This window comes from Serinus canaria, chromosome 13 (assembly GCF_022539315.1).
Source record: "Serinus canaria isolate serCan28SL12 chromosome 13, serCan2020, whole genome shotgun sequence".
Taxonomy (NCBI): domain Eukaryota; kingdom Metazoa; phylum Chordata; class Aves; order Passeriformes; family Fringillidae; genus Serinus; species Serinus canaria.
The window spans coordinates 17739988-17862498 of NC_066327.1; the positions used below are offsets into that span (position 1 = coordinate 17739988).

Below are 122511 nucleotides of genomic sequence, written 5' to 3' on the forward strand. Positions count from 1 at the left end.
TGTCTTTGACCTTCATCTCCTCAGATGGAGATGGCCCTGCTGCCTGTTTCCTGATTCCCATGGCATTGCACTGCTCATTTGGGAAACATGAAAAATCTGGTTGAGTCAGTCCCCCTGAGTTATTCTGGAGGAATCAGGCTCTTGGTAAGATGGAAGGTGATTGAAATTCTATGGCTCCACTTTTTAAGATATTGGAAACACAGAACCGCCAGCTGCATGAGCCTGAAAACAGCACGGACACTTGGCAGAATACATCAGAGCCCAGGATGTTCCTGCTGCTATTTACTGTGCATTTTTAACCCTTCCCATTCCCACAGCCAGAAACTGCTCTGCCTAACTTGGCCTTAGCTGGCTTTGGCTTTACCTTTAGAAAAACCTTGGATAGGTGGCAAAGGGACAGGACCACTAAGTCAGGAATAAGAAACAGGAGGAACAGCTCTGGTGTCCAAAGCCTTCGGTGCCACAAGCTTTCAAACATTGCAGGAATCGACTGGAAAACAGGGACTGATGCACCCCAAAGTTCAGCAGACCTCAGGTGGAATTAATGGAAGATGACTCAGTGCTGATAAATTCCAACCTGTCCCAGCTTTACAATTAAATGTTGTCAAGAAGAATTACCACAAGCAGGTTTCATTCCTTTCCCTGCATTCCAAGGCAGCCACCTGCCCTGTCCGTGTTTCCAGCGAGCAGGTGAAGCCATTAAAGACAGGCTGATGTGAGAGAGCTCTCTGACCAGCAGTCAAGCTCCTGGAATTCAGACAAGCTCTTTAACACATCTCTTGTAAGCAGAGCCCAGCTCTGAAGTAATTCTCCCTGAACAGCCACAGCAGACAGCCACTGCAGCCAGCTCTTGGGTATCCCCTGTTACACCTTCCACCCAGAGCTCCCCGAGCCCCACGCAAGCTCCGGCTGCTTGCTCAGATAAAACCTGAGCCTGACCTTGAGAACTGCGGGCGAGGGAACTGTTGTGTAAGCAGTGACAGCCCAAATTAAACAAACACTGCAGAAGGGGCAGACAGACGTGCGGGAAGGAAGGGTCTGTGAGCAGGACGGAGCCGCGGCACTCCCCAGGTGAGCTCTGCTCTTGACTGTGCAGATTTGCAATTACAAGTACCAGGGATATTAACAGGGTGGAATTTTAAAAAAACCTATTTACTCAATTGCAGGGCTGCCCAAATCTCGTTCAGACAAACACAAGTTAATGCTAAAACACCAGGAACCAAGCTTCGTCAGCCTGCATAACGAGGATTCCTGGGCTGGGACGAGCACATGTGTTTGAATGTGATTTTCAGGGCTGAACCTGCCCTGATTCATCAGCCACAACCACGTAAAGACAACATGAAAACAAACTTATTAGCGGTGCTTTTCTGACAGCTGGAAGTGCTGCATTCTCCAAGTCAGCAGTTTTCCCGGTCTGCAGGATCCTGTTTACCACTGCTCCACTCCGGAGCTCTCGCCTCGCTGCTCTGGCTCACAAATCACCTCCAGCGCCGGCAGCGGCGACCTGGGCTGCGGGGAAGGGCTGGGCAGGGGGGGCCGGGACTGCGAGCACCGAGACACGGGGCTGGGGCTGCTGGAGCCGCCGGGGAAGCTGCGGGACAAATCTCACTGCCCCGGGTGCAGCATACCTGGATGCAACCCCTGCAGCATCCCTGCAGCACCTTGGGCTCCTGCAGCACACCTGGTTCCTGCAGCATCCCTGCATCATCCCAGGCTCCTGCAGCACCCCTGCAGCCTCTCCCAGCCTCCCGGGCACTGCCTGGCCCTGGTTTCACTGGAGGCTGGTCCTGCATTCAAGCCACGTCCAACCAATCCATTGACAACGTGTCATTAAACACTGTCAGAAGCGTCAAAACAGGCATCCCATCGTTTTCCATTTCCGTGTTTGTTGTTATTTTTAATGCAACAGATTCAGCACAGAAAATATTCCAGTTGATCTCAGATGTTCAAAATTTCACTTAAATTCAACATTTAAATGTCAGGCCAAAGCAGCAGATTTTGGACCCTGTGTGAGACCCTTTTTGGGAGTACCCAGAAACAGAAACCTCAGTAACACCTTCCCCTTCCCTGCTTGGCGCCACCTGTCCTCTCCACACATCCCTGCCCTGTGCAGACCCAGCCTGCCCTTAGCCTGCCAGCAGACTCTCTTAGTGCAGCTGACACCTGAAGGCAGGGATTATTCCCATTTAAAAAAAAAACAAAAACCTGCACCTATACAGTAAGATTTTGAACAGCCATAAAGCCAACAATGAAAAAAAACCCAAACTAAAGCTACATACAGCCACCAGCCACCCCAATCCTGCTCCCTGAGCTACCCAGTAAGACTGCTTTGGTCACAGAGGCCACACAGGTTCAAGCTTATTCTGTAATGAAGATTAATGCCTTCTCTAGCTATAGTTCAGCATTAAAAAAAGAAAAAAATTAAAAAGTTTTACTTGGGGGAAAAACCTCATGAACTGCACTCTTCCAGCCTGCCCTAAATTAAAGGGACTTTTTCAAGGGCCTGCTTGCACGATTAAAAGAACATTTGAAATATAAACCTTCCTTCCACAGCTCAAAAGCTAGGCAAAAAAAATGATATTCCATTCTCTGCCAGTAATTGCACAAGGGCTCAATATTAACCTGGTCAATGAAATTCAATCAGCTGAAAAGCACAGGCAGCACTGAGCAGGCCAGGCCATTCCTTCCTGGGGACATTTTCCTGCAAGTGAGACCAAGGAGGAGCATTTATCCTGCCTGCAGTCCTGGCTGCCACAGGAGTGGGGCTGGGGCAGCTCCTGGAGTGCTGGGCTGAGCCCCACCTGCCCTGCCAGGGCCAGCTCCGAGCCTCCGGCCTGAGCCAGGGCTGGACAATGGGAAAAGGGCAGAGGAATTGCTGCTGAGGTCACCCAGCTACAGTGACACCAAAAAGCAGAATATTCAGTCCAGAATCAGAGCAGCAGGCTGGAAAGCATTCCCCAGCCACGCCACCACTGCACCATGTCCCCAGGTGCCACATCCGCACTTCTGCCAGAAAGCAAAGGGACCCCAGGTGGCAGTGCAGGGACAGCCCCTGCTGCAGGCAGCCCCCGTGAGGGGGGCAAGGCAGCAGTCTCGGCTGCCCCAGGTTGTGTTTCACAAACTATCTGTTCCAGTTTGTGTTCACTGCCCCCAGAGCTGCTGCCCACGGGGATCCCACACTGGGATGCTCCATGGGAAGGTGGGGCTGACCTGGGGACACCCCAGGGCATCACACAGGGCTGGGGCACAAGGAGCTGAAGCTGTGTCACCCTGGGCTGTTTCCAAGGTGCAGCTCAGCAGCAATTCACCAGCTCCAGGATGGGCTCTCAGAAGGACAATCAGGGCTGCAGGTTCCTGTTTACAGGTCTGCCAGCTGCTCTCAGACGCCTGCTGGGAGGCAGCAAAGGCAAAGCTGGGCTTGGCCTTCCTCAAATCCTCCTTTTCTTCAACTTCAGGTTATCTCCAACTCCAGCACAACTGAAATCCAGACAACAGGCAGCAGTGGTGGCTGAAAACAGTTTCAAAGCAGCCAGCCGAGCCCCCTCGGGCCCGGAGCTGCACGGGGAACCCGCAGAGCCCCCTCGGGCCCAGAGCTGCACGGGGAACCCGCAGAGCCCCCTCGGGCCCGGAGCTGCACGGGGAACCCGCAGAGCCCCCTCGGGCCCGGAGTTGCACGGGGAACCCGCAGAGCCCCCTCGGGCCCGGAGTTGCACGGGGAACCCGCAGAGCCCCCTCGGGCCTGGAGCTGCACAGGGAACCCGCAGAGCCCCATCAGGCCCAGAGCTGCACGGGGAACCTGCAGAGCCCCCCTCGGGCCCAGAGCTTCACCCAGCAGAGCCCCCTCGGGCCCAGAGCTGCGCGGGGAACCTGCAGAGCCCCTTCGGGCCCGGAGCTGCGCGGGGAACCCGCAGAGCCCCCTCGGGCCCGGAGCTGCGCGGGGAACCTGCAGAGCCCCCTCGGGCCCGGAGCTGCGCGGGGAACCTGCAGAGCCCCCTCGGGCCCGGAGCTGCACGGGGAACCTGCAGAGCTCTCTCAAGTGAGGAAACGATGCATTAGGGCTTCCATTGTCACCAAAGCAGCCTCAGCCCCAGCCAAGCATCTCCTGCCACCAGGCTGTGCCCTTGTGCCATGAGGCCAGGAGTGCTCCATCCCTTTAACTGGGGAGGAAGTTCTTGAGCCTCATTTGTCTGAAAAAAGGCACTGAACACTGTCAGGATAGCACTGATCCCAGAGGAGCTGAGCCAGGGTCAGTGATAGTCTGAGGTGCAGCTGGAGGAAGCCGGGAGTGCTGCTCAGAGCGAGCTGCAGAGCAGCTGGCACAGCCCAGCCTGGGCCCTGCTTCCCTCAGCCCTGATTCCTGCCCAGCTCTCACCTGAGAACGGCAGGGCCCCGAGGTGGGGACAGTGCCCAGCCTCATGTAAATACTCCATCGATTTTCCTCCTCCCTCCAGATGGTGCAATTCAGAAGAATTGTTTTTAAATGATGCCTTGCAGAAACAGCGAGCAGCACAGCCAATGACAGGCAGATTTCAGGTAAGCACTGACCTCCTTCCCTCCCCAGCCAGCTGAGGCATCCACAGCCCTGAGAGTGTTCTGTACAAATCACCTGCAGCCCATGAACTCGAGCAGATGGCCTCTAATTGGAGCTGCAGCCCCTCAGCCTCTCCCCACTCCTGGTTTATGTCTCCAGCAGGACTCAAGGATGGCTACGGAAAACAACTCTGACTCCTTGCCGCGTGCAGCTGAATTCTTTCCCTTCCTTCTAAATAACCACATGCACCCTGGAGAAATTAATGGGACTGATGAGCCCAGCCTGTTTCTGCTTCCAAGTGGTGAAAACCCTGCAGTGAGCAGAGGGAACCCAGCCTGGAGGGGATGGCAGCTCAGGATGGAGGGACTGGCACAGGACAGAGCCAGCCCAGCCACAGCGCCACTGGCACAGGGGCAAACACAAGCTCTGAGGAGCAGCACGAGAGGTTTGGGGTTTATTGCCAGGAGCTGCTGGAAGAGCTGGGCAGGCTCCAGGCAGCCAGGGCTGCTGCACTCCTGGCTCCCCAGGGACACCAGGCTCAGGCTGCACACTCACCCCCACTGCTGCTCCTGCACACAGGCAGCAGAGAGGGCCCAGCCTCAGGAAAATTAAGACTTGACTTTTTGGCAGTTTTCCCAGTGCTCAAAAAAAAAAAAGCTGTAAAGTAGGTCACTGCACAATATGGAATTTCCCAGATATTTGCACCTTTTAGTAGGAACACTGGAGGGAACAAATTTACACTGTGGGTGAAAATGGGCTCAGGGTCATTTAAAACATGAAATCCAGCCACAGGCCCCTGGCTTTAGGGAGCCCTCCCTGCTCCTGGGGCTGCCCCCACCCCAGCCCCACAGGGCTGCAAGGCCACCTGGAGACCCCCTGATCCCCACCCCATCCCTCCTCCAGGACAGGGTGGGACACAGCCCCCCCAGCCCTGCACCCCACCCCCTGGCCATGGCAGGGAAGCTGCCCAGCCCTCCCCAGGCTGTCCCAGAGCAGAGGCTCCTACCTGATGCTGGGGGGCTGCCCAGAGCCCCCAGGGGTGGCAGAGCCCCAACCTGAGCCCTGCTCCCTCCTGCCGGGGCCGGGCTGTAACAGAGAGGTGCACCCTGCTCCTTCCCCAGCCCCTCTGCAGAGGATTAAATTGGGGGTGGGCAGGCACTGGGAGGTGCTGATGGCCGCTACGGAGGCACCTGAGAGCACCAGCCCGAGGGCAAACACCTGCCTAGCCCCAAGCACTCCCTGGGAGCCGGGAGGAAACAGCACAAACCCTTCTCCCCTCAGCTCCAGACATGTCACTGGGTGTCCCCTAAACCAGCTCAGTCTGAGGGGAGCAGCTGGTCCTTCCTGCACCTGCTCCAGCCACACAAACACATCCAAGTCCCCTGGAAATGAGGTTCATTACCATGCCTTCGATTTTCTGTACATAAATATTTGCAGAAGCTCTTTATCTTTTTCCTCAGTGCTGCATCTCTCTCCCCACATGCCCAGCCAGCCTGCTTTTTCATCATTAGAAAATGCTGCAGGCTTAAAAAGTAAAACCCAACAAGATGTAACAAGAGGAGAAGCATGGCTGGCTCAGGATGTAGTGGCAGTGCCCCATCCCAGCTCCTCTGTGCTCTGCCTGGCTGGGAAGGGAAGGTTTGCCTGATAATTCCTCCCATGCCCCCAGGAATGTGTTTTTTGTTTTGCCACGGAGCACAGCCAGCACCATCCCAGGCTGACTGGGCTGTCTGGAGCCCACTGGCGAAACCAGGACACGCCGTGAGGCATCCCTGCCTTCCCTCTGCAGCAGGGAAACCAGCTTGTCCTTTCTGTTCTCTTCAGCTTCTGAAGCAAACAGCTCATCCTCACTGCTGTGCCAGGCACTTTGGGCTGCCTGGCCCCTCTGCCAGTGCCTGAGGACAGCTCTGAAGGTGGCAGCAGTGCCTGGGGACAGCTCTGAAGGTGGCAGCAGGCTGTGCAGCCCAGAGCATCCCTCGGCAGCACATCCCACCCCACCCGCACGGACACGCAGCGCCCTCGCCCCGGGTTAAAAGCTTTTCCATTAGCAGCTTCACTGGATGCATTTTGTAGGAAGATAAAGCACCATGAGAAAATAAAGCCTTGTCATTTCCCTCTGCAAATAATTCAGGGCTGTAATGAGGAGGAATCAATCAAGGCAGAGCACTTGGGTTGCAAGGTCTCTCCCGTGGTGTCAATGGGAAACTCGTATAAAACCCTGGCACTTTGACAGCCCCAGCCTCAACTGCACAGGGCTGAGGTGCCAAAGGGGCCCAGGCTGTGCCTCTGCTGATGGTCACAGCAAATGAGAGCAGGGTCTGGCCCCAGGGCTGCCTGGTGCCTCTGCCCCGGCCAGCAGCCACACGTCCCAGGCTCCCAGGGCTGGACCCTGCCATCCCCCTGCCAGCAGCCACACACCCTGGGCTCCCAGGGCCGGGGGCTCCTGGCTCCAAAGGGAACTGGCACCTCTTCAAATCCAGCAGCTGATAAATATTAAAGCAGGTAATGGCCCAAATGCCACCCCTCCTCCTGGAATGTTTGTCCCATTAGTGAGACAGACAGGAAACAATTTACAAAACAACAAATAAACGCAGCAAAAAATCACACAGAGCTGAAAGCTGGGAACAAGGAGTTTAAATGATGGGTTTAGATCACGGCACAGCTACCCTGAACTGAATTAATTGCTGCACTCGGAGCTGTCAGCTGCTGCCAGGGTGGGAATGAGCAGCAGGGCTGTGGAGGGCAAACTTCCAGCAGGGCTTTGCTGGGAACAGCAGAACTCTGGGACCAGCCAGGCTCGGCCTCAGACAGGTCCTGGCACCACCGTGGGCACCATGTGGGGCACCTGCCCATCTCCTGCTCCTGGCACCAGGCAGACAGGAACTGGGGCTCTGGAGAACAGCATGGATTTACTCAGCTTTTATTGCTCATAAACTTACTTTGGGGCTGGGGCGGGTACAGACGCTTTCTCACCCTAATTCCAAAATCCAGAGTGATGTGAGACTAAAAATGCCAGTCCCAAAATTATACATAGCAGTTCAAATAGAAGCAATTTGATAATTTCCTCAGGCACACAAAGAAGCAACTCAATAAGAATAAATATGCTAATGAATGTATTTAGTCTTGGCCATTACATTTTGTAAATATTTACTGCTCAGTATTCAGAGTCCCAATTCACAAGCATCAGTCACCAACCAAAGCTAGAAGGGTGAAGGGAAGTGTCGGGCTGTGCTCAGTTCAGTATTCATTGTCTGAGCTCCAACACCACATCCCGCAGTCAGTTGCCACCTCCATGTGTTCAAGTCAAGCAAAAAGAGCTTGAAAAGGAAAGCAAGTGAGAATGGTAGAAAAGTGGGAGCCCTTACAGGGGATACATAATGTACCAACAGAGCAGGAGCTGCCTCCTACAAAAACATTCTTTATTGTGTGGCCTTAGCCTGGCTCAGAGCTGCTCTCACACCTTCTCACCTGGCCTGCCCCACCCTGGCAGGGAGCTCCTGCCCTGGACATGGACAAGTTAATTTAGCCACGCTGTAATCAAGTTTTAAAAACTTCCACACCCAGCCCTGGCTCACCTCTACCCCTCCTGGGCTGGGAACTGCCCAAAGCCTGCAGATCCCAGAGCCCCCCTTGCCCTCAGGAGGCAGTGATGCTCTCACCAGCAGATCCAGACTGGGCTCTGGTGGTAGCTGGCATTTACTGGCACTTCTGCTCAGACACACAAATTATTCACAAAGAAAGTTTTGGGCAATAACGTGGGTGCACATCATTCATTAGCACCTTTTCTGAACGAGCAATAAAAAGTAAATAGAAATGCTGTAATTTCCACCCAAATGCTCTATGACTTATACCCAAAAACCCCCAAGTGGGGCAGGACAACTTTTTCTCATATATTTTTATTCAGAGTTGGAATAAAGTAAGAGAAATGTGACAAATCTGAGGAGTTGTGAAATGACACTGGCAGTCCCTTGGCATTAAAAAACCCCCACCCTACCCACAGAATAGGCTCATGTCTCAGTTACAAAAATAATGATTAAATAAATCAGCGCCTTTGGTGCCCTTGAAGAGTTTTACGAAGCAGAACTTTTCCCTCTGTTTCTATAAAATACAGATATTTAATCTGGACTGTGTAAATACATGAGCTTTATCATAGCCATGCCCAAAATTTAATATTCATGCAGTACTTTCTCCTGCTCATCATGCAGCTCATCCCTGCTCCATCCCTGTCCCTCGCTCTGCTGAGCCCCAACTCCCTCATCTCCCGAGCTCTCCAGCAGGATGCAGGGCTGGCAGGATCCAGGAGAGAAGGAGGGACCAGGGCTGGGCTCTGCCAGCAGCCTCCTCCTGCTCCAGCCAGCCCCTGGCTCGGCTCTGTCAGCGGGACAGGCTCCCTGGAGGGAAAGGCCTTGGAATGCTGGCTTGGAGTGCCTTGGAATGCCATGGAATGCTGGCTTGGAGTGCCTTGGAATGCCATGGAATGCTGGCTTGGAGTGCCATGGAATGCCATGGAATGCCTTGGAGTGCCTTGGAGGGCCGGATCCCTCGGGTGCTCTGCTGGAAAGCTTTTATCCTGGTTCCTAATCCTGACTGAGACACAGCTCCTGAAGTGCCAGGGCAGCTGAGGGGACGTGGCTGGGGCTGCTGTGAACACCTGCAGCTGCAAAAACCCTCCAGGGCTGGAGGAAGACAAGTGGCATGATCTGAACTGCCAGGGCCCACTTGTGACTATTCCAGTGTGAAGGTGCTATAGAAGCACAAATTGTTATTGCAGTATTAGCTGGTACAACGAGGCATTAGGAAGAAGAACTGCCTCAATGCCTGGGGGAAATCAGGAATGAGAATGAATTACAGAAACTTATACAGTTATACATGCCCTGTTCTAAAATGTATTTGAAACAAAACGATTACCATAATAAAAGTAAATCCATTTCTGTTCTGCCTATTCTCTGTAGACAAAAGAAAGGGTCAAACATTCTTTTCATCAATTAAAAGATGTAAAGAATCAGGACTCAAAACATCAATTTAATTTTGAGTGCAGATAATCTGGTGATTTGGAAAAAAAAATAGAATCTAATTCAGGGAAGAAATTCAAGTAATAAATTACTTACCTTCATCACACCTTGTTTCCAAAAGTGACTGTATGAGTTTCCAGCACACAGCTGCCTGTCTGTGAGAAGCTTGTCCTAAGAAACAGGGGCAGAGCAGAACACCCTTTCCTTTTTCTGCCTGCTTAGTAAAGACTGGGTAAGGTCCGAGTCACAAAGTTGGAGTTCAGTCCCTGAGTAGGGGATTCATCTCTTCACATATTTTGTGTGACAGCCCCCAGGCAAACACAAGGTGACAGAGGAAAATCAGTGCAAGGAGGGGCTGTGGTGGCCCTTATAGAGCCAGCGCTGTCCAAGGTCCTGAGGGACTGTCCCCAGAGGGGACACGGTGAGAGGGGACAGGCTGAGAGAGAGGGGACAGGCAGCTCAGGGGGCTCAGGAGAGGAGCAGCTCCCTGACCCCGAGGGACAGCAGCACAGCACACCCACCTCTGCAGCCAGCTGCTCTGCCAGGAGCTTGTTTGTTTATTTATTTATCCGGTCCTCAGTGCCACCGTGGCAGGGGACAGAGGAGGGAGGCTCAGGGAAGATATTGACCCCAGATTGATCCCCAGGCAGGCAGCTGGCAGGGCCACAGCAGCACAGCACAGGCACAGGGAGAAGTCTATTAATGAGCTCCAACTACTAAATTATTGACTAGTTAAGTACTGCAAATTTGGTCTAATTGTTTTCATGATGGGAGTTTAATTAAAGTGTCTTTTGTATAAAAAGTCTAGCGATATCTTTGTTCAGATAGTGTCAGGGAGAGTTTCCAAAGCCTGTCCAGTTTTCAAAACCAAATTAAAAGTTACATCCAATGCAAAGCTCTTCAAAAGAGGGAGCTTTTGTGTGGGAGAGCACTTTAATTCCCAGCTCCAGCTCACAAGTCCTGCTCCTGAGCCACCTCTCCCCTTCTCACGCTGCACCCTCCATGCTGTGGGACTGCAGCTCCCAGGGCCAGGGGAAACCAGGGAGGTGCAGGAGGCATGCACAATGGAAAGTGAAGGAAGGCTCCCAGGGAGGAGGGGGAGAGCAGTCAAACCAAAGCACTGAGGGACATCAAATGACACCAAAAATTCAGGCTGCACACGATTCCCCACTGCAGAAAGACAGCTGTCACCTGTCCAGACCCACAGGAATTTGCCAGGACAGAACCTCAGCACAAATCCAGGCAGTCACAGCAGAGTTTGGCCACTGCCCCTTCAGTTTGGCCCTGAGAGCTCTTCCCAGATCCCTCCCTGCACCATGGCCCTGCCCAGGTGAGCGTGTCCCTAACTCCGCACACGTGTTTAGGGCAAACACAGGTGCATTACTCCAGAAATTGTCCCTCACCCAAGCTCAGCCAGCTGCAGGCAGAGGGGAGCAGCTGACAGGACACAGGCTGTTGGGTGTTTCAGCCAGGAGCCCCAGAGCCCTGCCAGGCTGCATCCCCCCAGCAGCCCTGGGGGACACGGGGACAGGGGCAGGAGCTCAGCCAAGACAGCAGCACCGGGGCTTCCTGGCCTCCAGAGGTACAGATATGCCTCATCATGCCTTTTCCATGGCTTATCATTTATTTATGGCAATGTCTACTGGCTATTAGGTATTTCCAGACATTTATATGCCCTGCTTGGAAGCAGAACTCTTTGCTAGAATATGGAGCAATTGGCAGCACCACATACAAGTTTACTTAGGACAAAATAACGCCTGCCACTAAGAGGAAGAGCTGTGCTGTGGTTAAATTGACTGTTTGGGACCAAGCAAGTGTCACTCCAATTGCCCCAGTTGCATCAGGGACACCAGGCAGGTCACAGCCTCCCCTCCCTGATTTGCAGCTCTCTGGCTGAAAATAATAAAGGATGTGACTGTCAGCCTTAACTGGCAAACTCCCCCACAGCCACGGATGAGGCTCTACCCAATGCCAAAGGTCCCTGCAGGGACAGGATCAGCAGGTGGATTCTGTCCGTGCATTGGTCTGCAAGGGAGGGAGCACAGCCCTGACCGAGGGAGCTGCGGCTCGGGGCTCCGTGGGCACCGGGGCTGCTCGGGGCTCCCGCGGGCACCGGGGCTGCTCGGGGCTCCCGCGGGCACCGGGGCTGCTCGGGGCTCCGTGGGCACCGGGGCTGCTCGGGGCTCCCGCGGGCACCGGGGCTGCTCGGGGCTCCCACGGGCACCGGGGCTGCTCGGGGCTCCCGCGGGCACCGGGGCTGCTCGGGGCTCCGTGGGCACCGGGGCTGCTCGGGGCTCCCGCGGGCACCGGGGCTCCGTGGGCACTGGCCCGCAGGCACCGGGGCTGCAGCTGCTGGGCACGGCCACAGGGGCGGGCACAGCCCCAGGTGAGAGCAGAGCCCCGGGCACAGCCCTGCACACAGCCCCAGGTAGCTGGGCACACCCCATGCAGTTGTGGCTCCTTGTTTCTCTCCAGTGCCATTGCACAGCCATGTGCTGCTGGTGCCACATCCATCCATCCATCCATCCATCCATCCATCCATCCATCCATCCCTCCATCCATCCCTCCATCCATCCCTCCATCCATCCATCCCTCCCTCCATCCATCCATCCACACGTGAGTGTCACTGTGCATTGCTCCAGGCTGAAATCTCACCCCTGTTTGTCCTGCATCCAGTTAGCTCCAGTGCTGTGCCGAGCACACCTGGCCATCCTTGAACCACCTGGGCAGGGCAGGTGAGCAGCCCCAGTGCCCAGGACACCTCTGGGGGCAGCTGGGCCCTGCAGCCACACCCAGCAGCCTGTGTCCCCAGCCCGTCCCTGTGCAGGTGACAGGACAGTGACAGCACAGCGGGGACAGGGCCCTGCCCCACTGGAACACCTTGGACACAGGGCTCAGCGAGCAGCTGCAGGATTTAACACCTCCACACAACAGGCCCAGCTGCACTGCAGCTCTGGGAGCCCAGGGAGGACAGAGGGGCCCAACAAACTTTTGAAACAAAGCAGTTTAAAAAGCCAGAGGAGTGTGTCCAGCATCCCAATGTGAGCTTCCAGAAATGCCTGAGCCACAGGGGATTTAATTTTTCTGAAGTTACTGGGTTTTCTCTGAAATACCCCCAGAGCTTTCTGGAGTCACGTGGACCTTGCAGGACAGCCCTGCCACACTTCCCAGGGAGCAGCACCAGGCAAAGCAACGACGAATTACAAGAGACACCAGAACAAAGTAGGAATTAATGGGGTTGACATCAGCTGGAAATAAATCTTTTTTTTTAAGGACAGTCACATGTATCACATACCTGCTCATTTCAAAGCTGCAGGAATTAGAAATTCCTCTCTGATCCTGCCATAAATGTGCATGCAGACATTTCTATGTCCCCTGTGCACCAGGCATGATCTCCAGGCCCAGCCCGTGGCAGCTCACACCTCTGGGGCACAGCAGACACCACAGAGGAAAGGAGAGGAAATGGCTTGGGGAGGAGCACGCTCCGTGCCAAGGGCTGGCAAGCAGCAGGGAGCTGATGATTTTTTAACTTCTGTCCAAGCATCTGCTGGTGGACAGGAGAGCACAGCAGAGGCTCTGCCTCACCTGCTGTGCAGAGCAGCAGGCAGCCTGCTCCGGCTGCAGAGATGCACAGAAAATTAATTTCCAGCAATTATTTGTGCTCTGGCCAAAGAGCCCAACCTCGTGTGTGAACAAGCCAGGAGAGAGCTCCAGATCACCTGCAGCTGTTCTGCCAATGCATTCAAGGGCCCAAGAAATCTTAATTAAACCCTCTCACTCCAAGCACTCAAAAAGCAACAAAAAGCCAATTCTGAGGGTGTGGGCCTGCAGCAGCAGCCCTGAGCAGGCTCGGGGGGTGCCCAGTGCCCAGCACTGCCCAGGCTGGGGCTCCCAGCTCCCTCCCAGCTCCCCCAGTCTCACAGAGTCCTCACCTGCAGAGGACACATCCTGTCTCCATGCCAGACAGGGAGTTTGCAGAGCTGCATTTCTTTTCTCCTAAGTCAAGATTCTTTTTCCAAGGAGGTGCCGGGTTAGGGTCAGGTTAGCAGCCTGATCTGGGGAATGGAAGAATTATAGCTTTAAACAGAACAAAACTAACAAACAAACAAAAAAGACAGGGTAGAATCAGTTCTCAGTGTTTGGGCAGCATTAGTGGCCTCAGAGGCAGGACTGAGGGTTCTGGAGGGCACATCAGTCAGATTATCCCAAACGAGAGCACTCAGCTTCCTCAGCCATCCCAAGGGCCACGCAAACCCCCCAAGGCTTGGGAGCTGCTCAGCCCCCAGGCACCTTCCCAGACCCCGCAGGCCCCCTCACCCTGGTGCTGCCCACCCTGCACTGAGCCAGGAGGGATCAGAGGAGCCAATTTCAGACAGTTACCTGCAAGGCAGCTCCCCCACCCCTGAGCAGGCAGCAGGGGAAGGGCCCTGACTTCTTCACAGCAGCTTCTCTAATTCTTTAAAAAAGCCATCTGAGGAAATGGGATCCTTTGGAACAAGACAAACCACAGCAAAGCATGAAGGTTTTACAACTTGACTAAATTACCTCTCTTACAATTTCAGGAATTACATTCTGGCACATTGCAAGTCTCCAGTAAGTAATCCCCAAATGCAAACCTGATGAGAGAAGAGAATCAGAAGGGAAGAGTCACAGCAGCATATATTACCATTTTTTAAATAAAAACAAAGAATTGGAAGACTTTACAGCTCAGCAAATGTAGAAGCAAAAATGCTGGCAAATTACAGAGCACTTGGGGAAGATTTCTTTCTTTTTTTTTAAGCATTACCCAGTGCTGCCAGCCCCATGGGGACAGGACTCCTCACACAGCAAGGAGACAAAGGTGGCACTGCCAGCCCTGTGGGGACAGGACCCCTCACACAGCAAGGAGACAAAGGTGGCACTGCCAGCCCCGTGGTGCCCCTGGCACTGCAGCAGTGACAGTGCCAGGCTGTGTGGGGACAGGACCCCTCCCTCAGCCCAGGCAGGGTCTGGAGGGACCCCCAGAGAGCTCCGCTCCTGGCAGAGCTGGGTGGGCAGTGTCTTGGGGGAGAAAAGCTCAGGGAACCAAGTGGCCAGGCCAGCAGCCAGACTGAGCTTTGGTTCTGTGCTGCCCCACACAGCTGCTGCTCCCAGCCCGGTCTCCAGGCAGGCAAACGCTGTGCTTGGGATTTACAGAGCAGTCCTCTCTCATCACACACTTTCTCTGGTGAGTTGGACCCAGTGACAAGGACAAAACTATCTATTAGGAAACAAATTACAGTTATTTAGTACTTCTAAAAAACGGCTGGCTTTTAGAATCACTTTGCCTTTTAATATTTAATGACCCAGATCAAGAACAGAACGCTCCCAGAGGAGCAGCCAGCTGGCAGGCAGCCCAGGGGAAAGAATTCTCTGGGATCAGGGAGCACCTTCTTGAACAGCTGCGTTTGGTGGGCTCTGGGAAACCAAACTTCATGGGGTTTGGGTTCTGAGCTGAACAAGCACATCACATGGATAGCAGGGAGCATCTCCATGAGCAGAGGAGCTCTCAGGAAAGGAGGAGCAGCTCCCTGACCTGCAGAGAGGGCAGTGCTGCCGTGGGGCTCTCAGCACCCCACCAACAGCTCAGCCACAAACAGCACAAACCTGGCACCAGAAACCACCACCAAACCAAAATCATCTCCAACTGCATGGCAAAGAATTTAGGGGCTAAAACTCTGGGGATTAAAGCATTGGGGACTAAAAATAGAATGCCTGAGAGTTGCTGTTTCATCCAAAATGAGCATTTGATTGCAGTTCCTGTAGGAGGAAGAAGGTGGGTGGGTTGTTTCCCCCCAGGTCCTAGGCACTTGTTGCCACGTGGTGCCACAACTGTTAATGCATCCCAGACCTGGTGTAGGCTGCTGGAGGGCACCATCCTGTGCAAGAAAAGCATGCACACAACGGGACTTCTGAGGAAGAACACTCTGCTTGGGAGGGTACAAAACTCTGGCTAGGAATGGGACAGAGAAGGGACCTGACTCCCCGTTGCAAAAGGCAATCAGCATTCAGCTGGATGACAAACTGCACTGTAAAGCACAAGATAATTTAGTGATCCCAGATAATACCAGAACGTTACTGCGACTCCCATACTAATACGAGTGCCAGGCTGAAGAAATACTGCCATCAGCCTGGAATGAAAGAAAACACAAAGCTTTAGGGAAATTGCATTTTAAGGCTAACACAGTTACAGAGTACAATTATGATATGCAATCACAGGCGCTCCAAAACTCTGATATAACAAAATTCTGATGCAAAAGGAATCTCGTGTTCTAAGCTAAAAATGTTGACAACTCCAGAAAATAACTGTTCAGTAACCTAGCTCTTCTGGCTTTTCCTGATGCAGAATACAAGTTGAATTAAAAAGCACAAGGTTTTCAAGGCCTGTTCTATACCAAAATTGGAGGCTTCTCCAGTGCATGCTGCTCTGAAATGGCATTAGTGGCATAATTACATTATGGATGTAACTTGCACTCTCCGAGGCCCAATCGTGTGAAACAAAGAGCCATTTACATAAATCTTTCACTAAATAGCAGGTTCTATTACCCAGTATTTAAAACAGAAGTAGACTCAATTTCCCACACTGTGAAAGAAATGGCATTACAAGTCTGCAAGCAGCTGTAATAATGACTGGGAGAGGCGAAGAGCCCCAGAACCCGAGTGTCCGGCCCGACACAGCCACCTGCAAGGTCCCGTTCCCCGGGGCGGGACGGACTGTCCCCCTGGTCCCCCCGGAGCTCCGGAGGCAGCACAGCCCCGTCCGCGGCGGGTGCCGCTCGCCCCGCGGGGCTGGCCGGGCACGGGAGCTGCAGCAGCCGGACCTCCGAGCCCCGCTCACCCCCGCCCGGCCCCCAGCCCTCCGCACACCGCTGTCCCTCTGTCCCCGATCTCCCCGTGTCCCTCTGTCCCCTCGGTCTCCCGGCACCTCCCGGGCAGTGGCGCCACCGTGTGGCCATCGCGCAGCGCCCGCGGGGGGACCCGGGAGAGGGACCGGGAGAGACCCCCGGGGAGAGAGAGACCGAGGCAGACCGGGAGAGACCCCCGGGGAGAGAGAGACCGAGGCAGACCGGGAGAGACCCCCGGGGAGAGAGAGACCGAGGCAGACCGGGAGAGACCCCCGGGGAGAGAGAGACCGAGGCAGACCGGGAGAGACCCCCGGGGAGAGAGAGACCGAGGCAGACCGGGAGAGACCCCCGGGGAGAGAGAGACTGAGGCAGACCGGGAGAGACCCCCGGGGAGAGAGAGACCGAGGCAGACCGGGAGAGACCCCCGGGGAGAGAGAGACCGAGGCAGACCGGGAGGGAAACCTGGGGAGAGAGACCCCAGGCTCAGGGACCCCCAGCCCTCAGCAGTGCCCAGCCCCACACACCATCCCTCAGAATGCCAAAACCTGGGAAACAGGGACCGGTATCCCCACAAAGCATGCGCACTTCTCCTAAAATCGTTAACGAGCTCCTGTAATAAATTTCTTTCCAGAAAGATTTGCTTATTCCAAGGAATTTTCTCCTCCATCACACAGATGGACCTAAAGCAACCACAAAACTGACTTTGCCTGTAACCCACCCATAGGTCCAAATTATTTTCCCCACCCCACTGTTGGCTCTGAGTGTTTCCAGAAACCCTCAGTACCCCAGCCTGGGGGTCCCAGTGGTTCCACAGCCGTCCCTCGCATTGCTCCAACCAGAACCAGCTGTTCCCCACTTTCAAAAACCCAGCAGATGAAACCACACCAGGAATTGCTGTGCTCTCGCCCACCATCCAGCAGATGCACGGACAGTTTTCCACTAACAGCACCGAGCAGAATGGGTCGCATTGGCCATTGTTCCGGACCCAGGGAGTTCAGACCCCACATACCTGTGCTGGCTGGAAGGTGTGCCATCCCTTCCAGCAGGTACCACGGCGTTTCTCAGAAGTTGTTGCAGGGGAATCACAGGGCTGCACAGAGTTCTGCACCAGAGACATCACTGCAGCTCACACAGAGCAGTTCATATAAAATCAAAAGATTTCAAAGCAATGAAGGGCTGGGTTTACATGTAGATCAAATGTAGCCCACATAAATCAAAACAACAGCCTCAAAGACTTGCAAAAGTAATAATGTTTAAATTCATAAATATTCCAATTCTTTCTTTTTTAACTGTAGGGAAATAAGGCAGCAATATTGCAAATTCAGCTAAAGCTTTCCAAATTCCTCCACTTGTTTTCTGCTTTGGAAGGGTGGTGGCTGTGAATAAATGTAAATTAAAAACCCACTGCACAGATTAGTCACCATGATAAAGACTGATAAATACAAAACCCTTTCACATATGGAGATACGTATTTCAAATACAGATCAATTCATCACACTTGAACAAAATGTTTTGTTCCCCGGTCATGGACTCACTTTAAAACGACCCCTGCAATCAATCAAAGGCCCCCCAAAAACCCCAAACCCCACAGTGGTGCTTTCCAATGTCCAAGGGACCTCTGTGCTCCGTGCCCATGGACACAAGGTGCAGCTGCTACACAAAATCCCCCAGCTGGGGCCACACGTGGCATTTCTGGGGGCCAGGAGGTGTCTTGGCACTAGCATGGCCTCGAAGAACCCCGGCAGCTTTGGCTCTGGTGTCTCTGGGAGCTTGTCTGGTCACACCTTCCCACCCTGATTTGCAGCCCAGCAACATTCCAAGGCTGCACCTGCAGAGTCACACCAGAGAGAACCAGGGCAGGAGCCCTCGAGTCGGCTTCACCCAAGGCAGTTATGAGTAGCTCTGGGATCACCTCTCCAGTGCCACTGCGCTCTGGGTTAGAGCCACGCCACACTCTGCAGCACCCTCAAACGGGATTACTGAGCCATTTACCCTGCCAGTTCTGCCCCGTGCTGCTGCCAGCCTCGCTGCCCTGCTCCAGCCGCCCCTCCTGACAGCCAGCAAGAGGCGGCCCTGACTCCTCTTTCCCAGCTGGCTCCCAGTTTGCCCACGCCTTGCAGAGCACATCCATCGCTTGGCCATGGTGTGGCAGCCAACAACAGTCAGTGAATGAGGCTGCCCGAGCTGCCAGAGACAGCTCTGGAGTTCTGCAGCAGGGCAAGAGAAAAAATGGTTGCTTTTTTGCTCTTGAGTTTGTTTTTTCTGTAGACAAACCCTTAAATGCCTTTTCATGTGTTCCTGTTCAAAGGCAAAACAAGAACTGCTGTAGAAAATTAACAAAAAACATGAGAAATAGACTCCAGACTAAGCATCTTTGCCTGTATTTACTGTTCCAAGTCCTGGTAGCTGCAGGGATGTTTAGGTTTTTCCTTTATAAAAGAATATCACATAGAGGACAGTGTGGGTTTTGGTACACCACCACTCCAGGGGTCTGCTTCTATTATTGAGCCATTAAACACCAGAAAAAAAAATAGGTGCTCAGTTAAAGCAAACCTGCGTTTTTAGAGATTCCTGTATTTCCTCCACCATTCTCATCAGAGACACTTCAGCTGACCCCGCTGAGATCACATGCAGAAGCCTGGTGAGTTCAGCAAGTCCCATGCCATCTTTGCAGGCTTTCAGCAAACAGGAAAAACTTGTTATTTTTCAGCAGAAGTGCAACACGTCATCCTCCACTCCTACCCTGACCCATAAAGTAATCCAGTTTGCAAAGATCTGACAATTTTTGATAAAAGGTCACCCAGCAGAACTTACTGTCCAGCTGCTGGATGGCAGCAGAAGGAGCCAGGCTGCCCAGGCAGGTCAGGGTGGGCACTGCCCATCGCTGGGAGCCCTGGGCACTGCCCCAGCTCTGCCCATCAGGGCTGGGCCATGGCCAGAGCCAGATCTGTGCTGGTCTGTGCTCTGAGCTGGTGGCAGGAGCCGGCTGGAGCAGGGCAGTGCTGGGGTTCAGCTTGTGCCCTCCACCCTGTGCCACCAGTCCAGAGGGGAGAGAGGGAGGGATGGGGGCTCTGAATGCAGCAGAAATAACAGCAGCAGCATGGGACAAGTAGCCCATTGCCTCGGCAGTCAGCTCACCAGGATGCTGCAGGAAAGTTCAAACTTCTGCCAGGTGACATAAGAGCATTTATTGGGTAAATCAAGCCAGCATATTACCACAAATGAAAGTACATGGGAGGCTGGGGAAGCAAATCCCTGCTCTGCTTGGTCCCCAGGACCCTGGAACCTGTGGGATTGGACTGAGCAGGAGCAGAGCTCAGCTCCTGACTGCAGGATCGCCCCTGTGACATGTCCACATGATGGGAACAGCTGACACAGCCAGGAGGAATGACAGTGGTTGGGAAACATCATAATTACCAAAGAACAATAAATATTGATTTTATAAGTGCATATTTGTGTCTAGTTTTATTGTAAACACTGCCAGGCAGTTTTGCCTGGTTACTTTTTTCTTATTTTTCACCAGCGAACTCTCCAGCAAGCCCAACAAACTGAGATCAGACCGGTCGTGTTTGAGGGAAGGGATCTGCCTGACAGCAATTTCTGATTTGGGAAGTCTCACCTGCCCTCAGTGATACCCCAAGGACACTTTTTTTGACATTTCAGATACTGATATGATGAATGAGGCCCATCAAGTATCTCTTGTTGCACTTTCAAAAAAAAGAAACCCTCAGTACCCACAGCGCAATTTCATCAAAGACATGTGGAAGGAATTGTAGGAGCTAGAACAGTATTATTTTGAATAATTTCATTACTGCAGAGAAACCCTGTAACCTACCACAGGAAAAGAGAAACTTGGCCATAACTGACCCTGCCTGGGCTTGCAGCCTCAGTGTGAAGCAGATGTGAGCAGCCTCTAACTCATCAGGGTCTCAGAGGCAATACGGGAGTTAAGGCTGCACTGACATCACTCCTGAATATAAAAAGTAATAAATTAATGCTTCAGAGAAAAAATAGCATTTGCCCTGTTTGCCTCAGTCTCCCACAGCACAGCCTCTGTGCACCAGTGGCAGCCTGCAAAGGATCCCCATCCTTGCTTCATCTCACTAATTGGAGTTTACCTGCTGCAGATTACAACATGGGATTAGCATTAAGCAAGAGCTGTGCTGCTCACCCTCAGCCTGGTCCTGAGAAGTGCTGAGCAGCATTCAGGGGAGTTTTGATTCAGCCCTTCCTTGTAGGGAGGCTAAAGCTTAATAACTTCTATTTAGAATAATAAATTCACATACATTTTTCATACCTCCAAGGTTTGGGAAGGGTTTTCAATTCCCCCCATAAATCAGACCCCAAAGGGATCCCGGTGTCACTGAAGCAGGTGTCAGATCAGCAAAACCTCGGGAAATGCTTGTGACCCTGCAGGGCACAGAGAGAGACCTGCAACGGCAGTGCCATTGTTGGTGCCCGGCAAGATAAACCCAGAGAGGCACTGCTGGGACAAACTGGGCACAGACCTGAGCTGGACTCCACTGGTACCAGCAGCCCTGTGCACCTGCACTGGTCCAGACTGGTCCCAGTATTGCCTGCACACCTGTGCTGGTACTGCCCACACTGGTGCCGCCCGCACACCTGGCAGGCGCTGCCGCTCTCCTGCTCCCCACGGAGCTCCCCGTGGTCAGCCCAGGGGAGGGGCAGTGCCAGTATGGGCTGCGTCCCGGCCTGTCCCAGCTGCAGGGACACCCACCTGCACAGGTGCTTTAGCTCCGAGCGCTGCAGTGGCTCGGGGTGCGCCTGCCCGCAGCCGGGCCCAGGGACACGCTCACCCTGCCCAGCCCAGCTCTGCCTGGCACAGAGGAGCAGCTTCACACCCACGGTGAGGTATGGACAGAATGCCTTCCCCACGGACAGAGCGCCCTCCCCGCCTGTTCACCCTGCCAGCGGCTCAGGCCGCGCACACCCGGCACGGCTGCAGCCCGCTCTCGTCGCACGCCGGACACCGCAGCGCCCGGTAGGACTCCCGGAATCGGTTTGCCAGCATCGAGAACTTGCTTCCATGGCACAGGGAGCAGGGAGCACAGCCTGAGCCTTTGCACTGCCAACAGCCGAGTTCAGCATCGCCCTCCTGCAGCAGACACAGAAAAAACTTGTCAGTGGGGGTGAGATACCAAAGTCAGGAACACTCTTGAGAGAGGGAAGTTCTCTCTCCCAGCCTTTGCCATCACAGTTGCTCCTGACACACCACTCTGCCCGTGACAGTCAGTTCTCCACAGCAAGGACTTGGACAAAAAGGTTCACAATGCTTGGGGACAATTTGTGGCTACTGCTGGAAAATGAGCAGTTAATGCGACTGGGCTTATAACACAACACTCCAAACTCATCTTTCTCCTCTGCACGGCTCCACCCATCCTCCTGCCATTTCTTATCACACCATCTCCACTCCGTAGCCTCAGGTTTGAGCCACACTTCATTTCTTCAGGGATTGCTGGTCACCCTCTCTGCCCAAATCCCTCATCACCACCACGCACACTTTCTTGTGAGCTGTCCTTTGTGCCTGCCTCTCTCCCACTGTGCCAGGCAGCCTCTTCCAAACCCCTCCTTGAAGTTCCTGGCAACAGAAGGACCACAGTGACCCACGCTCAGTTCCATGAAACTATCAGCTCCACATGACAGCATTAGGTTTTGTGGGATCGAATCATGGTCAGACTAATTGGGATTCTGACCAACAAAGACTCCCCATGAGAAAGCAAATGTAAGGCACAACCTTATTTCAGCTGATACTAAAATTTTAGCCTGAAGCAGTCTCAGCCACAGAGCAGCTGTGTTTAGCCTTGTCAGGCTGGAGAAACTCTGGCCTGCTCTTATCCCACTGGGAGGGGTGACAAGGGATGGAGGCCAGCCAAGCTCTGTAAATGCCAGCCATCTCCAGGGAAGAAACCAGGGGGACCCATGAGCACCTGGAGCCAGCACTGCTGTCCCCAGAGCAGGATCTCAGAGTGCTGGTCGCGATCTCCTGAGGGAAACAGAGTGGTGCTTTTTATCCAAGCTTAGCTGGGAGCCAGATACAGAGATGGATGGGGCTTGGGTGGACCAGGGTTATGGGGAAAAAGCACTTTCCATTTTCTCTTACCTGCACAAGCTGGTTGCAAGTGACCATATTCTCCACATCTTTTTTGTGTCCACCACTAAGGCGCTCTTTCTTCTCCCGGTAAATGAACGTCCAGTCATTTATTCCCTCGGTCTGGATGATTCTCCTCATGAGCTCCTTCTGGTCCATCGGTGCACGGATGATTTTCAGGTTATTGGTGTAGATGATGATCTTGCCAAAATCTACAACTGGGGAAGCCTGAAGAAGGAAGTTGCCAGTGTCTCACCAGTATAAATTCATTCTGCAAACACTGATGGTCCCTGAGCTTCCAGAAGAGTGTCCCCTCCACCAGACCAGCTCTCCTGACCACCCCCAGAACATCCAGCAAATTGGAGGTGGAGGTACAGCCCTACTGAGTAAATTTGTATTTTTTTTTTAGTAATTTTAAAGCCAAACTTGGCCAAACATTTCCCTGAGAACAGCACTTTGCTGACCTGGTCCCTCCTCCCTGGTGTCATATGGAGTTACTGGGGCCTATTGTTTTACACACTCTTCATATTTCACAGACATTCTAAGTGTCTGTGCCAAGAAGCCATGCAAAAGGAGATGTTCTCTAAAATGTTTTGTTCTCTAAAAAATGCCCTGAGTCACACCAGCTGCTATGGTGGCTGATGCTCTGCTGGCAGTGGGGCACCTGCTCCCCTGTGGGGAGGAACACGAGGGGGAGGCAGGTGAGCACGAGTCCTGCCCACCTGCAGGAGGTGAGAGCCCCGTGTGTGTGACAGACACGGTGTCTGCAAGCACCAAGTGCAGGCTGATGCAGCACAAGCTGCTACTGGACAGTGTGGTCACTCCAGGTATCTGTGGCTGGGAACATGGGGAGGGAGAGGAACATTACCCAAGAATGCAAAACAAATTAACGGGCTGGATAAGATCACAGTAGTGCACTGTCCTCGGGCAGGAGAGATTCATCGTGGCCTGATGTTTGCAGGCAAACTGCATGTCCAGTGTGTCAGTGGGTCAAATATCAGCCATCTGGGTTTCCCATGCACAGCTTTGATGAGCACCAGGAATTAACAGATTTCAGCATGTTCAAATCAAGGCCATGAATATTTACACATATTGTGCATGTACTGCCTCTTTATAAGGACTAAAGAAGCACTTCTCTACCCGTGGCATTAATTATATGTTAAGAAAATAGCCAGTGAAACTAGGCTGGGATTGTCAAAGTAGCCAAAGAGGAATTCTGGCTGCCAGGGGATACAGACACCTGGCACCCTGATGGCAGCACTGGCTTCCTGCCAGCCAAAGTCACGCAACTTGAATATTTTAAATCTATCTCATTAGCTTAACATCCTCCTTACATTTGACTGATCAAGATGCAGTAGGATTCCCAAATACAGATATCAATATGTATGGAAATGTTCTCTTCTACTCTACCCAATGGGCAGATGCACACCAGGACCAGGAGGAGCCAGAGCACAGCTGGAGCACAGCTGGCAGATATTGTTCCCTCCTGCAGACCCTGAGGATCCTGCCATGTGTGGCATATTCAGCACACAGAATTCCTGGAACAGTGGCTGGAGATTCACAAGCACCCTTTTCAAGTCCTGGCCTGACAGAAGAGTTTTGTGTGGATGAGGCTGTGGTGTGAGGCTCCTGTCACCACATTGCTCCAAGCAGGATTTAGCCCACAGCTGAGCCCAGAGGGGGACAGGCATGGACAGGACTTACCCTGCAGAGGTGGCAGGGGACAGCCATGGGCATGGGCAGTATTTACCCTGCCGGGGCTGGCAGGGGACAGCCATGGGCATGGGCAGGACTTACCCTGCAGGGGCTGGCAGGGGACACCCAAGGGCAGCACTCACCCCGCAGAGGTGGCAGGGGACACCCAAGGGCAGCACCCACCCCGCAGACGTGGCAGGGGACACCGTGGGCAGCACTCACCCCGCAGAGGTGGCAGGGGACACCCAGGGGCAGCACCCACCCCGCAGAGGTGGCAGGGGACACCCAGGGGCAGCACCCACCCCGCAGAGGTGGCAGGGGACACCGTGGGCAGCACTCACCCCGCAGAGGTGGCAGGGGACACCCAGGGGCAGCACCCACCCCGCAGAGGTGGCAGGGGACACCCAGGGGCAGCACCCACCCCGCAGAGGTGGCAGGGGACACCCAGGGGCAGCACCCACCCCGCAGAGGTGGCAGGGGACACCCAGGGGCAGCACTCACCCCGCAGGGGCCGGCGCCGGGCCGGCAGTCGCGGAGCAGGGCTGCGCTGCCGAGCCCGCCCCGGTGCTGATCCTCCCGCAGCACGCTGATCCTCCGGGCCGTCAGCGCCGTGGGCCAGCAGAAGCTGTCGGCGCTCCCGGGCAGCTCCCCGGGCCCGCAGAGCGGCTCCTCGGGCTCGAAGCTGTGGCGCAGGAAGCGCCGCGAGCGCTCCTTGGCCGGGGGCTCCATCTCCTGCCCGTCCTCGTAGACCTGCTTCAGCACCCGCCCGCTGCAGGCCGAGGAGATCTTGAACCTCACCTTGCGGGGCCGCCCCTCGTGCTCCTCCATCTCTGGGCTTTCCAGCTGCAGGGCCTGCAGATCAGCTGCGAGAGCTCTGGCTCCAAAAAAACCACTTCCAGCCTCCCCACACACATGATGTATAATTCAAGGTTTCTAGTAGTTCCTCTCATCTTACAGCAAAACTGACACCACTGCATTAAATATTGATGGAAATTCACAAAGAGAAAATATCACCTGAGTGAAGTCCAAAGCAGGCTGGTGAATGGGGGCCAGGCTGGACAGCGCAGCAAGAAAGGAGTTAACCTGGAAGGAGAGGATTAAATGGGAAACTCTACCCATTTTCTGAAACCGTGGAAATGCTTCTGCCTCGTGCTGTGATAAGAACTACCCCAAATACATCATCCCAGTAGCTTTTCATAATTTTCTGACAAGGTAAAAAGTTAAAAAGGCAAGCTCAGAGAAAAAGCAATCCAGCCTCACAAGTTGCAAATGTGAATAATTCCTCTCCCATTCTCACACTGAAACCCTGAGAGCACAAAGCTCAGTTTCATTTTCATCTAATGTGTTCCTCTACAGGTTGTGAGATCTAATTAAGATATTCTCTAGTTAGCGCTCCATCTCTATTTGTAATTCTTGATGTCTTTTAGGGCCTTTTGGACCATTCTGGTTTGGTTTTCATTTCTAGGAGACAGTCGCTCATGCAGCCCAGCTGAGGTACCTCCTTTCCCCAGCACTGCCAAACCTCCATCTCCAGGTACCCCCAGACCCAGACACCTCCCAGGACAGCCCATCCTCAGAGATCCCACCCAAAGTGGCACCTCACTGGCCTGGTCTCAGTCACAGAGGCTTTGGCTCCTGTGCCCATCCCTGCCTGGCCATCTCGAGCTCCTCTGACCTTTTGATGGGTAAAATAAAGAGCATTGTGTGGTACAAAACACAGCTGCAGGTAACTGCTGTCTGGGCTTTAAACTTCTCCCAACGCCTACTCGAATCACGTAGGTCCCCAGCAGGAGTTAAAATCTCTTTTTTGTTTTTGAGTTCCAAGATTTTAGTACATATCTACTATATTACCCATCAAGGGGGGCTCTGCCCTGGCAGGATGTAGGCAGAGGGCTTCATTTAACTTTTTTCAGCTCAAACCCAGCATTGTTAAAGCTTAATGCTCTCAGTAGGTTAATTCATTAGTCTTTTAAAAGTTAGTTAATGAAATCCCAGGATGACTCTTTAGAAGCTGCCAGCTAATAATTCCACTGCACGGCCTTTCCACCGACCAAACAGCCACCACGAGCAGTTTCTGACATGACAGACACTGCTCCGAGGGTCCCCTGGGCTGCGGGAAGCCTCATCTCAAGGACCTGGTAAAATGCTTCCTGCCCCAAGAGAGCAGGTCTGGGCACGCCTGGGAACGCTCACAGCCCCGGAGCCGCCCTTGGCATCGCCTCAGCCCCGCTGCAGAGCTGCTGCCAGGCTCCTTCCCACCCCGCACGGCAGAACCTCACTTGGTACGAAAACTCGGATTTGCATGAGCCGCGCTCGGCTCTCGCTGATCCCTTGGGAAGGCGGATCCAGCCCTGCCCCTGCGAACCCCTGAATCCAGCCTCAGAACTGCTGCTCTTCAAAGGGTCCCCAGCGGCCCTAACCTGACACAAATCGCACTGCGAGATGCCTCAATTGGAGCTCATTTTCTTTTGATTGAGGGAACAATCAGGCAGGAAAGGCAGTTCAAAGCAGCCGTGAGAGAACAGAGCAGGAGCACCGCTGCGAGCCGAGCGAAGCCGCCGCTGGCAGTACAGTTACTCCCAGGCGCTGCCCCGGCTCGGATCCGCACCGTGCCCTGGCACGGCCCCTGCTCTGCCGGGCTCGGCCGGGCACGGCCAGCCCGTGTCACCGCAGGGCCGGACACAGCCGGCTGCTCACCCCTCGCTCCCAGAGCCACTCGCTGCTTCGTGTCCGTGCGTGGGGGCTCTTGCGAAGTTCCCCAAGCGGCCATTCCGCATTTCTGAGCTGCTCCGAGCCGGGTCAGCGCTCCCACATTAGATATCCAGACGGGGACTTTCTGGCTGGTGTTTGATGAGGCCATCCCCAGCGCCACCCGCGACCCCCGGAGCCCGCAGGGTGCGGGGCTGGCACGGGCGAGATGCAGGAGCCCCAGAGGGGCTTTGTTTCCCACAGCCCGCACGAACCTTACTAAAAATGCAACAAAAATAATTTAGCATTCAACAGTGCAATCATTAAGTTGCACGACCTAGATGATCGCAGCACTATATTTGACTTCAGACGCTGTTCCAGTGCATTTTAATGGCATCTGCCTTCCGAGCGTGGGGCCCGTGCTCCCCCCGCAGCGGAGGATGAGGCAGCCGGGGGCTCTGCAGAACAAAGAGCCAGCCCTCGCCCCGGGCAGCGCAGCGCTGCTCTGGAGCACTGCAGCAAGGCTGGGGCTCTACAAAGCGCGGCCCAAAGAGGAGCCACAGGCAGCTGGACTTTGAAGGCGTGTTTCCACCTGCAAGCTTTGCTGGAAAACGCTTTGTGATGCTGTGCTTCCTTAGAGCAAGCCCTGCTGCCCTCCTTCCCCTGCACAGAGAGCAGGATGGGGGTGAGCACCGGGCTCTCAGCTGCAGCAGAGCCCTGCTCACATCACCACGAGCACACAGCAGCCCAGAGCCAGGTGCCCGGACACCAAGGCTGTGTCTCAACACCCCATGTGACACAAAGAGCACGGGAGGGCATTCACAGACAGCCAGCACAGCCTCCACTCCCTCTGGCTTTGCAGCCTACCCCCGGATTTCGTCATTCCTTGTGCCAGGACATACTGGCATCTGCAGCTAGAGGTGAACCTCAAAAACTACAAGTATTCTGCTAACTACTGCTCAGGAGTTTCCCATTCAGCTGCACTGAGACAGTCTCAGCTGACACTCTTTTTCACAAACCTGTCCACATGAGCCAAGACAAAGGCCTGCTTCCAGCTGTCTCCAGCTGATATCTGCCAGCAGCTCAGAACATCTGTAATCTTTTACCTGACATTAAACAACACATTTTTAAATGAACAATTTTAAAAGGGTGTTGAAGTTTTAAAATATGAGCTGCCCCTGACAGGTCATACAGTGCTCAGGGCCACCTGTGCCATGTTCAGGGTTTGGTTTGGGATGCCCAGGGTGGGAGGGACCTCAGAGGTACCCAATGCACCCCCCCCCCACCAAATCAGCCTGGTCAGTGTTCCAGCTCCTGCAGAGATGCACTGGATTTGTTGGACCATTAGCAGAAAACAGGCACAAAAGAGCAGCACACAGGAGCTGCAGTGGGTGGCACCTGCACAAGCAGCCCTGGCACTCACTGCCCTAACACCACAGTTTCCAAATCATGGGAAACACTGCAGGAATGGCTCAGGTGTAAGCTCTGATGTTCAGAGCAGGAGGCACTAAAGTCTGTCTCCAGTGGAAGCAACCTGACCCACGCCAAGGTATTCCTGGCCATCACCATCTTCTGCCAGGGACTCGCACAGAGGGCCTTGAAGTGCTGGCCAGGTGGGTGGTTCCTGCCGTGAAATACAGGGGCAGGCACAGATCCTGTGAAAATCCAAGAGGCTGAAGCAGTTCTCTTCCCTCCCAGTCAGAGCACAGCCCTGGCTCCCACAGCCAAGGGACTGCATGGCTCCTGCAGAGGGGGGTGGGTGGGCACAGCCCAGCACCCCCAGTCTCTGGGCTGGGGGTGTCCCGCTCCCCCAGAGCTGTTCTTCCCCTCACTCTGAGCTCAGGCACCACCAGCAAGCAGGAGCTGCTCTCTCACTGTCAGCCCTGGGTCAGCAACCCCCACCACGGGTGTTCCCAAACATCCCTCCTGTACCCAAATCCTTGTTCCAAAGAGGCTGAAGCCTGCTATCAGAGGGGGCACCCCCAGCCTGCCACCGGGACAGGGACACGGCAGGAATGCAGCAGCAGTGCTGCAGAGAGCAGCAGCAGCCCCTGCACACAGCAGGCACAGCTGGGACAGGCTGAGCCTCTGATCAAACATCCAACCTCTCCTCGGGAGTCCTGAGCGCCTGATTAGAGCTGAACTAAGAGTGATGTCATGCTGCATCACCTGCCCTCATGAAGGGGCTGACAGGCCTTCCTTCTGTGCTCAGCCTGCTGTTCTCACAAAATGCCAAAGTCACAGTTTATTTAAAATTCTGGATGCTTTAACACTCCAGTGAGGTGGATTCACAATCGTGAGGGTGCACAGACACAGAGCCACACGCACACACCTTCACATGCCATGAGCCCACGGGACTCCGTGTTCCAGGAACCCAACTCAGGAGGTTTCCCCTGCAGAAGGCAGGGCCCGCTGCACATTCCTGGAGGCTGAAGTCAGCGGGAGTGGAGACACCCAGCACCTCTGGGAGAGCAGGCAGGCTCCCTGATGAAAGCCAGCTCACTCTGCACCTACCTAAGTAAGCACAAAAATCCTGAAGTCACAAAGAAACAAAGGAGAAAACAGGAAAAAGAGCTTCAAAGAGGGAAATTCCCAGGTGCTGAGTTTTATCTACAGACACAACTCTGCCTGGGCTTCTCCTGTGAGCAGCAGCACAGCCTGAGACCAAGCCCAGATAACACGTGTGCAGTGGGCAAGGAACAGCCCAGGCAGTGGCCAAGGCACAGGGCACCGCCTGCCCAGAGCACACGGGCAGGGAAATGGCACTTTGCTGGACAAACCCACCTGGTGATGGAAGTGAGCCCGAGAGCACTGCTCTGCCCTGCAGACATGGAAGGACACTGCTCTGCCAGCTCCACCTCTGGGGCTCAAGCCCCCTGTGTGCGCAGGAGCAGCCTGGTGCTCTCCCCAGACCTCCTCCCACAGGCAGCTCTGCTCTGCAAGCAGGAGCTGGGAGAAGCCCACTCAAACTGAGCCCCCAGAGCTCACCGTGCACCCAGAGCAAGCAGCTGAACCAGTAAAGCAGCAGCACGCCTGCAGGGCTTTGGTCAGTGCTCAGCTCTCCAAGCTGCCCCTCTGGTTCTGCACCATCCCCTCCTGGAGCTGGGGGCTGCAGAGCAGCAGGATTTATAGCCTGCTCCTGCCTGCAGCACTCACTGGTGGCCAGAAGCACCTGGGAGCCCTGAAGGTGATGCAGCCTTGCAAGCAGCAGGGCCAATTCCATGTGTTTAATTAGGTAACTGGAGCCTGCTGTTTTCTGCTGTCAAACCTACATGGAGACCAGCTTCTGGAGGCCTGTGCTCAGGTCCATACTGCTGGGAAAGCCTGAAATCTTGTCTTGGAGGATTAGAACTGCATCCCTGCAGGTTCAGCACGATGGGGCAGATCCCAGAGAAGCAGGATGCTGTGCTTGGGGTTCCGTGGCTCTCTCTGCACTGCAGGGAGAAAGGAGCAGTGCAGCAGAAATCCCAGAGCTGGTGGGGGGCGCTGGGCACTGTCTGCTGAGGGCCAGGAGCTCACAGGCAGCTCCAGCTCCCAGCAGAGCAGGGGGGCTGCCCACTGCCCCCCTGTCCCTGTGGGGAAGCTCCAGCCCCGGGCCGTGCAGCTCAGAGGTGTCAGAGCTGGGTTTGTGTCTGCCCCACAGGAGCACAGCTTCACTCACCCCCATCCCATTCCTGCCAGGTGCAGGGACCAGGCAGCAGGAGGAGAAAGAGGAGGAGGAGCAGAAGCAGGTGGCCTGGGTGACCTCCCCAGTCACAGGAAGGACACGTCCATCCTCTCTCACTGTTGCTCAGCCTGGTTCCACCGCCAACTACTCCTAATGACACTTCAACAAACACACAACAATCTGTCTTCATGAAAATCAGTGAATAAATTTAATTTAAAAATACTTTTCTATTTCTGGCCAGGCACCACTCTGCTCCAGCTACTTCAGAATCAGCTGAAGCCTGCACAGTGCCCAACAGCCAGACTGCACGAGGCTGTAATGGCAAAACACAGCACTCAATGCTCTGTGAGCTTAATTAACAGCTCCCCTCACCCCTCCTCTTTGTGAAGTGTGGATGGGGTCTCAGTGTTTGACTTCTGCCCTCCAGCTGACGTGTATGTACTTTGTGAAGGGGAAAAAGGAAAAGAAATCCTGAGCCATGCAGCTGCCCAGGGGTTTGTTTGGGGCTGCGGGGCGGGCTTGGAGCAGGGCAGTGGTGCCCACTGCTGCTGCCCAGCACAGCACACCAGGCCTTGGTTTGAGAGGGGGAACACTTCAGAGAGGCTCTTTCTCTGCTGGCTGCAGGTCCCCACAGGCTGCACATCCCTGCAGAGTCACGCTGGCCTAATTAAGTCTTGAAGCAAACCCAAGTTATTTACTGAAAGTGCTGGTTCTGCTGTGGGCACCGCCACGCGCTCAGAGCCCACGGCCGGCGGGCACTGCCCACAGGGGCAGCCATCCCATGCCAGGAGGGCACTCCCACCCTGGCCCTTGGGGTCTGCAGACACAGGCAGGGGCTGCCATCCACCCTTTCAGCCGCAGCGCTGGGCGCTGTGTTTGTGGGTGGGTAGGAGGGTGAGCTGCCAGCTCAGATCTATAATCTGTAGCAGCTTGCAAGAGGCACCCCCTCTCCCTGCCCTCCAGGAGCTAAAAACAGTCTGAAAGGTCCCTCTTCCCCCGGGAAGGAGGCATGTGGTATCCACTTGCATGGTGCAGAGTGGCTGAGGCTTTTATCCACCCTGAAGCTGCTGCCGTGCTGTGCCCTCATGGCACACACAGCCCTGGCTGCAGCAGGGCTGCAGTGGCCACTGAACCCCAGCCCAGTGCCCTGCACCTCCGGTGGATGATGAAGACAAAGCTGTTTCTCTTTACTTTGGGATCCTTGGAGCTGTTTTCTGAGTCGGTGTTGGAGTTAGGCCCCCCGGGGCAGACGTGTGTGCACATCTCGGTGTGGCAGCGGAGGGGGCACACTGCTCTCATTGTTGTCTCCCAGTTTCCAGCTCCATGATGAACCTCTTTGAGTAACCCCATCTTGTAACGCGTATTTCAGCGGTTCCATCCCTTCAGCACCGGGCATCCATCCCCTGGGAAGCTGCAGAGGGCTGCTGTGGGTCCGTGGGGCCGTGCCAGGCAGAGCCCTGTGCAGCAGCAGCGCTGCCTGCAGCCCCAGAGCAGCAGCAGCGCTGCCTGCAGCCCCACAACAGCACCCTCCAGAGCAGGCACCCCTGCTGCTGCATCAGCCCTGAGTTAGTTACAGCACCGGCTCCAGACACTGCTGAAATGAAAGGGAAGCATGAGCAGCTTTCCAGCTCGCCCTTTATTTTTTAACCTGAAGTAAGAGCCATGTTGGAAGAGAGGCGGTAATTCAGTCCAATGGAATGGTCTGAGTGTGAAGTGGAAAACCAGGAAAGCCTCACGTCCTGATCCCAAACTGGACATTGATATGCTGTGTGGGCTCGTCTCCTGGTTTTCTCCATGTGAACTGGGGAGTGGGGGATGGTCAGTCTGAGGGCATTCCAGAGATGAATTAGCTTTTGGGAAGTGCTTTGAAGATTTAACAAGTTGTATAAATATAAATGTTAGCACAGACAGCTTCTGTATTGCAACAGAACCAGAGAATGCAGCCCAGATCAGAGCCTCTCCTGGCTGTTCTGGCAGCTTGGGAGCTGCTGGTTGGAAAAGCCCTGACCCCCCCTGGGTGATCAGTACATGCAGGAAGGGCCAGAGTCACTGCCAGGCTCAGGGGAGCCTGCCCAGGGCAAATCCCTGGTGGCATTCCCAGGAGATGGAGAGCACAGGGGGCTCCCTGCAGCCACCCACATCACTGAAGACCCTCAGGCAGCCCCAGCCCCCTGATCCCCTGGGCCCCCCAGCTGTGCTCAGCAGTGCTGGGCTCCCCAGCCTGGCCCTCCTGAGGTGCCTGCAAGGTGACAACTCCAGCTGTGGCCAGTGGCTTCCCTTGGGAATTCAGCAGGAGCTGTGCATTGCACTGTGCAGGTGCCTCCCCCCGGCAGAGCCCCTTGCTCTGAGAGTGGGAGCCTGGCCCTGAAAGCCCAGGAAAGCCAAAGGAGCACTCGCCAAACAGATCAGGCTGGAGGGGAGCAGGGGCCGGCATGCAGAGAGCCATCGACTTCCCAGCACCCCCCTGCTGCAGGGTGCTTCACAGTTCTCTTTCCTTTCTAATCTAATCAGACGAAAATACAAACTGTGTGTAATCACAGAGCACAAATAGGGAAGAATATGTAAAAAAGAAACCACCACCTTTGTCTTCAGTAAAGTTTATGTCAGGCATCACATTTCGAGCCGCTGGCAGAGGAGCTGAAGCTGCTTGCAGCATCCCTCATAGCAGTGTGAGCCCCACCAGGCCAGCACACACCACCACAGGACAGGCTGCAAAGCAGCACCAAAGCAAAAGGAAACTGGAGGTGAAACAGAGTGGGGGCATTTGTTCCTGGCATTATCCTGAAGATGTTTGTCAGCATTTTAGTTTAGCTAAATGGTCACTATATTACAGAAATACAGAAATATTTTGTTTTGACATAATCATGATTGGGGGGGGGGAACTTTTGAAAAAACACATTAACCCTTTCCAGACTGTGCTTCTGAAGAATCCTGAGAGTAGGGCAGGGAGGGCTGCAGCCTGATGGCATTATCTGAGACATCTTCAGATTTAACATTTTTAGTACTCTTATGGTGAAAACAAAGGGCTGAAACGCGGCAAGGTTTGTAAGGAAAATGGTTTTGGGCCTTAACTGCCCCTCCTGCTCTCCTTAGGCAATCCATCAGTACGTGCGAGCAGACAGACCCGAGATGGGAATTCAGCTGATAAAGGGAATGCAAATTACATGTACCGAGATGGTCCCTGGCCTTCCTTGCCGAAGCCAGCGACTCGCGGGGCAGGAAGGGGCCCCTCGGACCCCTCTGGCTGTGCTGGGCTCGGGTCCCACTGGGCTCGGCTCGCACACGGACCCTGCCCTCAGGGAGCAGGTCCTGGCCGTGCTCAGCGCCCGGTTGTGCCCCCCTCGCCCCGGCAGCAGCCCACTGCTGGCCAGCCTGGAGCTGGGAGCGCCGGCAGCTGCTGGAGCTCAGGTGCGGCTCCAGAAGGCGCTCAGAGGGTCAGCCCGGTGCCGCCGGCGCTGTCCCGGTGCCCCGGGGCGAGCCGAGGGGAGCATCCCCCGGAACGCGACAGGGAGCGGCCGCTGCCTGTGCGCAGAAAGCCGGGTCCGGGCCGGGTCCGGCACACGCTGCTCCCGCAGCAGGCCCTTGCCAGCCCCCACAGGGTGCCAGGGCTGCCCCGTGCCCTCGGCACATCGCGGCTGAGCTGCGGGGCCGCTGCAGGCCCGGGCTTGAGCCGCGCCGAGCGCCGGCCGCAGCCCCGCAGCCGGAGCCGAACAGGTTGGGCGGCTCCGGGCCGTGGGAGGAATAATCGCTTGGGGTTGATTCAGCGAGCTCAGGCGGCCAAACCGGGCGCGGGTGGCACTGCGGAGGCAGCCGCGGCACCGCCGGGTACCCCCGGCGAGCGGCGGCGTCTGAAGGACTTTTTCCAGAGCCGCGGTGGAAAGGGGCAGGAGGGGAGGCCCGAGCGGCGCTGCCTGCGGCGGGGGCGGCGGGAGCTGTGCGCGGGGTGTGCGCAGCGAGACCGCCGCAGCCGGAGCCCGGCACCGGCAGGTCGGGGCTGATGCTTATCAGGGACTCTCATCTCCTGAGCTGTGAATTTTTCCGTGCCGTGTCAGTCCTGCTGCGCGGAGCGGGAGCGCTGCAGCCCGCCCTGCGCTCCGCTGCCCCGGCCCGGCTCCGGGACCCCCTGCCCCTCCAGCAGGACCGGGGCTCCGGCTCTGAGCCCCGGCCGCAGCCCGGAGCCGTCCCCTCGCTCCAGCTGAGTCAGGGGTGACTCATTCCAAGCCGGGCTGCGGGCGCAGCGAGTGCGTTCCAGATTGGCTGGGAGCGCAGCTCTGGATGTAGGTGGCTGCGTTACACGCTCCAGCAGCGCTGCTCTGCTCCGTGCTCCCTCCTCCTCGCCCTCCGAGGGGAGCTGCCTGAGCCCCGGCTCTGCTTCTCGCAGGAGGGCATCTCAGGCGGCTCCGGTGGATGTGGGCTGTGGACGGCTCCGGCCCCGCTCCTGAAGGGGCTCTGCACTGAAGATGGATGACTTGGCTCTCCTTGACCTGTTGGAGTGTCCCGTGTGCTTTGAAAAGCTCGACGCCACCGCAAAGGTGCTGCCGTGCCAGCACACGTTCTGCAAGCCCTGTCTGCAGAGGATCCTGAAATCCCAGAAGGAGCTGCGGTGCCCCGAGTGCAGGACCCTCGTCCTGGGCAGCATTGAGCAGCTGCCCTCCAACCTGCTCCTCATTCGCCTCCTGGATGGAGTCAGGTGTGGACAAAACGTCAGCAGGTTTGGCTCGGTCCAGAGGTCGGGGGTCCTGTCATCCCCCGCCTCCATCAGGAGAGTCCCCAGGGGGCTGCAGCTGCACCAGCACCGGCTGGCAACGAATCCCCGGATCCACATGGAGGGGGTAAGGAGGTTCTTAGTTCTTTCTTCTGCCCATGAGCATAGAAAGGTTCCTGCTGTGTGCCCGGAGCCAGGAACCTTCTCTGTTAGCAGCACTGCAGAGTGCTTGAAGTGAGACTGAGTGTTTTGTGTGCAAGTTTGGCTGCTGTCTCAGTGTGATATTTGGCTGTTTCCAGCTCACTACAGCAGAAACTGACTCCCAGGCTGAGACAAAGCCAACCTGCCCTTCTTACAAAAACTTCCCAGCATCTCTTTTCTCCCAGAATTTTCAGACGCTTCCTGGCTTTTGAGGGCGTTTCAGGTGCTTGGACTTTCAGGCAGAACACTGCCTTTGACTGATAGCAATTAAGTCAGTAATTGCAGAGCTGTAACTGTTAGTGGTGGAGAAGGTATTTCCATAGCTGCACCTCAGTTTCCCCACACTGGAAAAGAAGGGGGGTTGCCCAATGCAGCTGCTGTTGTTCTGTCCAAAGTTCTTGGAAGTTCACTAGTTAAGGATATTAAATTGACTCACCTATGACCGTACCTAGGGATGATTTATTAGGCTAATTTTAAAATTCTAAGTTCTTTCCATCATTTTCTTTAACAATACAAAAGCTTTTCTTGAATAATGAGGACAGGATATTAGATCTGTTAAAAGACCTTGGCTCAGTTGGAATGTAGGGAAGAGACTTGTGGCTTCAGCTTTCCCACATTATATTCCTGGATTTCCATTTCTCTCACCTCAGCTGCTCTGTACAATGCCTGTAAAGCCTTTTAATAACACTCAGAAGCTTGGCTGGAAGGGCTGCTGAGCCCCAGAGCCTGCTCAGAGCTGCAGGGGTCGGGCAGGCAGGGCACAGGTGCTGTGCCCATGGAGCCATGCAGGTGCTGCTGTGTCCTGTGGGTGTGAGCTGGCACGTGTGGCCCAGGGAATCTCTGTGGTGTTGGTGAGGGATCTGGAGGGATCACACACCAAACCAGGCATCCCTCAGGAGCTCCTGTCCCTGGTGTTCCCTCTGTGCAGCCTGAGCCCGAGGCACCGTGTCCCTTTCCCAGGGACAGGGGGTGACCCTGCCCAGCCCAGAGCACTCCCCTGGCTGCAGCACGGAGGGGCCAGGGGCAGAGTGCAGCAGGTCCTTGGGCTGGGGGCTCCTTCCACAGGGCCCTGCTCTGGGCAAGACCCTTGCTGGGAGCCCCCAGCCCTCCAGGAGAGCTGCAGGAGCTGCTGGGGACAAACCCTCGTGCAGGGGACAGACCATCCAACAGTGACAGCTTTCAGTCCCTGCCACCCCGGGCAGCATTCCAGCTGAGAAGGAGAAAGTTGTAGATTTTCCAACTGGACTCTCCTGGCCCTGGATAAAAGACCACAAGTACACTTGTCTGGCTTTCTTCTCTCTCACTCATTTCATGTTCTTTAACTGGTTCTCAGGGCAGGTAGGAACTTGCTGCTGGTATATAATGGCAGCATCCATCCATCCATAGTTCCCAAAAGCTTTTAAGACCAACTTAAGACCAAACTCCTGGAAATCAGCAGGGTCAGTGGGCACTGAGGGAGCTGTGGCTGGCTCCCTGGCACTGGGACAGCCCTCTGAGCTCCTGTGCCTCTCTGGGAAGGGATATAAAACACATTACACTGAATACTCTTAGACTTAATTAGTTACTTAATTATAAAACACTTTGGAATCCTCTGCTGCGAGGTGAAGAATGCAACGTGTTAGTCACATTCTGGCTTTAGTGGTTTTAAGTACCTGCATTCAGGACCAGCACTCAGGACCAGACGTTACTCTGGGTACTCCAGTGGGATGTTAATGGATTTGGAGCCTCCCCTGAGCAGCACTCGGTGACAGCAGCAGGTCACCCAGCACAGCAGGGACACCTTTGAAAGTGCCCGTGCAGTGCAAAGATGAGACAGTGATGAGGGTGCCTCGTCACCACCCTACCCCCTGGATGCTTGAGTTCCAGGGTCACCTGAAGGAATCTGGGCAAGCAGAGACCTCCAGATGCTTGTGAGCCTCAGAGCAGGTTCTCTCTGCCAGGAACCACAGTGAGAGCAGCTGCCCTGCAGTGCTGCTCACCCCAGAACAGCTCTCCCCTGGTACTGGAATTGCAGTGGCCATGTGCTGCTGCAGCAGAGGGCCACAGCTCCCCAAAACCAGACTGCCCCAGCCTGCAGGGGCTGCTGATCACCCCAGTGCTATCCACCACCCTGTGCTACAGAGCAAACACAACTGGCGTGCCTCACCCAGCTCTGCAGCCAGAGCCACCCCCCAGCCAGGAGAGGGGCCAGCCTCTGGTTTTACCAAAGCAGTTCTATAAATAAACTTCCTTTACTCCCTGGAGCTGAGAACATCACAAGTTTGATCAAAGTTTCTCTCTCAGCAGAGAGGTTTCCTTGCCAGCTCTTTGCTCCTCATGCTCATGAGCATCCTTGGAGGCAAAAAATGACACCAATCCCTCATCAGCCAGCGAGCCAAGAGCTCGTCTCCCTCTGAGCAGGAGGAGCCAGCGGGCCCCCAGGAGCTGCTGGGTTAGCACAAACACAGCACTGCTCTGTGGTCAGGAATTTCCCAGAGACAGTTGTTAAAAAGCAGGGAATTTTCTAATTACAGCCCATCCCAAGCAGTTTATTTGCTGGCATTTAAATCCCTTTTGAGTGCACTTCCTACGAGCAGCCGTGGTGTGGGCGCGTGCTGGCCCTGTGCACGTGGAGCCGTCCGTGTGTGCCACGGCCCAGCCCGAGCCCCCTCTGCCCCCTCTGCCCCCTCTGCCCCTGCTGCTCCCAGGCCAGGCCTCCACATCTCCAACAGCAGTGCAGGGAGGACTTGGGGTTTTCAGAATCCCACGTAATAAACTGTCTGGAATTTAAGAATAAAGGCACTTGCTGGGAGGTGTATGCGTAAATAAGCCACGCTGGAGCCTTTGAACTCTCAGGAGCCGCCCCTGGCATGTGCCAGGTGTGGTCACAGCTTGTGCTGAGCTCCTCCTCACCTGCAGCCCCAGCCGAGCCGGTGAGCTGGCAGAGCTGTGTGCTGAGGTGTGCACGAACCTCCCACGCCTCTTCAGGGGGCAGGATGACCCCTCTGCGCCCTGCAAAACTCCATCCAGGCCCGAGCAGCTGCACGGGTGCTGAACCTGGTCATGCAGCAAACATGGGACACTGAGCCAGAGGAAAAAAGTTCCCAGTGTGACAGCTTGCCTCAGGAAAACACGGACCACGCAGATTTAACTGTGACTTGGGCTATTTTCTCTTTGCATGAACTGAGTGCTCAACACCCCCTTCCAGCATTTCATGGGAGATAGACAGATAACACCTCTATTGGGATAAAAATACTCTGCACTCCAACGTCCCACCTTCACACGGACGTCTATAGATAGTGCCTGCGTCTTGGTATTTTCTTCTCCTCCAGAGTCATCTCCAACTCCTTTCTGCCTTTGACAGACAGGACTTGGATTGCTGGAGCTTCTTGAAGTCTTGCTCAAAGCAAACTCCATGTTTGCACCTGGCAGAGGCAAGCGAGTTTCCTGGCCCCCTCGCTGAGCCAACCCCCTGCCACCCTGCCAACCCCCAGCAGTTCCTGTGCAGTCCCAGCAATGACCCCAAAAGCCGTGTCCTGTCCCCTGGGCTGGCCAGGCACTCTGGGGGTGTCACACCCCTTGGGTGCTGCCCAGGCCTGGGCTCTGCCTGACGTGGTGGTGCTGGCTCCTTTCCCCAGAGCATCCTCGCAGGGGCTGGCGTGGCTGGGGTGTGCCCAGAGCCCCTCGGCTGGGCACAGAGACGCTTCATGTGGCCACACAATTCTCTGTGGCCTTATGGCCTTTCTGGAGGGTTTGTCCCAGGTCTCCTCCCCCGCCGTGTCCCATCTGGGCTCATCTCATTCTAGCACAACAAGGAGCTGCTCCCACAGTGCTGCTGGCACCTTGTGCCAGGCATTGGTGTGTTTTCTCCCTCTGCATGCAGTTTTAGCACTTTCATCTACTACAAAGAGAGTGAGGTCAAGGTAGGCTGATGGACAGCGCACACCCAGAAGCTGTGTGAGCTCCAGAGCCAGCACAGGGCACCCCTGGGTGGCACCTCTGCCTGTGGAAACCCAGAGACCTCCGTGGCCAACAGCAGGAGCCAGTTTCCCTGGTTTTACAAAATTAGGTACCAAGCTGCAAACACATAAAAGTGTTTTAATTTGTTTCCAAGGCAATGAGTCAGGCTCAGATGGCGAGTCAGGAATAGCACAGCAGGGCTCCTCTGCGAGCTCACCTGCACCGTGCCGTGGTCAGCCAGGAGCCCCAGGGTCTGAGTCCCCCCTCCCACACCCTGCTGCTCGCTGGCCACTGTCCCTGGAGTCCAGGGGCTGCTCACTGGCTGAGTTTGTCTTTTCCCTCGGGAGGGAAGGGTGGGGAGGAGGCGCCATGTGTGCAGCTCTGCAGTGTGCGGGGCTGGAGGCAGCAGTGTCCCCACAGAGGGACAGGACAGCTGTCCCTGCTGCCAGCACTGGGCCTGCAGAGTGGCCAGCCCCGGTGCCCACTGGCAGAGGTGCCCACGGTGCCCAGGGCTGGCAGTGCTGGCTGAGGAGCCACATCAGCACTCCCTTGCCCAGCACAGAGGGCGCAGAACCAGCAGGGAGAGGGCTCGGGAGCAGCAGGGAGCAGGATGCAGGTTTGCTCCCTGCACAACAAACAGCCTCCTCTGAGAGCAGTGCTGCTGAGGCAGAGCATCATGACTGGGCACGCCGAGGGCTGACACAGTTTGTTTTGTGTGCAGCTCACACCCATGACACGCAGCCTACCCAGTGCAGCTCCCACCCGTGGCACGCAGCCCAGCCGCTGCCCGGCCTGCTGACAGCAGCAGGGCTCAGCTGACCCTGCAGCAGCCACACAAGGGCCTGAGAGGGTGTCGTGCACCCTCTGCAGCCCCAGCTCGTGGGACCCAGTGCCAGCACGCCCTGCCACGTCCCCTGTGTCCTGTCCCAGACCTGTCCCTGCTGTCCCTGTGCCCTGCAGCTCTGCCCACACCCGGGAGCCAAGCCGCACTCGGCAGCTCCGGCCCTGGGCATTCCTGCTGCTCACCTGAATGTCCCCCGTGGCTCACCCAGGCAAAGTGAAGCCTGTGTCCTCCTGGGGAGCCATGGGGACGCCCCCAGCACGAGGCCAGGCATTCCCTGGAGGCTGGGTGCCAGCAGTGCTGCCTCAGCATCTCTCATCCTGTCCATCAGAGAAGCTGCTCTGTGTTTTCTTTAATCATTTCCCCCGTTTTCCATGTCACCTGTGCACTCCAAAGCCAGGCCAGGTTCAGGAGTGACATGAGCCTTGATGTGTGCCACCCAGGGCTGTGAGTGAGCACAGGGGGTAGCAGCTCCCAGTCCCTCTGCCATTGCCCCAGCAGCTGCAGCCATGCAGAAGGAGCAGCACAAAACCAACTGAATCCACTCAGTTCACATCTCCAGCACCTCCCCATGATGGCCAGCTGGCTCAGGAGCAGGTGGCCACCAGCATTGGCCATGGCCAGGGCTGGCCTCCCAGTTGGGCAGGCCCAGGAGGGAGTGGGGCAGCTCCAGGGCTGACGTGAGCAGGAGGGACTGGCTTTGTTCTCCCTGGTGCACACAGTCTACGTGTGCTTGGAAGACAGGAATGATCCTCCTCAGGGAAGAAATAATGCAGAAACCACCCAACTGTCTGAATCCTCAGAATATAATTATGTGAAGAGATTGAAATGACAAGTTCACTTTTGAAGGTTTTGTTCTCTGTGACAAGGCTGAAGTTATCTCCTCTGCCGAAATGCAGAAAAACAGAATTGTAATGGCAATTAATTTACATTCAAATAGCTCTTTTCATCCACCTGGATCCTGCAGAGCCCTGAACCCTGCTAGCTGAGCACACAGGCAGGTGACGGGGTCATTCATGCCATGGAGACATGGGCAGCCATGGCAGGATGCTGGAGGCAGCTCTCAGGAGCCAGAACGGATGGAGATGTTATTGATCATCCCTATGAACAGGCAGTGTGTGCACATCCTTGGGTGTCAGGGGTGGGCAACAGCAGCTCCAGTGCCCAGTGTCAGCCACAGCTCCTCGGGAGCAGGGGCTGTGCCCTCATATCTGTGCTGGAGTCACTGCTGCCCCAGGGGAGACATTCCCACTGCCCAGAGCTGTCCTGTCTCCTGCACAGCCACCCTCCCTGCGGGACAGCTCCCCTGGCACCCAGAGTGGCATCAGTGCCCTGGGATTTACTGCAGGACAGGCACAGGGGGAAGCTGCTCCAGGGCATTCCCTGCATGGGGTTAGGAAAGTCAAAGCTGGGAAAACAGCAGTGCAAGCCCGTCCGAGGCCATTCCTGACCCCTCTGCACTGCTGGAGCCAGCAGAGGGCTGGGCCAGCCCCAGCTCAGGCAGGGCAGTGCAGGCAGCCCGGGACAGGCAGGGCAGGGCTGTGCCAGGCTCCCCGGGTGCCATCCCTCCCGTCCATCCCCGTCCCTCTGCCGGCAGTGCAGGAGGGGGCTCAGGGGGGTCCCCCCGCTGTCACCACCCGTGTGTCCCTGCCCTGTGTGCAGGGGACAGGGCTCAGGGGCTGCAGCCCAGACACGTCCCTGGCCCCAGCCTCCCTGGGCTCCAGGCTGCAGAGCTGCCCTTGGCACCCTGCTCCTGGGGGTTAAGGGGCACTGCCTGGCACGAGCTGTAGGGGCATTCCCAGCTCCCAGCAGCAGCCTCTCCCCTTCCCTGTGCTCCTGGCTTTGCTCCCAGGGATCCCCTCCCCTCGCTGCTGCTCCTTCTCTCTTTGGGAATTCCCACATCTGGGCAGGGGTCCTTCATGAGTCCCCTGCTGCCAGTCCTGAGGAGTTATTTCAGCTCATCTCAGACAGCCACAGAGTGCATCTCTCTGCTAGGAAGAGATGCCCCACATTGCTTCCTCACACACACAAACGTGTTTTTAATCTTTGTTTGGTGCACAGGGAGACTCAAAGGCATTGGATGGCTGCCCGGCACAACTGATGCCAAATGCCAAAAATAGTGAAAAAAATAAAATCTTTTCTCCCTTTTTGGCTCAAATCCACTGAGAATGGGGACAAGGAGCTGGAGTGCATCTGCCATGACCATCCCTGCTGGCAGAGCGGCCAAGGAGAGAGAAGCATCTCCCCCAGAGATGGTGCTGATGCCAGGGGGTTCTGCTCCCCTCCTGGCACTCCCTGCTGCCTGCTCTCCCCAGGGCTGCCCCACGCTCTCTCCAGGCACCCCAAGGCAAGGGGCACCGGGGCTTGGCTGCCCTGAGAGCCTGAAGTAGCTCCTGGGTCTCACTCAGGCATGATGGAGGAGAAAGCAGAGGGGAAAATCAGCAAAAATGAGGCAGCACTGGAAAAGCAGCAGGCACCCCAAAATGGGTTTCCTTGCTGCAGTTTCTCTCTCTCTGCTGGGCAGCCATGCTGTACCCAGACCTGCAGCACCTCAGCTGAGTTTTCCCAGAGCTGCTCCCAGTTTTCTCCCCGGGCTGTCAGACAGATGCCAAGGGTGCCCAAGGGACCCTGTGTGCCATCCTGGGCTGAACATTTTGCTGCCACCCCCCCTGCTGAAAGGAAAGGCTGCTTTGGGCTGAGGAGAAGCAGCTGGAGGTGCTAACGGGAGAAGGCTCCCCCAGGAGAGAGCAGGTCCTGCTCCCCTGCCAGGGCCACGCTGTGGCCCAGCACAGCCTCTCCCTCTGCCCTCAGCCACCTCAGGCACTCCTTGTCTTTATCACAGGTTAATTAGCACGCCAGTTTCTGCCTTTGCAATTAACCTACTTTAAATGAAGCACAACAGATCCCTTGCAGAGGATCTGGGACAGCCCCAGCTGAGAGAGGCTCAGCTCAGAGCTGCAGCTCAGGGGGGAGATGCTGGCCTGGGGATGCCCACCCACCCCCGGGGCTCTGCTGGCCACCCCAGCCCCACTCCTGGCTGTCACTGCAGGGGAAGTTGTTCTTTCCTGCACCCTACAAACACGTTAAAAACAGGGACTCTGCCTGTCCTTCTGAAGTCTTCAGCTTGCAGCTTTATTTTGTGACAGGGCACATGAGTTGCTCCCTGTGGGCAGGTAAAGGCTTAGTTTGTGCCCTGAATAAAGTTGGGAAATTGATGGGATATTTTTTACTCAGTATCTGAGAAGCCAAACAGAATTTATTTTGAAAAACTGGAAGTACAGACTTTGGAAAAAGCTGACTTGGGTTGGGAGATTTGAAAGGGCAGAAAAGTGTGAGGAAAGGGTTAAAGAGGAGGGGAAGAGCTGAAGGTTGTGAGTGTGGTTAGAGGAAGAAGAAGCCCAACCATCCATGCATGCAAGTGGAGGGATGTGTTCAGCCAGAGCTAACACCACAAACACACCTGTCCCTCCTGGGTTCTGGGTGTTTGTCCCTGTCTGCCCTGCTGTCTCATCCCTGTGCCTGCTGAACAAAGAACATTCCAGACTCTCAGCACTCTGTTGCTTGCTCCCTGTTCCCAGTTAGCACCAGGTATGCATTTCATTTCAGAGTTTCTCTTCTTTTTAATACATTTCCATAACTCGTTCATGCTGCCTTTAATGTTTGGCTGTATCCTGCTGTTCCCTCACATCCCAGACCTTGCTGCTCCTCCTTCCCAAGCCCTGCTCTCTCCCTTTGTGAAGGTCCCATTGGTTTCTGGTGGCTCCTGAGGCAGCCCCAGCCCTGTGCTCCTCATGCCAGGGGTCCTGGTGAGGTTCTGAAGGAGAGCTGCTGTCCCCCAGCCTGTTCTCCTCATGGCAAGCTCACCTGTCCAGGTGTGTGTTTGCAGGGAGTCCCCGTGGCCCCACAGAGCAGATCCCTGCCTTTCTGATGGAGAGCAGCACTGTCCCAAGCCTCCCTTCCCAATCCCTTTCTCCCAGGGGTGTGCTGTCAGTGTCACTGAGCCAAGCACATCTGTTTACTCTGAGCACAAATTAAGAGGGAGAATGACTTAATTAGAACTAAACATTAAACTAATTGCTTCCCATTTCTAAGACTTTGAAGTAAAAGCAGTGCATGAAATTTTTCTCTTCTTGGTTCCTTTTCCCTACCAGGCATCAGGGTTTGGGAATGCTGGAAGGTGCTCTCTTTCCAAAAACTTAACTATTTCTGTGGGAAATTTGATCTTTCCCACACTTCTGGAAACTAATGTTGAGATTCTCACTTCTACCTTCCTGAGCTCTGAGCAGTGGCTGAGGGAGGGAGCCCTGCAGGAATCCTGCCTGAGCCCTGGTCACAGACACGGGTGGGCTTGGGGAAATGCACAGGAAAAGGCAGGAAATCAGGGTGTGTCCTGTGAGATGAGTGGGAGGGGGTGACCATGGCTTGGAGAAGCTGCAGGGCGCTGTCCTCACCGTGCCACAGCACCTGGCAGCCTCTGAAGAGAGGAGAGGGACAACCCAGGTGGGCAGAGCCTGTGAGGAAGCAGCTGAGCAGCCTCTTGTCCTGGGCACGGGCACTTCAGCTTACAGCTGGCCAAGGCTCCAGAGTGGGGCAATCCCAGCTCCCCAGCTTGCCAGGGTGGGAGCACACACACAGCTGTGCCCAGCTGAGAGGGCAGAATGGAGCCCACATTGGGGTACCCCCTGAGGTGGGGGCTCACATTGGGGTACCCCCTGAGGTGGGGAGCCCACATTGGGGTACCCCCTGAGGTGGGGAGCCCACATTGGGGTACCCCCTAAGGTGGGGAGCTCACATTGGGGTACCCCCTAAGGTGGGGAGCTCACATTGGGGTACCCCCTGAGGTGGGGAGCCCACATTGGGGTACCCCCTGAGGTGGGGGCTCACATTGGGGTACCCCCTGAGGTGGGGGCTCACATTGGGGTACCCCCTGAGGTGGGGAGCTCACATTGAGGTACCCCCTGAGGTGGGGGCTCACATTGGGGTACCCCCTGAGGTGGGGGCTCAGTGCCCAGAGCCCTCGCTGCAGGAGGCAGAGCCCCAGGCAGGGCTCAGGACAGGCAGGGCTCAGCACAGCAGCTGTCTCAGGGCAGCTTGGTCATCTCATCTGGCTCAGAGTCAAGATCACAGCGTCCCTCTGGGACATTGTGACACAAATCTCTTCTGGGTTTGCCGAGTCTCTTCTGGGTCACATCACACTGCACAATGATAACACGAACCCACCCCTTCCCAAACCCAGGAAAAGCTGAGTTAAACCCACAGTCACACGTGTTACAGCAGGGATGGAGCCACAGGAGCACAGAACCTGCACTCACCTTGCTCTGCTGCCTTCTCCTGGCAGGTGACAGCCACCAGCTCGGCTGGATGATGGCTGTGACCTCCAGTCCTTCTGAAACAGAAATAGCTGGGCCATTAAAATAGATATTGGGTTGGAGGAGCCTTATAGCAGGCAATAAGATCCCATGGGAAGAGCAGTTTAAGGCCTTAACTGTTTCTTAATATTCTTAAACAAGTCCAGCCTGCTTTTCATCTTGATACAAACTTAGCATAACTATTTGGGAGCTTGTCTTCATTAGTAAAACCCATCAAGGAAGGATGTGGGTAGTTAATCCTAATAAATGCATGCTTAAGCCTTAGACCTCTGAGTTTTTTCCTCATTAGTTAAGAATGCTTTTGGGGAACTCTGTCAGTGTGGGACGAACGGCAGGGGCTGTTTCTCGTCCCCAGGTGCCACGGGCCAGGGCGCTGTACTCGTACCGCGGGCACAACCCCGGCGAGCTGCGCTTCAACAAGGGCGACACCATCGCGCTGCTGCGGCAGCTGGACGACAACTGGTACCTGGGCGAGCTGAACGGCGCCAGCGGCGTGTTCCCGGCCAGCTCCGTGCAGGTCATCAAGCAGCTGCCCCTGCCGCGCCCTCTCTACAGCCTGGAGCTGCGGGGCCGGGACAAGGCGGAGAGCAAGGACATCCTCACCTTCCCCAAGGTACGGCCCCGGCTCCGGCCCCGCCGCGCTCTGCCGCTGCCCGGCCCCCGGGAGCTCCCTCCGAGGGTCCCCCAGCCCCCCGGACCCGGCAGTTCCCCTCCCCTGCCGTGGGTGGCACGCAGGGTGGCACCGGTCCGGAGAGGGACGGGTGGCCCCGGCTGGTGCCAGCCCCGCGCTCCCGGGGCTGCGGCTCCAGAGACCTTCCAGCCCCCCTTTCCCTGCTCCAGAGACCTTCCAGCCCCCCTTTCTGCTCCAGAGACCTTCCAGGCCCCCTTTCCCTGCTCCAGAGACTTTCCAGCCACCCTTTCCCTGCTCCAGAGACCTTCCAGCCCCCCTTTCTGCTCCAGAGACCTTCCAGGCCCCCTTTCCCTGCTCCAGAGACCTTCCAGCCACCCTTTCCCTGCTCCAGAGACCTTCCAGCCCCCCTTTCTGCTCCAGAGACCTTCCAGCCACCCTCTCCCTGGCAGTATTTTCCTTCCAACCACCCCCTCCCTGGCAGAATTCTGTCAGCACTGGTCTAGACATTAATTGTGTTGTGCAGTTTAGCTTGAGATGCAGGGAGTACATGGCACCGGCACCAGTTCCTAGAAATAAAATTAATACTTGTAATGCCCATAATTACAGCAAGCTCTGCTTTGTGGCTGTTTTATAGGAGGACTCAAGCAAAACATCTAATTTGAAGCTCTAATATATTTTTTAAAATGTCTTTTCATTTAATGAAATCATCTTAACTTCAGTAGTGACTTATTCAAGTCTAGCATTGAGAGACACAAGTTAGTTAAGGGACACATACAGCCACCAAGGAATTAGAAATTAATTCTAGAGAAGGCAAAGGTAGGGCTGCTGTGGGAGACACGAGGCTCTCCTGGCTCTGACGTGCACTTTGTGCCCCATTTTATCATGTCTCCTGGGATTTAGTTAGGCAGAAAAACATTTCCTTTTTTTGCTCAGACACGGAATTGACAGGATAGCCATGGCACATGTACCTACACACACACGGTGGGCTTTAAGCCTTGTTTTGGAGAGGGAAAATGAGAAGACCACCCTGTTGTAAATGTCAACATCTGGGAGCACCCGTACCTCCCCTGCCATGGTCTCCCTGTCCATCCCAGGCATCGAGCACATTGGCTCCCACAGGCCGGTGAGAATCCCAAGTTTTGCAATTCATTAATGTCAGCAGTAAATCATGATTAATTCCTCTGGCACCCATGGTGGTGAAAAACGCTGTCACCACATGCCCTTTGCTACCAACACCCTGATCAGCAGTTTCCCAGAAGTGCTGTGTGAACGCTGCCCGTATGCAAACTCGGGGCCAGCCTCTCCCTCATCAGCCCCAGTCCTTGTCGAGCCAGGAGTTTTTCAATGGAAGCAGCACCGAGCCATGAATGTTCTAGCTGACAGAGATGGAACTGGGTGGGTGTAATCCTGCTGGGAATGCCACCATCAGTGAGGGCCACTGAGCCCATGCCACACCCTCAGCTGCAAGATGCACCCACAGGGAAAGGGTGAAGAGTCCAAACACCAAACATCCCTTCAAACTCAGAGCTAGTTATTGAGGACAGCTCTCCCAGCACCTCTGCCAGCCAAAGCTCTGCACAAGGAGCGTGTCAGGGGAAGCATTCATCCTCACAACCCCTCGTCTTAGCTCAAGTTTTAAAAACCAATTTTAATTTTGCTGTCAGCTTTGAATCGGGAGCTTTACACCCAGAGTTTGTCACTGACACCAGCTGAGAGAAATGACAGAGGCCCAAGATTTCAAAGACCACCTGGTAAAGGTAGCACCGCCTGAGCCCTGCCTGCAGCTCTGCTGCCAAGGGCAGGGGAGCAGAGCAGTCGGGGGCAGTGCTGGCTGCAGCTCCTGAGCCCCACCGCCTCTCCTGCTGTCTCTTGCAGCCCAGCACGGCCCAGCAGCTCCTGCAGGCCACCAAGGGCCACTGGTCCCCCCCGCCCAGGGCCGCGTCCCTGCGCCCGGCCAAGGCCAAGGCGGCGGAGCCGGCGGCGTTCCCCAAGGCGCCCGAGGCGCGGCGGAAGAGCCTGCGGCAGTTCTCCCTCACCACGGCCCTCAACACGCTGAACCGCATGGTGCACGCCGAGCGCCCCGCGCTGCACATCAGCTCCCCCGTGCTCATCAGCTCCAGCAACCCCAGCGTGCCCACCCAGAGCTGCGAGAGCGCCGAGCTGCCCTGCGGCACCCCGCTCCAGGTAAGGCAGCGCAGCCCACACCCGGGCTGATCCTGGGGCACCTGGACACCTCGGGGAACCTGGGGCTGAGCTGGATACCCACACTGACCTTCTGGAATTCATCCACTCCTGGCAGAAGTGTCTCATTCCTTCTTCCCACTCTGACTGAAGATCTGAGCACAGAATCTTCACAGATACCTGATAGGGAGAAAAGGAGTTTTTATATTTATATGACATCTTTCATAGTGAAGGTTGCTCCAACTTTTTTAGAGCAGTCACCCAGCCCCATGACAGTCCATGTCTGGGCAGGAACACCCAGCAGACACTTTGTCCCGGGCACCAGCCTGCAGAGAGCTGGGATGGGATATCCCGGGTTACAGAGGGGAAATGAAACCCTACTGGAGTTCCATAACTCAACTGGATCTGTATCCTGTCTCACACCCCAAAAGGACCCCACCCAAAAGTCTCAGTGTGACCCACTGCCAAGAGCAGAAACGAGAGAGGGGACACGTTATGGTTTGGCCTTAGCAGGGTTGGAAATCGCTTCTTTCCAATCAGCAGTGCTGCTCCCAGAGGTTTGCAGGGGAACCTGCGCCGTTTCTGGGCCTGCACGGGATGCAGCTTTCCCTTTTCATCGCTGGGTTTGGGCTGCAATGACTGAGCTGCAAGGCTGAGATCCCTTCCCAAGCCCAGGTGGGCGCTGCAGGGTTGCTGGGAGCTGAGGGAGCAGGGGCTGCACCCCAGGACAGCCAGCAGCAGCAGGACAAGCCAGGGCACAGGGGCTGTGCCAGGCTGCAGGGCTCCCACCGCAGGACCTGCCCGCCTGGCACTGCCAGCAGCAGCAGCAGGTCGGACTCCTCTCGGCCCATAAAAGGGAATTCCCAGCGCTGCCCCAGCCTCCTCCCCCGGCTCCCGCTTCCCCTCGGCTGCCAAGCTCGGCTGGAGCCAGAACCGGTCTGCAGGGCTGTGGTGGCCGTGCCTGTGCATGTGCCTCTTGTGCAAGCGGCCGTGGGGCGAGGGCAGCGGGGCACCCACGCCCTCCCTCCCCGCTGGAATCTCCTCCCAGCACAGCCCAGCTGATTCCTGCGCTGGCAGACCCGGCCGGGTGTGCCCCAGAGCTGCTGCTGTGCCCTGAGCTCGGGGAGGGAGCTGAGGGACCCACGGCTGCCCCCAGGACACCCGGCTTTCCTGAGCCACAAACGGGGGAGCTGGCAGGGCCCGGTGCCCAGAGCCCCGCGCTGGGATGGGCAGGGCTCCCCTCCCCACCAGGAGGGTCCCAGCAGGGCCTTGCCTGTGTCAGCAGTGCCGGGGGCACGCTGGTGACACGCTAGAAAGGGAGATGGAGCTAGAGGGATTTCGGGAGAGGCAGGGAATTAAACCCTTTGTACTTACAAGGACTTGCAAGGTACTCGTGGGAGATCAGCAAAAGTGAGCACTGAAATCGGTTATACGTGACTCGAAAGTATTTCTCCCTGTCTTGTTTCCCCTCTGCTGTTGCAAATGCAAAGGCAGCTTTGAGGATGCTCTAAGTGATGGCTGCTCCCAGGCACAGGGGAACACAGAGCTGAAAAACATGGAGCTTTCCACCCAGAAGGGGACATTTCTACACAGCTCCATCAGGAAAACCAGCAAAAGGCTGTCATTTTGTTCCAATGCAGACAAAAGAAATTCCAAATATCCAAATTTTTAATTCTGGTAATTAATAAAACAGAATTATAATTTCCAGTCAACTGTACGAGCACCTGGTCCAATCCTGCCTGGACTAGAAAACGAGGAATGCAGAGAAGTTTTGAAGCTGACCTGCTACTCCAGGTCTGAGACAGAAGCTGGAATTGCTGGGGTGTTTTAATTAATTTAATTTACTGGAGAGCACCAGAGCCGGTGAGTCACTTTTCTTTTTCCCTCGGTCCTTGCCAAGCCAGTGCTCCAGCACCGCATTACAGACATGACCACTAGAAATTAGATTTGAAATGAACATGAGATTAAAGCCCCAGCTTGCATCATTAAGATCCTGTGGTCGTTGCTGGAGAGCGCAGCTGCAGCCACATCCAAGCGCGGCGGCGTTCCGCTGCCCGAGCTTCCCGGGGCGCTGCTGCCGCCGCCCCGCCGCGCTCCGAGCTCCGGCCCGGCAGGGGCCACGCTGCTGCCACCCGGCCAGGGCACAGCAGGGCACGGCCGGGCCCCGCCACGGGGGCGCCTTGAGCCAGGGCAGGGCTGGGTCCCGACGGGAAGGAGCCGCTGCTGGCAGCTGCTCACCCCGGGACGCTTAGAGCGGCAGGAGGGACAGCCCGGCAGGAGGGACAGAAGGGACAGGCCCGGCACCAGGGACAGCCCGGCACCAGGGACAGCCCAGACTGATACCGTGATTCCGAGTCGTCTTCTTGCTGCCTGGTCTTTTTCTAAGTCAAATGCTCCAGACTCTGCCATTCCCTGAAATGTCTCTGGTGGTTTTTTGAAGGATGGGTGAAGCCAGTCAGGTGTTGGCTGCTCCTCCAGTGGCTGAAAGAAGCTGATAACCAGATTAATACTTTGTTTTCTTTGCTTCCTTTCTCCCACAGGTCAGCACCTCCTACTACCCCACCCCAGGAGCACTGGGGCCCCCAGCAGCCATCGTGACCCTTCCCCACCTGCAGCACCACGGGCCAGCTTACCTGTACGTAAGGGAGCCAATGCTTTGGGGCACGGGGTTCATTTGCTGCAGCCTCACCAGCAGCCTGCTCCTGCCAGGCAGGAGGGGGGATCCAAGTGCAGATCCATGTGGGAATGTACCTGGCTGGGCTAAGCCAAGGTGGCAGACACCTGATACCACAGCTGAGTGCATCTTTCTGCCTCACTGCAGATTCTACGGAGAAACAGTTCTGCCTGTTTGCCAACAATACATTTTAATTTTTTTAAATGTAAAGAAACTAATTACTCCTTAAGTGCCTCTAGTTATTTATCCTGAAACCTTCATGGCCACTGGTGTTTGAATAATCCAATTTCTGAAAACTTTCACAGAGTTACAATCTGCAGATAACACTCTGTGATTACATCAAGGTAAGATTCACCACCCTGGCATTTAGTGAAGCATCTAAAATAACAACAGCATCACAGCTCGCTGTTTACACAGCTCAGCACCCCGGTGCAGGCCAGGCCGTGGGAATGCTGGTGCCCAGGAGCAGCACCCGCAGCTCTGTGCTGTGCTGGGAGCCACACACACCATCATCAGCCAGCCAAGACTCCAGCACACAAATAATCCAAAGGACAAGAGAACTCCCAAGACCTTAAAATAATTTGCAGAAGCATGGCGAGAGCATGGCACCAGCTGCCTGGTGTGCACAGGGGCAGTGTCAGAGCAGCCCCTGCAGGGCCTCCCCTCGAGGTGACTCCTGAGCAGCCAGAGCTGCTGTGAGAGCCCAGCTGGGCTGTGCCAGCCCCAGAGAGCCCCTCACACACTCTGGCCCAGCAGGTCACACCTTCAGATGCTGGTGCTGAACTACAGGGAGAGAGAAACCCTTCTGAGAGTTCTGGGGTAGCCCTGACTATCCAGACACCCAGTCTGTTGTTTGTTATGTAAATAACACCTGATACTTGGGTGCTGGGCTGTAACTCATCGATTCTCGGAGCAGATCACGTTCCCCTTGAAAAAAACAGTGCAATTAAATGTGTTACACTGGAGACAAATTCAAGTTCTTTATGGAACAGATAGGGAAAAGTTTTGAAAAATACACCATTTTCTTTTGCTTCAGTTTTGCTGTGTGCTCACACATGGGTCAGAGAGAAGAACAAAGCTTCAGCCCTCGGTCCCAATCCCAGAGTCACAAAAGAGAGGTCTAGGGGGATTTCAGACTAATTTCTAGTCTGATTTCCTCACTTCCCTGGAGTGGAGCCATGTACCTCCTCCTACCTCCTGCTCTGTCCATTCTCCATGGCCTCCAGGGGCTGCCAGTCCTCTCCACGTGCTCCAGCCAAGGAGAAGGAGGCAGGGAGGAAGGGAGGAGGAAGGGAGGCAGGGCAAGAGTGGTGCTCTTCCCCGGGCCTCCAACACCTCCTGGTGATGCTCCAGGCAAGCAGATCCAAGGCCTCTGGTTTCAAAGGCAGAATTGCCTGATGCTATCTTGAACATGGCACCATAACCGTGCTCTTTCAAGAGCTTTGCCTTAGGACAGGTACTTGTCAGGCCCCGATCCGTGTTTCTGATGGAGCACTCTGTGTGTGAGGTGCAGAGCAGCAGTTTCCTCCTCCCCAACATTTGTCACCCTGGGCTGGCACTTCTGAGGCACAAACCACCCTCCTGAGCAGCTTTGTTCTCCCTTCCTGCTGGCTCTTCTCTTATCCATATTCCCTTTGGCCTGAGGTGACAGGCTCTTTCCTCCCTGCCAGTTCTCACTACAAACGGCAGCCCCCAAATGCTCGATGCAGCCCTGGCTGAAGGGCTCCGAGCACAGCCAGCAGCCTCCTTCTCCTGCACTGTTAGCTGTGGAGCTCCAGGCACAGCCAGCAGCCTCCTCCTCCTGCACTGTTAACTGTGGAGCTCCAGGCACAGCCAGCAGCCTCCTCCCCCAGCCCGGTTTAACCGAGGGGCTCCGGGGTGCTGCAGCCTCCCTGCCGGGGCAGTTCTGCCTCCCCTCACAGCCTCTCTCCCCAGGTGCGTGGCTCTCCACTCGTACGCGGCTCATGGACCAGACGAGCTGGAGCTGCAGAAGGGAGAAGGGGTCCGTGTCTTCGGCAAGGAGCAGGACGGGTGGCTGCGGGGCATGTCCCTCGTCACCGGCAGAGTCGGGCTCTTCCCCAGCAACTACGTCGCTCCCCTCTTCAGGTCTGGGACTCCTTACGAGAAACAAAATCGGGGAGAGGGAAGGGGGTAACACGTAGAACTTGGGGTCTCCTTGTTTCCATGGAGAAGCCATGGCAAGGCATCCCCCCAGTACTGACAAGGGACCCCCCCGAAGTGAGCTGGGCCAGGGGTCCCTCGCCAGGTGGGATGGCGCCCGGCAGCCCTCGCCTTTCTTTTCCAACAGGAAATCCAGTCTCTCCGACTCGAAGATGCCTTCCCTGTACACCTCATGGACGCTGTCCACCTCCTCGCTGTCCTCCCAGGGGAGCGTGTCCGAGAGCGGCCCGAGGCAGAGCCGGGCGCTGCGGCCGCTGCTGCTGCCCGTGCCCATCCCCTGCCCCGGGCGGGGCCCGGCCCCGCTGCGGCGCGGCCGCGGCAGCGCCAGGAGGAGTAAGTGCTGGGGGGCTCTGCGAGGGAGCAGGGGGCACATTCCCCCAGAGCACACCGGTGCTGCGGTTAATGGTCCCTCAGCCCGCCTTGGCCCCGACTGTGGGCAATTCGGGAATTCCAGGGGGTGTGACTCAGCATGGAAACATTCCTGCAGAGCTTTGTGCAGAGCTCGGTGGTTGTATTCTTTACAAGGAGGCCGCAAGGTTTATCTTCATCCCATACGCGCTATTTCGTAATACACTTCCGCCAGTGTTTGGGGAGCCAAGTGTGCGTTCCCAGCTCTGGCAGCAGAGCAGCTCCTGGAGGCAGCAGTGCCCTGGCAGGGGGCACTGTCCGAGCTTTTACACCCGAAATCGGCCCTGGTGGCCAGGGGCGGGCCGGGGTGATCCCGGGGAGGTGCAGCCCCACTGCATGCTGTGAGCAGGGCTGCTGGTGCGGGGCTGTAACCGCTGCTCTCTCTGCGCGTTCTGGATTCCTGACTAAATGCCTTTCCGTGGTCCTTGCTCCCCAGACGGATCCCTGCAGAGGCCGGGCCAGGCAGGGACCCCCGTGCAGATCACCGGCTCCCTCAGGCGTCCCACGGCTGCGGGGCGAGCTCAGCACTTCCAGCTTTACCCGCACGTCTGCTCCCCCCCGCACAGCATCCCCCCCGGGCCTGGCACGGACGAGACGCCGAGGCCAAACTCCTCCTATGAGGCTTCACCGGCGCTGCTGGTCAGGGGAGGTGAGAGCCGAAGCCCCTCCGTGTGCAGCTCGGTGATCCTGGACACCAAAGACCCCTCGGTGAAGGGCGAGGCAGCTCCAAAGCCGCCTGCGTCAGCCCCGCCATCCATCCTGGTGAAACCAGAAACCTCCCGCAACAGCGCCGAAAAGGTACAGAGCCCCCTGCCCCAGGGCACCCCCGCGGAACCAGCAGCGGCAGCCAAAAATAGCCAGGGCCAAATCCCCCGAGGGCTTTGCTCCATCCTCACCAATTTCTTCCAGTAGAAATCGCTGGGATTGACACATGCCTTAGGAAATCGCGTATTTGTGCTGCTGACGCAGCTGTTCAGATGAACAAAGGCGGGACGCTGCAGGCCCAGGTCCTGTGTCCCTGTCACCCAGCTCAGTCACAAGCAAATCTCGAGACTTTTCTAAGGTTATAAATTGGGCAAGAAACAGTGAGTTTGGGAGCAAATGCCACAGAACTGGTGCCAGGCAGAGCTTTGCAGAACTCCCCCATCTCCCTCATGGGCTGAGCCATTTAGAATGGGAATTTCTTTCCCTTTTGGCAGCCAGAGAGAAATTTCATAAAGGTAAAATGATTCTGAAAATTGCCCTTGTGGCAGCTTCCCTTTCCCACAGTACCCAAAGACGTGCCCAAATCGTTCCACATGCCCCCAAAAGCCCAGCCAACCTCAGAACTCTCAGGCAGCTCAGCCTCAGCTGAGAGAGCCCGCGGCTCTGCGAGGGCAGCACCTCCTGGTGCTGCGCTGCCTCCCGCTCCCAGAGCAGCTCTCCTTGGTCTCCAGGAGCTGTCAGCGCTGCTGTGCTGCTCCCCGGGGCTCTCTGCCACCAACGCGCATCACCCAGGGCTGCCCTGCAGGCCTGCTGTGCCCCCCGAGCGCATCCCCCCGGTTCTGCAGGGCAGGGGAGGGCGAGCGGGCTCTGCACTTCCCGCCTGACTCTGGCCCCTTCTCGCTGCAGCAAGTGAAGACGGTGAGGTTCCAGAACCACAGCCCACCGCCGCCCAAGCGGCACAGCCTGCAGCCCTCGCCGAGGCTGTCCCGCAGCAGGACAGAGCCCGAGGGGCTCCTGCCCGAGCCCCGCCTGGGCCCCGAGCTGCTGGTGCTGTACTCGCCGCGCCTGGGCTCCAGCCCCCTGCACCCGCGCCGGGCGCTGCACCCCAAGGCGCTGTCGCTGGACCTCTCGGGGCAGCTGACCTTCCCCATCAAGAAGAGCTACAGCAGCATCTCAGCAAACTGACCGGGTAACCCGCGCCTGCCTTCCTCCCCGCTCCTGCTCCTCTCCCTCGGCGCCCAGCCCCGCATCCTCCCCCAGCTCCCCCGGGCAGGGGCCGCTGCTCCCGCACCGCCGGCACCTCGGGAGCTGCGGGCCTGGGGCTCGCAGGGAGCTGCGGGCACCTCAGAGGGCCCCCGTGCCCCAGGGCTGCCCGAGCACAGGGAGAGGTGCCCGAGCACGGGGAGAAGTGCCCGAGCACGGGGAGAAGTGCCCGAGCACGGGGAGAGGTGCCCGAGCACGGGGAGAAGTGCCCGAGCACGGGGAGAAGTGCCCGGCTCCGCGGCCTCCGCAGAACCGACCCTCCCCAGGTCGATGCCCGCGCTGCAGCGCCGGAGCAGCGGCAGGGCAGGAAGCGTGCAGGTATAAGTAGGAGTTACACTTGCTGTGATCTCCTCAGGGCTGCAGGAAAGCCCACAGAGATCAAACACCGGCTCATTACCTGCCTGCCTCAGGATAAAGAAACCATAAATCAGAATCAGTCAGCTCCTGGCTGATGGTTCATGCTGCCTTTGAGGGGAGGGGGTCACTCAGATTTTTTGTTAGGGTGGTTGCTTGCTTTCTCTTCTCGTTGGTTTTAGCCCAGGGGTTTTAACACAGAAGCCTAAAAGGTGATTTGGAAGGCAAAGAGCCAATGGAAGGAGCTTTGCCATCACTGCAGTCACCCAGGCTCTGCAGTGAGGGCACTGAATCTCCCTTCTCCTCATTGCTTGTTTTCCTCTGGTCACCTGTCAGCTACCTCCTGCCCATGAGCTCCTTCCAGCCCCTTCCCACCACCCACCCACTCAGATGTGGCTGTTGTAAATACCTTAAGTGGGATTCATGGGTTTCAGATGCATGAAACACTGTCTATGTAACAGAGAGCCGAACTCAGAGTCCACCGTGCCCCAGACCCCCTCTGCCCCAGCTGCCCCAGCTCTGGCTTCCAGCTCTCCCCAATCCAAGCATTCTCCCGTGAATCCCAGGGAAGCCAGCAGAGCTTTGCTGGCTCACAGCTGTGCCTGCTCTCTGTCAATCTGCTCAGCAGCGTTTGGTTTTCATGCTTAGTTCCATTGCTGGCAGTTCCCAGCCCAGCTGCAGGCACCGGCCGCCCTCTCCTGACAGGAGGAGCTGTGCTCCCTCCAAAACTGCCCTGAAATCCCATCCTCGGTTACCTGCCTACAAACCTGGAGAAGGAACTCCACTGGTCCATGGAGATTCCTCAGAGAAGGACATTTTTTCCTAAAACTACACAAAGGGAATGGATAAAATAATTTACTACGCCACAGCCCCTGGACCTTCCCTCTTCCAGACTTCCTGTTAGTGGAGCAGGAAAGCTGGGTCTGCCTGCAGGGATTGTCAGTGGCACAGCGACCTCCAAGGCACAGACCCCTTCTCGCTCTGTGCCCTCTGTCAGTATGCCAGCTCCTGCAGAAACACCCCGGCAAGCTGAAAGCCTGCTCTGTGCCCGGGTGGGAAAGGTGGCAGCAGCTGCACAAGTGAGGGTGAGTCCAAGTCAGAGATGGCACCTCAGAGACAGCTGAATGCCTCGGGGGAGACGTGCTGGCTTTGTCATCCTTTCTAAACTGAAGCAGAAAGCAGCTGGCTCTGTCGCTGAGACACGTCCACATATCCCAGCACAGCCAGAAATGAACAGAATTGCACTCAGCCTGTCAGCCCCCCTCTCCCTCTGAGAACTAAGAACGCAAACACTGGCTCCAAAATGTTTTACTTGGGAACACCAGAGCGGCCTGGCACCGTGTAAAATCACACATTTATCATTCTTAGGAGGTTTTTTCACTGCCCAACAGTCACTGCAGTTAATTTGTGAAACGGCTGTTTGAAGTGTAATCACAGCTCAAGACTTCTCAGGCTGTTACAAACTTCAGTATCTGTCCCATTTAAAAAGCAACACTTCCAAATATTCATGAGATCAACGTTTAGAACCCCAAAGTGTCCATGAAGCCCGTGGGAGCTCCCCAGGCTGATCCCTCTGTACGTGTTCCCAACAGGAAGCACTGATGGACCCGAGCCTGCCTGGGAACAGCACTCAAGGGCCCCCAGAGAGGCTGGGGAGGATGTAAGGGCAATGAAGGGGGACAAGGTCTGTCTACACCAAAGCTACAGCCAAAACAGATCCTACAGGCAGCAGGGGTCAACAAAAGTTCCCTAATCCTTTACATGACCAAGCAGAGAGTTCCATGGTCTACTTTCTGCACCCAGCCCAGGGAATGCTCCAATGAAATGTTACAGCCAGGTCACCATCAGTGAGAAATCATAAATTACTATTTTTACATATAGATCTTAGAAACAGTAGGATGAATAACATTTGCTTAGTTGGTGATGGGTAGGAGGAATAAATAAAATGTGTTTAGTTTATTGTTCAGAGACACTTGTAAAATTCAGGGATGCTGAATATTTTTTCCATGAAGTGAAGTTCATTTTTTAAAAAGGTTTTTTCAATTTAAGGTACTATTTGGGAGAAAAGTCAATAAACAAGAAGATATTAGAAGATATCCTGTTTTGTATTAATCCTCAGGCTATTTATTTTGTATTTCTGTAAAAAAAAAGCAATGGTTTAAAGACATTTTAAGTTTTCAGAAGTTTATTCATCTAAGTTTATAGCACTAATGCTTAGCTCTGTAGCCTGTTGATAATTAAATTAATTGGGGCCAAATGGATTACAGCCCCTCATGCACTGCAAGCACTGGGGGGTGCACTGGGGAAAATGGGGCTCAGGAAAGATTTGGCACCCACTGTGTGAGACACCAGCCTGTGGGAGCTGCTGTGGCACTATTAAAACTTTTTGCATGAAAGCATGTTTATTTTCACTTTCTTATTCCAGGTTTGCCTGCTGGGAACAGCTGGGAAGGGGAAGGGGTGACCTGGGCGAGGGGGTCACCTGCCTGTGGGTATGAAATGGAATAAAAGCATCCTGAGGCAGTACCCAGGAGAGAACAAACAATGATGAGACCCTAGACATCCAGTGTGTCAGAAGGACTTTGAGGCAGCACAGGTGACATCATCCTGGTCCTTGCCTTGTGTCACACCTGTTCCCACCTGCCAGGGCCACCCCTCTCCCCCAGCCAGGCAGCACCAGGCTCTTCAGGTAAAGCCTTGGGCTGGATCAGCCTTGGAGGGAGCTGAATGCAGCTGAGAAGCAGCACAGCTCCCTGGAGCAAGGGTGGAATCCTAAGCATGGCATTCAGCTTTGTTCCTGAAGAGCCTGCCCACAGCTGGAAAAGAAGGGTCTCCAGGGTAACTGCTTCTTTTCAAGAGAAGCCAAAGTACCAGAGGAAAATAATTTTATCAAATCCCTGTTTAAAAGAGATGGGGCAACTCACACGTGAACTCGGGTTGGTTTGGGTGGGCTTTATTTTTTTACAGAAGAAATTCTCCCCTTTGTTTCACACAAATGCTTCCAAGTCCCTCCATGAGCCTTCTCACTGGATACACGGCAGCTCAATGAACCAGGTACACAATTGTGTCCCCAATGTCCCTTGTCAGGCCGTTCTCAGTGACACAGACGTGCCTCTGGGCCAGGTCAATGTGGAAGATGGCTTGCTCCAGGATTGGAGTTTTCCCTGCTTCCTCTTTGCCAAGCACTGGAACACGGCGGGGCCCAAGCACGGGATCATCAAACCTCATCAGCTTCACTTTGGAGAGATCTGCACAGAGAGAGCAGCAGGTCAGGCCATGGCAGCTGAGCACAGGCACAGCACCCACAGGGTTAATAACCACAGCACTGCTGAACCCTTGGAACTTCCACACCTGCTCCAAGGAAATACATTCTCATGGGAATAACTGCCACGCTAAGGTTCACACCAGTACAACATTGTCCTTCAGGGGTCACACAGTGAGGTACCAAGAGAAATGGGGATAAACCACACAGAAACACCAGCTCCTAATACCACATTCCAAACACTGAATTTGCTTTATCTGGCTCAGGACAGGTCTGAGTAACTGAACAGTTATTCCTCATTTTCTGAGCAATGAACTGCAGAGACTGGGAGGAAGAGGAGGGTGAGAGTTGATTTCAATACAATTGCCTATCAAAAGGCAGACTAATAAGACTGCTAAGCAGACCAAGAAGCCTGGGACCCTCCAGCTAAGGCTTCCTTCCAGCCCTGTGCCCCACAGCACACTGACACCTCCTGGCAAGGCAGGGGGGGAGTCCCAGTTTCACCTCACTCATTCCTAAAACGCCAGCCAGGAGCTGGCAGTGACTCCCCTCCCTGCACACACGGGGCACGTCCCACGTCCTGTCACACCCTGTGTGTGCCCCCTCAGCAGCTGGCACAGCTGTACCCTGGACTGGGGCTACCTTTGATCCCCCTGTCCATCTTCATCAGGCGCCTGATGATGGTCTCTCTGTTGTCCCCTTGCCTGATGTCCATTTTTGTGGAGAAGTGGCCGTTGGAGGGCTGAGGGTTCACCAGAAACACGGACACACCAGGCTGTGAGGAACAACACAGACCTTAGAGGAGAACCCCTGCATGTGATCCCTCAGGAGAAACATGAGACTGAACCAAACAAACATCTGCTGTTCATGAATCTTCCAGAGGGATAAAATCCCTTTAGAACCTTCCTGGCCATGCTGGATACCAGCACTGCCCCAACTCGAAAATGCAGCCCAAAGGGTAACAACTGTTTAAGACATATTTAGGGAAATCCATGACATTTTTACTTTGAGACTTAGAAATATTCATACATGATAAACATTCATGTCTGATCAAAGTTTTTAAATGGCATATTTAAAAAAACCCAGACAAAAGTAAAGTTTCAATTTAAGTTTTTTAATTGAGTTTTCAGACTTTCAGTATCTGAATTTCTGATATTACCTCAGTTCTGAATACAGAAAATGGTTTTCCAGGACAGCAGTCTTCTTTGATTTTATCTTCTGCTTCAGAAGCAAACTTCACCTCAATGTGATCCAGCTGTAAAAGAAAAAATGGGGGAGGAGGGAATAAGCAGGAGTTCAATGGCTTTAGAGGGAACAGCAGAGGTTACAGCCCCATCAAACAGCTGTTCACGTAGGAAAGGGGAAAGCAAACCTGCACTGCCAAATGAAACAAAAGCACAACTGAACCCACAACATCCTGTTGGCAAGGTACCTCTGAGGGTCACCTACTCCCTGGGTGAGGTGCCCAAGACCCCAGTGTCAGTCTCTGAGGACAGTGACCCCCAGAGACCCCCCAGCCCCTCTGGCTGCTCCCAGCAGAGTATTCCTGTTCTGAGGACACACTGCTCCCTCCCCCATGGCAGGGGCTTTGAAGATTTACAGATAGTTTAAGCTGCTGCTCGCTCTCAGCTTTGCTCTGACATAGGACAAGCCCAATAAAGTCACACTTGTTTCCTACTGCACAGGTTACATCTAGCTCTACAATCTATTTAGTTTCTAATTCTTAAAAGCCAGTTGCTTTTGATTCTGGCCTTTGGTGTTGAGGTTGTTTGGCTTTGTTTGTTCTGGGTTTTTTAACACCATGTGCCTGAGCTGACCCCTCATTACCATGTTCCTATTAAACTGAATTCTGCTCATCATATGCAGCAGCACCAGGCAGGATGCCTTTTACACAGCACAGTGTGAAAGCCCTGCCCAGAGCCTGCTCCTTGCTGAGGGAAGTCTGCTGCAGCCAGCATGCCAGTGTAGGTGCCCAAGGACTGACTGGTCTTGCTAATGCTCTTCTCATTTCTTCAGCTGGAAACGTGAGATACAGACTGGCTGAGAGAAAAATGTATCCTCAAATTGTCACTGTCACAGCTGCATCCTGTACTGCAGTGAAAACCAGCCCTGGTTTCTGGGACCGTGTTTGTAGTGCACGCCCACCCCTGTACCTCATGCCAACACGGAACAGATCCATGTGCATCTCTTTGACAAATGGAGACAAAGCTGATAAAAAACTGTAACCTGAGCAAGGCACACCCAGAAGTTAATGTAAAGAGGCTTAGAGCCTTAGGGAAGGCTGCTGCTCCAGCTATCCCAATAAATGCCAAGTCTGTACCAACCTCCAGGGAATTTGTCAAATAGACAATGTTCTCCATGAGCACTGCACGCTCATCAAACTCCAGCTCAAGATCAAGAACACGAGAACCATTTTTCTCCAAGTTTTCCTGGGGGGGGAGGGAAAAAGTATTAAAACCCTCTAAAGGCTGCAAGTAAAATGATGCTTCAAAATGGCAAACTATCCACATTAGTCATGAAAAGAATAGGCTTGTAAATCCAAGAGCTCTCTGCTGGCACAACATTAACATTGGAGCAATAATTTTCTTGTAACAGGGCTTCTTCTTCTACAGGGAGCTGGTGACACTGATGGGAGGAGTAAGAGCAATTAGAACACATTTTTAATATAGAATTGAAAAGGTGTTTGACATTCACAGTTATTTAAATCCCTACTTAATGTGCAGGTTGAGAATTCACAAAATCAGTCAGCATTTCAGTGGTATTTCACAGCAGGAAACTCAGGCTTATGACCCAGTTTAAAATAAAGGACGAGCCCACAACACCTGGACGTGCTCACAGCGAGTTCTCTGCAGGGAAATAACAACCACTTTGTACAAGAACATAAAAGTAACTTAATTAGTCCAGAAAGCCAGCAGCAACAGTCACAAGAGACACAGTATTAAAGGCAGTATAAAAACCACACGATTTTTTTTTTTTTTTTAACTAAAACAGAACTTCCTCTTTGGAGCTTAATCTGTCCCTGCCTGGCTCTCACATGCTGAGCCAGCTGTCTCCTTTGAAGCTCTGCTTTGTCAGCCTCAGCATGGTTGTGGTTTCCTGGTTTCCTCATCAGTTTAATGTGAAAGATTCCCTTTTAACAAGGAACTGCTTCCCTTTGTAAAATCACAGAGGTGCTCCTACATTTCAGCCCTCCTCTGATGAGTAGGAAGCACAAGCAGAGATGCTCCTTGTACCCTGGAATTGATGAATAATTGGTTTCAGAGATAGACACTACTCAGGGGAGTCTGAGCTCAGGTGTTTCCATGTCTCTGTGGGAAATAGGCTGCTGCTCTTTGGAAGCAAAAAGATGGATTTGAGGTAAGCCTCAGCTCCTTCCCCACTTGCCCCAGGATCACTCACTGCTGCCAAATTACAGACACCAAAATACAGCAATGTTTCAGCCCTAACTCCTAGGACTGAGAGCTTGTCTGACCTTTCCCAGCTGGAGCAGTGGATCTAACACATCCCTACTGTTCTTACAAACTTCGACAGGAAGCTCCAGAACTGCTCTGTGCTCTCTGCTCCTCTGAAGGCTTCCAAGCTCCCATGAAAAGGAACAATCAGAACAATCCCACGGAGACAGCAAAGAACAGCTCCACTCCACATGACAGAGCGTACAAAGAGAAGTAATTACTATGTGCATTTCAAAAATCAAGCTAAAGCTTAAGGACAAAAAGTAATTTTTTTTCTCTCATTAAGATTTTTTTCCATTACTAACCCTTCTCAATTTCTACAGATCATGAAAAGTCATTAAAAGGTTTTAAATTATTCACTGCAACCCCCACCCCTCATTTTTTTTTTTTAATTTTTTGATTATTTGCTTCTTGTCTCTCCCTAGTTGTTGTATTGAATTTTCATGTGCAACAGCAAGCACAAGAAAGTTTCTTTGAAGAAATGGAAGCCAGGATTTTCATAGGCTTGCATGACTCAGGGAAAATAATGGACTATCAGCATATTACGTGATAAACGTTAGGAATTACACACAAAATTGATAATTCCATTCAAGGTTCAGAACAGCCTGTTGTTTCCTCCCTTACACATACTGCAATCAATCAACTCTTGGCCTTCTTCTCAGCCTCCAGTTTGTATGTCTCCAAAGCAACACTTGACTCAGGTCAGCATGAAAACTGGAGAAGTCAAGTAGGATTCATTTCAAATACAGAGGGATCCAGGTATGTTTGAAGTACAGATTGCATCACCCCCAAAGCACAGAAAGCACCAAGCCTCAACCAGATGCAGAGCTCACCTGGGCTAATTCACACAGAGACATTTTTATTATGTAGTTCTTCTACATCTCTAGAAGATGTTTATAAACAAACCCTTGAAGATGCCAAATTAGCAGAGGGTAAGGGGGAGACATTGCATTCACAAAAGCCTTTCCTGAACCAGAACTGTCCCTCTGACACTTACCTTAACCATGGCAACAAAAGGCATCACCTTCTTCATATACTTCTTCAGCTCTGGCAAGGTGTTCAGCTCACTGGCAATCACTTTATTATCTGGCAGCTGACCTCCACTGGCCTAAAACAGGCATGAACAAGCATTAAGGAGAACAGCTATCATGAAAAACTTGCCTTCCAATATCATGTACCTTTCCTGCTTTTTCCCATAAATAACAGCAAGGTTTGTCAGCATCATTGATTCCACAGATAGTTTTCTCATTCTTCTGAAACCCAAACAGCATTTAACACTAATACAGGAAAAAAGCCTACACAATGCCCAAAGATGATCACCCCCAAGAACAAATCCCATATGAGGAATTCCACAAATTCCACAAGCTGGAATAGTCAGGACTCCTGAATCTATCAGCTACAACCCTGGCTGGTCCAAGCTGAGGATGGTCCATTGGGATCCCAAAAGCCACTCTCAGCAGCTTTCCCATGTCAGAAGCATAGACCCTTCTATTTTCTTAATATATTTCTTCTTATGACTGATTTATTCCATTTCAGCTATTTCTTGTGACACTGCTGAGTGGTACACACTTACTCAAGGACTAGAACAAAGCTTCTAAGCCCACTTGCAGATTAAGGCAGCAGTAGTCTGTCAGTCAACCATTTTTCCTCAAAAACATACTTGTAAAGAATATTTAAAAGCTAACCACTTACAATTGGAAGAAACAACAGAGCACAGGCATGTTTTTTACTCAGATTGTCAAAACCAATGAAATGCAACTGTCAAATTAATGACAGTCCTTGGGACATTTTCATTAAGCATTAAAATTTACTGGACAGTTGTAAAAGCATAAAGAAAATCAATCTACTGAAATAATTTGGTAACAAGGTACAGCCTATAAACTTTCCACAGATGAGCCCCCAAACAGCTGGCAAGCAGCTGGAGGGCAGAGGAGGGGTCGAGCACCTGGAAGTGCCTGCGCAGGACAGACAGGGTGGTGTGCTGCCAGGGTGGGTAGCTCTTTGCCACGTAGATGGTACAGTGAGAAGGCTTCTGGGAAGGCTCTTTTGTACTTTTCTGAGGAAATTAAAAAAAAAAAATCAGGAAGGAGTCCCTAGCAATAGAGCATTATCACACATGCACACAAGCAGAGCAGCCTCACCTTTCCCTTGGCAGGGGCCATGTAGCTCTTGAGGCGCAGGCGGAGGTCGTGAGCTGCCTCCATCAGGTACTGAGAGGAGCGAATCAGCACCTCATCCACGGGCCCTGCTGCTGGCCACGAGGCCCTCATGATGGAGTCAGCCTTGGGGCAGAGACAGGAGTGCACTGAGGGAGCACACCTTAGCTGGTGGGCTTCCAACCATTACAGCTTGATTGGAAAAGAGAGTTTAGCCAGTTTGGACTCAGTGAGCACCGACCCAAAGCAACCCAAAGGAGGGGGCACACAGACAAGAAGCACTGCGAGTGTGTTCAGGACCACCATGTGTCTATGGAATGCCATCTAAAAGCTGGGAGCTTAAAAAACATCAAAACTTTATGCAGAAGTGTAAGACTATTGCATTCTCACACTAAATTTTAGATCGCCTCTTTGTAAGCAGACAACGATAGTGACTGATATAAATGTTGCACATATCATCACAGCTACAGGCCAGCTCCCTGCAGTCACTGTCCCAGGGACAATGAGCCAGTTTGACTTCTTGGATTCTGACACATCTTTTCTACTTGTACTCAAACATCTGTAAGCCTGACATGGCTGTTACTGAAATCCATAAAAGCTCAGACGTGAATCAACGACAGAACTGAAACATCAGTACCTTCCCCAGCAGGGACCAGATGTGCTCACACAGGTGGGGGCAGATGGGAGCCAGCAGCAGAGTCTGCACCTCGATGAACTGGAACACCAGCTCCCTGTGCATGCCCTCGATGGCCAGCTCCCGGTACTTGTCTTTGGCTGCCTGGAACAACAGCACAGCCATCAGCCCTCTGCTGCCAGGCACAAACACCAGAGCCACACACACACACCTGCAGGCTCCAACATGCCTTCAGAACGTGAGCAGCTTGTCATCATCCATTACTGAGCTCTAGGAACTGTATTTTCCTGAAGCACCCACATGTGCATCTGCCAGTCGGCCATTGGACTTTTTGCATTTATGTGGTACTTTAAAGAACTGTTTATTGGCACAAACATAAAGACAAAAACATCCACAGCTGTGTATCAGGTGCTGTCATCCCAAATAACTTACATACAGATACTAATAAGAACCAAGAAAAAAGCAATGAATATGATCTATCATTACATATAATTCAGCCTATTTAACCCTACTCCTGAGTATCTCAAAGCAGCCACATGAAGGAGTGTGTGTAATTCATTAAATGGAGCAGCATGGCTCTGCAGACACTCTGGAGACATGGTTTATGGAGGATATCAAAAAGCACTATGCTTCCAAACAATTTTGTTGATGCATTATCTGGATTTCTTATGAAGAGTCCTTCATCACAAAAGATATAAAGAAAGGCTACACTCTTTTTAATAGTGTCTTTTTTAAAGCAGCTTCTTGCTCGTATTAGATATCAGGACTATTTTGCAGACTTGCATTTGCTTTCCTCTGGACCTTTGTAAATTGACACAAGCAAACCTCTACAATTCCACATTTATTCCCTAGAAGTACTCTTGTTTCTTGACACAATTCTGATTCCAACTCAGCTGTATGATTTAGGATCAGAGACAGAAGGATTAAAAGAAATCCACTAAGTAACAAATACCAGGTGTCATTTTCTTACATCTCCTACCTGAAACTCAAAGAAGCCAGTTTTCAGAGCTTCCTTAAACATCATCTTCTCATAATTTTGGTCTGTCTTCATTATGCCTGCATTCATCTCACTAGGGAGGGAAGGGAAGTGACAATATCAATACCACATAGTCTGCTCCACGTAATGGCAGTTGTAAAACTGTCACCAATGCAGCCAAACCCCATAACCTATTCTGGAATGAGCTCTGTTCTATGGAATTCATTAATTTTTAGAAAAAATAACTACAGGATTACTCCTTGAAAGGAAGAACCTGGTCCAAACTGTATTATTAACTTTTGTACCACACCTGGCAAAGACTCTATCATTGAAGGTGCTGGCTGGGCCACTCCTCAGGCTGTCTCTGTTTGCAATCATCTCCTTCACCCACTCCACCCACGTGTAGAGACGAAGAATACCAGCATCTGCCATGGCTTCCACAAAGTTGGCATCTTCAACAGTGTCTCCAGCATCAGCCAAGGCCAAACGCATGCCTGAAGAAAAGGGGATCAGCTGCCAGGGCTGGGTGCCACCAGCTGGCCAATATCCATGGAGTGCAGTGCCTCCTGCACCTGTGACAGCTCACCTCAGCTGGAGTTAAAAATGCAAAGCCAGGTCACAAACTGCCTGGCCAGCCAGAGATGCCTCAAAGGAGGCACTTCCCCTGGGAGAGGAACACTGCCCTCCTTGGGAGGGGACCAGACAGACACCAGAACCAGGAGACCAGCATGGTCCCTGCCCCAAACACAGGAGCATGTGAGGGGCATGGCACACGTGGATGCACAGGGCACAAATATGTACACACCCCATGCACACCAACAGCATGTCCTGTGCTCTGATCTCTTCAGGGAATGCAGAGAGCTCAAGCAGGCTGCTCCCAGAGAGCTCAGCCCCAGGAGCAGCTCCTGGCTGAACCAGGTGTGCTAACACACATCCCAATCTTCCATGTGGAGTTCAGCTTTTCAACAAGAACAGGTGGTAAGTGGCAGATTTATTGCCATTCAATACTCCAATAAACTTCTTTGAGAGCAAAACACTAATTTTAGTCATTTTGGCATAACTGACAATCAGATGCAGGTCAGAACACACTCACCATCTGCAGAAAACTTGTCAACAGCTTGAGTGAGGGTGAGGAAGTTGCCTGTCGATTTAGACATCTGAAAGAAAGATAAGAGTGTTTTCTCACACATCCCCTGTGTTGGTGGATAAGCAAGACAGACCCAGCAAGGGTTTGGGCAAACAATTTTCTCATGAATCACAGCAAAAAGCACTTTGGTTAATCTGAATGAGATCTCACAGCAAGATCTCAAGCAGACTGAACTCTGCACGCACTCAGCGACAAAATATAATCCCAGAAATTCCCTAAATTAAACTTAAATACTACTTAGAAAATGGCAGCTTCAGATCACCAAGTATTGATTTTTCAAGAAGAACTCCACTAGGGTTTATTTTGGGGTTTTTTGATTCATATCAGACAGTCTCCAAGGCCTAATTCCTGGGTTCAGGCACTTTTAATTCAATTCAGCGTCAGAACTTGCACATATTAGCAAGGCATTGCCCCAGACTTTTTCCTCTCACCACACCTACTCCAATGCTCTAAAAAGATAAACTTTACTTAAATAAATAAATATTCTATACTACCCTAAAACTTAACAGAAATCTTCACTGAACTCCACTAAATTGGTGAAACCACACAAGAGCTGACTTAACAGAAAGTGCTACATAGAATCACAGGCAAGGAAGGTCTTTACCTCTAATGAATGAAGAACTGGAGGGGAACTAATGAAGAAATGTCACTATTTCCCCTGCTTACATCCCAAGAAGAGGTTTCCAGTCTGGCTAGCAAATGGCTATTGTGACAACACAACAGCCTGTCACCCAGAACCTCGCCGTACCTTCTCGGAATTGAGGAGCAGATGTCCATTGGCTCTCACAGCTACTGGCCATTTTTCCCTGTTCAAAGGCAAGATACAAATCTTTTGGCCAAGTAAATACATTTTCTCTTTTTAAAAATAGGAACAAACATTTTATATTCCAGTTTGAGATGAACGCCTTGAGTGGAATCTTCAAAAAATACCTAAGGGTTGTCTTAAATATATTAAGGAGTGTCTCTGAAGATGAAAAGAACTGCAGTATAAAGGCTAAGGATTATCACTGCTGAAACGCAGGGCAGGGAGCAGTGCACCTGCAATTACAGCTCATTTACGTCACCCTCCTCTGTTCAGATATTTTTAATTTAAAGGCCAGTGATTGGCACTGCCCAAGAGCACACAATAGTGCTGGGTCCACATTTCTACCCACGAAGGAAGGAGATATTAAATTATCCACAATCACCTTCACTACACATCAGAAACACACTTTTCCCATATACAGTTTTATACAACCCCTAAACCAAAATTCAAGGGAATGCTAACAGTATCTTCACCATAAAAGCATCATGCAATGGGCAAAGATTCTCAACAGTCCTGCACAGCCCATGGGAGTATATATGTCTCTTTTAACCATCCTTGAAAAGGAATTAAGGAGATTTAATAATAATTCCAAATAAACTTCAGTGCAGGAATGCAACTCAACACTGGGAAATCCATAGGAGGAGATAATGCAGAAAAAAACAGGGGAAATAATGGTAAAAACTGTTTCCATTTCAATCACTTCTGTTATAGACAACTGTATTAAAGCTGCAATATGAAAGAATACATTTTCAACACAATTCTAAATGTTGTACAGTCCAAAGGCCATTAGCAAATGTAACAGAACTGCAAATTCTCCAGCTTTACCTGCCTCACATCCCAACTCACCTTTGCTCTGACCACATGGCCACATGATTGTAGAGGTAGTAGGACAGGTGATTTGGAACAAGATCTTTGCCAGAAACTCTAAGATCCACAGGATACCAAAATTCAAACTCCTCCTTCAGCTTATCCAACTTTTCTTTGGGAATTTCAGTTTTAGGGAATGGAGCTGTCTTGAAGAAGATGTAATCCCAAACCTCTTTGCTCATTTGATGCGCCCTGCACAGAATCAGTCCCACATTGCACAGTCAGTAAAAGCTCCTCACATTCTAGCACTTTCTGTAAGGCAGCTGGTTCCATTCTCACAGCACAGTCCACCTGACAGCAAACACAGAGTGCCCAGGGCCTTTACCTGAGTTCAGGTAATAGCTCTGTGCTATGCAGAGAGGAAAAGCATTCTGGACCCCAAATATTTCCAGTACACATTAAAAAAACACCTCAGATGGTGGTCTGTACTACCAGTCCAGAATAAATCCTACAGGCACAGTTTGCTGCTTTGGTTCTGGCAGTTCTTGTTCCATGCTTTAAATTCCTGTGCTGTGACTGGGCTTGTGTTTGGTGGCAAATTCATTGTAACTGAAGGTGACTGAAAGGATGGGAAATAAATCCCCTTTTCCTTAACACCACAGAGCAAGTATCAGTGAAAAGCATTTTCCAAGGCTGCTAGATGTTATCTACTTGCATAGGAGAACAGTCTAATTGTACATGCTTAATGACATCAAATCTGTAATTCAGGGACCAGGATGCTCACTTCAAAGCCTGTTTCTAGACACGACTAGCTCCTGCATAGCTTCTCTGTAATTAGAGAGGTTTGAGCCCAAATGACAGCCTTGCCCAGTCTCAGAGGTATTTCTGTCTGTAGGAATCAGGATCTTTACTTTGGAAATGGCTTTCAGATTAGTTATAACAAAGTAGGAAAAGTTTCCATTCCAATATGTAAACTACTCCAGAAATTAGTCCATAAACCACACAGAATTAGAGCAGATGATTCAAGGCACAATCTGAAGTGCTTTTTCAACTCCAGACTGAGCTGTACTACCTCGTCCCTCTGACCCCTATCACCACACTTCAAAAGCCACTCCAACCAAGAGGTCAAATGCCTCCTCCTCCCCCTTGCTCTGAAGACTTCCACAGACAAGTTGTGGATAAAAGATGGTTCTGAGCTTCCAGGAGAGTGACAGTGACAAAAACCAAGAGCTAAGTCCTATTCCCTCTGTACACTGGAGCCTAAAATTTATTGTGGTGCACAGCAGTCTCAGCAAGCAGACACCTAGCACCCAACAGCCTGCCAAGGCCCATTTCAAGGCAAGTCAAACAAGTATTGAAAAAGGTGATTCACTCTCCACACAGTTCTTTCAAAGGTGCTTTCAGAAGTACTTTTCCACTCTCTCTCTTCCTCTCACTGCTTGTCACACTCCTCTCTTTCCTTACTGCCCCTTTGCAAACCTGTTCTAACTCAGCTCATGGCAGGTTAACTTTAAAAAAGACTTTTTACACACAAAAGCAAAGACTCGCCCTCCTTGGCAAATCTTTCTGCAGAGCAATTCAGGTGATAAGCACACCTAATCACACAAGAGAACTTAATGGTTTGCTCTCCTTACCTGATGCCCAGAGGAGACTCTCCTTGGCCCCTGAGGTTCCCCCCCTGCAGCAGGTGAGCCACAGTGTAATAGGCCATGTAGATGGTGGAGTCAGAGAGAGACTCAATCAGCCACTGCTCATCCCAGGGTAAGCGGGTCCCTGCAGGGGAAGGCTGTGTCAGGCACCCAGCACCACCCTGACCCCCACACACAGCAGCTGATGGTCATTTCCAGTGGAACACATACACACACACATATATATTAGTACTCATGCTGATAGGTTTAAAAAATATCTGGTTTAAAAATTAAACTATGCATTTGAAAATTTTACTCAAGGGCAAACAGTTGCTGATGTTCAACCTATTTCCTGACACAGCTCAGCTCAAGAACATCTGCTGTGGGTTACAGTGCACATCTAGCAGCTGGCCCATGTCAGGCTACACAAGATGAAGGCTAATCAGGATTTGAGGAGAAAACTCAAGAAATGGTATAAGCTCCCTTGTCTGAGGTCCCTTCCACATCAATGGCCCAGGCCATTGAAACCAGAAAGGTACTAAGATGCTGCACAGACCACCTGTAGTAGTGCAAATATTACCAGCCCCATGCACTTCCAACAAAGCACCCTTTCTCCGGGATGCTGGGCCAAGATACAAGTTGGACAATGTTGTTCCCACACTTCCCCATACCACTGGGGATGTCACATAGCACCTAAGCCTTCCAAACAAAACCAGGAGTACTATCCTTACAAAGAACCAACCGAGAAAGGAATGTTTTGCCTACCTAAGCCATAGGTCCTGGAGCACGCATGCTCTTGTAGCCAACCTAAGGTAGCTTCAAAATTTCTCCTAGTCTCTTCACAGAACCTGCAAAAAAGAAGCTCTTACTGCCTTCAGCCCTCCCAGACTCCACCAAGAGCAGCAAAGTCACTCTCCTTTACAGCCACATTCAAAACTCACGTCTCCAGATGTTGCAAGCACTCTGACGTCTGTTTCTTCCAGCTTGCTTCACCATAATCTAAATACCTACAGTCAGGAGAGGTTTATTGTAATAAAGCAATCGAGAAGTAGTGGACAATTGGAGAAACTTTATAACTGCAGCTCTGTTTCACTCACCACTGGTCACAAAGGGCCACGACACACTCATCAGCAGATCTCGATATAACTTGTTTCTCGGGTTCCATATAAATCATGGCTTCGCCCTAAGAGTTGAAAGGGCAATGAAAGCTGAGATTTAAGGACTTAGCATAGTATTGAAAATCCTGACAACTTACTAAAAAGCATCCCCTCCATTCTAATTTGGTTTATAGCATTTCCTGCACAGCTCTCACCACTGCCCAAGCTCTCTGCCTCAGTATTCCCTCTGGTAAAATGAGGCAAGGCTTGACTCTGTACTTCTCTAAGGTACCAGCTCACAGCATTTTGTACGGAATGCAGGAGGAAAAGGAGGACATAGGCACAAAATATTTCCCACTGACTATGCCCCCTGACTGAACAGCTCCTAGGAAACTCTGGAGGACAGAGGGAGGGGCAAAGGCAAAGGAAAATGGGATGCTGAGCTTCAAATCTACTGCACACATCAGGGGTGCTGATGCATTATAACCTGGACATAACAGTGCCACAACAATACGGGAATGATGACTAAATGCCTGAAGCCTCCTCTCGCTCCCAATCCTCATCAGGGAGTCTCATTAGAGGGATGCCACAGTCATTGTTTGTTTACTGCTGTTTTCTGAAACAGGAGCCCAGCAAGGGGGCATTTGCACATCACACATCTCCTTCACTGGCTCGAAAGAGACTTGACAGCCCAGGTCCTACACTTCCAGCATTCTCCCAGCTATGCTAAAGAATAAATTGGACCACCAGAACATGTCCTGGAGAGTGACAGAATAAGGCAGAGAACAAGAGAACTCTAATGAAGCTGCTCAAGCCAAGAACACCAGGTCCCTCCCTCTGCAGTGACCCAAAGCACCCTGAGGGCTGCCAAACCACACCAGGGGTTTCTCTGGTGACTCAGCCCTGTGAAAAGGACAAAGCAGACAGCTCAGAAGCAGCTGTGTGCACAATGTCACTTACCTTATCCAACATCAGCTTCTGAATGTGTTTTTTGACATCCTGAACTTTTTGTCCTTTGAATTCATCCACCAACATCACCTGCAAAGATGGGTCACAGGAGATAATTTTTTTCAAAATTTAGCAAGACATAGGTGCCATAGGTGTTCAAATCAATATAAGGAAGCAGCAGGTGCTGCAATCTTTGACATGCAAAAATAAGAGTACAGGTATTAAGTTTCTTTCAGTGATCTTTACCCAAAAACAGTTTGTACACATGTCAGCATCCACATCGATGACAGACTGCAAAGAGTCAGAAATAAAAACTACTGCTTGCTTACAAAAGAACAGCAGAGAAATACACATGGTAAGCTACTGAGGTGAAGACAGGTGAAAAAAAGAAAACAAAACAAACACCAAAAAACACAAAAACAACAAAAAAATCCAAAAACAAACCAAAAAACCCTGCAAATAATAACACCTTCTCATTTCATATCAGTTTCCCTATCTATACTTGCAACAAAATGGATCAGCTCCCCAGAAGGTCCAGAAGGTGATCACTTAGTTCAGAAACCAGGTTACAATGCTCAGGGAACACAGGAATGTGTGAGTGGAAACTTTCTCCAATTCTACATCACTCCTCCAACTGCAGACCCTTACTGCAGGAAGAGTCTAAATGAAAAGTCCTTTGGGACTTTTTTGGGAAAAAAGGACACTTGTCCCTCTTTCTTGAAATTTTTCTTTTTTTTTTTTAAATTCTTTACCTGACTTTTTTTTCTCCTAGTAGAACTCACCAAGAAACCACTTACCAAAATCTTGTATTACTTACTCCCTCATAGAATCCTTTCAGGTACACTCTCTCCTTGGCCTCTGCAAGCTTGTCTCTGTCATTCTGGCTCTGGATTTTGAGCTCATCACAGACAAACGGAGCACAAAGGCTGCCATAACCTGGGATTTCAATGATGGGCACCTGAGAATTAACAGAGGGCTGTCAAACCCTACTGCAGCCCAGTACTCACTCCACACAGTCACAGCATCCAACACAAGTTACACAGGGCTTACAACAGATTGCTGCAATTGCACTCATGGCCCAGAAGTTCTGGCAGCCCCCAGGGAGGCTCCTGAGCTGCCCAGGTGTGTCCCATGACATGGCACCATACGGAGCTGTGCCAAGACTGGAGCTGGCCTGTGGAACCAAGGGTGCTGCAGAATTCTGGGATGGCTTTACCTGTAACCTGCATTTTCTAATGAAAACTGCCTCTTCCTCAAGGCTGTGCTAACATTGAGGGACTTCAGCTTTTTGCATTGAACAGACATCCTCCTAATCAGGCCACAGGGGCATGAAATGTTCACCAGCCAACAGGTTATCAGGATAATGATGCATTCCATTTCCCAAAACAATAACTCCTATAAAATTGATACTTTCCTTTCTCTCTGAAGTATAGCATAGAACAACAAATCTTGGTTGCAACCCTTAACAGACCAAATGTTGCAACTACGGGAAAGTATGAAAACTTTCTGTTTTCAGCTGAGAAGGACTTTAAACAGAAACTCTGGAAGAGGTGGCACAGCTCCTGGGTCGTTTCTCATCAGGGAGCATAACGTCCTGTGTGCTGTAGATGGACACGTCTGGGTGCACTCACCGGCTCGAATGGCAGGACCATTTCATCTCTGATGCCATACTTCACCCTCAAAGCCTTGAGAGTTGGAAGAAAAAAAAGCAATAGATAGAAGTCTTCTAGATGTAAAGGTTTTATCCATTCATAGTGGGGTTTTTTTACATAATGTTTTATTACAAATCAGACAAAGCCACTTCCCTGCCTTCTCACCATTTCTGACACCTGAGCTCAATTCCCCGTCTCATTTCCAGGTGATTCTTTGCCATAATTGTCTATTTTTTTTAAATTTAAAAATTTATATTTTTCTACCCTGAAATAAGTGGGCAAAAATTCAATAGCCAGGGATAGCTGCTCAGCTGCTGAGGTACTCCTGCAGTTAGTAACAACCCCTTTCAGTCTCATTTGAAATTCATAGAGAATCTTAATCTCATTTTTGGAAGTCATTTCCACAACAGGAATTCATTTTTGTTTCACTGGTGCTCTTCTCTACCTTAACATGCAGCACAAGTTACATGATTCTCACCCAAAACTCAGACCTGAAGTCTGAAAAAAAAACCCCATCTGTCCTAGCCCAGTTGATTTAAACTTCATTTATTTTTAACTGCTTTGATTTCAAGTTAGAGATGGCAAAATGTCAGTTAAAGCAAGTTTCATTTTACTCACTGGATATTCACCTTTGACCCTTTTCACTACGGAGAGGAAACAAAAACAATTAAGTTAACAGACTGACCTGCTTCTTTTTCAAGTCTCTCAGGGCTGCAAAGTCATCTGGAGAGTCAGAGGGAACACTTGTCACCACTCCAGTTCCTTGGCAAAGGAAAAAATAAACAGATGAAAGGATTAGTCCTCACACACTGAATGCCAGTGCCCATCCAACAGGCTCTGCTGCAGAATTACCTTTATCCTCCTTGATGGTGAGCATGGGCAGGGCATATATGACCTTGTAGGTGGTGAGGGGTGCTGAAAGTGCAGCACCAAGAATCTCCTGAGCAGGACAAAGGAACAGCATTACAGTAAATCAGGAGCTTTCAGCCTAGTAGAGTAAGCTCTCCTGGCTGATATTCTTCAAATTTTCTGTAAATTTTCCTGACACATGACAAACAAATTAAATACATTTTATATACAGATGGACAAGGAGGAAGTACGTATGAAAATGTGTGGTACTATTTGAGACAGGACATAGGTTATATATTGGTAAAAAAGTCAAATACCAAATACTAAGAAATTTAAACTACAAATGTGTTGAATTGGGAAAGCATAGGAAGCAGAAGGACAGTTTGCTTCCAAGTATCTGAAGCACAACAGCACCGAGGCAGAAGTGGCTTAGGAAGCCAGTGTCAAAAGTGACATTAAACAAAGAAAGCATATTGTCAAGATATTCACACACTGACAGGAAGCAGTCAAGATGTAGCAGCTGTCTTCTACCTCACTAATTTGCTTGAATTTACATCATGTCTACTAACAAAGGGGAAAAAACCCACATATTTTTTATTTCATTCTTCAGAGCAAGATCAAGAAAGATGGTGACAAGTTGTAGTGAATGGAGATGAAGGGACGCAAACAGCTGAAGGTGCTTTGTATCAGGATGAATAAACACCACTGACGACACTTGCATACAGCACACAAGTTAAGGACAGCAAACCCTAAAACCACTGACATTCACTACTCAGCTAAGAAAGCTTCATTCACACAGATGTACTGGAAATGTCAGTACCAACAAAAGCCTTTTCCACATAATCCTTTCTAGCTATTGCTTTTCCCCCTCCCTTTCCATTTAATCTTCCCAGCAAACAGAAAAGCATTACTTAACACTATCCTTTCACCACATCATGCTGAGGGAATAGGAACGCATCTGTCCCCACCTAAGTGCCCCAAATTATTCTCCCAGCAGCAGCTCTGGCTTGTCTGCCAAGGAAGCTGCCTGCTGCTTGCATTGTTTGTCACTAAAGATTTCAGTCACTCCAAAATTTCTGTAATCCCTCCTGTATTTTCTTTGCAGTCAGAATTCCACCATCCCGTTTGTAAGGCCCAGGGGAGCAGCGGAGCCTGGCCTGCAGGCTGCAGGGTGCTCACCTCTCCCATCAGCTCCTTGACCACGGGCAGGACGCCGCTGTCCCTGGTGAAGCCCTGGTAGGACATGTTGCGGGCGGCGCGCTGCGTGCAGATGAAGATGTCCCCGCTGCCCGTCTCAAAGCCGATGTACTTCATGTCCGGGCGCAGCCAGCAGTTGGTCTGCCCAAACATGGTCTCTGGCCTGAGCGTGGCAGCCACCAGGAAGATGTTTTTCCCTCTCAAGCCACTGGGGGGAAAAAGTACTGGATAAGTTGCCAAAATAAATCATCATGGCTCGTACAGAACAGGCTTTTAAACTAACATCAACTGCCAAGCAACGTTTCCCGAGACAGAAGTGGGTCATTCGTTCATTGGGGGTTTTCCATTTTCTTTCCTTTTTTTAAAAAAAATTCCATCTCGAGGTCCACACAGACACAGCAAATAGAGCAAGTCAAAATTCTGACCAGGTCTTTGAAGTGATGGAAATAACCAGGTGAAATTAAATTCTGCACTAGGCAAAACAGATTGTGTAATTCAATGGTCAGTTCTGGTCAGCAGATAGAGCCCATCTGCCACTAAAAAGTCAAGACTTACCTCAATTTTGCAGGGTAAGGATCCAATACCTTCATTTTTATCAGCGTGTATTCTTGAGGCCCAACACCCTACAATTCCCAAAAACAATGCAACAATCAATAAATGAAGTCACTTGAGCAGGAAAGAAAACAAATCCTATTCTGTAGGAGCCTAATCCAAACACTGTTTAAGGTACTGATGCTTTCCTCAGAGTAAATCCTACTTCCATTCATACGGAAAGGCTGCTCACTAAAAATGCAGACTGCAGAGAGGTTATGCTAGAGGTGCTCCTGCAGCCAAAAACTTACCAGTCCCAGACACTGTCTCAGCAACATCTAAGTTAACAACAGCTTGTTTATTTAGTTTCAACAGATGACAACACAATGGAGTAATGCTGCTGGCACAGATTGCCAAACAATCACAGAAACCAGCTACAATGGAACTTACTATCCATAGTTCCAGACAAATCTGCTCAAGAGAAGAGTTCATTCAATTTTCACATGTACTGACAGCTGAGAGCCAGTGACTCTGCACATCCAAACTATGTTCTGCTCTAAGATACAACTTCCTTTCCATTTAGTACTTAAGATCACAGGCAATGCATGAAAATTCAAGTTAAAATATTACCTCTCCTGTTTGCCTGTCATGATCCATGCAAGGCTGTCCATCTTTAGGAGAATAAATTGTATATCTAGAAAAACATTTTCATTTAGCAGTGAGTAAAATAGTGTATAGAGCAAGAAGAAAAAAATTATATCTCTCTGGGAAAAAAAGACCTCTCAATGGCATTTTCAAATTTTGTGTGGATTTGTTTCCATCAGTGCCAGTGTTCAGGTTTCACAAGAGCTATCAGAGTTGACCCTTTTTTGCTTGGAGTTGGTACCCATGGGAAAACTAAACCTGGAAGACAAATCTCAAATGCTTTGCTGGCACAACAACTACACTTCACTGCATCAGGCAGAGCACCAGCAAGAAACGATTCTGGTTTCATGTGAGGTAAAAGCATTCTCTAGAGACACATCACAGAGCTCTGTCTCTGGTACTGCTGAGCTTACCCACCCTCCCAAAACCTCAGAGCTGAGTGGCAGCTTACCGTTTGCCAAACTTAATCTTATTTCTTTCCTTCAGTGTAAGGAATTGCCATCGCACAAAGGAATCATAGTAGGGATTGACGTTTGTTGTAATGAAGGAACGCCTCCAGTCCACCTGAAAATGGGCAACAGGCTCCAGTGAGTAAGCACAATCAAGAAATCAAAGGAATCTCATAATACCATAACTATTACCTTACAAATAAAAAGGGCTTTCTCTCAAAAAGATAATGCAAGTACGTATCTCATAAAGGGTGTAAGATTTATACACATCTGTGCCTGCTCTCTGAGCAGAGATCTCAAAGACTTGAGGTCCCTCCACTGACTGAGAAATTTAGAAGTTTTGTAGTAGTTTTAACCAACCATTTGAGCTGCATTTCAGCACTGCCTTGTTTCATCATCTTTATTTCTCTCCATTTTCAAAAATCTGTTGTCAGCAGGACAAGTAGCTTTAGGAAGAAGAATGACGTGATGTCAAATAGAACTATTGTCAATACTGACAACAGACAAGTTATCTCACATGGGAGCCATAGGTCATAATGTCTTTACTGGACTCACCTCCAGTTGTGACCACTGCACAGGGTACAAGCTCTATATGAGAAAGCACTTCATTATCACCCAAGACCATTGAATGTTAAATGACTAATTCCATAAATATCAGAAACATTCCTGGAATTATGCTGGCATTACTCAGAAAATCTCAAGGAGAAGCAGCACGTTCACCAACACAGTAACAATACAGGTATGGCTGCCTGCATAACTGAGGCTGGGACCCCCAGAGTCACCTTCAATCCCATGCTCTTCAGATCCTGGACAGCAAGGGGAGGGAAATAATCCAGCCAGTGCTCAGCTTCAGAAAAACTGACCACTTCTTCATCAGACAGACCCAAAGACTTCATGATCCCCCACTGGTATTTGGAAGAGCCAGTCTTGGCAGCAGCCTTGCTCTGAAAGAACAATTACGAAGAAGCCCACAGTCTTGTCACAAGAGCATTTACCTCTGTTAATGTTATGGTTTCTGATTCCAGATGCACAGGTTAATACTCTTAAATATTCTCACATCCTCCCTCTAACAGTGAGGGTAATTGATTAAAGTTTCCATTCTACACCCTATATTCACAGAGTTTCCATTCTACCATACCTTGTGTTCACTGTTCATTCCCCAACCCTCCTCTTCCCAGCTGCCCCATGCCAATGTCCAAAACACCTGCAGAGGCTCTGCCACAACCACCTGGCAAGGAATTGTTGAGGCCCTGCTCAAACCCATGGGGTTTTGCGCCATGGAAAGGTGGATAGCCTGCACTCCTGTACCAAAACCTTTGCTGCTGTCACTTTGCTCATGGTATTTTCCCAGCTGTTGTCCCTTGACAATCTCCTGTCTCTCCCCAGCAGTGACCCAGGCAAGGTCACACCTTCTGTCCTGCAGAGCAGCCAGAACCCCAAACCCAGCAGCTCCAGTGGGACAATCTCTTGAGCATACATAAACAACACACAGTGCATCTCTAAACTTTTCCCAGACTTGATTCTTTGCCTTGCTTTGGGATACTCCCAAAATCCTAAATCTCATTTAAAAACCTGGTAAGTGAAAATAGTTTGGATGATTTTACTGGGCCTATCTAGACAGCAAAAACAAAAAAAAAAATTGTATCAAGGTTTCTGTGAGCCCAAAGGAGGAAAAGCCTACAATGTGCACACCGAAGTTTTGACAGCACAGCTCTCAGTCCAGGAAGGCTTGGTTTCAACTTTACCTTTTTGCCTTTTGCTTTGTCTTTGATGATAATGTCTTCCTCTTTTTTACCAGAATTTTCTTCCTCTTCCTCCTCCTCATCAGGGAATTCCGGTGGGCAACCATACAACTCCATTTCTCTCTTCAGCTTATCTGCACAAGCCTGAACAGAGTTATTGGGAGTGTGTCAGCCAGGGCACCAGCTGCACCCACAGCCAAGGAGTGGGTTTTACTGATAACATTTTGCATTCCATGCTTTAAACTTTTTTTGGACCTTGCATTAAGATCTAGGAGATCCTGCCACTTCCAGAACACCTTCCAGGGCAGGAAGAGGTTTACTGTAAGGATTTTCTTTCAAAGGAAAACATACAACAGGTAAAATTTAGTTTTCCAGCACTGTGTCTTTTAAAGTGATGTTATAGCTCAAGCACGACACAGGTTTATTACAAATTCAGGTTCCAAACCACACTGTCTCGGTGAGTTTTTAAATAAACTAAGGTCATGCTGGGGATGGACAGTAAACAAGGCTCCGAGCAGCCTTAGGGATAAAAATCCCTCCAGAAACAACCCCCCAGCAACTGCCAAACTCTCACCTTGATGGGCATCCCCGTGCAGTGCAGCCCAAAGGGAAACAGGCAGCTCCTCCCCTTCAGCCTCTGGTACCCGACCGCGAACTGCAGGCAGGGAAAACGGAACAGCTGAGACGGGAACGGCCGGGCTGGGCCAGCACCTGCTCAGACACAGCTGTGACTCCTTCTGCAGCACAGCCACGGCAGCTGACAGAGCTGGGGGCAGCCCTGGCAGGAAGGGGAAGCCGAGTTTGTGTCCAGGCCTGCCCCTGGCACAGGCACGGGCGTGCCAGGCTTCCAGGCTGGCTGCACCAGAGAGCTCCAGGTGCAGAGAGGGCTGCTGTGGAATCCTACCCCAGCACCCAAAACCTGCTCCCACACAGGTCACAGGGCACAGCAACCACCAACAAAAGGGACAGGTCTCTTGTGAAGTTTGAGCTGTTTAGCAGCATCTCCTAAAAATCTCATTTCAAATAACAAACAGGGAAAACACCTGGAGCCCCATCTCATCAAATTAAAAATTACATTAATGGAATTTCTCTTCAGCTAGCAATATACCTACTGAAAATGTAGGGAAAAAGGAAAGTTTGATAAGTAATCACTAAAGCTATAAAGCAATTGACATGGCATCCTACAAGTTCAAAACTGAACTACAGAATCAGCATTTGCTCTAGAATAGTATTTAAAGGTATCAGCAAAGGAGAATTTTTACCTCACATTTAGATAAGGAAAACGTGTGTCCCAGGTGCAGGCGGCCATTCATGTAAGGGTAGGGAAAGGTAACAAAGTACTTCCCTTTGCTGAGAAGAAAGTCAAAGAATTAAAACACATAATTAGCTTTGTAAATGCCCATCAGACAATACACAGCAAACAGGTAACTGGGACGTTCAGCTATTAACAGCCCACAGTGATGTTAAAATATTTTCCTCGCCAGTAACATGAGTATTTGATTTTAAAGAGCTGATACACTAACAGGCTTTATCATCCTAAAAAATAAACACAAAAGAAAAAACCCACAGAGGACTGACATCACACAGAAACAGTGAAACAGATATAGCATGCTCCCAAAGGTAACAAATTCTAATCCTGCTTCTGTAAATTAATTACAGCAAAGGCTTAAAGTAATTTATTTAATCTCTCGCTGTGTGAGTTCAGATTTTAAGAGCATGCTGCAATCAATCCCTAGTTTCACAGGGATATATTGTTGCAGGGTGTTTCAAAGATGTATTACCTTGTTGGAACCTGAGCTCTCAAAGCAGCTAAGAAAATATTGACATTTAGGACACCGAATTTCTACCTCTGCCTTTGTACTCCACTTCACGCTTTGTCCCTCCCCTTCACACACTCCCTCGAGCCATTAACACTTAGGAATAAAGGCCAAGTCATTTGTTTGCCTGCAAAATCTACAGGCAAGTTAAGAACCTGACACCTGTTACACCACTTCAGTTATTATCTTGGTTTAGTCTGACTTTCCCCCACACCAACCATTAATCTCTTAGTGCCAAGGTCACTGCTTTTCCAGCCAGAGACCTTCCACAGGATTAATGCTGCTCCCCCAGACAGCCCTCCACACCTGTGAAGAGCATGGATCTCACAATTCCAAAGGAACTGTGCTTCCAGGCACGCGCCGCACTCCCAGAGGATAAAGTTTCTCAGGGTTTATTATAGGGCAGAAACAAAAGCAGGAGTCCTGTGGTCTTCCCCAGAGTGCAGAGAGCACTCTCTGTGCAAGGCTCTTCCTCCCTGCAGCTCTCTCCATGCCCTGGGGCTGGGGCTGCAGCCAGTGGTGCCCAAGGTGGCTCACGCAGGACCCTGCCTTCCTCCAGGTCCACACGAGGACAAGAGTCTCTCCACAGCAGCACTGCTGTGCTCTGTGAGGCAGAGCAGGACACACCTTCCCTCAAAGTGAAACCTCCCCAGGGTGAGGGCTCAGGCATCCACTGCAGAGCCTCCTCCATGTCAAAGGGTACGAGTCACCAAAGAGAACTGGTTTTCAGCCCACAGAGGGTACTGACACTGCCAGGGAATGAAAAAACTTCTCTCATCCTGCTGGAACTCAGCCACACACGTACCCAGCTTTATGTCATCAGCTATAGAAACGTCAACAGCGTGTGAGCAAGACCCTCCAGCTGAGCCATGAATACTGCTCATTACAAACATGAATACTGCTCATTACAAACATGAATACTGCTCATTACAAACGGGCCACTTTTCCCCCCAGCAGATTTTGAATGAAAAGACATTTCAAGCAGTGGAAAACCGAGTACAACCATACCGCCTCTGGTCCTTCCTGTCTGCAGCATTGATCTCAAACACTCGATCACGCTCCCACTTCTGCTGGACCTCTCTTTCAATCTTCTTCAGGAAATCCACTTTCGCTGTTCCTTTACGCTCCTGCTCAGCAGAGAAAGGAAGAGAAGTCTGGCTGAGCAGGGCTGTAACCCACCACAGACCAGCCCTGCTCTCCTGGGGCAAGGGCAAGCACTGCCCCAGAGCCCTGCAGCAGCTCTGCAAGCCTGACAGAAACTGGAGCCAAGATCTGCAGGGAAAGCACCGACAGCCACTTCCCCCAGCAAGGGGCTCCGCAGGAGCCCGGACACGCACACACACTGGCCACCTTGCCAATAAAGAACGAACTCAGACATGCCTGAACTGGGGAGGTAGAAGAGGATATAAATCATAAGTAAAAGCTCCCATAGAATTCTGATTTTATTCCAGACTCTCCATAAAGCCATTTGATGCATCCCTCTCTTGACGTTCACAGAGTGGGCACAGCACACGCTCTGCCAGGAAGAGGGCAGGTAACAACTCTAACTGCAGCTCACGGAGCTCATCAGGTAAAGCATTCCAAGAGATTTTAATTAAATCAGTGTCCAGTAGCCCTTCCTCTCATTCTTTTATCACATAACATATGGGAAGTATTAAAGGATCTTATTCTTTCACCATATAATACACAGGAATTGTTAAAGGTCACACGCATTAGAGACACACGAATTCTGTACTCATAAAGGTTGAGGATTTAGTTTTTGCCCATGAAAATCAAGACACTCCTAAGACCATTACACCAAAGGGCCGCAGCCGCCGGGCAAAGGCCCCACGTACGCCGCTACGAAACCCTCTTCCCGGAGACCGCGGCGCCGAAGAGTGACCCTGAGGAGAGGGTGAGGAGCCCCAGGGAGCGCCCCGAGCCCCCGCAGAGCCTGCAGCCGGAGCCCCGGCGCGGTTCCCGAACTCACCGCCATATTGTCGCGCCTGACGGGGTCCGCACGGGCCGTGCCAACAGCGGCAGCGCGCGGGGGAGCCCAGGCCGTACCAAGGCAGCTGGCGGGGGGACACCGGGCACTTTTAAGCGTGCAGGGAGGGGAAAGAAGGAGAGCGGCAGGGAGAGAGCGCGGAGCGGTCGCTGCAGGCACTCGTTCCGGCTGGGGAGGGGAGGAATGAGCCCTGTGCGCCGGGCCGAGGTGTGCGCCCGCCGCCACGCTGTCCCTTTAAGAGCACCCCCCCCAAGATGTCTCCGCGGGTTCATGTGCTCGCTCCACCGAACTTGCTGGTTCTCCCTGACCCTCGGCTCGGGCTCCGGGCGGCTGCCATTGGTTGGCAGCGCGGAGCGGCACCTTCTGATTGGTGCTGGCGCGAGGCCCCGCCCCGGCCATGCCCAGCAGGCTGCGCTGCGGGCGGTGCCGGGCAGGTCGCGGCGATGGCGGCGGTGTAGCTGGGAGCGGGCGGCGCGGGGCCACCATGATCATCGAGAGCGTAGACGCGCTCAAATCCTGGCTGGCCAAGCTGCTGGAGCCCATGTGAGTGCGGGCCGGGCGGAGCGGGCGGACAGCGCTTCGCGCGGGCCGGGCCCGGCCGAGGCGTTACGGCCCTGCCCCCGGCCCGGGCCCGGCGCGCCCGGAGTGCGGGACAGCCCGGGCCCGGCGAGCTGCCGGGGGCCTTCTGAATTACAGCGTGCAGCGGAGCTGGAGGAGGGTTTGGAGCACAAGTCTGATGAGGAGCAGCTGGGAAGGGGCTCAGACTGGAGCAAAGGAGGCTCGGGGGGCACTTGTGGCTCTGCACAGCTCCTGCCAGGAGGGGACAGCCGGAGGAGTCGGACTCTGCTCCAGGGAGCAGGGACAGGAGGAGAGGGAACGGCCCCAGGCTGGGCCAGGGCAGGCTCAGGGTGGGCACAGGAGGAATTTCCCCATGGAAAGGGTGCTCGGGGATTGGGAGTGCCCATCCCTGGAGGTCCAAGGAAGGACTGACCGTGGCACTCAGTGCTCTAGGCTGGGGACAGGGGGGGATAGATTGAATTTGGTGGTCTGGGAGTGCTTTTCCAATCTCTGTGATTCTGTGTGCTCCCAACTGCTGTCCCGGCTGTGCTGTCGATTTCAGTCCCAACTCTGTCATCTCGGAGCAGAGCCAGGGGCTGCTGCAGGAGCTGACAAAACCAGGAATAACGCTGAAACTGTGGAAACTCTGCATTTACATCCTGCTGCTGCTTGCACTAGGAGTGGGACTGGGATGGAGTCAGCATAGATCCAGGTCGTGTCGTGCATTGTGTTCTGATAACTGGCTGCAGAGGGGTTGGATTTGTGCTGGTCCCGAGCTCTGCAGTGCCTGAGCCCAGCTGGTGCTGGTGGCACAGGCACAGCGAGGGGTCAGCGGGTCTCACCAGGGGAAGCTGCTTGTCAGTGCCTGGCCAGGCTTGGCTCTCCCATGAAGTACAGCCAAGGCCTCTGGGGAAGAGTTTTAAATAGGCCTTAGGTCTGCTCAGTTGCCGTTATTAAGTGTTAGGCTTTTGGAAGTTCTTCACAACTTTCTTTTCCCCTTGTTACAATCACGGGTTTTTTTGGTGTTTGGTCAAACCCTGCTGAAAATTTCTAGGCTGGAGCATGACTCCTGCTCCTGCACTTTCCCTGCCAACTCCAGTCAGTGTCCAGCGTTCCTTGGGCATTTGAGCTGCACTGTGGAATGGGTGGCAGGAAATCAGGGAATTGGCCAGTGGGCCCTGACAGTCACAGGCTCTGTAGTGGCACTAGAGTGACAATACAGACTGGCCTGCCTGGAGGAGGGCACTCACCTTGTGTGCTCCTGTACTGCATGATGGGATGGGATGGGATGGGGTGCTTGGGAGGGACTGACTTATGGAGGGAGGAAAGGTAATGGTTGTGAAGTGAGGGATAGCTTCCTCTATTTGAAATTGAATATTTAAAGTCAGTGGGTGAGGGCCCCAGTACATCACACACAGTGAATGCATCACATGCAGGTTATTTCTGTGTGTGTAAGAATTGTAAAATCTGTCAATTTGTGGTTTCTTTGTTCTTAATTGCTCCATTTACCCTGGCTGTCAGTGGAGGCTGGATGTTGTTGGAGGCTATATGAGAGCAGAGCTACTTGATTGCTGCTCATTGAGGATTTTTATTTCTTTCACCTATTGCCCTCTGGTTGGCTTTTTGCCTTTTGCTTGATTTCTGGATCTTTTTCTTACTTGAGATTATTTTGAGGTGTATATATATTTCAGAATTTTTCTTTCTATTTCCAGAGTTACTGTTCTCAGAAAATACACAATAATCTCTTTAAATGTTAATTTAAAAAAAAAAAAGTCTTTTGAGTATTTTAGGTTTCTGCCCCCACCTGATATCTGGCTTCTGCACACTCTGAGAAGCCAAACAAGGAGCTGTAATTTAGTCACACTGTTATTCTATTTCATACCTGGGGTGCTCCTAGTAGCTGAATAATGGAATCTAAAGCAATATCCAGTTTAAAGGTTAGTGATGAAGTGTCACTGCACACAGTTGGTGAGTTTGGTCTTTGTGGACCAGACGCAGGTGAAGGGAGCATGAGGAGAGAACCTGGGTCAGTAATTGCTCCTTTTAGGTGTTGCACCAGCATTAAAAGGTTACTGTGAAATATGGCATGGAGGTATCCTTGAGGAGGAAACCCCAGCACAGCAGGACAGTCACTGAAGCTGTGCAGAGGGTGTGTGTGTGCATATTGAAAATGGACCTCTGAACTCCTTTATAAGAATGTTTTAATTTTTAAACACAGTTTAATCAGTCCTTCTCAGCCCTTGTGCAGTGCCTGCCCTGGCCCGTGCTCGGCTGTGCCTGTAGAGCCATTGGAGGTGTGCTTGCTGGCTGGGAGGAGGTTCAGCAGCAGTGGGTCTGTCTGGGCTAAAGAGAGCTGCTTTTCCCTCAGCAGAGCTCTGGGGGAGCAGAGGGTCTGGTTGGGGGGTTCACAAGGCAGCTGAAACAGTGGGCTGTGCTTGGAAAAAGCCCTTTGCTGGCTCCATGGCCCCAGGGCAGCTGTGCTGGTGCGTGTGAGCCTGGCAGCCCAGGGGTGTTGCAGGAGCTCCTGGGGCTCTGCAGTGCCTGTGCCCACATCGTGCAGCAGCCAAGCACAGTTCTCTCTCTCACTAGATGTGACGCTGACCCCTCAGCCTTGGCCAACTATGTCGTGGCGTTAGTCAAGAAAGACAAGCCCGAGAAGGAGCTGAAAGCTTTCTGCGCTGACCAGCTGGATGTGTTCCTGCAGAAAGGTGTGGTGGCCATGGCTGGCTGGGGCCTTCGGCTCTGGGTGGGAGGAGGCAGGGTGGTGCACCATTACTGCCCTCAAAATCTTTCTTGGTAGCCATGAATATTCCATACAGAGTTTGAAGGAATCATGTGACTAAAAAAATAGTAATCCTAACATGAAGTCATGTAACTTGGACTTTTCATGGTGGGTGGGCAGAAGTGTTCTTAAATAAAAGCAATTTAATTTAAAGTGTCAGACGTGTCGCCAGAAGTTTCTCTGACAGGTGTTTGGTAACTTCTGAAAACCTGGTCCATGTTCATCCTTCAGACTGCTGGGACCTTCACGTGTGGCAATTTGCTTCATAGTCAAGGGTTTAAACACCTGAAAGTCAGACACTCACTGGGAAGGTTATTGTGCATTTCTTGTGATGTTGAACTGCTGATGAGGGTGTTGAAAATTATTTACTCTCATAAAAATTGCCCTTGAGAGGCTGCTGAGTGTAGCTGATGGAACTTGTGGATAGCTGTGCACTTGCTCCTTGATCACTGGCAACAATCATGCTTGCCCCTTAGAACAGGAAAGTCTCTGTTGCTGCCTGTGATACACCTGAGGAATTTCTTTCTCTAAACTAACAGCCTCAAGTGCCACAAATGTAATTCCAGCTCATTCAGTGGAGCTAATGCTCATTAATCTGAGGTGCTGCTGCTGCAAGCAGCCCACCTGGCTGACTGTTTTCAGGGTCTTCTCTAGTAAATGTAATCATGCACTTAAATGCAAATGTAACAGTATTTTCTTGTGTTCTCTATCTTCAGAAACTTCAGGGTTTGTAGATAAACTCTTTGAAAGTTTGTACACCAAAAGTTACCTTCCTTCTGCTGAGCCCACAAAGGCAGAGGCAAAGCCTGCAGGGCAAGAGAAAGAAGAAGTCAAGGAAGAGGTAATGTTATTTATTCTGCCTGCCTTTTATTTTCAAATAGCTCTCCTACATTTGTGAGGCAAAATGTGACAGAAAAATGTACTCTATTGTGGCTAATGATCTCTGTGTCCAAAGAACCGTGGAAGGTGACTACTCAGACAAGAACATTTTACATCCCTTTGTAGAGTCTACCTTCGATTAAGCACTCAGAAATCTTATTCACAGCTCTGGTAATACCAGTGGATGATTAGTTGGAAGAGTTTGAGAGGGGGAAGCAGCAAAAACATTCCAAAACATTTCCAATTTTGTATATTCTGTGAGGAATGAAAATTACTTAAAATGTTTTCTGTGATGCTTAAAATCATTGAAATATGTCAGCCTCTGTATTGTAACAATTATTTTGGAAAGTCAGGTGGGGTTTGTTTGCAAAGAGTTTTACCTTGATTTTAAGTTCTGTTGGCAAAATTGAAAGCAATTAAATTTTTGAGACAAGGTGACAAATAATTGCAGAAATTGTCAGTCAGTGAAACACAGGTCAGCCCAAACAAATGCAGGTCCTTATTTACCTGACTGGGGTTCATCAGCTGATTTAAATTAAAGTTGCTTTTTACTTTTTTTTCATTTTCTCTGATGTCCTTTTTATCTGAGGATGTGATGCAGAGTTAGGACAGTTTATGGAAGTAGTTTTGCTTATGGCAGTTCATAATTTGAACAAGTCTTTCACTGTAAGAGCTTTCCCCTCTGTTCTCCAAGTACTGTCATAGTTTATAGAAAGTCCCGTAGAACTCCCTTCAGTTGACTTCACCAGTGCTCTGCTGGGGGCAGAGGAGGACATTTGAGGGGCTGAAGGGGAGCGGCAATAAGCAAAAGAAGATATCTAGGACAGCTTTATGGGACAATGTTACAGAATTCAGGACATCAATTAGTTACTTTGACATCAGCAAGGCCTTCACGATGTGTCATGAAGCTCAGTGTGTGGTGTGATTCCTACACACAGAGGCCTCAGAATAAACACACATGGAATCACAGTGAGGTCAGGGCTGGAGGGGACCCCAGGTGCCATGTGATACACCTTGTGCTGCTAGTAGGACTGCAGTTGGAGTTCTCCAGAGCTCTGTCATGCCAAGTCTAGAGTATTTCTGCCAGTTCTCCCCAGATAATCCTGCTTTAGAAGGATTCAGGAAGCCTTCCTTTTGGTTTCAGTTGGAAAAAAAGTCTTATAAAAATTAGTGCATGTAAGCTTTTCCCACCAAAATTTACAGTAACTTGTAAGCAGTGTGAAATGGCAGCAGAAGTGCAGAATAGGTCAGTGGTTTGCAGTAGTGGTACAGGTGGCAGACTTCGGAACCTGCTGTGGTGGAGGCCAGCTAGAAATGTGACCAGTTCCAGCATGGGAGCAGGTTTTTGCCTTGAAGCAGTTATTTAAAATGTCAGCTAGTGAATTCCCTACCTGGAGAGGTGACTGCAGACTTTGTGTTTAAAGGTTCGGGAAATACCTCACTTGTAGAATTGGTTATGCTAAATAAGGAAGTGGAGTGGAGAGAGATCTTGTCCTTCAGGAATCCTGTTTAAAAACAAAACATCAAAGTGGTTTTATTTAGGGGCATCTCTTCTGCAGAAAAAAAGAGCAAGTTTTGAGACCAAAACTCTTCAGCAGACTCTAGTGCTTGATTACTTCAGTAGTGCTTCAGTTCTCTGGGCAAGTAATACTTGAGTATTGTTTTCTTTACATTGCTGTCTGTAACTTGAACTACATTTTGGTGTAATTTTCTTAATTTAAAAAAGTGATACTCATCCTTGTTTGGTAGTTGTGTGTTAAACAGAATTTTCAAGAGTCTGTTGAAGAAGAGCGGGAAAGCAGGAAGAAGAAGTATTCCAGTCCCCAGAGGAGCCGTGCAGATTCCAGTGAGCAAAGGTTAGCTTTGAGCCACAATGTTAAGAAATTTTTCTGTATTTGCTGTCAATCTTTGACTGTGTTTTTTTACATTGTAGGTAGTGATTTTTGTGAAAAATAGAGATTTTCTCCTTCCTTTGACTGTGATACGTTGTGCGTATGCTGATCACGTGCATGAGAAGTCTCCATGAGGGGTTGGCCTCTTGCACAAGAGGCCAAATATTCTTCAAATTACAATTCTAAGGAATGTCATCTGTTCCATTGTTTCCCTTGTTATATAAATGAAGTGCATTTTTGGGGTCTGTAGTTTCTGGGGGCAGTTGTTCACACCCCGTGTCAGCATCACTTCTAAAGCCTGTTCTGGTTGAGAATCATGTCTCACCTTGCCAGTTACTACCCCTGCTTTCTACAGACCAGTGAATCAGCTTTAAGATTCTGTACTTCTCTGTGTAATTTGTGAAATTCTGACTGGAGTGTTTCACTGCCCAAAGGGATGGGAAACATGAACAGTATCTTTCCATGTTGCAAGCTTCTTTTTTAATTTTGTTTCTCTTTTCACTGACGTGGTCTACGTCTGTCTTTCCTAGAACCAGAGAGAAAAAGCGGGATGATGGGAAGTGGAGGGACTATGACAGGTACTATGATAGGAGTGACTTGTACAGGGAGAAGTCTGGCTGGCGCCGGGGCAGGAGTAAAAGCCGCAGCAAAAGCAGAGGGCTGAGTCGGAGCCGCAGCCGCAGCAGGGGCCGCAGCAAGGACCGGGACGGCAGCAGGAGCGGTGAGTACCCGGGGTGCTGCTTCAGGACAGCATCCTAGTGCAGTGACAGCTGTGACTTCCACATTCTGGATCATCTAGCAGGCAGGAGATGCCCTTGAGAAGTTGGAGCGAATTCTGATAGCTTTGTGTTCTTGAAATTATTAATTAAGATCCTATTCTTCAGAATAGAACAATTAACGGGTTTGTTGTCTTCTTTGCTAACCTCTTAATTTATCCACGGATGTATTCCTGTGGATAGCAGTAGCTCATATTTTTGTGCTGTGTGTTCTGATAAAGCCGTTGATTTTATTATTTTTGCCTCTTGAGGACTGAACTTTTTGCAAAGCGGTATTTCCCTCTTTCGTTTTGTTACTGTGTATTTTTTAGAGAAGGCTTCTTTGCAGTTGCAGGTGGTTACCATATGATTGTTCTTTTAGGGCTAGTTCAGGTCTGTCGGAAAAGTAAGTGGCACAGATTACAGCATTCCACGCACCTTGAGACCGCGTTAGTTAAGGGCAGAGGTAGGTTTGTTGTTTCAGGCTTTTGCCCTTTTTTCTCCTTTAAAAGAGAGCCGTAAGCCAGAGTGAAATAAGTAGTAGAGGAATGAATGTGCGTTTTGCAAAGAAAACTTGGATATTTCTGAAGTTAAACCCCTATTTACATTATATTTAGTTATTACTCCATTGGTAAGACTGAGCTCCTTCAAGAACAGTTCAGTGTGCAGAACGCTGAGTATTTCAGAGAATGTGTTATTATCTCTTGCTCATGGCTCTGATGTACAGAGCAAAACATGAAGGCTTTACTCAGCTTTATTTTTTTTAAACAGAGCACCGAGAGAGAGAGAGATCAAAATACAAGAGTGAAAAAAATGATGTTGAAGGCTCATATAATCCAGTGTCTGCATCTCCCAGTAAATCCTCTGAACAGTATTCCTCTACACAAGCTATTCCCAGTGCTGTAACTGTGGTTGCACCTGCGCACCCCCTTGAAGGCACCACAGAGAGCTGGTCAAATTACTTCAACAATCACAGCAATCCCAGTTCATTTGGCAGAAACCCTCCTCCTAAAAGAAGATGTCAAGACTATGATGGTAACTGTTCCTTAGTTTTCAGTTTCATGCCTTGTTTCAGTGCTTATGTGACTTTTTTTAAGGTATTCACTAGATGTGAGCAGCAAGTCACACTGCAGCAGCATGTGATGTGTACCTTGTATGTAACAGATGCAGAGATGCCCTTTGTTGTACTGGAGAAATAACTAATCTTACTGCAAGCAGTTTGCGTATGTGGCAGCTGCTGGATAGGAACATATGGAGTTTTTTCACAGTTCTCTATGTGCTAGACAAATACCTCAACCACTGGCAGTCCTGGTGCAGATTGCAGTGTGTGTATGTTTAAAATAAACCGCAGTACTTCTGACTTTTTCCACAGCTTTTATAATGAATGCATATAAGTTTGTATGCTTTTAGGAAAGATTGTTCTAATTTCCATTATTTTGTGAAACCTTACCTTACAATATAACGTATCAGTGGATGCATGTTTTCTTTAGTAAGAAATTCCATGAAAACCTGAAATGTTACAAATGACAGAGAACTGCAGCGTGTGTTTTCTAACAAGAGGTGAACTGTCCTGTTTTGCAGAGCGAGGCTATTGTGTCCTTGGCGATCTCTGCCAGTTTGATCACGGAAACGATCCTTTAGTAGTAGATGAAGTCTCCTTGCCCAGCATGATCCCGTTCCCCCCGCCGCCGCCGGGGCTACCGCCGCCACCGGGACTGCTGCTGCCGCCGCTGCCGGGGCCGGTGCGCGGGCTGCGCCTGCCGGTGCCGCAGCCGCACCCGCAGCCCCCGCCGCCCGTCGTGCTGCCCGTCCCGCGTGAGTCACGGTGGGGCCAGAGCTGCAGCGCCTTGGCTAGCAGGGTGCTGCAGGGAGCAGTGCCCAGAGCTGCAGCCCCTGGCTAGCAGGGTGCTGCAGGGAGCAGTGCCCAGAGCTGCAGCGCCTTGGCTAGCAGGGTGCTGCAGGGAGCAGTGCCCAGAGCTGCAGCGCCTTGGCTAGCAGGGTGCTGCAGGGAGCAGTGCCCAGAGCTGCAGCGCCTTGGCTAGCAGGGTGCTGCAAGGAGCAGTGCCCAAAGAATTCTGAATATTCAGCTGGTAAACCATGGTGTTCCTAGCACTGCACACTGAATTAAATTGGGGGGGAGTGGAGCTGGGGATCTTTCAGCTCACCTCAGTGGTAGTTGGTGGTGATTGGATTGGTCACTGACACTTACTAGCCAGGTTTTTTTCTGGCTGTAATGCAAAAAATGTTGCAATTCAGTCTCCTAGAGGTTCTAATGAAGATCTAGTGTTTGGTGCTGCATTAGCTACCACTAGAAGGCAATACATTATTGACACATTTAAGAGCTTTCTTAGCTCAGCAGTGATCTGAGATGTTGAGCCTTTTGTGTTATCCTACTGCATCTTATGCACTCCATGAGGAAATAGCATATTAGGAGCATGCTTACTCTGTTTCAGTGCTGTCTATTCCAGGGACAAAATAAATGCTGCAATAATTGTGTCCAATAGCAGCAATTTTGGGATGAGGAATAATTTGGGATGAGGAATAATTTAGGATTAACCCTAAACTTTGCATGAACCATTTAGCAGGTGGAACTGACTTGCTGTGAGAGAGCAGACAGTGCTCAGGACGTGCTGTGTAGTGTCACAGGGGTCCTTTTTGATCATACAGTCAGTAGGAATGTCTGTATGGTACACGGGGAAACCAAAGCACAACCAGCTAGAGAAATTCCTTGTCTGGGAATGCCTCTTGCCCTGCAGTTCTTATTTCAGAACTGTGCTCTGAATGCTACTGAAGTGATCTCTTGCTGTGAGCAAGCCTTGTCTCTCCATGGTAGAGCTGAGGGAGGAGCTGCTGTGGTTAAGGCATCTCTAGCACTAACAAACCACGGAGAAGGAAAAGACACTTCTTTCTTTTCTCTTAATGCTTTGTCTCTCCTGAGAAAGAGAAAAGGTGTTGGAATCAGAGTAGCTTACCTGAACAGGCTTTTCAGTTTACTGTTACTGTAGTGGGATTGGACACATTTACAGCCCTGACCTTGCTCAAAGCAAAGCATAAACACAGCACTGAATTGTTTGCACGTTCTGCCTCTGAGCTGTCGGTGTGTGATGTGTTGTGTGGTGTTGTTGCAGGACCACCTTTAACACAGTCCAGCTTGATCAACAGTCGTGACCAGCCGGGGACAAGCGCAGTGCCCAGTCTTGCACCCGTGGGAGCGAGGCTGCCTCCTCCTCTGCCTCAGAACCTGCTCTATACAGTGTCAGAACGTAAGCAAATGCCTCTTGGTTTAAATCTGTTTGATGGAAGCATTTTAAATTTTCTCTGTTGATGTGTGATTAGAAATTATGATCTGTCTTCCTCCAATATATACAAATCTAAAAAGAAGTCTGATGGCTCTCCCTGGCTCAGCCCATCATCTGTTCTGGGATGGAGTGGCAGCAGTGCTCTGCTCTGGTCTGAGGAGGAGCACTGTGGGGAGCTCTGGGTTTCACGTGCTCGCAGCAATCCAGTTGTTGTATAAGAAATGTTCCTTTCATCTTCAAGCCATTCAGTAGGACATTAGTAGGTGAAAGATGGATCTGCAAACCTGTAATTGCTTTTTAACTTAGATTTTCTTTCTCTCCACTTTGCACTAATACAGATGAGAGCTTTTATTTCCAGCTGTATGTCACAATAGTCTGTACAGTCTTCATAGACATCAATGCTTTTTCTATTCTTTTTCCAGAATTACCCTGATTCTAGCTTTCTAAAGGTTGTTAGCTTTTACTGGACATGTTCCTCTTCCTTAACAGAGCTCAAAATTTTTAAAAGTATGTTTTTACAAGGGAAAAATATAGCAAAATACCTGGAGAGTCCTAGATTGCTCAATTTAAATACAACAAAATTAATTTCTTTGATAATTTAAGGATTAATGGCATTCCCATGTTCTCTGTGACCAAAATAGATAATTAAATGTCAGTGTTTTATAATATTCTCATCTGGAGTTTTTTAACATAAATATTCTGAATTTTATTCAAAGAGGGGATCTAGTTCAGTTCATGATCCATGTCATTTTATTTGTAACTTCCATGCTTTTCAGAACTTGAGACATTCAAATTTCTTATTAGATAATCTGTTCAGTTATCTACAAGTCCTGTTGAGTGTTCAGGTGTCACCATCTGATCCTTTCAGTTCTGGAACTTCTAATGGGTGATTCTGCCTGTTGGAGCTCACAGGGCTTCACAGTAATTCTGTTCTCCAGAACCTCGGTGGAGATTCTCATGTCCTGTTCTTGGACTGTTGTGGTAACAGCTGCTGGTTGCCCTCTTGCAATCAATCATGTTCTAAATAAGGGAAGAGGATCTTGTGGTTCTGCTCCTTTGAGGTTAGAGAAAGTTCTTGTTTTACAGTGTCAGGCTCTGCTATCAATGTGGATATTGTGGGGCATCTGAATGTAACTGTAGAGTTGTCTTTGTTGCTGCAGAATAAGGAGCTGGGATTTTGGAGGCATTCATGTTTGTCAGGTTCCCTTCTACAGGCATTTGTTCTGTTCCTGTGCAGGCTCTTCACAGACTTCATTCATTCTAGTTGTTGTACAGCTTTTCCATTTTAAGGTTAAAAAAATATGTTATCCTCAATTTGGACCTTGGGCTGGAGGAGCAATAGGAGTTAATTGTCATCTTCTATTCTTGTGGTGATGACTTCTAATGGAAATAATCATTAGTACCTTACCTAAGCTAGGCAGCTGCTCTCACTCTTACATGAAGAGAGTTCAGTAGGTAAGTATTGGTTCCATTGCCTCATTTCTCAGCTTTCTTTGATTGAAATCATTTAAATATGTTCTTCACCTAAAATTCCTTTCTGAAGAGACCCAGACTGTTGGGCAGCAAAGGCTGAAAATCTCTTTGCATCTTAGACTCTACATATAAATGCTGCAACCAAAACCTGCTTTTTTGCCCTTAAAACACTGCCAGACGTTGTGCACGCTGTCACACAGCCACCTCAGGCCTTTCCAGGCAGTGGATCAGCAGTGCTCTGTATTGTGACCTGTGTGCTTTGGGCAAACAGTACCAGAATAAAAAGCAAAAGAGAATGTGTTTAGATAGGCTAGGCCTGGAATTCAGGTGAGGGTTTGCAATGGCTGCACAGGTTGGCTGTACCACCTCTTCTCTTCATCCAAGAGAGCTTCTGTCTCTTGGACATCCGTGCACTTCCTTGAAGGAAAATTAACCCCGAGTCTTAAACTCACTTGAAAAATTCTGTCGTTTCTCTCCTTTTTTTGTAGATACATATGAGCCAGATGGCTATAACCCTGAAGCTCCTAGTATTACCAGTGCTGGTAGATCTCAGTATCGGCAGTTCTTTACGAGAGCACAAATGCAGCGTCCAAATCTAATTGGCCTAACATCTGGGGAGATGGATACAAACCCTCGAGGTAGGAAGGGTTCTGGTCATTGCTGTTGCTGTTTTTGTCCAAGACCGTCAACACTTTTCCCTCTTCTCAGGCTGAAAGTACTACTTTTTCTCACTGATCTAGTGTTTCAGAGCTTTTTTTTTTTTTTTTTTTTACATTTCTACGTTTTTTTAAGTGCTAACATGCCCATATTAAAGTCAAAGCAGCCCTTTTTGATTAAAAATAACCACGTGCTTGGGAATGCTACAGGGGTTATGTTGGTTGGTTGTGGTTTTATTCCTCTTAAGCCTGTGAAGGTATTTTCCAGGTACTGGTAGCTCCTAGAAAGAAAAATGGTCCCTAAAGGTGGATTTAGCAGCACAGTCTGCAGACTGCTTTTGATCACCTGAGGGCACAGAGGTGATGATCCAGGCTCCTTGCCTTGGCTGTTGTGATGGTAGTGAAGAAGGGAGCTGCCATGGCATGTTTTGGTGCTTCATGCTCTGACTCTGTCAGACAGGTGTTCTCTCTGAAATGAACATCACAGGTATCATTCCAATTTCCCAGCTGATGGGAATCCCAGTCTGCACTTACATAATTCCTAGCCCCTGCCTGAATGGATGTCTCTTAGTGGTAATGTGCACAAAGCATCTTTTAGGGATGGGCACAGGTCAAGACTCTTCGAAGTTTAGTTGTAGTAGCAAAACTTTCTTTCTCTCTTGTGTTTTCCTGCCCTGATTCTTAAAACCAAAGATGTTAAGTTTTGGGTTTTATTGTTCTACTTCAGTATTTCTTACTCAGTAGATAACAAAGATTTTTTTTCCCCCAGTATTCCCTTCCAATGACTCATCTTATAAGGAATATGGCTCAATATTATTGTAGAAATTGCTGTTGCTGTTTGCATCTTAATGACTGTCACAGAGGCAGGGTTGGGGCTTAATTGAGAGCCCATCCCAGGGGTAAGGCAGGGATGAGTGCTCAGTGGTAGGGCCTCACACAATATGTTTTACTGTCTTTATCACAGGTGTGAAAGGTTTGCTCTCAGATCATCCTCCAAAGTGAGGATGCCATGCCCAGAAATGCCCAGTCTCTGTTCTCACCAGTGTAACCAGCTGAGCCCTGGCTTATATAAGAGCCATAGAAATTGCTGTGTAACTCAGACTTCTTTTTAGGGGTTGAATATTTGGCATTCGCAGGAGACTAACACAAAGGGCATAATCTTGAAAAGTTTGCAAATAAATTTCTAGCAAACTTTGTGTTGGTAGAATTTGCTTCAAACTTTAAATGTAATGTCTTAAAAGAGTGTAATAGTTGTGCTTAGTTAACAGTTTGTTGCTGAAACCTGTCTGGAGGGCTGGCAGTGGGACAGCAGTGGAAAGAACGGGTTCTTGGTTGCTTTTGCTCTGTCAAGGGTTCATACAGGGCAAGCTGGTTGTTAATTCAGCTCCTGCCCTTGCAGAGTTCTGACTTAAAACCTGGGGATCCACCCATGGATTCCTTTCCTCCTTTTCTGTTTTGTTGGGATTTGGTGTTTTCTTTTTTCTTTCTTTCCCTTTCCTGCAGAATCTGAGTTTTTAATACCTGAAAAATGAAGTTTTAGCTTTGTTTCTTTAAGCTAGTATTAGCCTTAAAGGTCAAAACCTATCCCTCCCAGCTGGACAATGTGTGTTTCTCTCAGGATGTTTAGTTAGGCTAGGGAATGATCTGAATGATTTTGTTCAGAAACAAAACTGACCAATTTGAAAAAGTCATCCTAGTGTTTGTTTTTAATCTCAGTTCTGTTTTGCTGTGTGAAAGCTTTTCCATGTATGGTGGAATAACACTGGCTTTTTTCCTTCCCTCCAGCTGCCAACATTATCATCCAAACTGAACCTCCCATTCCCATTACAAATAACAGCAATGTCACTAGAGTTGTTCTGGAACCAGACAGCAGGAAGAGATCTCCAAGCAGCATGGAATGTCCACCATTGAAGAAACCCTGGTTGGGAAAGTAAGAGTTAGCTACAGATGTTAATTCAAATGTACTCGATTGCTGTCAGTGCTGTGAACGCTGCTATTCCCCAGTCTCTGTAATTTGGGATGGTTGGGTCAGAAAGTCTGTGCCCCCATAATATGGAGACTAAACATGGGGTCAGGGGAAGCTCTCTTTTGTTAGTGGCTAGAGGATGTACTTTTTAGCAGAAAAATGCAATTCAGATGTATGTTAACATTTGCTGCCTTAATTAAGGACTTATGTACTTATCTGAACTCTTTTGTTCTCCTTTTCTCTAGGCAAGTGAACAACAACCAGAATAAGCCAGGGTTTTTGAAAAAGAATCAATATACTAATACAAAATTAGAAGTTCGAAAAATTCCACCAGAATTGAACAATATTACACAGCTCAACGAACACTTCAGCAAATTTGGAACTATTGTAAACATTCAGGTAAAAAACCAAAGTCAGTTTTATGTCTGTGTGTGGGTATTTTATTTTCCCTGAAGCTTGTTTGAATACTGCATAGTTTCTTTGAGAAATCTTAGCGGAGACAAACTGGGAGAGGAGGTAATCAAGTTAAGAGAAACCTGTTCTTGGTCTACTGTGTATTATTATCTTAATACTGTAAAACATATTGGTTTCAGCCTTCATGATGACTAATTTCATTTGAAAGGCTGGCAGGTTTAACTGTCTAAACCAACTCAGGTTTTTGAGCAACTTGTGTATAACTTTTGAAAGAGATGATCTGACAGTTTGTCTTATATGATAGCCATTCATCTATTTATTTGGATGTGTATAGACTTTGCTGCAAGTACATGTGAAGTTTGCCATAAGCTGCTTTGCTTTAATTACATAGAGTGTCTTAACAGTGTTCTGAGCTGTTAATACACTGGATATTCAACTCATCATTGCACATTATTTCTAGATGGGTTTGCTAAGGACTGAAATGTTTTCTTCCTTGAGAAATAAAGCATTTGTGAACTTTGGCTTTAGGTGGCTTTCCAGAACGATCCTGAAGCTGCTCTCATTCAGTACTTGAGCAACGACGAGGCGAGGAAGGCGATTTCCAGCACGGAGGCAGTGCTGAGCAATCGGTTTATCCGGGTGCTGTGGCACAGGGAGAGCGAGCAGCAGCCCCCGGCGCTGCAGCAGCAGCAGCCGCCGCCCACCCCGCAGGCGCTGCAGCACCTGCAGCAGCAGGCGCCCGCCGTCACCGTGCACAGCAGCCTGGCCAAGGTGCGTGCTGTCCAGGGGCTCAGCAGCGTTCCCAAGGGGCTGCTGCTGCAGAGAAGTAAAGTATCGAACCTTGATGTTTTCCAATCTGTGCATACTCAGGTGATGAACAAACCCCTGGCATCTGGTGCCTACGTCCTTAACAAAGTCCCGGCGAAAAGGCGCCTTGGAGCAGCGGGCGGGAGCCAGCCTGAGCTCAGCCAGCCCGGGGCTGGGGTGGAGGAGTCTCAGGTATGTTGAGAGTGGCCCATGGTCATGCTCTCAGGTACAGCTTTAGCTTGTCAGCCAGGAAAGAACCAGCAAAGAGAACTTGTGTGTTGTTCCCACTTGGTTCTGTTCCTTTTCAGTAATGTTTTGTGCAGCCGTGGTCAGTCACTTCTTCCTCATTTCATCAAACGTTTATATGGAATAGGGACAATGACTTTAGGACCTATCAACTACAACACTATCAGTGCTGTAAATAGCATAAAATACGTTTAGTAGTGCTTGATAGTAAACAAGTCTGACAGCCTGTGAGACCAGCCTTTTGTTGACAAATTAATGGCTTTCCCAGTAATTTTTGAGCTTTTGCTGTGCTTTAACAGCAGTGCTAGAAGCTTAGAGAGTATTTGTACCCAGAGTTCAAGCCAATAAGTGTTCAATTCACACTGATGCCATAGTGCAGCATGTGTTCTGGGCCATGGGGAAGTCCTTTTAAGAAAGGAAGCATGGAGTGGCTTTTGCTGCCTTACTTGGTCAGCAAGTGGGATGTTGGGCTGTGACTGCAGAGCTGAAACTTAGGCATGGGCTGGTCATCACCTTCAGTGGTGTCCTGGTGGGAATCAGGATGCAGAGGGAGTCTGCCATGGAGCAGGAAAGGATTTCTTTTTCAGAAATCCTTTTAACTGGACTGATGTCTTTATCCATGTGTTTTAATTGCCTTGGTCTTTCTGCCTCCTTGCACAAATCTGAACATCTGAGTTGAGGTTTCAGGGAACATGATCCACTGAAGTTCCCTGCTGGTATATCGTGGTCACTTTGAAATAGTCCATATTTTACTGGGTGTTTTTTACTGTTTCAGATATTTCCTACTTCTACAAGCCACTCAAAAATGGTTTACAGTTCTCCAAACTTGAAGACAACTCTGAAGTCTGGTGCAGGGTCTAAACCTCATGACGTGCAAGAAGCCCTTAAAAAAAAACAGGTACTTAGTGCTTGATGGCTGCCTGACAGTGTAAGAAGCAAAGTGCCTTAAATGCACCTCAACCACTCCTCTGCAGCTTTTTAGGTGGGTGTGGAGCTGGTCCTTGTTATGGGGCAGTCTTGCAACACACCTGGGGTAATCGTGTGTGGAATGTCCTTTTGGGGCATCTTATTTGATGCACTTGGCCATGTTGTTTTTTCTGAGTTTTGCTGGGATTTTCTGGATATAATCTCTGCAGATATGAGACACTTGCATGACAGTGCACACAGTATGTTTCTTAAGAGGTGTCTGAAAGGGACAAAATGTTAGTAAAGTACCTTACAGCAAGAAATGAAGCTTTTATTCATATTTTATTTATTGAATCAGCTGCACTTCATACTTGTACTTTTTGCAGAGGGTACTTTTGGTTGTGGATTTCACTTCCATAGCTTGAAGAGGACAATAGGATCTCTATGAGTACATACAATGCTAGACTGCTTTTTACTGATGCAAAGGGTTTTCTCTTATAGGAGGCAATGAAACTCCAGCAAGATATGAGGAAAAAGAAGCAGGAGATGTTAGAAAAACAAATAGAATGCCAGAAGGTAAGTCTGGGATGTGGCTGGTAAATACATTCTGATTTTGTACATACCTGTCTGTTAAGGGCTGTTTTTCCTGGAATTTTATGTTCCTGTTCTTCTATCTACTGTATAGATGTTGATATCCAAGCTGGAGAAAAACAAGGCTATGAAACCAGAAGAGAGAGCAGAAATTATGAAGACTTTAAAAGAACTAACAGGAAAAATATCTCAGTTAAAGGATGAATTAAAAACTTCATCTACAACCTCCACACCATCCAAATTGAAGTCCAAGACAGAGGTATTTGTTGTGCAACACACTTGCCTGCTTGGTTTTTGTAACTATTTCTATTAATATTTCTTAAAAATGCAACAGCATTAGATCAAAATACTTGCAAGCAGCATTTTAATGTGAGTGATAACCGTGGACAAACAAGCCATGGTTGAAGGAACAAACATGACCTAGTTTTCTTGTAGCTCATTCATGTTTGTTCCAGTTCTAAAGCAGAGAATTCTAGATCCTTCAAAAAATGGGGAGGAGCACACACACAGAGGCAATTAAAACAAAACTGAATTTAGAGAAAAGTATGGCTGTTGTGTCCTGATCTGTCTGTATCATTTGCATGAATGTACTGCTGAAGTGGAATAAAACATTACAACTGCCTTACAGTTCTGCCCTTTCCTTCTGTTTTCTCTTCCCACCTCCTTTTTGTCCCAGGCACAGAAGGAACTGTTGGATGCAGAGCTGGACTTCCATAAGAGACTGTCCTCTGGAGAGGACACGACCGAGCTGCGGAAAAAGCTCAATCAGTTACAGGTGGAGGTGAGCTGCTCTGACTGCTGCTGTTAATGAGTTTGTGAGTCCTGGCTGTTGCAGCTCCTCTCACCGGGGCCGTGGCTGTGTTCCTTCCCCAGGCTGCCCGCTTAGGCATCCTGCCTGCTGGCCGAGGAAAGGCAGTGTCAGCCCCAGGAAGGGGCCGGGGCCGGGGCCGTGGGGGCAGAGGACGGGGGATGCTGAACCACATGGTGGTGGATCATCGGCCCAAGGCACTCACCGTGGGAGGCTTCGTGGAAGAGGAGAAGGATGAATTGTTACAGCACTTCTCTGTAAGTGTGGCCTGTAAATTAATACACGTTTCCTTTACTGCTGTAAAATCAAGCTTGTCTTAGAGTAGCAATAAATCTGAGCTTTTGCCCAAAAATGCAAATACTACAATAGTGATGGCTGATGCAGCTGGGAGTCCTCTGGCTCTCACTTTTCTGTCCAGAAAATCAGATTTCATTACACTACAATTGTACCACGATTATGGAAGTGGAGGAGAACATTACTGCCAGTCCTAATGAACTTTTCCTCACAGAAATTTGGAGATATCGAAGATCTTCAGGAAGAGGATTCCCCATTAAGTGTTGTTGTAACTTTTAAGTCCCGCTCAGAAGCTGAGAATGTAAGTAGAATCATGGATATATTTTTTCACATATCTAAAATAAGAGTTTTTTAACTACTTGTGTCTGCCTTTGTATTTTAACATTTCAGAGGCTTTGATCCCCCAATTTGAGCTTGATAGTACTTGGTGCTGCTGCAGGGAGTGCTGCTGAAGGGGAAGTACCTCCTGGTGGTCTGAGCAGTGACACAGGGCTTTCCCTGATAAAGCTGCGTGTCCCTGGCAGTTCAGAGCTCTGCTCATCCTCTCGTAGTGCTAGGGCAGGAGCAGGATTTGGCAGATTTGGGTTTGGCTGAAGTTGCTCTTGGAACACTGAAGTGGGTGATTGTGGTTTATATATTTGAGATCTTCAAATATGCCTCTGTACCACATGCTGTGGGTCTGGCTTGCTGCTGATGTTAGAAGTTCTTTGCTTGGTCCTCTCTGAAAATCCGTGCATTTAAACTCGACCCAGGCTGCTAACCAGGGATCGCGCTTCAAGGACCGGCGGCTCCAGATCTCGTGGCACAAACCCAAGGTACCCTCTGTGTCCACAGAAGTCGAGGAAGAGGAGCCCAAGGAAGAGGTATGGAAATCTCTTACTAACCTGATCATTCTTACTGGAATCTAATAGCTGAGAGCTCTTAGCATACAGTTTCCCGTGTGCTGAAGAAACTTCATAAAAGATGTTTTTACAAACCAGGAACTGAACTGGTTTTGAATAGTCAGGTACGTTTCCCACATTTTAAAACAGAGAAAATGGGGGGGGTGGGGGGGGAAAGACACTTTGTGGATGGGCTGTTAATTTGTCAGTGATGTAAACAAGCCTCAGGTTCTGTATGTGCAGGCTGCAAAGCCTTTTACTTCTCACTCTTTGTGCTCTACTCAAGGAGAAGAAGATGTGTGTGTTCTTCCCTGTAATTCACCTTAACACCTGCAGCTTTTAAAGGTTATTTTGTTGTAGCACTTAACAGAAACCTTGTTGGGGAGACTGTGAGTGGTGGTTTACTCCCGCTTCCTCTGAAGCTTTGCTCTCTCTTTCCTGACACAAGGCTGCTGTTCTTCCCCTACAACTGTTTGGATGTAACTGTGTGATGAGTTTGAGAGAGACACGCTAACACCCACACCAGACACCAGTAGAGCTGGTGCTGTGAGCTGGGGTGTGTCCCTGGGCATAGCTTGGAACTTGTGTCTGAAAGTTGATTTTTTTCTTCCTCCAGGAGACTGAAACCTCAGATTTATTTTTGCACGAAGATGATGATGATGATGATGAAGATGAGGATGAATCCCGTTCTTGGAGAAGATGAAACTTGATGTTCGAAATGTATAATTTTAGGAATATAGTTCAAACTACATCTTTTAAACGTTTATTTAAGGAAGTTGATGAGCCAAAAAGAGCTTTACTTTCTTTTCAAACCACAGAATTTACCATGAGCAGTTTGGTATGAAAACATTTGGGACACAGAGCTGTGAGACTGAGCTAGCCAAAGGCCCAGGAACTTCTTACAGGATTATCAAGCTCACCAGGGTGGTGATTTTTTTCTATTTAAGAAGGATAAAAAGGGGGGAGGGGGTTGGAAATCAGTATTTTCTTGTCCTTTTTTTGTGTCACCTGTATTACCTTGTTTTGGGTTTTTTATAATGTGATTGGTTTGTTAGTTTATAATTGAAAATATATTACAGGTTTTATTTAGCAATATTACGAGGTTAGGGGAAAGACAAACTTTCATTAAATATTATGAAAGAAAAACTGGCCTCATTTGCTCGTTGAAAAAAGGGAGCATTTTATTTCCTGTGGAGTCTCATGTGGTAGGAATTATTTGTGGTTAGATTCTTAAATCATTTACTTCAGTATGTGTGACAGCCACACTATCTCTATGTTGTGCTGCTTTTTGTGAGAGGAGGTGGAAGAAACAATTTAACAGGATATTGTTATAACATTGTCCAGTTCACTCTGTTTCTCCAAATTCTGCTTCACAGAAAACATCAGCAGGAGCACACACTTCAGTGGATTTTCACTCCTCCTTGATTTCCTTCTGTCATTTCAGTGTAAGGCTCAGTGTAGGTCAGGCTGTTGTTTGCATTTCAGTATTTGTGAGCAAGAATGGAAGGAGTTCCAGTCTTCGTCAGAAGCCACTGAACTGGCCCCTGTCTACCAGCCAGGAGCAGCTCTCCTCTGGCTGTTCCCAGCTGTGTTCCAGGCAGAGCCCGGTGGGGTTCAGAGCAGGTGGGGTAGAGCAGGGTGGGGTTCTGCCCACAGGGCTGGGGTGTCCTGCTTAGCCAGCCCCACAGCAGGGTGCAGTGTCCCAGGGCTGCTCAGAGCTGGCTGTGCAGGGGGTGTCCCTGTGTCCCCTTCTCAGTGCCTCCCTGCTGTCCCTGGAACCCTCTCTGCTGTCCCAGGGCTGCTCAGAGCTGGCTGTGCAGGGGGTGTCCCTGTGTCCCCTTCTCAGTGCCTCTCTGCTGTCCCTGGAACCCTCTCTGCTGTCCCAGGGCTGCTCAGAGCTGGCTGTGCAGGGGGTGTCCCTGTGTCCCCTTCTCAGTGCCTCCCTGCTGTCGCTGGAACCCAGCAGGGTGTGTGCTGAGCCAGGGGCTGAGCTGCCTCTGGGCTCTGTGCCTTGTGGCTGGGCCACCCAGCAGCCCCTTCCCTGACTGCCCACTTGCCCTGGCCACTCCCCAACAGGTTTTTTGTGCACTTCTACACAAAATCAGCGCTGTGGCCATGCACAGCACTCTTCTCTCTTGAATGGCTGCCAGTATAGGCCCAGTAACTCTTGCCTGAAGGACAGCATCTACCCAGCCCTTTGCCTACCTGTGGCTCTGAGTGTGGCCAGGGCAGGTGCTGAGCACCCTTTGGGGTCCCAGCCCTGCTGACTCTATCCTTGTGCTGTGGTGAGGTATCCAACTTGTGTAATGTCCTGTTTCTTGTCAGCTGGAGGGAATGTCTCCAGTATTCTGTCTCTTTCCAAACCTCTCATCTTCCTAGAATTAGGACTGTTCTCTTAATGCTGAGACTAAATTCCAGGCATGAAGAATTGGAGGAGAAACCCACCTCATGAACTTACAAGAATGTCTTGCTCTTCTCCCATCACCTCTAGGGGTTTTAATGTCTGTGGCACTGTGTGTATCTTGAGAAGTCCATTGCAGCAAATGTGTCTGAGTCCTGACAACTTAAAAAAGGAGAGAGGGATCAAAAGGATTTATATATTTTTTTGTACAGAGTTTTTTCTTAAACTGTATAATTTTGTAAATATTTTGCTTTTTTGTGTACTAAAATTACTGGCGTATAGATTTCAATAAGAATTGTTGTATTTTTGTATTTGGAAAATGAAAATTACAGTGGATTAATTAAGCTGTAAGAAAAATTGCGGTAGCCTTCGACACACACAGAATGGATTCCTTTTCATATGGTTTTAGCTGTAAGTGACACTGGGGTGGCACCTGTGTCAGGTGAGCGAGCGAGGGCCATCTCTGAGAGCTGCATCCCCTTGCAGTTTGCCCTCACGGGTCCCCTGGCAGGCTGGCCCGAGTGCCAGGTGCCACCCCAGAGGTGGCAGTGCCCCCAGCCTGGCTGGCCCCGGGGGCAGAGGAGGAGGAGAGGAGCTGTGTGACACTGGCCTGCCTTTTGCCAAAGCTTATGCACCCCGCTGTATTCTAGGGCATGCTGGGCCTGTCTTGGGGTGGTTTGCCTTGGATTTCTGCGTTTCCAGAGGCAGCGGGGCAGGACAGCTGAGTTCATTTCATGGTGATGCTTTCCAGGACACTCAGCTGTACCCCAGCCACGTGTACCAGCCTGAGCCGGGGCACCGACACCGAAGGATGAGGGGATGGGGAAAGGAAGTCACTGCAAAGGATTCCCTCCCTTTCTGTGCTGCATTAACCTGAGCAAAAATAAACAAAACCACCTCAATTATGAAACCAGGCACCTGCTTATGAAAGCACCACTTCAGCAAAATCATGTGAAAAGGAACAAAGCTCCTCTTGGTGTATAGTAACCTTGTACTATAGTTTTTACAGATTGTGAACTTGTGTAATAGGATGATAGCAGATATTGTTGAATTTCTAATTGTTTACACATTAAAATTCATATATGTAATGTTTGTTTTATTGATTACAAGCCAAATTTCTAAGATGCATGTTGACTTCTTTTTCAATAAAGTTATAGTATGGAATGGTTCAAGATTTAGAAAAGACAAAATTCTAACTGAAATAAATTGGAACGAGAACCATCCAAAAAAATGACAACTCTCAGAAAAAGAGCATTATCACTTCTTTGGGGGGAAGTGGGTGTGTGAAGGGGGATTTATGTGTGTGTAGTGTGGGTGCAGGTTTGGTTCAGGTCAGAGCTGGGACAGAAATCTTCCAAGTGCCCCAGTGCTCTGAACAGAATGTGTTAGGGCAGGTAAATGGGTGTGGGAGGAGAGTGGGTGGAGGGAGTCCAGTAAAGGCTGCTTGGCAGTTGTGGGGGGCTCAAAGTTCAACAGGAGCTGGAGGAAGCTGTACAGTCTGGGGTGGGTTCCCAGTCTCTTCCAGGTTTGCAGTGTTCTGTTGGATACAAATCCTGGCAGGACACACCTGCCAGTTCTGGCTCCTTTGTAGGCTGGGGTGAAAATGAATGTGTTCTACTGTTACCTTTGGTTTTGGTCTTTGGCCCTTTCACCAGTTCCTGTTATTCCCTCCTGCAGCCCCGCCCTGTACCTGCTGTGGCCAGGTGCTGCAGGGTGATACAAAACCCGGGTTTCTCTTCTGTGCTGCTCTCCATGACAGGCCTGTGGCTTCGAGACACCTCAGTGCCAAGAGTTAAACTTTGGATCCTGCCCCAGAGCCCGTCCCTGTCCGCAGCCACCAACCAGCCTCGTTCTGCAGGACGCAGCGAGGTCCTCTCGGAGACATCCTGGCATGGAGAGGAAAGGTTCAGTGGCCAAAGGACTGGCTGCTTGCTGTACCATTACAATTCATTGTCATGGAAAAGGGGAGTACATGGAATTGGGAGTAGCATTTGTGTGTGTGTGTGGCTTTGGATGTGTTTTTTCCCTCAGCCATTCCAAATGTGATCTGAGAGCTCCCTGAGCACAGCAGCAGCGTTCAGCAGGGTGGGACAGCTCTTGCCACAGTCCTGCCAGGAGCCCCTTGGAAGGAAGCAGATGTCTTCAGGAGCTATTAGAAGGGAGCAGTCACATGAAGGAACATTGTTGGTGTAACTGTCAGGCCAAGAATCTCTTTGTTGTCTCCAGCTGAGGCTGTATGGAATACAGCACTAACTTCTGGAGAGGCTTCCCAAAGGTGACAATCTAATTTTAACTCTGCTCTGGAAACGAGGGACCCAGTTCTGTCCTCTGGAGCAGGTTGTGTAACATGTCTGGGCCGTTACTGATGAGATCACTGGTACAAGGGGCTTTCAAAAGGGAAAAATAAGTCTGTCTGATGTTTCTCTGGAGGTTTTCATATGCTTCCACCACTTTATTCCACGACAGACTTACAACTGTGATGATCAAAACCTAAATTCATAAACTAGAGCACTTTCTTTCTCACCAGGATCATTGCACAGACAATTTCCAGTGGCTGTGAGGTAATCTCAGGTGGGCTGATCCCTGTGGGGTGCTGGCTGCAGGGAGCCAGGCAGGGCTGGGTGGGGTGAGGCCTCAGGCTGTGCTGCAGATGCCTCCTTCACCTGGAGCTTCCCTCTTTTTCCCACAAAAACATCCATGTTTTTTCACTACTTTTTCATAGCATCTGGAAAACACATTTTTTTCTCAGAAACACCTCTTGGATTTGAAGTTCAAAAACACGTTTTACCTGATCAAGAGACCTCACCCCAAAGAGAGCCCATGAGAGGGGCTGTCAGCCCTGGGTGCCTCCAGCTGGGGCAGAGGCAAGTGACCAAGGCCAGAGGGGACCCCGGCAGGAGCAGGAGCAGTGACCCCTGCCCGTACAGCCGGTCCCCCAGCGGTGGCCCTGTGCCACTGGGACAAGAGCCTGCGCCGGGGTCACTTTTCCACAATGCTCCACTCATGCCAAAGGCTTTGGGAGCCGGGCTCAGCCGGGGCCAGCTCGGCTCTCGCTCGGACCCTGGGGGCAGCCCCTGACCGCGGGGACAGCCCCTGACCCTGGGGACAGCCCCTGACCCCGGGGATAGCCCCTGACCCTGGGGGATGCCCCTGACCCTGGGGACAGCCCCTGACCGCGGGGACAGCCCCTGACCCTGGGGACAGCCCCTGACCCCGGGGATAGCCCCTGACCTCGGGCGCAGCCCCTGACCCTGGGGACAGCCCCTGACCCTGGGGGCAGCCCCTGACCTCGGGGACAGCCCCTGATCCTGGGGACAGCCCCTGACCCCGGGACAGCCCCTGACCCCGGGGACAGCCCCTGACCCCGGGACAGCCCCTGACCCCGGGGACAGCCCCTGACCCCGGGGACAGCCCCTGACCCCGGGGACAGCCCCTGACCCTGGGGACAGCCCCTGACCTCGGGGACAGCCCCTGACCCGGGGACAGCCCCTGACCCTGGGGACAGCCCCTGACCCTGGGGACAGCCCCTGACCCCGGGGACAGCCCCTGACCCTGGGGGCAGCCCCTGACCCCGGGGACAGCCCCTGGCCTCGGGGACAGCCCCTGACCCTGGGGACAGCCCCTGACCCCGGGGGCAGCCCCGGATAGCGGGGGCACCGGCATCGCCCCCAGCCCAGGGCTGTGACTGCTCTGCTGTCATTCATCTCGTTTTTGGGAGCCGAATTCCTTTTGTGCCTCGTCTCCCCGAGCCTCGTGTGGCGGGGCGCTGCCTGCGCTCCTGACGAGTGAGTTAATTATAGCCCGTCCTGCGCCGGCAACCTTAAAGCACTCCTGCCAGTGATTTATTTAAACACTGATGAATTATACATTTCTTTAGTAATTCATGTGAAAATTATTTGAAGTCAACGCAACATCACGTACCTCTCTCTGTGTGCTCTCTCGTGGTGAAGGCTCTGTCAGCCAACACTTCCATCCGCTCTTCCCTTCAGCTGCTTCACGTGGCTCTGGGCTACCCGCGGGTCGCAGAGCAGTCAGGGGGCTCCTGGAACACCCTTAGGTCCCACTGCTGCTGTCGGCACCCAGAGGGAGCTGTCTCTGACTCTAAACAGGCTGGGCTCTCCCTGGCTGTGGGAGCAGACTGCCCCTTCCCTCTGTCCGTGCTTCCCGGGACACCCCCGGCCAAACCTGCCCGTCCCCGGCCGGAGGAGCAGGTGTGAGGATGCAGAGGTGCTGCTCCTCGGCAGGGCAGGGCCAGGACTGCTCGTGCTCCCGCACTTGTGGCACCTTTGCTGGGCTGGGAACAAATACCCTTCACTGAGTTAGAGGGTGAGACCTCGGGGGCAGCCCAACCTGCCAGCGTTGTTCTTCTGTCCCCCCAGGACTGCCCTGAGAAGATACAGCTGTTTCACTTGTTGATTAGCAAAAACATTAGGAGACCTACTGTTTCAGGGCATGAATAATTAATGTTTGTTCCTCGTTAACTTCTTGTGGCAGAGTCCTGTTAGATGCATTTAGATGTATTTCTAGAATTAGGAGCAAATATAACCAGATGCCTGGCAGCTGAGTGTTCTGTTCCAGCTGTGGAAAGCACTGCCCCATTGCTCCCATCCTCTCTGGTAGGAAGGGGAGAGTTTGTTCTGATCAAGGCTGATGTGTCCTTTATTGCAGTTTTAATTACAGTGAATGATACATGTAAAAATTCTATAATTCATGTACACTACAAGTGAGTAAAGGACGCCACTCCCAAGAGAGTGGCCACCTGTTTTCCTGGGATCTCAAATCAAAACCTTGCTTCCTGAAAAATTCAAAACTAAGTTGTTGAACTTTCCACCTGCTGCTTTTGGACAAGGCTGTTTGTCCTGCCTCCATCACCCAGCACAGCAGAGCTGCAGCACAACTTCAGCACTTCTTGTGCTCTAATGTGGCCACAATGCTCTGCTAATGCCAAAGGCTTTGGGGTTTGTTTTAGGATTCACACCCACAAACACCCACTCAGCCCCTGGAGCCACCTGTGCCACCTCCTGAGGCCAAGGACGTGCCCAAGGCTTTGCTTGACAAGAGCCCCTCTGCATCCAGCAAAGCTCTGCTTGGATTTAGTTACAGGAGAGGAGAGAAAGCACTTCTAACTTAATCTGAAGCAACGCACAGGCCCCAGATGCTCCCCCTTGCCTCTCCTCTGAAGGCAGTTCAGCAGCTGTGCCAATGCTCAGTCCCTCTGGGGCTCTCTCTGGGTCTCTGTGGGGTGGCCCTCGCTGTGCAGACCTGCAAGTGCTCCCTGTCTGCAGAGGAAGCCCACCCTTGCTGTGATGCCGCTGGCAGCTGCGCTCTTTGAAGCACTTTCCATCCCATCCCCACCTGCATTAAAAATTTCCCAGAGCGATGGGGTTCCTGCCCTGGTCCCTCCCTTTAACCCTCCAAATTCTGCAAAACTCCCCTTTGGGTCCCACAGTTCCACCCAAGGCACAGCCCAACCTGCAGCTGCTCTCCCTAAGCCCATTCTTGCACACCTGCCCTGGAACTGGCTCCACACAGGAAGGGCTCTGGGGGACACCCTGCAGAGCCAGAGCAGTCCCAGGGCCAGGCCCCCTCCTCTGGAGCCCGACACTGCCTCGGCCACAGACAGCTCCTGTAACTTAGCAACTTTTTCTTTGCTCTGTTAAGGTGGGTTCTTCAATCTCCTTAATGAATAAGAGAATCAGGCCAGGTAATTGATGCTTGCCCATTTAGCTGATGAATAATTGACTGTCTGGGTAACCCGAGATATTTCCTCGATCAGATTGTGCAGTGGAACAAGGGCATCATGCGGGGTGCAGCATGGCTCCCAGCTGTGGGCGCTGGAAACGGGCTCAGGCTCGAGAGGAACCTCCCACAGTCAGCTCTAGTCCTCTTCCTCCACATGGACCAGGCATGTGAGCTCCAGCAGCGGGCCCATGGAACCTCCTGAGGTTCAGCAAAGCCTAGGGATGATCCCTTCCAACCCAAACCATCCTCTGAGTCTGTGATTCTGGTAACTGCCTGCATTTCAGCAACAGAAATTATTTTATCACATAAACCTTGACTCAGGTCTGGAAGCAGGATTTCTTTTCCAGATCCACAGTGAAGACAAGCACAAGGGCAGGACAATGAGACCTGGCCAGGCCTGGAGGGGAGCAGGGGAGGGGAGCCCAAAGCCCAGAGCAGGAGCAGAAGGGGAGAAGGTGCTGTGTGAGAAGGTGCGGGGAGCTGTCCCTGTGTGTGCTTTAGCTGCTCCACAGGCAGACACTGCAGCAGCCTCCAGGGGAGCCAGGTGTGCAGGACGTCCTGTGGCTTTTCTGAACAGTTAAAGATTCAAGTTCTGTCAGCTTTGTGACTGTAACACACCGTGCTGCCCCCAGACCGTGGCAGAGAGGGTACCAGCATGAATTGTGGATTAAATAACTCATGGTTTTATTTCAAACTTCCCAGGAAACTTTCACAAAATTTCACAGGACATCACTCCTGTGTCAGCATGTACTGCATATTTTTTAAACTAGATGGAGTTCATACAATGAAACCTAGAGCCTATTGGCACCACTCTATGATGAGCTTTGAATTAAAATCTAAATAAGGACAGAATATTTTGATGTATTAGGAAAATTGATAACAATCCATGAACTGTGACAAAGGATAAAATAGCACATGCTTTTAATCTGACTTTTGCCTCCAGATTTCCAGTGAGTCACCAGCAACGTTTCATCAGAGTATGGGTTTGGGTTTTTTCTTCCAGAAGTGTCATTAATTATTTACCAGTAGGTGAATGATCTCTGAAATCTATTGCAGTGACACCCCTGAGTCTGCAGACAGTTTCTGATGGCAAACCATCTGGGCTCCTTTAACTTGTTATTGTTTATCCTTTGGACTCCTCTCCCCCGGCTGTAAGGTGTAACGGCAGCAGACAGGGCCAGGAGCATCAATATTTTACAGCATTAATTAAAGGGAGCTCAGCAGCTGCATTGCCCGGCCCGGCTGCCTGTGGGAGGGGAGGACCGCGCTTACGGCGGGTGGCCAGGAGAGCTGTCCTGGGACGGGCTGGGAGAGGGACCCCTAAGCTGTGACAGGGGCCAGGAGAGCTGTCCTGGGACGGGCTGGGAGAGGGACCCTTAAGCTGTGACAGGGGCCAGGAGAGCTGTCCTGGGACGGGCTGGGAGAGGGACCCTTAAGCTGTGGCAGTGGCCCCGAGCCCCGCGCGGGGGTTGCACAGGTGATGCTCGGTGTGGCAGTGACAGCGGGACCGACAGAAGGAGCGTGCGGGGTGCCCGGCAGCTTCTCCTCACTTGGGGGGAATGAAGCAACAGCAGAGAGACGGAGAAAGCTGCCAGTCTTGTGCGAGCACCCTCGGAGCCGGGGCCGGGGAGTCGGGCTCTGCATCCGCCCTTCACATCTTCTAGTTCACCGGCGTTAACAGACAGCACTAAATAAAGGGAGGGTAAAACCAAACCAAAACAAAGGCCTGAAATTTATCCCTTTATTAATTACTTCCAGCAAGCAGGGCCGCCTTTAAAGCGGTGCCACTTCAGATAAAACTTTCATGCAGCTATTTAGGGCCTCTGAAATATAAATGATTTCCTTTAAATGTTTTATCATAAATCAGGGCAGGCAGCTTCGCCACAACGCGCCGGTTCCCCCCGGTGGGAGGGAGCTGCTAGCCCGGCCCGGCCCGGCCCGGTCCGGCCAGGCGGCGGACCCCGGGCGGGACGGAACAGGACGGGAGCGGGCGGGCCCGGGAGCGGCGGGGGGCGGGAGCGGCCCGGCCCCGCTGCCGGCGCTGTCCGCGGTGCTGCGCCCCGCGCTCCCGTCCGGCCGGGCCGAGCCGCGGCGGGAGCCCCTTCCAACCCGAGCCGTCCTTGGTCCTGCGATCTGGGCTCGGTGCGTGTTTCCAAAGGAACCCGTTTCACCACAGCAGCACCGCTTCTTTTCTCTGCCCACGATCAGTCAGTACGTTTGTCAGAAACCAGACGGCAGCCCCTTCGGCTCTTGGTGCGTATTACCGAGGCTTAATAAGACTTGGAAACTTTAAATCTCGGAGTAGGTTTTATTTTTGCTTAAGAGCCTCGAATTTTGCAAAATATTTGCATCGCTGGTGCCTCAAAGTACAGTAATGTCTAAAGATGTGTGAAGATTGGGAGAGCAAAACTGAAAGGGCCGCCAGCAGTAGAACAGTGACAACTTCAGAGCCGCTTTCCCGGGGCTGGGTATGGGGACGGCGGCTCCTCTGCTCCAGAGGTCAGCCCGCGGGTTTAGCCCACGGAGAAACGCCCGCTCCTCCCCTCTTCCCCCGGGACGTGCCGGCCGAGGGAGGAGCGGGATCCCAGCGGGAGTGGCCCGGGGGCTGCGAGTCTCTCCCGGCCCCAGGCGGGGGCTGAGGGCGGCGGGCCCCGGGGTACCGGAGGGTCTCGCCGCCCGTGCCCTGCCGGTCGTGCCCGGGCGCATCACGCGTGCGCGGCCCGTGTAAGATGAGTGCGGGAGCGCGGGCGGGGCGGGCGCCGGCGGAGCTCTGCCATCGAACACCGCTCGCTCGGGCAGTGCCGAGGGCAGACACAGCCCCGCGCCCATGCCCGGGGCCTGCCGCCCGCGGGCCGCGCCGAGATGATGGCCATGGACGCCAAGCAGCCCTTCGCCGTGCCCGCCGCCCTCCAGGAGCCCAAGTTCCCCAGCCTGCACGCCGGCAGCGAGGCGATGCGCAGAGTTTGCCTCCCGGCCCCGCAGGTACGTGGATGCAGCGCAATTCCCGCTCTGAGCCACATTTTCTGACAGGCACCGGGTTAATGTTTTTTTCATGTCGGCAGCACCACCGCGCGTCGCGGCTCCGCGCCCCCCCCGCGCCCGCCCCTGATCCGCGCCATGCGGAGCGGGGCCGCTGTCTTCCTATTAATTTTTATGACCTGAGCTCCGGGGAGGACTCGCGGTGCCGGGGCCGGTTTTTCAGGCGGAGATGACAGAATTCCCCACTGACCTCGCCATGCGTGCTCTTGCTCGCAGCTGCAGGGCAATATATTCGGGAGCTTCGATGAGAGCCTGCTGGCCCGCGCCGAGGGGCTGGCGGCCGCGGACATCGCCCCCCACGCCAAGGGCCACCACCTGCACCCTCACTTCAAGCCGGACGCCGCCTTCCACGCCATGAGCGGCGTCCCCTGCGCCGCCGCCGCCCTCCCGCACCCCGCCGCCCTCGCCACCCACCCGCATCCGCTCCCGCACCCGGCGCTGGACGGCGGCGACCTGCTGGAGCACCTCTCGCCGTCGCTGGCCGTGGCGGGGCTGACCGAGCCCCCCGCGCTGCCCGCCCCGCTGCCGCCGCCGCCGCTGCCCGCCGCCGCCGCGGGACCCCTGCCCGTGCCCGTGGGCGCCCCGGGGGCTCCCGCGCCCGCCGCGGACCCGCGGGAGCTGGAGGCGTTCGCCGAGCGGTTCAAGCAGCGGCGGGTGCGGCTGGGGGTCACCCAGGCCGACGTGGGGGCGGCGCTGGCGGCGCTGAAGCTGCCGGGCGTGGGCTCGCTCAGCCAGAGCACGATCTGCCGCTTCGAGTCGCTGACGCTGTCGCACAACAACATGACGGCGCTGCGGCCGGTGCTCCAGGCCTGGCTGGAGGGCGCCGAGGCCGCCCGGCGAGCCCGCCCCGCCGGCCCCGACCCGCCGCCCGGCGCCGACCGCAAGCGCCGGCGGACCTCGATCGCCGCGCCCGAGAGGCGCTCGCTGGAGGCGTATTTCGCGCTGCAGCCTCGGCCCTCGGCCGAGAAGATCGCGGCCATCGCCGAGAAGCTGGACCTGAAGAAGAACGTGGTGCGCGTCTGGTTCTGCAACCAGCGCCAGAAGCAGAAGCGCATGAAGTACTCGGCGGTGCACTGACGGCCCCGGCCCGACCGCCCCGGCGGCGCGGCCCCTAGAGCCCGGGACGGGACGGGACACGACGGGGCGGCACGGGACGGGAGGGGAGGGGAGGGGACGGACCTCCCTGAGCGCCCCCCGGCCCGGCCCGGCCCGGCCCGCCGAGCCAGCCCGGGACAGAAGCCCGGCGGGGCGCGGAGCCGGGGAGCGAAGCGGCGCGGCCGGCATTCCGCGAGTCCCCGAACTGCTTTGGCGGCGGGCGAGGCCTCCGGGGCGCGCCCCGGGCAGAGCCGCTCCCACCGCGCCCGCCGTCCTGCCCCGTCCCGCCCCGGCGAGCGAGCCCCGCGCCCCGCTCCCTAATAAAGCTTTATTTTTCAACCCGCCGGGACGTGTCGTTCCTCGTCGCCCCGCGCAGCAGCGCCAACAGGAAAACCCGAAATAACCTGCAAGAGCAATTGCACCCTCAATAAACGCCCCTCAGAGGGGCGACGCCCCGGGACACTGGACCGGGCTTCGCCTCCCGAGCCCCGCGCCGCCACCGGCCCCGGGGAAACGGAAACGTTCCCCCGCCAAAACCGACGCCGGGTTCGCTTTCTGAATGTGTTCAGGAGGGGGAAAGGGCTTTTATTTGCGATTCCCAGAAGCACCTTAACGATTAAAGATTAATGTTCGAAGCGTGCGCTTCCTCTGGATATTCCACTTTAGCATTTCAATGAGTGACAAACGTCGAACTTGAGAAGTGGGTCTCATCCTCCTCCCCCGTCAGAAAACGATCTCACGAATTCCCTTTTTCCTCGCGGGTAACTCTCTTCCTCGCATCGCGTTTTCCCAATCATCTTCAGTGATGTTTCCCCAGTCAAATGTTCTTTAACAAAAAAGCCCTTATGCCATTACATTGCATTGTGGGCTCTGAAAATTTAGAGTAAGGGCGACGCAATAATTGCCTTCCGCACTAAAGAAGGCAACTCCGACGGCAACTTCCCCCGCAGCTGCGGGCTCCAGGCCCGTGTTTTTACAGGTAAGATGTGCCTTTATCGCTTCCCTCCTTCTCGGGCGTGTCTGGGAGCTGCCCCCGCCTTGCCCCGGGCTGGGGACTGGCCCCGCGACCATCGGGGCTCCGGAGGAGCGGGCACGGCCGCGCCGGGCGGGGGTCGGCGGCGGGAGCGGGGCCGAGAGCCTTTCCTGGCACGGGAATGGAGATCCAGCCCCGATCCAGGCGGTGCCACTGCCCGGGGCACCGCAGCCTCACGCCTTTTTTGTTGCAGCAGAAATAACCTCTAGCGCTGCTCTCGGACGGGATCAGTGTCCCCCCGGGCCGGGTTAAACCCAGTCTGAGCCTCGCCGAGCCCCTCTCCTAGCCGGCAGTGCAGAGCACCCTCACGGCTCACCGCCGCCACCTCTGTTCCTGCTCACCTGCAGAGGGGACATCGGACCGGGCTTGTTCCTACACTGACAAAGGGATCGCCACTGTCTCTCTTGCGGCTCTTCTTGTGCTGCCTAGCTTTGTGGGTTTGGACGTTTCCGAGTTTGTTCCTTTTGCACAGCTCTGGAGAGTGCCTTAACGATGTAAAACAAATCCTAAACGAACTTTCCCAAACCCGCAGCTACTGTCCCACAAAGCAGCTTCTCTGAGCTCCTCCTCACCTCCAACAGGTTCACCAGGGACACCTTAAGCCCCTTGACCTTTTAGCTCACCCTCCCTCCCTCCCGGCTCCTTTTCTCCCGGCAGAGCTCTGGACGGGGGGCTCTGCCCAGATTTCACACACAGGACCTGATCCCTTTGTTTCAGATTTACTTTGGAGGTCAAGTACGTCCTGGTTGGTCCGCACTGGTGCCTTAGTCTGTCCCTGGGTTTGGCTCCCAAAGCTCTGGTGCTCTGGGGTAAACCCAGTGTGACACAGGAAGCTCATCTAATCTTCCTGGAGCTGGGCATGAACTTCTCTTAGCCTCGGAACCGGTATTTAATGCTGAAGAGGCACAAAGAAACTGCCCACATTTACCCTCAGGATAACGAGCAGTGCCCCGGAGCCAGCGCGCATGGCCAGCAGGCAATGGGAGGCAGGAAGGAGCCAGTGCTCGGAATTCCGGGTTTGTGAGAAGCTGCCACCACATCACGGCCCCCCACCCCCTGCTGCCCCATCTCTCTCTCCAGGTGCCTGGAGATCAGGACTTACAATTTTCTTGGGGCTGGGGCTCCTTGTCCTGGGCAGTAGGTCTGTGGGATCCACCTGGGACACTTGGTTCTTCAAAATACACCCCATGCACAAACCCATCTCCCCCAGGTGAAATGAAAAATGCCGGTGAAATTTGCTGAGAAAGGGAATTCCCTTTCAGTGACAGCCCAGATAAAGGGGAAAGGGAAACCTGCTAAAATAGGAAATACCCAGTACACGTGTGAGAGACTCAGCAGGCAAACTCCCTGTCTATGGTTTCTGAACCACTAACAATTGATTTATTATTTTTTCCCCATCCCATGCTTGTTCCTTAATATCCTGCTCTCTGTCTCCTGGGACCTGTGCACAGGAGATGAAAGCACAGAAAACCAAACAAGCCATTGGCACTGCTCACTCAATTGATTTTTACACAAAATTTGCCTTCATGCACAAAGGATGGAAAAATGATCCCATTAATAATGAATAACAAAAACAAATGCAGGGAGGAAATCAATAGCAGCACATCTGATAACACGAGGGGGCCGGGGGGAGCTCCTAGATGTACAAAAGCATGTGTGAGGAGGAGGGGGGAGAGAGGAGAGAGGGCTCAGGGGCTTGGGGGGCTCGGGAGCGAGGCAGCAGGTGCTGTGGGGCAGGTGGGAATAGCAGAAGGCCTGGCAGGAGCCTGTGTCTGTGTCTGTGTGTGTGTCTGTGTCTGTGTGTCTGTGTGTCTGTGCGTGTGTCTGTGTCTGTGTCTGTGTGTCTGTGTGTCTGTCTGTGTCTGTGTGTCTGCCTGTGTCTGTGTGTCTGTGTGTCTGTGTGTGTCTGTGTGTCTGTGTGTTTGTGTGTGTCTGTGTGTCTGTGTGCACATGCGTGTGCATGCGTGCGAGTGCGTGTGTGCATGTCCCCATCAGACACCAATGTCCTGTGGGAGCAGCAGGACCTGCTGAGGGTCCTGGCTTGGCGTAGAGCCAAGCCCATGCTCATGATGGTCCAAGAAGCAGCCACTGGCAAGGAGAGCTGGAGCTGGAGCTGCAGCCATGCTGCTTTCCCAGAGAAAACTGATTTTCAGCGACAGAATTCCAAACTTCCAGTCCCCTTTCCCTTCACACACTCTGCCCCCAGTGTTTCCCTTCGCCTGAGTTTTCAAGGACCTTTGTCCTCCCAAGGAGACATATTCAGTTTGAGAAGAAAAATGTTCCTTAGGACAGCAGTTTCTGCTGCTGCCCAGGCATTGCTCCGGGCCCTGGACTGGGAGCTGTGGTCCCCACAGTCTGCAACTGGGAGAGCTAGGTCTCTGGGATGAGAGAGCAGCAGGGTGCTGGGGCCAGAGCACCGGGACCAGCCCTGGCACTGCCTGTCCCCGGCAGTGCTGCCCGAGCCCAGTGTGGGTCATCGTTTGTAAGAGTTGGAGGAGGGAGATCTCTGTCCGTTTACTCTGGACAGCTGGGAGGGGAACCAAGGCCTTCCATCAGAGCTCAGCATTCCGAGCTCAGTGAGGGGAGTGAATAACTCAGTCCCTGCTTAGAGTGGAGAGCTTTTTGGTTTCAGTGGAATCATCTTGGTGCAGTTCCCCATATCCTTGTGCTTGGAGTGGATGCTCCAGCCAGGCAGGCAAGCTGCTTTGGGGTCAGCCCAGGCAAAAGCCACTGGAGGAGTGGCGCGGTGGTGGCGCACGCAGCCCTGTCCCCTGCCAGCGGGGCATGTGTGCCAGTCATGTAGGATTAGTGGCTCCATGCTGCAGTCAGGTTGGACGCCACGTGCAGGCACGTTAACATGGAAAACACATTAGCCCCCGCCGAGGAAACCTGAGCAAATTGGCCATGAGATGAGGCATCCTGGGGTTTCACACCGATGCCATTCCTGAGGCAGGACAGCAGAGCCGAGGCCTGAGGAGCGGGTTGGCTCCAGCTCGCAGCAGTCCCAGGCAGCCTCAGGAGCGCCGGATCGGAGCAGCCCCCGGGAATGGCACGGAGCCGTCCCCTGCCGCAGCGCCAGGGCCCCCGGGCCCTGCGAGCCTCCCGGCCTGCCGCGGGAACGGGAGCGAGAGCGCGCCTGGCCCGCAGCTCGGAGCCAGCCTCTGCCGTGAGCCTCATGAAATATTAACCCCGAGCCGGAGCGCGCCTGGTCTCTCGGGGAAGGAAGAGCGTTCGCAGCGCTGCGAGGATGCCAGGATGATGTCCTTCCCCTGCCGCGCTGTCACGCGCGGCCAGCACAACCCCCGCGTGTCCCTCGGGGAGGGGACACGGAGCCCCGGCTGTCCCCTCAGCCCACCCTGCGCCACTCCCGGCGGCCGCCAGCCCCTGCTGCGGGGCAACGCCGCTGCGGGGCCGCACGGGGCGGCTCCGGGGAGCCCGGCCAGCCCCCTCCGGACCGGGGGAGCTCAGAGCTCCGGGGGACGGAGCTCCCGCAGCCCGGAGGAAAAGCCCGCGGCAGGACGGGCTGGAGGAGGGCGCTCGGAGGGACCAGAACTCGTGGTCAGGAGCCGGAGAAGAGCCTGGCATGAGAAGGGAAGAGAGCACGGCATCTCTAAGCTCGTGGGAAGCCCCCGCCTGCTCCGGCCAGTAGCCCCGGCCTGCGCCCCAGCCGCGGGACCGAGCTGCTCGGCTCAGCCGAGGGACTCGCTCTCAGCCCGTCCCGTGTCCCGTCCCGTGTCCCGTGTCCCGTCCCGTGTCCCGTCCCGTGTCCCGTTCCGTAGCCCGTCCCGGGCCGGCGCGGCCGCGGCAGCGGCACGGAGAGCGCGGGGGAGCGGCAGCACCCGGGCACATCAATATTTCATAAAATGCCAGCAGCAACAGAGGGAGAGAGGGACCGGGAGCAGAGCAGAATATCACACAGCTTTTTAGTGGTCTTTTTCTATTAGCGTCAGCTCTGCTGCTGGTTTCAGACAGGAGAACTTTCCCCGGTTGCTCCCAGAATTTCAGGGTGTGGCTCAGCGCCCTCCTGGCCAGGCTCTGCTCCCAGCTCTGCCGTGGCTGGTGCAATCACAGGACTCCAATGCTTCCAGAAGACTCGCAGGGCCAGTGGCACTGTCCCCGCTGGCCAAGGAGCTGCAAGAGGTGATGTGCTGCCGGCAGGCGGGCTGGGCTCTGCTCTGCTGGGCTCTTTGCAGCCATCACTTCCAAGGAGCTCGTTTGGGCTGACCCCTGCTCTGGCTGACTCGGGGCACCTCCCAGACCTCCCACCCTTCTGCTGCTCTTACCATGGCTGAGCCTGTGTAGGAGGGAACCTGCAGGCTCCATATGTAGAAAAAAATGAGATGTTTTAATGTAAATACAGGGGAAGCCTGGGACCAAACCAGGGTGCTCCATGCCCAGAGCCATGCTGTGCCGTGCCCACAGACAAGGGGGTGCTCTGTTAAATTTCAGTAATGCCCAGACCCAATGCCTAGATGATGCCTCACGTGGCCTCAGAACAGGCCAGCCCAGCTCCAAGGCCAAGCAGGGTCACAGCAGCCATGGCCCCCAAGGTCCCTGTGGCTGGAGGGGATGGGGGGACCCCCACTGGCTTCAGCCCCAGCCCCAGCAGTGAACTGTGAGGCTGAGGGGGCTGGGAAAGCAGGGGCACCTCGGTGCCAGCAGGAGCCTCCCCCGCTGCCACCCCCAGCACGGGGGGATCTGGGGCTCTCCCTGGCAGATGCTGGCACCGCAGCAGCCCAGAGGCCCTGCAGACAGCCCAGGGCAAAATTTTTAATTTGTCATCACACTTCAACCTGAAATCTGAAAAAAATAAAGAAGAATGGCAGGATGTTGGCGTCTCCAAGATGACACAACCCCACGGTTGCTGCAGCTCCATGGCAGGGGCCAGCACCAGCAGTGGGAGCCCACAGCAGCTCAGGGGCTGCCACACTGAGCCAGAGGGAACCTTGGTGCAGAAAGCAGCCCGTGGCACAGAGCTGGAATGAGGATGAAGAAGGCCACTCACCTTGGACCAAGAAAGCACAAGAACATGGGCAGGTTTGAGAGGGACCATCCACCCTGGGGGCTTTCAGGACTCCTTCCCATATGCCTGGCAGAGAAGTCAGACCGTGTCACAAACAGCCTTTTAAAAACTACAGAGATCCAAATACTTGAGAAGATTCCTGGTTTAAAACCATCCTGGGAACAATTTCTGGGGCAGCAGCAGCAGCAGTGGCAGCAGCACAGCAGCTCTGTGCTGGTATCTCGTGCAGCACAGCCAGCAGCTTCCAGCCAGGGAACAAAGGCTCTGGGGAGGACTGGCAGCACAGACAGGGGAGCCAGGGCTGCAGCGGGGTCCCAGCTGCAGACTTCTCTGGAAAACCTGGATACCCACAGCCACTCCATTTGCAGAATTCCATCAGCAGATCCACTGGCCCTGCAGTGGGTGTGGGTTTGGGATTCCCCCAGAGAGATTTCCCCTGGCTCCAGTGCTTGCCACAGCCCCGTTCCCCAAGGAGCTTGGCAGCAATACCCTCCCAGCTCCAGGAGCAGTGCCACAGCTTCCTGAGGGGATTAACAGAGCCTCTGGTCAGTCCCCCGGCACCTGCACCCCAGGGCCCACTGGGAGTCAGGCAGGGTGTCCAGGCAAACAGCGAGTTGAGCCTCTGGAATTCTTGGTTTCAACGAAATCCAGGGATGTGCGTATCAATCACAGTAAATTGTTCTGCTGCCAAGAGCCACGTCCTGCAGCACAGGGAGCTGCCAGCAGATTCGTCAAAGTGACTCGTGTTTGCAGCTCACCGTTAACTACCTGCTCCTGAAGGAGATGCAGCCCGACAGTTCCTGACTTGAATGGCTGGAGAACACAAAGGTGAGGGGGCTGGCGTACAGCAGCAGTTCCAGCCCCCCCGAACCTGGGAGAGGGCCTGCAGCTGCTCCTGTTAGCTTGACATCAATAAAACATGGAGACAACTGGGGAACGGGGAGATAAAAGAGGATGAAAGACGCGTGGAAGACAGGCAGCCCCACTGTGTGCGGGGGATTTGAGCACTCGTGGGCAAACCGGTTTTAAAGTCTGCCATCAGAAAGTGCCGGTGAGGGGGATGCGGGGCGGACGGGGCGGGAGGGACACCCGACGGCATCCCCTGCCCTGCAGAGCGAGCAGGCACCGTGCCCTGCATCCCCCGGGCACTGAGCCCCTGGCCTCTGCCAGCCC

At 52.1% G+C, this 122511-nt stretch overlaps 5 protein-coding genes across 9 annotated transcripts; 3 read left to right on the forward strand and 2 right to left on the reverse strand.

Annotated features, from left to right (window-relative positions):
- Nucleotides 1-21243: 21243 nt before the first annotated feature.
- GRXCR2 (glutaredoxin and cysteine rich domain containing 2) lies at nt 21244-25259 on the reverse strand. Its single transcript, XM_050979746.1, has 3 exons — nt 24712-25259; nt 22528-22743; nt 21244-21522 (listed from the first exon to the last, which is right to left on the reverse strand). Exons 1-3 carry the CDS (start codon nt 25036-25038, stop codon nt 21343-21345), a joined length of 723 nt encoding a protein of 240 aa, XP_050835703.1. The 5' UTR covers nt 25039-25259; the 3' UTR covers nt 21244-21342.
- Nucleotides 25260-34353: 9094 nt separating this feature from the next.
- On the forward strand, nt 34354-58111 carry SH3RF2 (SH3 domain containing ring finger 2). 2 transcript variants are annotated; one of them, XR_007778716.1, is made up of 9 exons: nt 34354-35397; nt 45976-46233; nt 48127-48435; nt 50973-51067; nt 53042-53212; nt 53415-53620; nt 54132-54493; nt 55307-55808; nt 55849-58111. XR_007778716.1 is itself a non-coding variant. In XM_050979573.1 (8 exons), exons 1-8 carry the CDS (start codon nt 35026-35028, stop codon nt 55583-55585), a joined length of 2052 nt encoding a protein of 683 aa, XP_050835530.1. In that variant the 5' UTR covers nt 34354-35025; the 3' UTR covers nt 55586-58111. The 2 variants fall into 2 exon arrangements, 1 of the variants encoding a protein (XP_050835530.1); XM_050979573.1 differs by having other exon boundaries at nt 55307-58111.
- Nucleotides 58112-58949: 838 nt separating this feature from the next.
- On the reverse strand, nt 58950-84052 carry LARS1 (leucyl-tRNA synthetase 1). The gene is made up of 32 exons (XM_009091573.4): nt 83781-84052; nt 82820-82938; nt 81257-81344; nt 80569-80649; nt 79998-80138; nt 79035-79196; nt 78255-78367; nt 77789-77852; nt 77183-77250; nt 76610-76835; nt 75434-75521; nt 75267-75343; nt 74561-74614; nt 73747-73887; nt 72942-73019; nt 71982-72067; nt 71826-71891; nt 71650-71732; nt 70891-71029; nt 69296-69508; nt 68393-68450; nt 67591-67654; nt 66808-66991; nt 66501-66591; nt 65525-65665; nt 64873-65013; nt 64677-64787; nt 63729-63839; nt 61604-61708; nt 60439-60534; nt 59922-60054; nt 58950-59265 (listed from the first exon to the last, which is right to left on the reverse strand). The coding sequence occupies exons 1-32, from the start codon at nt 83784-83786 to the stop codon at nt 59060-59062; spliced, it is 3534 nt and encodes a 1177-aa protein (XP_009089821.1). The 5' UTR covers nt 83787-84052; the 3' UTR covers nt 58950-59059.
- Nucleotides 84053-84206: 154 nt separating this feature from the next.
- On the forward strand, nt 84207-106578 carry RBM27 (RNA binding motif protein 27). 4 transcript variants are annotated; one of them, XM_018915620.3, is made up of 22 exons: nt 84207-84341; nt 86946-87064; nt 87855-87979; nt 89767-89873; nt 90440-90630; nt 91047-91130; nt 91436-91699; nt 92246-92479; nt 93793-93927; nt 95925-96074; nt 97878-98022; nt 98304-98457; nt 99001-99243; nt 99343-99471; nt 100301-100423; nt 100933-101007; nt 101117-101281; nt 101699-101803; nt 101896-102087; nt 102339-102425; nt 102877-102987; nt 103622-106578. In XM_018915620.3, exons 1-22 carry the CDS (start codon nt 84283-84285, stop codon nt 103706-103708), a joined length of 3084 nt encoding a protein of 1027 aa, XP_018771165.1. In that variant the 5' UTR covers nt 84207-84282; the 3' UTR covers nt 103709-106578. The 4 variants fall into 4 exon arrangements, with proteins under 4 accessions (XP_018771165.1, XP_050835619.1, XP_030085118.1 ...); XM_050979662.1 differs by having other exon boundaries at nt 89782-89873; XM_030229258.2 differs by lacking the exon at nt 95925-96074.
- A 7432-nt stretch (nt 106579-114010) lies between these two features.
- Nucleotides 114011-115264, forward strand: POU4F3 (POU class 4 homeobox 3). Its single transcript, XM_050979711.1, has 2 exons — nt 114011-114130; nt 114404-115264. Exons 1-2 carry the CDS (start codon nt 114011-114013, stop codon nt 115262-115264), a joined length of 981 nt encoding a protein of 326 aa, XP_050835668.1.
- Nucleotides 115265-122511: the final 7247 nt, after the last annotated feature.

What these genes read in the sequence shown, in the direction of transcription:
- GRXCR2 (XM_050979746.1), bottom strand. Translation starts at nt 25,038, where the DNA reads ATGGAGGAGCACGAGGGGCGGCCCCGCAAGGTGAGGTTCAAGATCTCC. An exon ending in CCGGCGCCGGCCCCTGCGGG is followed by an intron (nt 22,744 to 24,711) that starts GTGAGTGCTGCC and finishes TTCCTTCTTCAG; the next exon opens with GCTTCCCCAGTTGTAGATTT. An exon ending in CTTGCAACCAGCTTGTGCAG is followed by an intron (nt 21,523 to 22,527) that starts GTAAGAGAAAAT and finishes TGTCTGCTGCAG; the next exon opens with GAGGGCGATGCTGAACTCGG.
- SH3RF2 (XM_050979573.1), top strand. Translation starts at nt 35,026, where the DNA reads ATGGATGACTTGGCTCTCCTTGACCTGTTGGAGTGTCCCGTGTGCTTT. An exon ending in CCCGGATCCACATGGAGGGG is followed by an intron (nt 35,398 to 45,975) that starts GTAAGGAGGTTC and finishes TCTCGTCCCCAG; the next exon opens with GTGCCACGGGCCAGGGCGCT. An exon ending in CACCACGGGCCAGCTTACCT is followed by an intron (nt 51,068 to 53,041) that starts GTACGTAAGGGA and finishes CTCTCTCCCCAG; the next exon opens with GTGCGTGGCTCTCCACTCGT.
- LARS1 (XM_009091573.4), bottom strand. An exon ending in CCTTACCCTGCAAAATTGAG is followed by an intron (nt 76,836 to 77,182) that starts GTAAGTCTTGAC and finishes TTTTCCCCCCAG; the next exon opens with TGGCTTGAGAGGGAAAAACA. An exon ending in GAGACTTGAAAAAGAAGCAG is followed by an intron (nt 74,615 to 75,266) that starts GTCAGTCTGTTA and finishes CCAACTCTCAAG; the next exon opens with GCTTTGAGGGTGAAGTATGG.
- RBM27 (XM_018915620.3), top strand. Translation starts at nt 84,283, where the DNA reads ATGATCATCGAGAGCGTAGACGCGCTCAAATCCTGGCTGGCCAAGCTG. An exon ending in GCAGATTCCAGTGAGCAAAG is followed by an intron (nt 89,874 to 90,439) that starts GTTAGCTTTGAG and finishes TGTCTTTCCTAG; the next exon opens with AACCAGAGAGAAAAAGCGGG. An exon ending in GCTCTATACAGTGTCAGAAC is followed by an intron (nt 93,928 to 95,924) that starts GTAAGCAAATGC and finishes CTTTTTTTGTAG; the next exon opens with ATACATATGAGCCAGATGGC.
- POU4F3 (XM_050979711.1), top strand. Translation starts at nt 114,011, where the DNA reads ATGATGGCCATGGACGCCAAGCAGCCCTTCGCCGTGCCCGCCGCCCTC. An exon ending in TTTGCCTCCCGGCCCCGCAG is followed by an intron (nt 114,131 to 114,403) that starts GTACGTGGATGC and finishes TCTTGCTCGCAG; the next exon opens with CTGCAGGGCAATATATTCGG.